Source organism: Coregonus lavaretus, assembly GCF_964263955.1.
Source record: "Coregonus lavaretus genome assembly, chromosome: 37".
Taxonomy (NCBI): Eukaryota; Metazoa; Chordata; class Actinopteri; order Salmoniformes; family Salmonidae; genus Coregonus; species Coregonus lavaretus.
The window spans coordinates 9,231,347-9,375,525 of NC_140024.1; the positions used below are offsets into that span (position 1 = coordinate 9,231,347).

At 41.7% G+C, this 144,179-nt stretch overlaps 1 protein-coding gene across 1 annotated transcript; it reads right to left on the reverse strand.

Annotated features, from left to right (window-relative positions):
• Positions 1-49,006: 49,006 nt before the first annotated feature.
• LOC311111188 (cadherin-11-like) lies at positions 49,007-118,897 on the reverse strand. Its single transcript, XM_084153884.1, has 12 exons — positions 118,646-118,897; positions 65,190-65,704; positions 64,074-64,368; positions 63,293-63,412; positions 62,305-62,472; positions 57,546-57,733; positions 54,125-54,378; positions 53,570-53,706; positions 52,854-52,975; positions 52,548-52,665; positions 50,086-50,337; positions 49,007-49,668 (listed from the first exon to the last, which is right to left on the reverse strand). Exons 2-12 carry the CDS (start codon positions 65,427-65,429, stop codon positions 49,172-49,174), a joined length of 2,391 nt encoding a protein of 796 aa, XP_084010010.1. The 5' UTR covers positions 65,430-65,704; positions 118,646-118,897; the 3' UTR covers positions 49,007-49,171.
• Between the last annotated feature and the right edge of the window lie 25,282 nt (positions 118,898-144,179).

The window sequence follows — 144,179 nt, forward strand, 5'->3', positions numbered from 1 at the left end:
TGAAAAAGTTTATTGTTCAAAGAAATTATGCAGAAGGGGTGGCAAACAAGTCAGGCTTCTCAGCTGATTCGTTGCGTACTGTAAATTGAGATATTTTATAATTCAACGGATGATTCCACACAACTCAACTAATAGCACTGTAATTGAGTCAAAACATTCTCTATGACCTAAACCTCAACTGGAGCGCATAAAGGGTGTGACCATTGAGCCAGTTGAGGAAGCTAAACTTCTAGGTATAACATTTGATGGTCAACTACCATGGCCATGTCATATTGACAAAGTTGTTGTGAAGATGGGTAGGGGTGTTATGTCTGTTATAAAAAGATGTTCTGCGTTTTTGACACAAAAATCAACTGTACTAGTTGTTCAGGCTCTGGTCTTTTCCCATCTTGATTACTGTCCAGTAATATGTTCAAGTGCAACAAAGAAAGACCTAGCAAAGCAGCAACTGGCTCAAAACAGAGCGGCATGCCTTAACTGCACATACACTACTAACGTCATCAACATGCATGCCAGTCTTTCCTGGTTGAAGGTTGACGAGAGATTAACTGCTTCTCTTCTATAGTAGTTTTTATGAGAAATATTACTGTGATACAAATTCCAGATTGTCTGCATAATCAAATAATATACAGCTCAGACACCCATACTTACCCCATAAGACATGCCACCAGGGGTCTCTTCACAGTCCCCAAGTCCAAAACCAATGCATGGCAATGCACAGTATTATACAGAGCCATGATCGCATGGAACTACCTTCCATCTCCAATTACTCAAGCAAACAGCAAAATTACCTTAAACAAATTGACAAAACAATATCTCAGGGACTGTGAAATGACACAAACACATGCACATACAGACACACTATCACACTCTAACACAATCTACACACACATTATTATTTAATTGTAGTGTTTATATATCGTTGTATTTTACATTTGTGTAACTGTTCTGGTCTATCAGTGTATCAGTGTTTTGTTACTTGTCGTGCAAGACAATAACCCCAAGGACACATACAAATCCAGAAATAAATGGTTAATTGACCACAAAATCAACATTTTGCAACGGCCATCTCAGTCTCCGGACTTGAATCCCATTGAAAACCTGTGGTTTGAATTGAAGATGGCAGTCCATAAGCGCCGATGAAGGATATCAAGAATCTAGAAAGATTCTATATGGAGGAATGGTCTCAGATCTACGAAAGCCCTGAAGCCCAAGGCAAAAACAAAGATAGACTCTTGGAATTATCTTATTTGAAGTACTTATTATCTCTTAGTATCTCGTTCAAAACAACTTAGTATCTTGTTCAAATGACTTAGTATCACGTTTGATCATTATTAAACAGCTATGAAAAATGGTCCATGTCTCAAAGTTTGACACTGACAGGACAACATGGATGATCTCTAATGAAGAGTATACTGTACAAAACAATTCCCAAGGTTTCCCAAGTTATATGCACTGTGACAACCAACCCATGTGTCAACCAGACTTAGTCTCTCCTATCATAAGGATTTTCTATATGAAGCATCCTGACCTTTTCCATTAAACTCTATAAAACGACCTAGACTCATGCACATATTATGTCTATGTGTGTATGAGATGCCATGGCATGTGTTTTCTCACAGACTTCGGTTGACAACAGGACTTTATTATTTATGAGTGAATGGAATACGCAATAACCAAGCTGATGTCTCGAGGGCTCACATAGCAACATGTCTTATAGTCCCCTAGCATGGTGAAAATATGTTCACTCACCTCCATCTGTGAACCGCATACTCCCACCTGCCAGCACTGTTTCAGGCCCACCTTGACACCCTTATCCTCAAAGGACAAAAACAGTATCTGAAAGGTTGTTAAAGAGAAGTGACAACAAATCAATATTTGAAAAAAAAAAAACTATAAAGGCTATACAAATGTTCAAAATAGGAAAAAGACTATTTTCACAGATTATTAATCCAATTCACAAGAATACATTAAATAGTCACTGTATCATACAGTGAGGGAAAAAAGTATTTGATCCCCTGCTGATTTTGTACGTTTGCTCACTGACAAAGAAATGATCAGTCTATAGTTTTAATGGTAGGTTTATTTGAACAGTGAGAGACAGAATAACAAAAAAAATAATCCAGAAAAACGCATGTCAAAAATGTTATAAATTGATTTGCATTTTAATGAGGGAAATAAGTATTTGATCCCTCTGCAAAACATGACTTAGTACTTGGTGGCAAAACCCTTGTTGGCAATCACAGAGGTCAGACGTTTCTTGTAGTTGGCCACCAGGTTTGCAAACATCTCAGGAGGGATTTTGTCCCACTCCTCTTTGCAGATCTTCTCCAAGTCATTAAGGTTTCGAGGCTGACGTTTGGCAACTTGAACCTTCAGCTCCCTCCACAGATTTTCTATGGGATTAAGGTCTGGAGACTGGCCAGGCCACTCCAGGACCTTAATGTGCTTCTTCTTGAGCCTCTCCTTTGTTGCCTTGGCCGTGTGTTTTGGGTCATTGTCATGCTGGAATACCCATCCACGACCCATTTTCAATGCCCTGGCTGAGGGAAGGAGGTTCTCACCCAAGATTTGACGGTACATGGCCCCGTCCATCGTCCCTTTGATGCGGTGAAGTTGTCCTGTCCCCTTAGCAGAAAACCACCCCCAAAGCTTAATGTTTCCACCTCCATGTTTGACGTTGGGGATGGTGTTCTTGGGGTCATAGCCGAGTTGAGTTGATGCCAAAGAGCTCGATTTTGGTCTCATCTGACCACAACACTTTCACCCAGTTCTCCTCAGAATCATTCAGATGTTCATTGGCAAACTTCAGACGGGCATGTATATGTGCTTTCTTGAGCAGGGGGACCTTGCGGGCGCTGCAAGATGTCAGTCCTTCACGGCGTAGTGTGTTACCAATTGTTTTCTTGGTAACTATGGTCCCAGCTGCCTTGAGATCATTGACAAGATCCTCCCGTGTAGTTCTGGGCTGATTCCTCACCGTTCTCATGATCATTGCAACTCCACGAGGTGAGATCTTGCATGGAGCAGCAGGCCGAGGGAGATTGACAGTTCTTTTGCGTTTCTTCCATTTGCGAATAATAGCACCAACTGTTGTCACCTTCTCACCAAGCTGCTTGGCGATGGTCTTGTAGCCCATTCCAGCCTAGTGTAGGTCTACAATCTTGTCCCTGACATCCTTGGAGAGCTCTTTGGTATTGGCCATGGTGGAGAGTTTGGAATCTGATTGATTGCTTCTGTGGACAGTTGTCTTTTATACAGGTAACAAACTGAAATTAGGAGTGTGCTCCTAATCTCAGCTCGTTACCTGTATAAAAGACACCTGGGAGCCAGAAATCTTTCTGATTGAGAGGGGGTCAAATACTTATTTCCCTCATTAAAAAGCAAATCAATTTGTAACATTTTTGACATGCGTTTTTCTGGATTTGTTTGTTGTTATTCTGTCTCTCACTGTTCAAATACACCTACCATTACAATTATAGACTGATCATTTCTTTTTCAGTGGGCAAACGTACAAAATCAGCAGGGGATCAAATACTTTATTCCCTCACTGTATATGCCTACTCCTTCTAAAACCTACTCCTGCATGTATGTCAACTTCTATTGACTGAAAAACAGCAAAACAATCAGTTAGAAGAGGAGTTACAATGCTCCAAGGCATAACCTATTTTTGTCACTCTCTCTCTCTCTCTCTCTCTCTCTCTCTCTCTCTCTCTCTCTCCTCATCTCATTTGGTTTTCCTTCTCCCACTCTGATTCACCAACTAATTAGATTAAGACATATAACACTTCTCTGACAATTCTTTAAAGAACATAAAGGGAATATGAATAATTGAGACCCTATTATTTCTGCCTATTACTCAGAGATCGCAATGGCGGGGTGGGGGGTGGTGGCGTGTCACATGCTTTCTGAGAATTTCAAAGAGACATGTTCATATTTGATTCAAACATTTCATCATTGTGTTTAGTATTAAGGTTAAACAAGGAATTTCCCACAGATTAGGATAAAATGCACCATTACATGGTATTCTGATTGCCACATGAAAATGACATACAAATACAAATTCCCAGAAAAACTCATCTCTTTCCAGCTCATGGAAGATGTTTGAATAAAGGACCCCATCCTTTTGGGTGCATTGAGTACATTCCAATCAGATTTTTTTTTGCCAGGGAAGGAGAGATATCTATAACTGTTATACGCTCTCTGGTAATAGGGACAGCAGCTGAGTTTCTCTCTGTACCATATGGCTGAACGCAGTATGAATTTAGCAGCCTCAACTAGCACTGTGCAATCTTCTGGAACTCATCTCGCCTACAAGGATTTGCCTCAGTGTACAGGGCAGCCATGTACACTGATGCAAATCGTTAAAAGTTTTAAGCCAGGGATATATGCAATTCTGATTAATCCCTTCTTGTATTCCCTCTGTTGTTTGGTTGTGGTTTTGTTTGTGGGTGCACTGTATACTGTACATTAGTCTCTGTGTAATGTCTAGAATGGCTTTTGGATCTAATAACTAATCAACATAACTCTAAATGTCTAGATCAGCCAAAATTGTGTTATGAATGTAAATGCTGAAGGCCCTACCTCAAGCATCAGTAATCTAACTATACCATGACAGGGACAGGTGGTGAAATCCTTCTCCAGACCATGCAGACTAAGGGTCATGCTCTCACTTCTCCATAATGGGGTCATAACCATATCCACAAAGGAGACTCATCACATTGCTTTAACTTAATTACACATGACAGAAGTGGCTATGGTCCAGACTGGCCAGCCTAGTGGACTGATCCCTTAGAAAGTAACCTTTGAACTCAAACAATCTTGCCAAAAGTGGTTTCTGGACACTGGTCACAGGCCCAAGTGTATGACAGCACAGGCTGTACATATCCCATTTAAAATGGAGCCCATTATGTCTATCCCCACCCCCCAGTTGACCCAATATTGTGTGACATATAATTATTTTACCCTTGACATAACCTCTGTTAGTCTCAAGTGAACTATTTATCATTCTGGGTGTTGAGGAAGAGAGGGTTCTTAATGTTTGATGGTGATTGGGGCTGACATTCTCTGGAGTGTAGCTTCACCCTGCTCGTCTGTAGCTTCATAGGATTCCTTTCATCATGCTCAAGGGAAACATACAGTCAAAATAATCTACACCTTTATGAGAGACGCTGGGTGTTAACTTAAACCATTGGTCAAACTGAACAGGACACAACTCAAGTACGCTACCTAAGGGTTGTCCTTAACCCTGCCACCCCCGTGTCATTAGATGACCTTTGAACTCAAGCAATCTTGCCAAAAGTGGTTTCTGGACACTGGTCACAGGCCCAAGTGTATGACAGCACAGGCGGCAGGTAGCTTAGTGGGTAAGAGCGTTGTGCCAGTAACCGAAAGGTTGCTGGTTCTAATCCCCGAGCCGACTACGTGAAAAATCTGTCGATGTGCCCTTGAGCAAGGCACTTAACCCTAATTGCTCCTGTAAGTTGCTCTGGATAAGAGCGTCTGCTAAATGACTAAAATGTAAATGATTGCATGCCTTACTGGAAATATCCTTAGAAAAACCTGCCAGAGGAGATGCAGTATTTGTCAGACAATGAGTTCCACGTGTTCATCAATAAATGTGGTTTATTGTTTTGTTAGAAGGGGATAAGATGCTGGTAAGGAGGATTGATGCTGTCACAATCATATTGTACTCACTATACACTTGCATCAATGGGTTGGAGGATAAAGAACTCCTGAGTGGCATTTTGTTTTTCAGTAAAATAACTACCAGCAGTAGGATTATCCTGAAATGAGCATGTGTTTTTGAAAAGCCTCTTATGGTCAGAGATTATCCGGTAATGGTAACTTCAGTTTTTGACTTCCTGCTTTATTATGATCGCTTTTTGTACACATACAGTTCTGAAACATACAGTGAGAGGATTTAGAACTTTGAGTAATAACACTAGTGCTTTTCTGGCTGGAGTGTTTCCCTGCTATTCCAGAAGGCTCAGATATTTGCTTTTTGAGGAGCTAATTGCCAGTTTGTGTTACCAAAAGGAGTCATACTTCTTGATATTGTATTTCTATAAATGTTCCTTTTAGGCTGCTCATTTTCTCATTCTCCCTTAACGACACTTTGACTTTTGATAAAGTTATTTTCTCCACTAAGTTCTTGCCAATTTAGCTGCCATTCACTTGGTACTCTAGTTCTAAATGTCACATTTTCATGTAAAAAATCCATTATAGGGTTGGGGTCCTAGTAATTACACCACAGGAATTACTGAGGTGTCCCTGACTAACCACAAGGCAGGTGACAAATGCTGTGTGGATACACTACCACAATGAATACCAATGAAAGGTGAAACTGTACCTTTGGATCTCTGTCTCCGCTTCTCTAAAATGTATCCTATACAGCCTATTACTGGGCCGTCTCAACTCCTAGTTAAACCCAATTTCACATCCACAATACACATGCGAGCGTAAAATTATGATTACCATCTTTAAAATAATCTGTTTGTTGTATTCATAGAGGGTCGAGTATAATGCTAGTGCTTTGATTTGATTTGATTCGATTCTGTTGGGAGCTAAACGAAATGGAGAGTAGAGGGGAGATCCCCTTCGGAGCTAAAGCTAATGAAGTTCAGAGTTCTCGAGGCTCTCCGGCTTTCCTGTGTAAACTTATCAATTATAGGGAGGGCTCCACTAATGAGGTCCCTGGCCAGTTTGGGGAGTAATCAGAGCCAGACAGTTCCAGAGTTTGTGCTTGTTTAAAATGCCTGTTTAATAAAGTGGGCACCCATCCCAGGGAAAGGTCCTGGAGCTGAGGAGTCATTCTTAAAGGACAATTCCACCACTTTACAACAGTTCTTATATTGTTAGTATATTTGCACTACTGGAAGATTTGATACACATTTTTATGTTTTATCTTTTTTGTTAGTCATACTGCACGATTCCTTGTTTTTGTCATTATTAAAGCTTGTCTACAGCAGGGCTCTCTCAACCCTATTCCTGGAGAGCTACCGTCTTGTAGGTTTTCACTCCAACCCTAATCAAGCGCACCTGAATCAGGTTAGTTACAACTAGGGTTGGAGTGAAAACCTACAGGAGGGTAGCTCTCCAAGAACAGGGTTGGAGAGCCCTGGTCTATAGTATACTACAATTCCCAGGCTGCATTTCATCTCTCATGATGCAATGCTCCACCTAGTTAGCCTGCAGTTAGCTTAGCTGGCTAGCAAGCAAAGACAAAGCTTATGTCATAAGTTATGAGTGCATTTCACATTACTTTAAGTTGTAAGGTCAGTCAATACGGAACATTTCAAGAACTTTGAACGTTTCTTCAAGTGCAGTCGCAAAAACCATCAAGCGCTCTCATGAGGACCGCCACAGGAATGGAAGACCCAGAGTTACCTCTGCTGCAGAGGATAAGTGCATGAGCGTTACCAGCATCGGAAATTGCTGCCCAAATAAATGCTTCACAGAGTTCAAGTAACAGACACATCTCAACATCAACTGTTCAGAGGAGACTGTGTGAATCAATCAATCAAACAATCACATTTTATTTATAAAGCCCTTTTTAGATTAGCAGATGTCACAAAGTGCTATACAGAAACCCAGCCTAAAACCCCCAAAAGCAAGCAATACAGGTGTAGAAGCATGGTGGCTAGAAAAACTCCCTAGAAAGGCAGAAATCTAGTAAGAAACCTAGAGAAGAACCAGGCTCTGAGGGGTGGCCAGTCCCCTTCTGGCTGTGCCAGGTGGAGATTATAACAGTACAAGATGTTCAGACGTTCATAGATGACCAGCAGGGTCAACTAATAATCAGAGTGGTTGTAGAGGTTGCACAGGTCAGTACATCAGGAGTAAATGTCACTTGGCTTTTCATAGCCGGGCACTTAGAGGATGAAATAGCAGGTGCGGTAGAGAGAGAGAGTTGAAAACAGCAGTTCTGGGACAAGGTAGCACGTCCGGTGAACAGGTCAGGGTTCCATAGCCGCAGGCAGAAGAGTGAAAACTGGAGCAGCAGCATGACCAGGTGGACTGCGGACAGCAAGGAGTCATCAGGCCAGGTAGTCCTGAGGCATGGTTCTAGGGCTCAGGTTCTCCAGGATGGGAGGGAGAGAGGTCGAATTTCTGCAAAGAAACCACTACTAAAGGACACCAATAAGAAGAATAGACTTGCTTGGGCCAAGGAACATGAGCAATGGACATTAGAACAGTGGAAGTGTGTACTTTAGTCTGGAATCCAAATTTGAGATTTTTGGTTCCAACCGCCGTGGCTTTGTGAAACGCGATGTGGGTGAATGGATGATCTCCGCATGTGTATTTCCCACCGTAAAGCATGGAGGAGGAGGTGTTATGGTGTAGGGGTGCTTTGCTGCTGACACTGACTGTGATTTATTTAGAATTCAAGGCACACTTAACCAGCATGGCTACCACAGCATTCTGCAGTGATACTCCATCCCATCTGGTTTGGGCTTAGTAGGACTATCATTAGTTTTCAACAGGACAATGACCCAACACACCTCCAGGCTGTGTAAGGGCTATTTTACCAAGAAGGAGAGTGATGGAGTGCTGCATCAGATGACCTGGCCTCCACAATCCCCCGACCTCAACATAATTGAGATGGTTTGGGAGGAGTAGGACCGCAGAGTGAAGGGAAATCAGCCAACAAGTGCTCAGCATATGTGGGACCTGCTTCAAGACTGTTGGAAAAGCTTTCCAGTTGAAGCTGGTTGAGAGAATGCCAAGAGTGTGCAAAGCTGTCATCAAGGCAAAGGGTGGCTTTTTGAAGAATCTCAAATATAAAATATATTTTGATTTGTTTGACACTCTTTTGGCTACTGCATGATTCAATATGTGTTATGTCATAGTTTTGATGTCTTCACGATTATTCTACAATGTAGACAATAGTAAAAATAAAGAAAAACCCTTGAATGAGTAGGTGTGTCCAAAATGTTTGACTGGTACTATATATATATATATAGTACCAGTCAAAAATGTTATATATATATATATATATATATATACAGTGGGGAGAACAAGTATTTGATACACTGCCGATTTTGCAGGTTTTCCTACTTACAAAGCATGTAGAGGTCTGTAATTGTTATCATAGGTACACTTCAACTGTGAGAAACGGAATCTAAAACAAAAATCCAGAAAATCACATTGTATGATTTTTAAGTAATAAATTTGCATTTTATTGCATGACATAAGTATTTGATACATCAGAAAAGCAGAACTTAATATTTGGTACAGAAACCTTTGTTTGCAATTACAGAGATCATATGTTTCCTGTAGGTCTTGACCAGGTTTGCACACACTGCAGCAGGGATTTTGGCACACTCCTACAGCTACAGACCTTCTCCAGATCCTTCAGGTTTCGGGGCTGTTGCTGGGCAATACAGACTTTCAGCTTCCTCCAAAGATTTTCTATTGGGTTCAGGTCTGAAGACTGGCTAGGCCACTCCAGGACCTTGAGATGCTTCTTCACGGAGCCACTCCTTAGTTGCCCTGGCTGTGTGTTTCATTCATGATCATTGATGCCCCACGAGGTGAGATCTTGCATGGAGCCCCAGACCGAGGGTGATTGACCGTCATCTTGAACTTCTTCCATTTTCTAATAATTGCACCAACAGTTGTTGCCTTCTCACCAAGCTGCTTGCCTATTGTCCTGTAGCCCATCCCAGCCTTATGCAGGTCTACAATGTTATCCCTGATGTCCTTACACAGCTCTCTGGTCTTGGCCATTGTGGAGAGGTTGGAGACTGTTTGATTGAGTGTGTGGACAGGTGTCTTTTATACAGGTAATGAGTTCAAACAGTTGCAGTTAATACAGGTAATGAGTGGAGAACAGGAGGGCTTCTTAAAAAAAAACTAACAAGTCTGTGAGAGCCGGAATTCTTACTGGTTGGTAGGTGATCAAATACTTATGTCATGCAATAAAATGCAAATTAATTACTTAAAAATCATACAATGTGATTTTCTGGATTTTTGTTTTAGATTCCGTCTCTCACAATTGAAGTGTACCTATGATAAAAATTACAGATCTCTGCATGCTTTGTAAGTAGGAAAACCTGCAAAATCGGCAGTGTATCAAATACTTGTTCTCCCCACTGTATATATATACAGAATATATGTGTGTGTGTTTGTGTGTGTGTGTGTGTGTGTTTGTGTGTGTGTGTGTGTGTGTGCGTGTGTGTGTGTGTGTGTGTGTGTGTGTGTGTGTGTGTGTGTGTGTGTGTGTGTGTGTGTGTGTTCATGTCACTGTCACCAATCAACTGCATTACACAAAAAACATTCAGTTATTTGAGAAGGAAATCATCTCCCAAATATCACTATTTCTAAAACAAGCCATAGAAAGTTGGTTGCAATTTCAATTTAATCCTCCTGAAACGACAGAACAAATAATGCAACAAATATTGTGGTTATACTAGTTGATTAAAAAAAACATTATTTTTTGAAAAAATGTTTAAAAAAGGTATAATCTTCGTAAATGATATCATAGGTAGGACTGGTGGAGTTATGTTGCACATGCAGCTAACAAAAACATATGGAAATGTCTGCTCAACCCAAAATTACAAACAAATAATTGCAGCATTACCGCAAAAATGGAAGAGGAAAGTGGGAGGGGGAAAAAGTAAGGAACTTGTCTGTCGGCCCTGCATTAAAGAACATAATTGGTTAAAGAAAATTGTGATGAATAAAAAAGTATACCAGTTTCATTTAAGGATTGACAGCTGTCCCATATAGATTGCAAAATAGTTGGGAATAAATGTTTTACGTACCGATTCCATGGCATAGTGTTTATGAACTGATACGCATACGCAAATTTAGAATTTTTCAAAATCAATTATTATAAAAAATGCTTGCTACCAATAGAATGTTATTTATATGTGTGATACAATCTTCCCAGCTCTGCAGATTTTGCTGCGAAGAGACAGAATCATTAGATCATTTGTTTTGGTCCTGTCCATTTGTAGCTTGTTTTTGGTCACAGGTCCAGGAATGGCTGAAGGACTGCAATATTTACCTGGAGCTAACCCTGCAGATAGCATTACTGAGTGATCTGAAAAGTCATAGTCAATCGATCAATAATATAATCATACTTTTAGCAAAAAAAATTATTTTCTATTTACAATCTGTAGAAACAATGAGAATAGAAGGGTTCAGAACTTTTGTGAAACATCACAGTACAGTTGAAAAATATATGGCAAATAGAAATCCAATATGGATGGTGTTAAGAGATAGATGGGAGGTGTTGAGTGGAGCTGAAGGATGGGACTAATGACAACTAACAACAACTAATAACAACAAGATAACTAATGAAAAGCATACTGTGTCCATAATAACTACAAGGGTTATAGGTTGAGAGCTTTTGTGAAAGAGCACAGTTAGAAAGATATGGCATATAGAAGCAAACCGGATGGACATTATGAAAATGATCGTAAAGGTTGAGGGTAGAGGAAGTTCAGGAGTAAAAACAAACAAAATAAATAATAATAAAATGTATATAGTATATATAAGCTGGAAGTAGAGGCCTAAGCATTGTTGTTCACTAGTTTAATCCAATTAGTGAAGGGGTGGTGGGGTTGGAAAGTAATAAAGGGAAATATATATTTTTTTAAGGATGTGTATGTATATGTATTTATATGTACGTATGTGTATATGTTGAGTTGAAGTCGGAAGTTTACATACACTTATATTGGACTCATTAAAAGTCGTTTTTCAACGACACTTTTCTTGTTAACAAACAATAGTTTTGGCAAGTCGGTTAGGACATCTACTTTGTGCATGACACAAGAAATTTCTCCAACAATTGTTTACAGACAGATTATTTCACTTATAATTCACTGTATCACAATTCCAGTGGGTCAGAAGTTTACATACACCAAGTTGACTGTGCCTTTAAACAGCTTGGAAAATTCCAGAAAATGATGTCATGGCTTTAGAAGCTTCTGATAGGCTAATTGACATCATTTGAGTCAATTGGAGGTGTACCTGTGGATGTATTTCAAGACCTACCTTCAAACTCAGTGCCTATTTGCTTGACATCATGGGAAAATCAAAAGAAATCAGCCAAGACCTCAGAAAAAAAATTGTAGACCTCCACAAGTCTGGTTCATCATTGGGAGCAATTTCCAAACGCCTGAAAGTACCACGTTCATCTGTACAAACAATAGTACGCAAGTATAAACACCATGGGACCACGCAGCCATCATAACGCTCAGGAAGGAGACACGTTCTGTCTCCTAGAGATGAATGTACTTTGGTGCGAAAAGTGCAAATCAATCCCAGAACAACAGCAAAGGACCTTGTGAAGATGCTGGAGGAAACAGGTAGAAAAGTATCTATATCCACAGTAAAACGAGTCCTATATCGACATAACCTGAAAGGCCGCTCAGCAAGGAAGAAGCCACTGCTCCAAAACCGCCATAAAAAAGCCAGACTACGGTTTGCAACTGCACATGGGCACGAAGATTGTACTTTTTGGAGAAATGTCCTCTGGTCTGATGAAACAAAAATCTAACTGTTTGGCCATAATGACCATCGTTATGTTTGGAGGAAAAAGGGGGTTGCTTGCAAGCCGAAGATAACCATCCCAACCGTGAAGCACGGGGGTGGCAGCATCATGCTGTGGGGGTGTTTTGCTTTAGGAGGGACTGTTGCACTTCACAAAATAGATGGCATCATGAGGAAGGAAAATGATGTGGATATATTGAAGCAACATCTCAAGACATCAGTCAGGAAGTTAAAGCTTGGTCGCAAATGGGTCTTCCAAATGGACAATGACCCCAAGCATACTTCCAAAGTCGTGGCAAAATGGCTTAAGGACAACAAAGTCAAGGTATTGGAGTGGCCATCACAAAGCCATGAACTCAATCCCATAGAAAATGTGTAGGCAGAACTGAAAAAGCGTGTGCGAGCAAGGAGGCCTACAAACCTGACTCAGTTACACCAGATCTGTCTGGAGGAATGTGCCAAAATTCACCCAACTAATTGTGGGAAGCTTGTGGAAGGCTACCTGAAACGTTTGACCCAAGTTAAACAATTTAAAGGCAATGCTACCAAATACTAATTGAGTTTGTGTAAACGTCTGACCCACTGGGAATGTGATGAAAGAAATACAAGCTGAAATAAATAATTCTCTCTACTATTATTCTGACATTTCACATTCTTAAAATAAAGTTTTGATCCTAACTGACCTAAGACAGGGAATTTTTACTAGGATTAAATGTCAGGAATTGTGAAAAACTGAGTTTAAATGTATTTGGCTAAGGTGTATGTAAACTTCCGACTTCAACTGCATATATATTTGCGAGAAATAAAAACAAATGGGGGATTGGAAGTGATGCAGACAATTACATTGATGGAAGTTACAATCTATCTGCAATATTAACGCTGATCTACCCCCCCCCCCCCCCCCCCAAAAAAAAAAAAAAAAACTATTAAAATTAAAAACTACAATAAACATTTTTGAAAATAGATGCTAACGAATGCTAACCATAAGTTACTGTGTCTGATGCTGGTTAGCTATCATGCTAGCTAGCCCGACTGCTACATCCGAAATAATAGTGTTTGCAACAATAACAGCTGAGTTTTATATTAGCGACTGTCTTGAACAACAGTCCAAACATCATTTAAGCCTGTTAGAACACAACATTTATAATGATATTTACAGGCAAATCACAATGGAATCCTAGTCTCTCATGATTGAAGCCTGTTGCATCTTTGGTGCTAACATTAACAATGCTAGCTAGCCAAGTAGCTAACCCTGCTGCATCTGTTTAAAAAAATACCAGCCAAATACAGCCTTAGCGACTGTCCAAACAACCATCCAACAACACTGTAGGCAAGAAATTCACTACGAAAGCCAGTTGAAGTATAATAGCTCAGCTGGTAGAGCACGGCGCTTGTAACGCCAAGGTAGTGGGTTCAATCCCCGGGACCACCCTTACACAAAAATGTATGCACGCACGACTGTAAGTCGCTTTGGATAAAGGCGTCTGCTAAATGGCTTATTATTATTTTTATTATTATTATAAAAGAACTAGAGACTCCGTCCAAGATGTCCGACCATTGTTTTCAATGTAATCTACTCACGTTGGCGTACGCCGATTCATGGACCGTCTATATCCGGGTTATATACGGTTTACTTGACCCAACTTTACATACACACTAGCACTCAGTGCGTACAAGGAGCAGCGCGAGCAGTGACGACGTCACGTCATCCAAAATCATGGCAGACAGTGGATGAATATAACATTTTTATATCTTCGGCTGTGAGTGATGGGGAAAAAAATCATCCTCAGCAACATTTATATAAATAATTTCCAAATCGGACTTCTCTATGGGGCCGTCTATGGGAGATGTCTTTCTGGGCCGGATATCAGTTAAACTGCAGTACCGAAACTAGACTGTAGTCGATAGTGTGCTTCCAGACCAGAACCATGGCCCCATGTGCCGGAGCTGCAACTTGGACAGTGATGGCGGGAGTGGTTTTCCCAAATGGAATCATGGGAGTTTGAGCCTTGAACAACAAAAACATATTGGAGTTAGCTGAATATAAATATCATTATATAGGTTTTTGAGCGTCTATTTAAATGTTTAAAGATGTTATTAGATGAAGACAACTAGAGCAACATATAGCAGGGAGTTCCAATATGATCAGAAAACGACAGAGAGGTTATATAGATAGATAAAATGTCCATAATTTATTTTATTAGTCATCTCAGGGATCCACTTGAAAACGTCACAGAGAAGCAATTTCCGGTTTTGCTCATCACTAAATAGTCAATAGACATGAAATCATAAAATTACACTAAAACTGTGTAGGACATCACTAATTTCTTCATAACAACAACCCAAATGTTAAAAGTGGTGGAGTTGCCCTTTAATATCCCTCTGTCCAGGGACTGACAGAGGAGGCCATTAAATGACTATGTAGTTTTGTGAATGGAAAACTAACATTGTGGTCCACCTTGCATAATAAATGTACAGGAACTAAAAGGACTCAGTCTGTATCATTATATGCATATAGGTTGTTTTTTCCCCACTTAAACGCAATGTCACACAAAACCTCAGTAAATTAGCCGGAAGAAGCTCTTTGACCTCATTGTGCTATCCACTGAACTGTTCATCTGACACCAAAGAGAGGACAAGAAAAACAGGTAAATCCTGGCCTTTTGATCTTATCCCTCTACAGTGCATGTGTGTTCAAAAGAGGCAGGGGTCATTAAAAATCCCCAGCATTGCTGTGAGCCTCTGTGCTGTTGAGATGAGAAACCAAGGTTACAGGAGAGAACTGGGTTGTCAGGCCCCAGCCTTTACTCAAGTGGGCTTTGAGGGCTCAGAAGATGAAGGACCACATCTACCAGGTCGTATGCCATTTTTACAGACACAAACATCCAACATGCACAAATTGTAGGAAATGTTTATAATATAATGTGGGTATAATAATATAGCAATTCATTTAATGTAGCAATTAAAGGTAAGTGGGTCATCAACATAAAGTATTTTTGCTTTGCCTTGTTATATGTTATGTGGTTAAATGTCACTAGAATGACCCGTTCACACTTCAAAAAGATTGATCGATCCCAAGATCCATTACTTTTTTTCTACCAAAATTGCATTAAAGGTGTGCAAAGGTAATGGGGTCAATGAGCAGTCTAAAAAGCCATAATCTTTCTCATGCATATTTGAATTGCGAAGATGTAATACGAGAGTGAAATTTTTCCACCTTCATTTATTTTCTGATATGAGAAAGAAAGTAATCAATGGTGTTACGTTAAGATATCTCAAAGTGCCATGTAGCCTACAGATGTAGGATCTTAATTTGAGCCAGTTTGCTACAACAGGAAAATAATTCAGCAGCAACAGGAAATGTGAATTATTATGTGGATCATTAGTAATGGACATATTTTGTAAGGGTTGATACATTTTTTGTTAGAGCAAATCAAGTCTGACATTTTAAATGGAAATTACAAACTTTAGAAGCCTTTTTAAACTTCGAATACACTACAAGTTTGCATTTTCTGCCGGGCAGGAAAATTGTCAGTAACAAAAAAGTTATCAAATTAAGATCCTATATCTATCTGTATGTTACTGGGTCAACCTTTCAGTTGCATATCAAAGTTTTTCCATATACTATGGTTGTTGTTGCTGGTATAATTAGTATTTTAACCACTAAAAGCATGCAGTTTCACTCAAAATAGGAAAGGTAGCTATAGGAAAAGTGATATGCAATATTTAAGTATGAGCCAAATCTCCTGAGCTATGAAAAGTGTTACAGGTGTGTGAGTAACAGCTAGCATTAAAGCTCTTTCCCTCCAAGCAATAACTTGGGAATTGTAGACATAGTTGGATGTTGAATGCTCTATGAATTTCAATCATTACTCCTTCTGCAAGTCCATCTCTTCTATTACCTTATACTAGTACTGTACAGTATGTCTGAAATAGAAATCTCATATGAATGGCAGGGGTCTTTTGGTGTAATACGCATGAAGAGCTGTCCGTTTTCAAAAGTTAAAGCACTTCAAACCTTCACTCTAAAAGAAAAAGACAGCTCAGTGCGAAAAAATTAAAGAGTGCAGTCCTATATTCACAATTTACAAGTCTTGAATCATCTGCTATTAGTGTTTCACTGAGGAATGAGAGGGTTGGAAATAGATGTGCAAAGTGATTTATTCATCAATGTATGCCTGTGAATGTATGTCTTCTTGTACTCACAGACTGCAACACATACTTTCTACATAGTACACCTGCAAACTTTTAGCAACCTATAGATTGTTCAGTATGACTCAAAGGATTTGAGGCCTGAGGAAACCAAAGGTTGCAACATATACTGCATAATATAGGCTACTGCAGTAGGGACAGATTTAACCAAACTCCATGGCATCTTAGTTGAGACAACTGCTGCTTGGGCACACTATCTACAGGTATCTGCCAAAATAAAGGAAACACTTGACAATTAACATCTCATTATGCTTAGGGTCATGTATGGAAATGCCCAGTTTCCCATTATTTTGGCTACCATGGCTAGAAGAAGAGATCTCAGTGACTTTGAAAGAGGGGTCTCAAAGGAGTAAGGGTATGTTACAATTCAGCAAAAAGGAACTTCACAGGCCACACATCAGGGATATGCCTTATTCAGGTGTGATCTGATCCGTGGGGACTTCACAATGTTCAGTTAGTATGTAATAACCTGGGTGTTACCATACGGATCAACCGGAATTCCTCACTACTCAGATGGGTTGGGTTAAATGTGGAAGACACATTTCAGTTGAATGCATTCAGTTGTACAACTGACTAGGTATCCCCCCTTTCTTTTCCCTTTCCCTAGACAGGAAGACATTTCCCAGTGGTCACTCTGATTGGCTACTGAGAGAGTGGGGGTTGGTATATAGATTTGTCAAACTTTTGAAGCTCAGCAGATATAGAAAGAAAGTGATTGCAGTTCAGAATGGTATGTTCCTTCATGTGTCACGGCTATGAGAATAGAACAGAACATTTATGAATCCTAAAAGCCGCTTTTTCCTCATTTGAAGATCAATAGTGTTTTTTTCTCCCTTTGCTGTCTTGGATGAAGTAATTGCTAAAATCAAAGGTGTATATTTGCAACAAACACACATAAATGTTTTATGTGGGGGCTTTGAAGTTAAATGAATCTGACTTCTCCATTATCCTCCACAGTGCTGTTTTTCAAATCAAACATGTCTCAAACAGCAACCTTACTGTATTACAGTTACGTCATTTAGCAGACGCTCTTATCCAGAGCGCCTTACATGAGCAATTTGGGTTAAGTGCCTTGCTCAAGGGCACATCGGCAGATTTTTCACCTAGTCGGCTCGGGCGCAACGCTCTTACTGGCGCAACGCTCTTAACCACTAAGCTACCTGCCGCACCTGTACGTACTTGCTGAGCAGCACACATCACATTACATTCTAGGATCTACTAAACAGTGAAAATCACCTCTTCACACTGACAATGAAGAGGAATGCAAGTTGTAATTTGAAAAGAATGAGCTATTCCATTTAAGAACACCCAAGTCATTATCCAGTCAAGAAGATTCCATAAAATGGCTTCGGTATTAGTATGAGCAGTGGTAAAACGTTGTATTTAATGCTGCCTTTTTCAAATGATCTTTCCCTCTCTTTAGAGCTTGATGTCCGAAGTACATAGCCAATAGCTTGAGCAAGTCCAATATCTCACTCTCATTAAAACATTTAAAATCATTAAATTGTATTGAAATTAGGAAGTTTCAAAGTCATATAATGTTCCATTGAATGGTTTAGGATATGTAGTTTACCCTTTTGTTGGTCCACAAGGTTGTAGTAATTATATGTTTTCACCAGGGACCGTTATTATTCAGATTTGACTGCCATGACAAATTGCTTCTAAACCACTCTTGAACTGAACGCAAAATGTAGCAGATATGAATAAGTGGTCTTTAGATCCACTATTCTCAGCTCTCCAGTGACCACCTCTCTTCCAAATCTACCAGAAGGTCAACAGCAAAATAAACATGAGCTTGTTTTGGAAAACTATTTTATAATGTTCTGTTTTTGAAGGGGTTGTTCAAATACAATATCCATCTGTATGTCCTGTGTACTTAAAGCCAAAGCTGAACAATAAAGCATGTTCTTACATTTCAGTTTTTTTGTCTTTGCTGTCTAAAGGTTCATAACTCAATAGATGAGGTCCACTTATATCATCCACTTCTACTCTTGGTGAATGTCATCCAGAAGCTTTCTTACACTTCTGTCTGGCTCTCAACACCTTTTCACTCTGATTGAGCTCCCCTTCTTCAGTCTGCAAGTGTCTGTAAATCTGACAATTTTTTCACAAAGTCATTACTCTGTCTTAATGCTACAACAGAGACTATGACTTGAGGAAGTTGTAAAGCTTTCACCATAAACATTTGTCAATTCTCCCTTTTCCCTTTAAAAACGTATATGTTTGATCCTTCATTTATCAAAATAATCCACACTATATGACCTGAAAATAAGTCAATAAAGGCTCATCGGCAAAAGGCTCAAAAAAGAAATTGACGGATGATACTGGGTGAGAGTCCTATCCTAAGGTAACTCTACGTTAAGGTAAGTCTTTATATGGTATACGTCTTAAAGGGTTTGTAAAGGGTACAAAGATTTTTCAATAGTTTATAAACTGTTTAGCCTAATCATTGGTTTATAGATGGTTTATGGATCAGTAATATGCAGGACTAAAATACCATAGTTGCACATTTGTGAGCTACATTTTGCAGAGATCTCTGCATTTAGATGAGGAAAATGGAACCATGATGCTTTACCACCAATGATAGCTCCTTAGTCTAATCAGATTGGAAACCATTTCACAGATGGACTTGGGTGTAGTTTATAATGAATGCTAGTCATTTGAAGAAACGTTTTAGGGATACAAATGGTGTTCAACAATGGCACAATGGAGTCCCCCAGCTGCCCAAGCATTTACTCCATCACAGATCTCTTCGAAACATTGCTGATTATTTGGGCGTGAAAACCATCATAAACCTGGTCTTATTCCTAAATCTCTCCTTTTTTGTCTACACTTTCTTATTATGTAGGGATTTGCCATCTGACTAGCATTTCAAAGGGATATACAAAGATCCAACTAATTAGGAATAGATGGCTGAGTTCCAATACAATGGGGGATGAAAGAACCCTGCTAGCCAATGCCTCTGTGTACAAATCATTTTAACCCTGAGAAGAAAAGGACATATAGCAGCATTAGTGAATAAATTAGGTCGCAGACCCCTGTAATGGGAAACGCTGTTCATATTCAGAAGATGGGTGGTGGTGAAAGAAGAAGGGTGTGTCACAATACTCCCCCTGTCACATCAATAAACACAGATTAGCTCAATGGGCTGGTGGGTACTTTGTTTGAACCTGGCATTGTAAAGCTAAATCTTTTCTTTTGATTCAAAAGATTTTGGATCGGTCAATGCCTATGACCCATGTCCCTTCAAAGTTCCATTGAGGTAGTTTGATCACCAGAAGCTGCTAGATTATACACCCAGATTGGAGACACTACAGCCCAGCAATAGCACGGCTGCTTTTCAATTTCAACAGAAATGTGTAGAATCTCCATTGCTGTCTCACACTGTAAGATGGCTGAACTCTGGCCCCCCCTGGAGAAAGGGATAACAGCTTTTTCTTTGACATGTCGGGGGTGAGGAAAGGCTGTCGGACAATGGAAAGTATGGAAATGCTCAGTGTTGAAAATTGCTTTTTACAAAGGAGACTAATTTCATCATGTCATACAGCAGCTTTGTTGAAGTCATTAGCACCTGGGTCAGATGAGGTAGCCTGAAATCAATCATGCTGTATTTTAATTCTGCATGCTATTTATGATGGCTGGATTTAGTTCAACTAATGGTTATAAATGCATTGCTAGCGCTAATCACCAGAAAACTCCATTGTTCCTTTGCTAGACACAAAGTCAAAGATCATCTCCATAGTTTCAATTAAATTCTGCAATGGGGAAAGAATATTAAAAGGACAGAAATAAAATGTGTGTTTTTAATACTGTAAATCAGGGATTCTTGTCCTGATTCAGCTGATTAGTACCATAAGGAGAGTTGGAGTAGGGTTGCACCAAAAGTGTGAACACACAGTAGCTCTCCAAGAGAATAGTCACCCCAGCTATGAATGTGGAATGTGACCCACACGTCACCAAATTGTGATTGAACCCAAATGCATTATTTTGTGAGAACATCGAAGCACAGAATTTTCAAATAAACGTTTATTTTTTATTTTTTTATGGCTGCCCATAGTAAATAATTTCTAATACAGTATCTCATTTTTGTTTGCAAATGTAATTCCACCTAAGCTCATTGTAGAGACACCAGCTTAATTTCAGTGCAGAATAGACAAGAATAATAATGGAAGGACTGTGGCGGAATAATCACTAGGGCTTTACATATAGTGGATTACCACGATGGCCACACTAGTACATTGGAATATTGCTAGAAAATATATCACAATTCTCCAAGGCACTGTTTTGTTGGGGCTGGTTGAGGACAAAAGGCTATTCTTGAGGTTATCATATTAGAGTTGGAAACTGTCGCGTCTTCGGAAAAGAAATCTCCAAAATGCACCAAAATCTTTAACATTTCACATTCTAATTGGAACTGTAATCAGTTAGCAAGAAAACCATAATTCATGAAGAATGCTTGTTAGAGTGACTTTGAATAGAAAAATATGAGTGAAACATCATGTTATGGACATTAATTCACAGTTCGTAAACTGTTTAATTTGTGACAAAATTGGCTCCATGCCCTGTTTTGTTGTTCAGTAAATTACCTTGAGTCAGCCGTGTAATGAATTAAACCAGAGAAGGGCAGCCTTAACCTTTAATGTATTTTTTTACTACATAGAAACTGATTAAATTTGGAAGAGATTGATTATCTACCCTGGACATTAATCATTGTTATTAAACCATGTATGAAATAGGGTGCTCAGAAATCTATTTGGGCACCGATAATTGGCAACGCACAAATATTATTGCAAAATGGGCCGAGAATAAACTATGAACAGCAAGCTAGAGGAAGTAGAAAAATATTTGTTGAGTAAGGAGAAGTCTTGTTGAATGCAAACTATGGCCCTTTTTCAATTGAAGATTAATGTGTTTAGTTGCAAATGCTTGTCGTGGGTGGATAAAAACAACAAAGTGAATTGTTCGAGCACAACCCATTCACCAAGGGAACACTGTGTCCTTGCATTCCATGGTGCAGTAAGGACTTTGTTGATGCACTCTGTCTATGAATCCTTTACTCACTGGTATTCAAAGGAAGATGTTGAAGTTTTCAACCCCTCAAGTGCTTTAATCTGACAAAGTAAAGTGAATGACCCAGCCATGTTTATGTTAGAATACCTCTGAACTCCCTTACTGTTCAATCTACAATTATACATTTTAGAGGTTCAAAACTTGATAGCAATTTGTGTTGTATATGGTCCACACAATACACAGTATTTATCATTTTGGGAGTGTAATTGAATGAAATGCAAATAGTATGGATGCTTCCATTCTGCTTTTGCCTCTCAGACTGATACCGCGTCAGTCACAGACGAGTTCATCTAAAAAAATGTTTTAATTGTTTTGAGAAGCATGCAGTTTCTTATACATCAAGATACAGTATATAACACAATCATATCCATCTTATGTATTGTTTGTTTGTAATCACAGATGTTCCAGAGAATGGCAAATGGCTACAATGTTCCACGTGAATTCACCTTGATAATTATTTTCTTCAAAGCAAGACAATAACATTACACGACTGAATATCGGCAATAATTCTGAAAAATACACAAACTTGACATTTTAAAAGGCTTTTATTCGACTGCACCAAAAACAATATTTGCTTATTATGTTTGAGTAGATGGCAGACTATCTCATTAGTTAGAATAACACATCATAATGCTATGATGAGACTGAGTTGATTGTAACTTTCTAATTAAACTTGTGGAGCATGACCATATGATAAATGACTTCAGTCCATTTGTCTGAGATATTGCATTAAGGTAGAGGGGTGGAACCTGAATGCAGATGTAACTCACCATGAGGAGAGTGAAAAACCCTGGTGATTACCACTAACTGCCTGTAGTGAAGATAGAGGTTTTTCTTTCAGTGAAAGGGAGCTTTCAGTCTCCACAATGTTCTCAGAATCACTGTTGTGTGGCCCCACTCTGAAGTCCTTCCCCATATAAGTCCCACTTCTACCTTTATCTTAAATCTTTGTTGTTATCTAAGGGTGGGCTTAGCATGATTAAATAGATGTGAACAAAATAAATGATGAAGAGGAAACATGGTATACAGGGTTACTAGATCTCCAAATCCTAGAGATAATATATATTGCCTCCTCTAGGCCTCCAGATACACAGCTGCTACAGGTTTCAAGTTGTATTACCAAGACGGCCGCTGGCAAATACCAAACTGATAAGGTTTAGTCTCTTATCTCAGCTTTAGAGAGGGAATAAATCTGATTAACCAGAAACTAAGCAAAATCCACATCTGCTAACAAGGGGCAGTTTTTACGAAGGATATACAGCTGAGGAACTGAATGGTTGAGATCACTAACACATGTCTTTTCATGCCTGTAGATTTCCTTGATCAAAATGGTCCAGCTGGCGTTGCATAGCAACATCAGTCATCAAGGAGCACACAGCACAGTTGTGAACATGACCAATCCTGATATGCAGATGTGTGTCTGGTGTTTTATCAGTATAGATAAATAAGTTATGATTTGTTACAGTACAGTATATGTTAGTGTATATCTAGTGTTGGTGAGGTGTTTAATTATATTTATAAAAGCAATGGTTGAAGTAGTTGTGGTATAGTTGTGATTAAATATAGCGTTTTGGCATTTTCCCTCCAATTTGACACAAGGGTAAGGTTTGCATGTGTTCCTTTCCATAGTCTAGAATAGTGTGTAAGGAACAAGTCAGATATGAGTCATTTATATTCAGGTCACAGTTAGTAGGATTATGTAATAATCTAGTTATTGATTGGGCCCACATCTGTAGAGGAGCCTTCATCTGTACCCAAACTGTGTGCCAGGCCTCTGATGAGTTGCACCCTAGCCAGAGCTGTGACAACCTGGTGCCAATGGGAGAGGGTTCCTTACTGCAGTTCATACAGATGGTCGCTTACTTTACCACCTTATCCCACAATGTGTATCACCTGTGGGATAGCTTTGACCAGGGCATGGGCTCCTATTCTGGATCATAATTCCCAACTGGATCGTCTGTGCTAGACGTGTTGCTCGATATCTCCATCAGGTGATACACACTAGAATTTCATAAAGCAAAGTAATTCATCTACATTATACAATACACTCTGTAAATCATTCCGTCTCATCCTGGTTACAGAAAACCTCTCACAAAAATGATTTATATTCATGAATAGCTATTGTACACTCCTACACATACCAACAATATTTACCCTCAGGAGATTAATGATATGAATTGATTTGTTTCAGAATCAAACCTTCAATTGATTTCTCATGATTTTACAAATGGAAGGGAATTTTCCAAATATGATTATTGTTCCTTATTGATAGAAAACCTACTCATGCACTGTAGTGGAATTAGAAAAAGCTATGGTTTTCTGCTCTGGGACTGAATGGTGCAGCCTGGGACCCCCAACACTGACCCTTCTCACCCATACCTCCTCTTCAACCACTTTACTGGTACTCTGTTGTCATGCCACATTCTGCAGAGTGCATAGGCTACATACAGAAAGCTAAGGGTCTGGTTAAGAAATAGAAAAGGCAACAAAGTGCCTGAAACTTACTGGAGAGAAGTATAGTTCAAGATTTTTTCATGATCTGCATTAATTTGTCTTGATCTGCATCTACCCACTCTGCTTTTGAGCACCGATTCATTACAATCCCAAGCAACCATTTGAGTTGACAATAGGCTACCTACTGGAGAGAGTCCCTTTGACAGACGTGACTACGTCTTACTTGACATGATTAGTCTTACGCTTTAACTACTATGTGATGTACCACTACTTCTTTAATGGATTAGGAGAGGATTTCAGACCATTTTGATTGGATGACAGTGAGCGATCAGATCCTGTCTACTGAGCCGAGAGCACTGCTCCAGCTGCCTGTACTCTCTGTGCAACCCCACCACCACTGCCTCAGGGTGTGATTAGATGTCATTGTGGATAAAAGTACTTGCTGACGGCATCGTGTGCTTGAGCACTTGAGTAAACAATAGCGCTCTGACACTGGGGTCTGATTGCCCATCCCTCCATTGTCAACACATCCCCATGGTAACCTGAAGGCTGTAGTGGTCTCTCACAGACAGTTCTAGTCGATTGTTTTCTAGAAAAGTGTAAGAGTCAAAGATGACCACCATGATGGCTTTGTCCAAACCTTTAGTGTGTTGGCTAGCTGGATTATCATCCACCAACGATAGAGTGTGAGTATGAGTGGGGTAAGGATTTTCATATATTCGAACAAGGACTGCATTGTTCATGAAGATAAGACACTGCTGTAACAGAACAGGATAAGACACTGCTGTAACAGAACAGGATACGACGCTGATGTAACAGAACAGGATAAGACACTGCTGTAACAGGACAGGATAGAGATGCAGGCGTCAGACATCCATAGCTAAAGCTAAGGTTGGGTTATTTTAGATTCACACACATAGATAGGTACAGATAATGAATCATATTGGCTGTCCTTGAACCACAAAGGTTGTGCCTTTGATATAATTGAAAAAGGAGAATGCTGTATCTGTCTTAAAGTTGAAGGACATAATATAGCTCTTGTTTTAATTAACCTAATTATGAGTGGTACTTTTTAAACGGCCATATAGAAATTAGGTTACAATTGGGACTATTGGCCTCCACTTTAGAGACATAAGTTCACAGCAGTAGTATGCAAATGAGGATATCTAGTGGTTTAAAATAAGATATCATACCTTTAGGTTAAATACATGTACATTACATAGGTTAATGAATACTATTCCAAGATAATCCTGCACATTTTCAATCAAGAAATACAGGTAGCCTGAGACATTTAAAAATGTTCAGATAAATATGCAATTGTATTTTACATGAGTCTTTAATCAATATATGAATTAATGGCCTTATTCCACAGACTACCATTATTTGATAAATGTTGTGCAATGCACCATAACTACAGTAAATGCTCTTTAGCGTACTGGTTAGTCAAGATTATCATACATTCAGCCTTATGATATTAAGGGATAATCAATGAGGGGCTATGCGTTCTATGGAAAAAAATGAACCACGTGGAAGGTGTGCTTTATTTTCCAGAGAACGCATATAGCCCCGAGTTGAAGCCAGGTAGAGTCTACTGTAAGGCACTGTTAAGCAAAAAGGTACAGTATATAGGGTCTACTGTGAGGAATTACATAATGACAAAGTTATCATTCATTTTTTTTTAAATGAATAACAGTATCTAATGAAACTCTAGAGTTAATGCTAAAACATCTTATTGTGTATACCTGTATCATAAACTTACAACAGTACCTTATTAACTAATACAGCCACATCTAGTGAAATATATGGAACAAGTTCCACCACATCAGCATGCACAGTGAACCTACTTATTAAGAGTTGAAAAGATATATGTTTTAATTAGCTATACCTCTAGTGAGTTAAGCCTGAGAGACAAAAAAAAATAAGTAAAATGTTAATCAAAGCGACAAAAGAATCCTAATTGTTTTCCTACAGGCTCTCCTGTGTAGGTACTAAAATAATTCTCTGAAGCTTTTTTTATTTTTTTTACTAATCTTACATACTAGGTATTATATTGGCCTACTTACATGCTCCCTTGTCACTTGCTGCCACATATAGTAGCTTTACCTGCTAGTTCCGAATGTGCATGCTTACATGGAACTTAGCAGAAAGTACTTCAGATGTATGTCGGACACAAACTCTCCAACACAGTGCAAGACAAACTTGACAAAATAACAATATCAATAGCTACTTTTCCAACTTTCTGATGCCAACTCAAGTGTTATTTTTTAGTAATACCAATATTGCTGTATTCTAAAGGCCCACAGGACAGTAATCAATAACTGTGACCGAAACAAGTGGAGATAATCATTAACCACATGCAGTGCATAGTTTGATCCCATTTTTACCTTAAAAGCTAAGTTAGGCAGGTAACTTCAATAGCACAACAGTTAACACACATTATTTATTCTGAATTATTCTGAATATTCTGAGTTTATTCTGAATACTTAATTAAATTGGGGAGGCAGGTAGCCTAGTGGTTAAGAGCATTGGGCGAGGAACCGAAAGGTTGCTGGTTCAAATCACTGAGCTGACTAGGTGAAAATGTATCGATGTGCCCTTGAGCAAGACATTTAACCCTAATTGGTCCTGTAAGTCACTCTGGATAAGAGTGTCTTCTAAATGACTGAAATGTAATTAGAATAGTTTGTGTTTTATAAAAAGTCTGTAGGATTATGGCATGAACACTACCTGCTCTTTCAAGAGTCCCAGGTGTTTGGTATGAAACCAGAAAAGGAGACTAACTGTTGAAGCAAAATATGGATTTATTCCCATTTCCTATTTGGGTGAGGGACATGGACCAGAAAAGCAATACGGCCCTGAAGCTTTGTTAGGATCCTGGTGTGAAGTATGGAAGCTAAGCTATTGCTAGTTTCCTCTGATGTGCCATAAATCACCAGGCATGTCCAGCTTATATTTATTTATTTTTCCTCCCACATTTTCCTGCAGTAACTTTTACAGTACGCAACAAAGTTCTACATTTTGAGGTGAAGACTGACACCTGCACGTCAACTGTTGTAGACCAGAAAAGTGTTGGCCGCGAATATACTTTAAAGTCAATATGCATGCTTAGAAGCTTAATTTGTGGTAATTAGATAATTATTTGCAAAAAGGTATTAATTGAGTTCATTGACGTATCAAGACATGACAATTGTTTAACAAGTGGCATAAGAAGTGACATTACTTAACAATTTTTGTTGGAGGATGCAATTACTGGATTTTCTTTTCTAGAAAAATTAGCAATTAACCTTCCTGTGGCCGGTGTGGTGATACGGAACATTTTAGCTAAGCCTATCCCAGCTACGGACAGAAGTGACTTTATGTAGCAGATTGGGAGAACGAACGCCGCAGGTTAGGAGAATTAACGCAGCAGATTAGGATAATTAAAGTAGCAGGTAAGGAGGATGAGGTTAAAGGTTAAGAAAAGGGTTAGGGTTAGGCTTAGCTAAATGCTACAGTTGTCAACAGCTGTTATCCCCGACACGACAACGGCATGCATATGACATGTCACATGCAAAAGAGGGCTAGCATAGCTGGAAGCTAACAATAGCACAGTAGGCCTTAGTCCCGCTGTGGCAATACTTTCCATTGACTGTAAACGATAGCAACACACCTTAACCTAAACGTCCCTTGTCTGAAACGAATGTTGAATACAATTATATTTGAACTTACTTTGCCGATTGTCCATGGGGTTGGTCTGTCAGTGGGTCTAAATTATTATTATTAAACTGACTTCAAAACGCAGGTCTCTCTGTGTGGCAATCAAGATTTGTTTGCTCATGACCTAAGGCACGTGCACAAGATGGAAGTACATGCACACGATGCATGCATACTAACCAAAGTATTGCAGGTGTTTACATGGTTTTGCACATGTGCCAGGTGATACATTTACATTTACATTTCAGTCATTTAGCAGACGCTCTTATCCAGAGCGACTTACAGGAGCAATTAGGGTTAAGTGCCTTGCTCAAGGGCACATCGACAGACACCTAGTCGGCTTGGGGATTAGAACCAGCGACCTTTCGGTTACTGGCACAACGCTCTTAACCACTAAGCTACCTGTCGCCCCATGTAATTAGAATAGATAGAAATGATCAACGGCAGTACCGGCGCTCTAAAAAGTCCGGTAAATAATACTTTCCTGAAGATATTTTGTCACAAATTTCGAGCCACTGAAGGACCAACCGCACAGACAACCGGTAGAGTAAGTTCAAATGTAATTTTATTAAACAGAGGGGGTTGAGAGGGCAGGCCTTTTTAAAGGGTCAGTGCAGTCAAAAAAACGTGATTTTCCTGATTTATGATATTTCCACACTTTGAGGTCAAAATAACACTCTTACATTGTGAAAATTATGATAATGCCCTTTTAGTGTAAGAGCTTTTTGTTAGAAAAAAAGAAAACGCCTGGAATTTCTGCCTTTTCAAATGGGATGGAATTTTTGGCCCACAGCATGATATCACAATCTAATCTGAGTGTTCTGACCAATGACCAGTCATATTTGTTTTTGCATATGTATCCTCCTACTTTGAAAGGGTAAGCCAATCAGGGCTGCGCATGTAAATATATTAACATGTGTATCAACACGCCCACACCATCAGCCTGAGCATTTCAATGGCAAAAGGAGGCTGGGGGAAATAAATGGTTAAAAATATATTTAGTTATTTTCATGATTTATTAGACATACATTGATGATTAAAAAAATACTATTAAAAAGACTGCATTGGGGCTTTAACAGATTCTCAATTGGGCAAAAGTCTGTCCTCTCCGGTTTTGGCTAGATGGAGTACAGCTACAGGTAGAAGTGGCATTACGTAGCATGTTAGGAGAACTAAACCAGAAGGTTAGGATAATTAACGTATCAGGTTATGATAATTAACGTATCAGGTTAGTAGAATTAGGAAAAAGGTTAGGGCTAGCTAAAATGCTACAGTTGTCCCCGACCCAACTTATATAATGGCGCCGGAGAAGATGGCTGCCGTTTTACAGCACTCTAACCAATTGTACTATTATGTGTGTTTTTCCGCGTTATTTGTAATTTATTTTGTACATAATGTTTCTGCCATCATCTCTTATAACCAAAAAGATATTCTGGATATCAGGACAGCGATTACTCACCTCGTATTGGACAAAGATTTTTTCTTCAACGAGGCGGCCGCAAAGGATATCCTACAGACACCCGACAAGGCCCAAATCCCCGTCATTCGCATGAGGAAGAGACGGAGATATTGTGGACGTAGGTCGGGGTGCCTTGTAAGGATCCGACGGCGAGCGAGTAAACTGCCTCTCCCATCAATCCTATTAGCCAATCTTCAATCATTTGAGAATAAATGGGATGACCTAAGATTACGGTTATCCTACCAACGGGACATTAAAAACTGTAATATCTAAAGTTTCACCGAGTCGTGGCTGAACGACGACATGGACAACATACAGCTAGCGGGCTATACGCTACATCGGCAGGATAGAACGGCTGACTCCGATAAGACAAGGGGTGGCGGTCTGTGTATATTTGTAAACAACAGCTGGTGCACAAAATCAAATACTAAGGAAGTCTCGAGGTTTTGCTCGCCTGAGGTAGAGTATCTTATGATAAGCTGTAGACCACACTATTTACCAAGAGAGTTTTCATCTATATTTTTCATAGCTGTCTATTTACCACCACAAACCAATGCTGGCATTAAGATTGCACTGAATGAGCTGTATAAGGCCATAAGTCAACAAGAAAACGCTCATCCAGAGGCAGCGCTCCTAGTGGCCGGGGACTTTAATGCAGGGAAACTTAAATCCATTTTACCTAATTTCTACCAGCATGTTAAATGTGCAACCAGAGGAAAAAAAAACTCTAGGCCACCTTTACTCCACACACAGAGACGCAAACTAAGCTCTCCCTCGCCCTCCATTTGGCAAATCTGACCATAGCTCTATCCTCCTGATTCCTGCTTATAAGCAAAAACTAAAGCAGGAAGCACCAGTGACTCGATTAATAAAAAAGTGGTCAGATGACGCAGATGCTAAGCTACAGGACTGTTTTGCTAGCACAGACTGGAACATGTTACGGGATTCTTCAGATAGCATTGAGGAGTACACCACATCAGTCACTGGCTTCATCAATAAGTGCATCGATGATGTCGTCCCCACAGTGACTATACGTACATACCCCAACCAAAAGCCATGGATTACAGGAAACATCCCCACTGAGCTAAAGGGTAGAGCTGCCGCTTTCAAGGAGCGGGAGCAGTAACTTTTACAGTACGCAACAAAGTTCTACATTTTGAGGTGAAGACTGACACCTGCACGTCAACTGTTGTAGACCAGAAAAGTGTTGGCCGCGAATATACTTTAAAGTCAATATGCATGCTTAGAAGCTTAATTTGTGGTAATTAGATAATTATTTGCAAAAAGGTATTAATTGAGTTCATTGACGTATCAAGAATTGACAATTGTTTAACAAGTGGCATAAGAAGTGACATTACTTAACAATTTTTGTTGGAGGATGCAATTACTGGATTTTCTTTTCTAGAAAAATTAGCAATTAACCTTCCTGTGGCCGGTGTGGTGATACGGAACATTTTAGCTAAGCCTATCCCAGCTACGGACAGAAGTGACTTTATGTAGCAGATTGGGAGAACTAACGCCGCAGGTTAGGAGAATTAATGCAGCAGATTAGGATAATTAAAGTAGCAGGTAAGGAGGATGAGGTTAAAGGTTAAGAAAATGGTTAGGGTTAGGCTTAGCTAAATGCTACAGTTGTCAACAGCTGTTATCCCCGACACGACAACGGCATGCATATGACATGTCACATGCAAAAGAGGGCTAGCATAGCTGGAAGCTAACAATAGCACAGTAGGCCTTAGTCCCGCTGTGGCAATGCTTTCCATTGACTGTAAAGGATAGCAACACACCTTAACCTAAACGTCCCTTGTCTGAAACGAATGTTGAATACAATTATATTTGAACTTACTTTGCCGAATGTCCATGGGGTTGGTCTGTCAGTGGGTCTAAATTATTATTATTAAACTGACTTCAAAACGCAGGTCTCTCTGTGTGGCAATCAAGATTTGTTTGCTCATGACCTAAGGCACGTGCACAAGACGGAAGTACATGCACACGATGCATGCATACTAACCAAAGTATTGCAGGTGTTTACATGGTTTTGCACATGTGCCAGGTGATAGAAATGTCAACGGCAGTACCGGCGCTCTAAAAAGTCAGGTAAATAATACTTTCCTGAAGATATTTTGTCACAAATTTCGAGCCACTGAAGGACCAACCGCACAGACAACCGGTAGAGTAAGTTCAAATGTAATTTTATTAAACAGAGGGGGTTGAGAGGGCAGGCCTTTTTAAAGGGTCAGTGCAGTAAAAAAAAAACGTAATTTTCCTGATTTATGATATTTCCACACTTTGAGGTCAAAATAACACTCTTACATTGTGAAAATTATGATAATTCCCTTTTAGTGTAAAAGCTTTTTGTTCGAAAAAAAGAAAACGCCTGGAATTTCTGCCTTTTCAAATGGGATGGAATTTCTGGCCCACAGCATGATATCACAATCTAATCTGAGTGTTCTGACCAATGACCAGTCATATTTGTTTTTGCATATGTATCCTCCTACTTTGAAAGGGTAAGCCAATCAGGGCTGCGCATGTAAATATATTAACATTTGTATCAACACGCCCACACCATCAGCCTGAGCATTTCAATGGCAAAAGGAGGCTGCGGGAAATAAATGGTTAAAAATATATTTAGTTATTTTCATGATTTATTAGACATACATTGATGATTAAAAAAATACTATTAAAAAGACTGCATTGGGGCTTTAACAGATTCTCAATTGGGCAAAACTCCATCCTCTCCGGTTTTGGCTAGATGGAGTACAGCTACAGGTAGAAGTGGCATTACGTAGAATGCAGTGGCGGCTCCTGAAAAAATTCTCAGGGGGGGCAATTTTTCTGATGATTTAGGTGACCTACACACATTTAAAAAAGATATGTCCAGCAACAACATGAAGACAGGGTTAGCATATAAGTCAATACCAGAAGCATTTATTGACTGATCTCAAAAGTGTTGGCTTACAAAACCAAAATAAGTTATCACAGTAAAAATAATCAAGGGTGTTCTTTCACATTCCTCAACACTGCATAAACAATATGCATTTCCATAAAACACCTCATCTAATTGTGCCACAAAGTTGACAAGTCCAAGAAAAATACCAGGGTTGGTGGAGCCCTCAGTTTCATCTTTGCTTCGCAAAGCTAACTCAAACACTCCGCAAAACTTCACACACTGGATTAGCCGGCTGAGGATGTGGCGGTTCTTGCTAACCTCATCGTTGTGGCGGCGGACAGCTAGCCTGTATCCCTCATCCAGTTGAGTGGCAATGTTCACTCTCCCCAAAGCAGACAATCTCAAACAGCTATCCATGTGGGTCTTTGACAGCTCATGTTTCTTAATCTTTTCTGAAAGATGGTGCATGTCCGTTACACCAGTCGCTGTCCAAGCGGTGCTGTCTGCCGTTCCGCCTTCAGGGTGAAAGAGTAAGCAGGGGTAGCAGAAGACTGCATTAGCTACATCGCAGCCTGCTAGCCAGGTTTTTCGTTCGTACCAATTTTTGGAAAATCCTCGGGTGTAGGACTTTCCCCCTTTAGTAGAAACCTGTTGAATTATTACATTTGGTCTGGGAGGTCCTAATTGTTTCGTTGCCAATTTATCTTGATTTGTTCGCCGACAAAAATGAACTTCTTTCAAAGAGACAATCGAGTTGCGCTCAACGCTAGCCATCTTGACAGTAGTACGTGAATTGATTGACGCTGCTACCCGCTCTTTTCTTAGTTACGTTCATGGTTATGTTACGTATGACGAAAGCACGTAAGTGCAAGCCCTCCCGGAACCCATAGAGATTGTATTGAAAGCTCTGATATTTGAAAAAAAAAGATTTTACATGAGAGTCTATGAGAGACTTCTGGGGCGATTTTCAACCTGACTGAAATCGCCCCAAAAGGGGCGGGGCCATTTGAAGCACGACTTTAGCCTGATTGGACATTTAGTGGCAGATCAGACGTCTAGATTAGAACACTGATAACTACTGTTGCCGTGATATAATTGATTAGAAAAAAAATCCCTTCCTTTTCCCGTTTGGCAGTGCGTCGCCCATATCGCCCTAATGAACACACCGCCCCTGGTAGAATGTTAGGAGAACTAAACCAGAAGGTTAGGATAATTAACTTATCAGGTTAGGATAATTAACGTATCAGGTTAGGAGAATTAGGAAAAGGGTTAGGGCTAGCTAAAATGCTACAGTTGTCCCCGACCCAACTTATATAATGGCGCCGGAGAAGATGGCTGCCGTTTTACAGCACTCTAACCAATTGTACTATTATGTGTGTTTTTCCGCGTTATTTGTAATTTATTTTGTACATAATGTTTCTGCCATCATCTCTTATAACCAAAAAGATATTCTGGATATCAGGACAGCGATTACTCACCTCGTATTGGACAAAGATTTTTTCTTCAACGAGGCGGCCGCAAAGGATATCCTACAGACACCCGACAAGGCCCAAATCCCCGTCATTCGCATGAGGAAGAGACGGAGATATTGTGGACGTAGGTCGGGGTGCCTTGTAAGGATCCGACGGCGAGCGAGTAAACTGCCTCTCCCATCAATCCTATTAGCCAATCTTCAATCATTTGAGAATAAATGGGATGACCTAAGATTACGGTTATCCTACCAACGGGACATTAAAAACTGTAATATCTAAAGTTTCACCGAGTCGTGGCTGAACGACGACATGGACAACATACAGCTAGCGGGCTATACGCTACATCGGCAGGATAGAACGGCTGACTCCGGTAAGACAAGGGGTGGCGGTCTGTGTATATTTGTAAACAACAGCTGGTGCACAAAATCAAATACTAAGGAAGTCTCGAGGTTTTGCTCGCCTGAGGTAGAGTATCTTATGATAAGCTGTAGACCACACTATTTACCAAGAGAGTTTTCATCTATATTTTTCATAGCTGTCTATTTACCACCACAAACCAATGCTGGCATTAAGATTGCCCTGAATGAGCTGTATAAGGCCATAAGTCAACAGGAAAACGCTCATCCAGAGGCAGCGCTCCTAGTGGCCGGGGACTTTAATGCAGGGAAACTTAAATCTATTTTACCTCATTTCTACCAGCATGTTAAATGTGCAACCAGAGGAAAAAAAACTCTAGACCACCTTTACTCCACACACAGAGACGCAAACTAAGCTCTCCCTCGCCCTCCATTTGGCAAATCTGACCATAACTCTATCCTCCTGATTCCTGCTTATAAGCAAAAACTAAAGCAGGAAGCACCAGTGACTCGGTTAATAAAAAAGTGGTCAGATGACGCAGATGCTAAGCTACAGGACTGTTTTGCTAGCTCAGACTGGAACATGTTTCGGGATTCTTCAGATAGCATTGAGGAGTACACCACATCAGTCACTGGCTTCATCAATAAGTGCATCGATGATGTCGTCCCCACAGTGACTGTACGTACATACCCCGACCAGAAGCCATGGATTACAGGAAACATCCCCACTGAGCTAAAGGGTAGAGCTGCCGCTTTCAAGGAGCGGGACTCTAACCCGGACGCTTATAAGAAATCCCTCTATGCCTCAGACGAACCATCAAACAGGCAAAGAGTCAATACAGGACTAAGATTGAATCGTACTACACCGGCTCTGATGCTTGTCGGATGTGGCAGGGCTTGAAAACTATTACAGACTACAAAGGGGAGCACAGCCGCGAGCTGCCCAGTGACACAAGACTTCCAGACGAGCTAAAACACTTCTATGCTCGCTTCGAGGCAAGCAACACTGAAGCATGCATGAGAGCACCAGCTGTTCCGGATGACTATGTGATCACGCTCTCCGTAGCCGATGTGAGTAAGACTTTTAAGCAGGTCAACATTCACAAGGCCGCAGGGCCAGACGGATTACCAGGACGTGTACTCCGAGCATGTGCTGATCAACTGGCAAGTGTCTTCACTGACATTTTCAACATGTCCCTGACTGAGTCTGTAATACCAACATGTTTCAAGCAGACCACCATAGTCCCCGTGCCCAAGGACACTAAGATAACCTGCCTAAATGACTACTGACCCGTAGCACTGACGTCTGTAGCCATGAAGTGCTTTGAAAGGCTGGTCATGGCTCACATCAACACCATTATTCCAGAAACCCTAGATCCACTCCAATTTGCATACCGCCCCAACAGATCCACAGATGATGCAATCTCTGTTGTACTCCACACTACCCTTTCTCACTTGGACAAGAGGAACACCTACGTGAGAATGCTATTCATTGATTACAGCTCAGCATTCAACACCATAGTGCCCTCAAAGCTCATCACTAAGCTAAGGATCCTGGGACTAAACAATCCCCCTCTGCAACTGGATCCTGGACTTCCTGACGGGCCGCCCCCAGGTGGTAAGGGTAGGTAACAACACATCTGCCACACTGATCCTCAACACAGGGGCCCCTCAGGGGTGCGTGCTCAGTCCCCTCCTGTACTCTCTGTTCACCCATGACTGCATGGCCAGGCACGACTCCAACACCATTATTAAGTTTGCCGACGACACAACAGTGGTAGGCCTGATCACCGACAATGATGAGACAGCCTATAGGGAGGAGGTCAGACACCTGGCCGTGTGGTGCCAGGATAACAACCGCTCCCTCAACGTGACGAAGACAAAGGAGATGATTGTGGAATACAGGAAAAAAAAGAGGACTGAGCACGCCCCCATTCTCATCGATGGGGCTGTAGTGGAACAGGTTGAGAGCTTCAAGTTCCTTGGTATCCACATCACCAACGAACTATCATGGTCCAAACACACCAAGACAGTCGTGAAGAGGGCACGACAAAGCCTATTTCCCCTGAGGAGACTGAAAAGATTTGGCATGGGTCCTCAGATCCTCAAAATATTCTACAGCTGCACCAAAAAAATAAAATGCACTGTTGGTTAAGGGCTGTAAGTAAGCATTTCACTGTAATGTCTGCACCTGTTGTATTCGGCGCATGTGGCCAATAAAATTTGATTTGATTTGAATTGATTTGAACTATCCACAACCTTCCTCTCCTCGACTCCTCCATCGTGGTCTCCTACATGACCCAGAAACCGATAAATGGTTGGCATATGTAGGAGAGAGAGAAAACCATGCACGCTTTTAAAAACTGTACTCTATTTACGTTTTATCTATAAAATCTCTGGCACAACCAGCTACATTTCTTTTAACCACTTCACAGATATATTTTGTAAATGTGCCTGATGTGGAGAAGGAGAGACTCAGTTCATACAAGAGCATTGGTTTCCACATTTCCTCTCCTTCGCCTCCTCTCCTCGATTACCTTTGACCTTTTTCAAAAGGAGGAGAGGATGCGAGGAGTCGAGCAAAACCAATTGAGAATCTCCATATGTCATGGCCTATGTCATCCAGAAAATGTAGTTTTAACCATAATATCTGCCCCAGCAAATTGTATTTATCCAACAGACCTTAATAGATATGTACATGCAAATGTACTTAGTTTGTCCATTTGCAACGTTGGCAGCTACATAGCCTAGCTAACAAGCGAGCTGGCTAGCAATGGGTGGGGTGACGGTATAGCTAACATGAAATGTCATATTTATACACTTTTATCAAATATTTGCAAGCTTCCATTCTCTAGTCTGTTGTGGTTGCTTAAAGTCATTTGCTGCACTAGTCAGTGGCCATGTCCCCCCCTCCCCTCTAATTGCAAGGTATTATGTTGAAAACAATTAAGCTGAATGTACATAGGGATTTACTCAAGCACTCCTGTTTCACACAAAAAACACATGACCATGGCACCATGTAATGGCATGGAACACCAAATCAACACAGAGAATAAATTAATAAAGAGAGATGAAAAAAAACTATCAGCTGACAGTCAATGTTATGTTCCAAGTCTGAGGTTACTCAGCTACGGTACAATGCATAATTATCTGTGAGCAATTACACACAGACTGAGTCATTTGCCTTGGTCAGATTTCATGTTGCTGTCATGTTGGTTGTGCATAATTTATTAGTCTGATCTGCAGCCAGGGACAAATGTAAAGATGATACAAACAGGTTGTATTTGTAGTCTGTAATGATAAAACAAGGAGTCCCTCGCCCTCTTGTATACAATCTCCCACATATGAATGGATATAGAAGGTAAATGATGGGACTGCCCAGAGGGCTGTCCCCTGACCCCTGCAGTACAGAGTTAGAAGTTGTCTCTATTTCCCCAAACTCAGTGGTTCTTCACACACATTTGGATGATCAAAACATACACTGACCTACTGTACTTGACAAAGAGGGGTGTTTCACATTCACCTCCACTGCTTTCAATTGAGAATATACACACACAGAGGCATGCATGCACACCCCACAAAACTAGTGTAGCCAGAAAACAAGATAATTTAATGTGTCAGAGATGGCTACTTTCCAAACTCCCTTTTTCTCCCATTCCTCCGGCCTCAGGTGGTGTTTGGGACCAACACTTCATGTCTGCAGCACCAGTGTCAGAAAGAAACTATTGATTAATGGTTCCCGAGGAAGAATCAGACACTTTTTTATGGATCCCAGAGATAAGAGAAAACCCTGCAGCCTGCTGGAGTGCATCATCTCCTCCCTCTCTGGCACGTGGAGGAGAAAGGGAGGTCAAAGCAGCCGCCCTAGAGAGGAATTATAGAGGCCCTCCAGGGGCTTGGGGGTGCAGGATAATCACCTCAGTGGCTTGGCTGATGGAAAGAGAGTTCAGCTAGGGTCTCTCCTCAGCCTAGAGAGATGGGAGAGGGGGCAGACTGTTGGCAGGGCCACCCACAGACCTGTGACCAGCTGCCTACTCTGCCCTGCTCACATCCGTACAGTCTGACACCTGATCCATACACCTCTCTCTCATACATCACATGAAGCTTGGTGATACAGTGGGGAAAAAAAGTATTTAGTCAGCCACCAATTGTGCAAGTTCTCCCACTTAAAAAGATGAGAGAGGCCTGTAATTGTCATCATAGGTACACGTCAACTATGACAAAAATCCAGAAAATCACATTGTAGGATTTTTAATGAATTTATTTGCAAATTATGGTGGAAAATAAGTATTTGGTCAATAACAAAAGTTTCTCAATACTTTGTTATATACCCTTTGTTGGCAATGACACAGGTCAAATGTTTTCTGTAAGTCTTCACAAGGTTTTCACACACTGTTGCTGGTATTTTGGCACATTCCTCCATGCAGATCTCCTCTAGAGCAGTGATGTTTTGGGGCTATCGCTGGGCAACACGGACTTTCAACTCCCTCCAAAGATTTTCTATGGGGTTGAGATCTGGAGACTGGCTAGGCCACTCCAGGACCTTGAAATGCTTCTTACGAAGCCACTCCTTCGTTGCCCGGGCGGTGTGTTTGGGATCATTGTCATGCTGAAAGACCCAGCCACGTTTCATCTTCAATGCCCTTGCTGATGGAAGGAGGTTTTCACTCAAAATCTCACAATACATGGCCCCATTCATTCTTTCCTTTACACGGATCAGTCATCCTGGTCCCTTTGCAGAAAAACAGCCCCAAAGCATGATGTTTCCACCCCCATGCTTCACAGTAGGTATGGTGTTCTTTGGATGCAACTCAGCATTCTTTGTCCTCCAAACACGACGAGTTTAGTTTTTACCAAAAAGTTATATTTTGGTTTCATCTGACCATATGACATTCTCCCAATCCTCTTCTGGATCATCCAAATGCAAGGGGAGGGAGATTATCAGTGGTCTTGTATGTCTTCCATTTCCTAATAATTGCTCCCACAGTTGATTTCTTCAAACCAAGCTGCTTACCTTTTGCAGATTCAGTCTTCCCAGCCTGGTGCAGGTCTACAATTTTGTTTCTGGTGTCCTTTGACAGCTCTTTGGTCTTGGCCATAGTGGAGTTTGGAGTGTGACTGTTTGAGGTTGTGGACAGGTGTCTTTTATACTGATAACATGTTCAAACAGGTGCCATTAATACAGGTAACGAGTGGAGGACAGAGGAGCCTCTGAAAGAAGAAGTTACAGGTCTGTGAGAGCCAGAAATCTTGCTTGTTTGTAGGTGACCGAATACTTATTTTCCACCATAATATGCAAATAAATTCATTAAAAATCCTACAATGTGATTTTCTGGAGAATTTTTTTTCTCAATTTGTCTGTCATAGTTGACGTGTACCTATGATGAAAATTACAGGCCTCTCTCATCGTTTTAAGTGGGAGAACTTGCACAATTGGTGGCTGACTAAATACTTTTTTCCCCACTGTATATTGTACAATCCAGGTGTTCAAAGCTCTTAGAGACTTTCCCAGAAAGACTCACAGCTGTAATCGCTGCCAAAGGTGTTTCTAACATGTATTGACTCATGGGGTTGAATACTTATCAAATCAAAATATTTTAGTGTTTTATATTTCATGATTGTTTTACAAATGTTATTTAAAATAATGTGTAGATTGTTGACAAAATATGACAAATACATTTTTATTCCACTTTGTAACTCAACAAAATGTGGAAAAAGTCAAGGGGTGGGAATACTTTCTGGAAGCACTGTATGCTTTCGGAAAATTTAATTATTTGGTTGTGTTTATGAAGGTCTTGGGTAACATTAGAATACACTTTTTTTTAGCATTTTCATTAGTTCATGTTACCGTAAGCTATCTGCTGCTCTGTGCTCACGTGTGGTGTGCATTGAACAGCAGTTATTCTTGGAAATTATATTTTGAAATAGAGCTAGTGGTGAGCGATTAGTGCTTTTTGAGGTCGGTTCGGTTTCGGTTCAATTATATAAAAAATATCCTGGTTTGCGATTTTGGTTCCTATAATTTTTTTAAACATTAAATGCATTATGAAATAATGACATTAAAATGATTTTAGAGTTTTTTTGGAAATTCCAAAGCAAAAAAAAGTGAACATTCAACAGGTCCACATTAGGTGGACATCAATAGAAAAATTGTAAATTACTTTAAAATAATAAACATTTTCAGTTGTGTATGTTATTATAATTTTGTATGACTTATTATTTTGCATTCCTTAAAGTCATCATCTCATCTCTGCTCAGGCAGTAGCAACCAGCCAGCCAGACCATCTAACATTATCTCTGTGCTCCCCATACTGTACTGTCTTTAGTCATCCTATTTAGCTAGGCTAACCCGCTTAAGCATGGTGCAGAGTTATCTGACGAAATCATTTTTACTAGTTCTTCAAAGTAGAGAAGGCATACTTTCACAAACCTTCTCTATCCCTCTCGTAGTTGTGTTGTGTACATTCCTCTCTCATGTGGTCTATGCGGTCTGTGTGTATCTAACCTAACGTAGCAGGCATATAGTGTATCCGTCTCTGTCCGAGATGGAAAGAACAGGCGTAATAGATTATGGCCATGTAGTTAATTACCACGTTTCTGCGCTGAACTAGGTTGAATATTTGCTTAGTTAAAACTACAACTCCCTTCAGCCTTGTGTCCCACATATTGTTGTTCTTGTCTTGATTTCTCTTGTGAATGATTTGATTTCTCTCTAGAGAAAAGGTGCGTTGGGCTCACAAAAAACCCAGAACTAAATGGAATTCAAGTAATTGAACCGACGTCGGTCAATTAGTTGTTTAATAACAAAAAATAACACAAAATGTTGGTTAATCGCTCAGCACTAAATAGAGCTAATTGAGAGTAATTTTGAGAGTTATTTGGCACAGGTAAGTGTTTTATCCAAATTTGAAAAAGTTTCCCTGCCTCTGTGTCAATTCCAAGCTGTGCTGGCCCATCTCTTCATATACAGTTTCACAATTAATAATATTGTCACCCATCAGACTATTGGCAATTTAATATTGTCTTTAGGCTAGCTCTACTATTATATGCGTGAAATTAGTTTCAATATAGTTTAGGTGTAGTTCCATTGGCTATCATCAGCTGTGCAGGCTGACTGATGGTGAATGACTGGCGGTGAATGAGGGGCAGGAGGAAGAAAATGACATAAATGACATGTTGTCTTAAAACTGCTTATAACACAAATGATGTTCGTGATATCGACATTCTAACAACATATGTGTGTTAAATAGACTTATTTAGATAAGGTCAAGAATGGAAGGGGGCATGACTTTAAAAATGGCAGAAATATTTCCATTTTAAATTCATATGCAGTCAAAATGACTGCCTCTGCATCTAGTGTTAAAAAACAACGGCAAAGAGAGAGGGAATCAAATGTAACTTCCCTCCACCTGAATGAGGCTTATGACCAATTTCCCCTGGGAGGTAACTGGAGGTAAACAGAAGAACACTCAACCTCTAAAACCCCCAACCTCTCCCCTGCCTGAGTCTCAAACTTCTACCCCTCCCCTACCTGAGTCTGGTGGGAGCCTGGGAATCAGCCTCTGATGGAGGGGCAACACACTGAGGGGCAACACACTGAGGGGCAACACACTGAGGGGCAACAGACTGAGGGGCAACACACTGAGGGGCAACACACTGAGGGGCAACACACTGAGGGGCAACACACTGAGGGGCAACACACTGAGGGGCAACACACTGAGGGGCAACACACTGAGAAACACTCAGTTACTCTCACAGGGATCTTGCTAGAGTGAGCGAGAAAAGCACTGTGTGAGCCTTTTGGCCCTGGAATTACTGTAGTTGTACCTCTAAGGTGAGTACTTCAATATCATGGTTGTTTGGGATAAATATATATATTTCCCCAGTGTTATCATTGCCATTGTGATATGCATTATAATTTTAAAGCTACAATATGTAACCATATTCACATAGAAATGTGAATATATAGATCTGTCATTCTCTTTGACGGCAAGTCTAAGAAGCGGTAGATATGTTCTATATGAGATATTTATATTCTTCCCGTTCTTAAGGTTCGTTTTTATGTTTAACTTTCGGTTTTGTACACCACCTTCAAACAGCTGATAATACAATATTTTTGGTTATGGAAAATATATTTCACAGTGGTTTAGATGGTACAATGATTCTCTACACAATGACTGCTTGTTTTGTCACATAAACTGAAATTAGGCTAACTATTGGCAGAGCGGTTTCTGCATATTGCACCTTTAAGTGTGCAAGATTACCTTTGACCCATTTTATTTTTAGAGCAAAAACAAGGCCAGCATATCAAGCTGTATCCAGAATGAAGACAGCAGCAGAGTAAATTTAATCACGGTGATATTGCTTTAGTCATGTTTGCTTTAAGCCTTAAAGCACAGTCATCTTGTCAGAGTGGATGATAACATGAGAGAAATCTGAAATGTACAAGCGCCATGAGGCAGCATCCCTGGTTAACTGATCAGCAATATCTTCAATGAAATTACAATTTGTGTACTTCTGGCCCTCGGATGAATGTCAATCATTTTCTTGTGTTTATTATCCTTATGATGTGTTAGCCTTCCACGAAAGAGACTGATTAACCTTTGTTTTTTTAATGCAGATGACAGTGTGTCCTCAGTGTTTCAGAACGTCAACCCTGTTTAAATCTGAAGAGTAATGTGCCATATCTGTACAGGCTGCAATGCTGTTGGACCTGAGAAATAACACGTTTAGAAGAAAGGGTACAGGTCAGCATGCTGTACCAAGATTATCTGACATTACAGGTAGATACAGCTACTGTTAAGCATAATATGTACTGTATACAGTATACACATTATTATTTTGAAAATTCTTCAAGCTCTGTCAAGTTGTTGATCATTGCTAGACAGCCATTTTCAGGTATTGCCATAGATTTTCAAGCCAATTTTCAGTCAAAACTGTCACTAGGCCACAAAGGTGAATTTGTCTCCCAGTGTCTGCATGAAAGCAGACTGAACCAGGTTTTCCTCTAGAATTTGGCATGTGCTTAGCTCTATTCTATTTCTTTTTATCATAAAAAACTCCCTAGTCCTTGCCGTTGACAAGCATACCCATAACATGATAAAGCCACCACCATGCTTGAAAATATGAAGAGTGGTACTCAGTGATGTGTTGTGTTAGATTTGCCCCAAACATAACACTTTCTATGCAAGATATAAAGTTAATTTCTTATCCAAATCTTTTACAGTTTTACTTTAGTGCCTTACTACAAACATGATGAGTGTTTTGGAATATTTGTATTATGTACAGGCTTCCTTCTTTTCACTCTGTCAATTAGATTAGTATTGTGGAGTAACTACAATGTTGTTGATCCATCCTTAGTTTTGACCTATCACTGCCATTAAACTTTGTAGTGACTGGGTGTATTGACACACCATCCAAAGTGTAATCAATAACTTCACCATGCTCAAAGGGATATTCAATGTCTGCTTTTTTCTACCGATAGATGCCCTTCTTTGCGAGGCATTGGAAAACCTCCCTGGTCTTTGTGGTTGAATCTGTGTTTGAAATTCACTGCTCGACTGATGGACCTTACATACAGTGTGGGAAAAAAGTATTTGATCCCCTGCTGATTTTGTACGTTTGCCCACTGACAAAGAAATGATCAGTCTATAATTTTAATGGTATGTTTATTTGAACAGTGAGAGACAGAATAACAACAATAAAATCCAGAAAAAAACGCATGTCAAAAATGTAATAAATTGATTTGCATTTTAATGAGGGAAATAAGTATTTGACCCCCTCTCAATCAGAAAGATTTCTGGCTCCCAGGTGTCTTTTATACAGGTAACGAGCTGAGATTAGGAGCACACTCTTAAAGGGAGTGCTCCTAATCTCAATTTGTTAACTGTATAAAAGACACCTGTCCACAGAAGCAATCAATCAATCAGATTCCAAACTCTCTACCATGGCCAAGACCAAAGAGCTCTCCAAGGATGTCAGGGACAAAATGTAGACCTACACAAGGCTGGAATGGGTTACAAGACCATCGCCAAGCAGCTTGGTGAGAAGGTGACAACAGTTGGTGCGATTATTCGCAAATGGAAGAAACACAAAATAACTGTCAATCTCCCTCGACCTGGGGCTCCATGCAAGATCTCACCTCGTGGAGTTGCAATGATCATGAGAACGGTGAGGAATCAGCCCAGAACTACACGGGAGGTTCTTGTCAATGATCTCAAGGCAGCTGCGACCATAGTCACCAAGAAAACAATTGGTAACACACTACGCCGTGAAGGACTGAAATCCTGCAGCGCCCGCAAGGTCCCCCTGCTCAAGAAAGCACATATACAGGCCCATCTGAAGTTTGCCAATGAACATCTGAATGATTCAGAGGAGAACTGGGTGAAAGTGTTGTGGTCAGATGAGACCAAAATGGAGCTCTTTGGCATCAACTCAACTCGCCGTGTTTGGAGGAGGAGGAATGCTGCCTATGACCCCAAGAACACCATCCCCACCGCCAAACATGGAGGTGGAAACATTATGCTTTGGGGGTGTTTATCTGCTAAGGGGACAGGACAACTTCACCGCATCAAAGGGACGATGGACGGGGCGATGTACCGTCAAATCTTGGGTGAGAACCTCCTTCCCTCAGCCAGGGCATTGAAAATGGGTCGTGGGTGGGTATTCCAGCATGACAATGACCCAAAACACACGGCCAAGGCAACAAAGGAGTGGCTCAAGAAGAAGCACATTAAGGTCCTGGAGTGGCCTAGCCAGTCTCCAGACCTTAATCCCATAGAAAATCTGTGGAGGGAGCTGAAGGTTCGAGTTGCCAAACGTCAGCCTCGAAACCTTAATGACTTGGAAAATATCTGCAAAGAGGAGTGGGACAGAATCCCTCCTGAGATGTGTGCAAACCTGGTGGCCAACTACAAGAAACGTCTGACCTCTGTGATTCCCAACAAGGGTTTTGCCACCAAGTAGTAAGTCATGTTTTGCAGAGGGGTCAAATACTTATTTCCCTCATTAAAATGCAAATCAATTTATAACATTTTTGACATGCGTTTTTCTGGATTTTGTTGTTGTTATTCTGTCTCTCACTGTTCAAATAAACCGACCATAAAAATGATAGACTGATCATTTCTATGTCAGTGGTTAAACGTACAAAATCAGCAGGGGATCAAATACTTTCTACCCTCACTGTATAATTGTATGTGTGGGGTACAGAGATGAGGTAGTCATTCAAAAATCATGTTAAACACTATTATTGCACACAGAGTGAGTCCATGCAACTTATTATGTGATTATTATGTGATTTGTTACTCCTGAATTTATTTAGGCTTGCCATAACAAAGGTGTTGAATACTTACTGACTCAATACATTTCAGCTACTCATTTTTTATTAATTTGTAAACATCTAAAAAAAATAACATAATTCCACTTTGACATTATGGGGTATTGTGTCTAAGCCAGTGACAAATAATCACAATTTAATCAATTTTAAATGCAGGTAAAATTTGGAAAAAGTCAAAGGGTATGAATACTTTCTGAAGGCACTGTATATGAAATGTACTTATTAGACTGTTAGAATGTTGCTGTCAAAATGGCTCAAAGTGTGTGGCGCAGTGGTCTAAGGCACTGCATCGCAGTGCTAACTGTGCCACTAGAGATCCTGGTTCGAATCCAGGCTCTGTCGCAGCCGGCCGCGACCGGGAGACTCATGGGCGGCGCACAATTGGCCCAGCGTCGTCCAGGGTAGGGGAGGGAATGGCCGGCAGGGATGTAGCTCAGTTGATAGAGCATGGTGTTTGCAACGCCAGGGTTGTGGGTTTGATTCCCACGGGGGGCCAGTATAAAAACAATAAAAATATGTATTCACTAACTGTAAGTCGCTCTGGATAAGAGCGTCTGCTAAATGACTAAAATGTAATGTAATGTGTGGTCCATCCAGGCCTGGCTTTTCTAGTGTTAAAGTGCACATTGACCTGTAGCTAGGAAGCATCCCTTGGAGAGGTTGAATACATTTGCTGTGGAGCATCCCTGGGAGAGATACGTTCATCTCAGGAAATGGTCAATGGGAACACTGACTGCTGGGTCCATACCAGTGAAAAGCTCTGTACATTAATGTGAAGTGTATGTGTGTGTGTGTGCATATTCATGGTGTCACTGGTTGTTCTGTGTCACAGTTTGCTACTGTATTGACCCTCTTTATTACTCCAAGTCCTCCCAGCATCATCCAGTAGACGCCGTTCAATATCATAACATAGATCACCTCTAGGGAAAGAACAGATTGCTATTTTGCTCTTACAGATTTATTAATACCATCAATCATTTTATAAAAAGCATTTATTTCAAAGTTTTTCGCTTCTTAGATAGAAGCACATAATAAAGCAACAGTACAATGTTCATAAAATATAAGTGTGATGCTGTAACATTTTCTTACATGTTGAAATACTGATATCTGCATGTGTACTAAAATAAGAACCTTTAAAATTGTACAAATAGGTACCATAAATTCAACATAGAAATTAGGCATCATTCACTACGACAGGACAGATTGCTATTTTCTCAACAAGGGAGAAAAACATACGCCAAACAAAGAAAATAAAAAATGTAGAGAACAAATAAAATCATAATAATCATAATAACATTATAATTAAAAAAATGAGATTTACAAGAACCAATAGGCGCAAGTTTGATCCTCAAGAGACATATTTGCACATTGTACTGTACATACGTTATATGGACTTTAGCTTGCTTTAGGATATATTTTTCAAGTTGCAAAAAATGCACTGTGATGCAAGATAGTCCATTACTTAAGGCGATTTTTGAGCTCACAGGTCTTTCCTTGTGATTGATCATTGGTGAAATTGGGCTCAAAGGGGGGATTTTTCTCTGGATTTGTGAAAAAACACTGTCTCTGTTTTTTGTTGAATCCATCTTCCTCAGGAAGATGGAGGTGCTACAGGAGCGACCAGTTTGCTGTTGTTGTTGTTTTCTCATAGTTTCTTCATTGATATAAGGCAACAATATTTTCTTCTCCTTTGTGAGCTCATTCACAGTATCAACAATTACATGTCTCTCTGTGACCCACATTCCAACCCCAAACCGTAGTAACCTACAAAATGACTAAAAAAGTGAAATACCGAGTGATATTTGATCTCTCACCACAAACATTAAGCAAGTCTTAATTTTCCATACACACCAGTACATCCCACAGAGGTGTTTTTTTTTTACGTTTTTTTGTCTTTCTCTCTCCCTCCTCAACACCCTCTGTCCTTCCTTACCAAACATCCCCAACAGGTACAGTGAGGGAAAAAAGTATTTGATCCCCTGCTGATTTTGTACGTTTGCCCACTGACAAAGAAATTATCAGTCTATAATTTTAATGGTAGGTTCATTTGAACAGTGAGAGACAGAATAACAAAAAAAAAATCCAGAAAAACACATGTCAAAAATGTTATAAATTGATTTGCATTTTAATGAGGGAAATAAGTATTTGACCCCCTCTCAATCAGAAAGGTTTCTGGCTCCCATGTGTCTTTTATACAGGTAACGAGCTGAGATTAGGAGCACACTCTTAAAGGGAGTGCTCCTAATCTCAGCTTGTTACCTGTATAAAAGACACCTGTCCACAGAAATAATCAATCAATCAGATTCCAAACTCTCCACCATGGCCAAGACCAAAGAGCTCTCCAAGGATGTCAGGGACAAGATTGTAGACCTACACAAGGCTGGAATGGGCTACAAGACCATCGCCAAGCAGCTTGGTGAGAAGGTGACAACAGTTGGTGTGATTATTCGCAAATGGAAGAAACACAAAATAATTGTCAATCTCCCTCGGCCTGGGGCTCCATGCAAGATCTCACCTCGTGGAGTTGCAATGATCATGAGAACAGTGAGGAATCAGCCCTGAACTACACGGGAGGATCTTGTCAATGTCCTCAAGGCAGCTGGGACCATAGTCACCAAGAAAACAATTGGTAACACACTACGCCGTGAAGGACTGAAATCCTGCAGCGCCCGCAAGGTCCCCCTGCTCAAGAAAGCACATATACATGCCCATCTGAAGTTTGCCAATGAACATCTGAATGATTCAGAGGAGAACTGGGTGAAAGTGTTGTGGTCAGATGAGATCAAAATGGAGCTCTTTGGCATCAACTCAACTTGCCGTGTTTGGAGGAGGAGGAATGCTGGTTATGACCCCAAGAACACCATCCCCACCATGAAACATGGAGGTGGAAACATTATGCTTTGGGGGTGTTTTTCTGCTAAGGGGACAGGACAACTTCACTGCATCAAAGGGACGATGGACGGGGCGCTGTACTGTCAAATCTTGGGTGAGAACCTCCTTCCCTCAGCCAGGGCATTGAAAATGGGTCGTGGATGGGTATTCCAGCATGACAATGACCCAAAACACATGGCCAAGGTAACAAAGGAGTGGCTCAAGAAGAAGCACATTAAGGTCCTGGAGTGGCCTAGCCAGTCTCCAGACCTTAATCCCATAGGAAATCTGTGGAGGGAGCTGAAGGTTCGAGTTGCCAAACGTCAGCCTCGAAACCTTAATGACTTGGTGAAGATCTGCAAAGAGGAGTGGGACAAAATCACAAAATCCCTCCTGAGATGTGTGCAAACCTGGTGGCCAACTACAGGAAACGTCTGACCTCTGTGATTGCCAACAAGGGTTTTGCCACCAAGAACTAAGTCATGTTTTGCAGAGGGGTCAAATACTTATTTCCCTCATTAAAATGCAAATCAATTGATAACATTTTTGACATGCGTTTTTCTGGATTTATTTGTTGTTATTCAGTCTCTCCCTGTTCAAATAAACCTACCATTAAAATTATAGACTGATAATTTCTTTGACAGTGGGCAAACGTACAAAATCAGCAGGGGATCAAATAATTTTTTCCCTCACTGTATCTAGTATACGGCAAGTATACTTTACACATACAAATAACAAAGTTTACTATAAATAAAAATGCTTGTGGTATACTTACAGTAAACTTCAAGCACCACACAATGTCAGTGGAGGGTTGGAGAAAGGGCGCAAGGAGGTGGTCGGTGAAATGGGTGAACGTTAAGAGTTGTCATCGGCAGAGTCTTTGGTGCCATAAAGGTCGGCCAGCTTCTTGAAGCGCGGGCCCCAGCTTTGGAGGTAGTCGTAGTCTAGGTCTGAATCTGTGGTCACCGACTCCAGGGAGCTGAGGGATCCAGCGATGGAGCCCCGGCCCTCGTAGCCATAGATCTGGATGGAGTCATAGGGAGGGGCCGTGGGGTCGTTGTCCGCGTCGGTAATGCGGGTTTTGATGAAATCATCCACGTCCACACTGTTGGCCACGGGCCGCCCGCCAGGCCTCATTGGGTACTGGAGCTCAGGCTTGATGTCCTTACGGGGTAGGAAGCCGTTGGCACCGTCAGGGTTCTGTAGCGTAGCAATGTCGAAGGCCTCTGTGTCCTCCTCTCCACCGCCTTCATCGTCATAGGTGATGATGTTCTCACGGATGTCTTCCTCCTCGAAGACGATGAGCGGCTCTTTCTTCTGACGACGCAGGGCCACAAACAGCACCACGATCGCTGCCATGAGGAACATATCAGTCAGCCAATCATACAGAACCTCTAGCTCTTACAGCTCTTAAAATACCTTTAGCATTTCAAATTCCCTAATTAGCCACGCAAATAAATCACAGCTGCACATCATTTGGATTAGAAGTGCAAAAATATACAGTATGTTGAATTACAGGTGGTATGAATCTGTCTGACATTTTAAACAATGTCAATTGCAAGTTAAATAATCAATTGAGCCTGTGTAAATAATAAGAATGCACACTATTAATATTATGTCAAGCATCTGTTCCATAAATACTTACAACTATTCTGAAAACATTAAGGATAAGCACCACTCAGGATGGAAAAAAATATCAAACATGAGTAAATATTAGATCAACAACAGATTGAATGCAAGTTGATGTTTTCTTTAGTGATGATGCTCACCCAGGAGAATGACGATACAGGCTAGTATGGCGATGAGAGCTCCGGTGCTGAGGCCTGCAGGCAGGATGTAAGGCTCCACGTTGCAGGACAGGATGGTGTCCTTACTGTCACAGCTGCACACTCGGATGGTCAGCGTGTTGGTGCTGCTCATGGGAGGGATGCCGTTGTCGTTGATCTCAATGGGAAGGAAGTAGACATCCTGGGTCATCCGGCTGAAGCCCCTACGGGTTACATATATGCTGGCTGTGCTGTCTGTGGGGAACAAGAGGGGAGCCGAAGTAGAATAAGTACAGAGAAAAAGAGGGTCCTTTAAATGTCTCCGCTGGGGGGGAAATATTTCAGGTAGTGTACAGACTGCTTAACGCAATCATAGTTATAACCGAAGAGTTTTACTTATCCAACGTGTTCAGAAGGCAGAAGGCAGACGTATAGCCGCGGAGGAAAAGCAATGAGCTGTGAATTTCCAGATATTAAATTATTGTAATATTGTGAACATTTATTCGCTTTTGGAAGTGTAATCAAAGCTCTAGTGGAGGTAGCTGTATTGGTTATATGTGGGGCTGGGTGAGGGTGGAAGGATGCCAAGTGCACTCTTCTGACTCAGTGCAAGGTCGCACTCAGAACAAAGATGGAGTGAGTTCATTTAGGTGCTTATGGCTTAGTCATTTTCCATATTAGTCACTTTAACTCTACCCACATGTACATATGACCTCAATGACCTCAACCTATTTTATTTTACTGCTGCTCTTTAGTTATTTGCTTTTATTTTACATGTTTTATTTTAAAAACTGCATTGTTGGTTAAGGGCTTGTAAGTAAGCATTTCACTGTAATGTCTACACCTGTTTGATTTGATTTGATTTGATACTAAGAAAGGTTATCATTGCCTTGGTAGGGTATCTTTTAAGGGTTGAAGTAGAACAGTCTAAAGCAATGAGAACTTAAATATCCTATATGAACAAGGTAGTATAGCTGAAAGAACCAAGTAAGACTTCATAAGAAGCCACTTTCAAGGAACATTTTCTTCATAAAATTATACTTAGTAAGTGTTCTTACATCTGCATTTATTAGAGTGCAAGAAAAAACTAAATAGCCCCTGCTGTCTCAGACAGACACCCGCAAACTCTGAAAATCACGAGAAAATACATTGATAAATGGAGATTGGAAAACTGTTCATTTGAAAGGATGCATTGGCTCCAGATCAACCCAACATATCGGAGGGGCTGTAATCTATTCTGCTCGTATTGTGGGCTTTTTGAAAACACTGTTGAAAAGCACTCATTTTGACTCTCATTAAAGCAGATCAAACGGGTAGAGAGCCATCCCTCGCCATGCTGGCTGCTGTATAGTCACTGCAGCACTGCTTGGAACAGTCTGATATGACTTTATCTGGGGATTAAAAAAAAATATCCCATTAAACTGCAATTAACACATTCATTCCCTCTCATTCATTCTCCTCCATCACAGAAGGAGATATGCTTGGAAGTGGCTTGTGATTACGGCGCGGTCGGGACGAGTATTAAAGCAATGGCAGAGGATGAAACAAGAGCTTAAGTTGGCTTGAGTTTATAGAAGAGAATATTGATGGATGCATGTCATTAAGAGAAGTGTCATGTAATTGCTTGTTCAAAGATGGCAATGCTGACTGAACTACTCGCAGCAGCTGTTGAATGTCTACATCATAGTCATTACAATAGCTTTGTCCTAAGCAATCTCTATGGATATAAGCAAGTCTAATCAAGTATGTTTATGGAGTCGAAACTCTGTGATTAACTTTTGCTTCTCATTATCTTTAATCCAGGAGTTTATAAACAAGGTTGATGAAGGTAATAATAATACTCCTCTGATGAGAGATGGTTAAATACTACTGTGCCTCATCTGTTGAAATGGAATGTAACAGGTACTTGCTCTGACCAGCTTTTCTAACCAGCCACTTCATCACTGTGACTGGCAGACTGGAAGGGGCTTTGAGCTTAAGGACAGCTGGGATGAGTCACCAGCCAGCCAGGCCCCCAAACACAGCAGGCAGAAGGAGAGGTGCTCTCACTCTCTCACTCTCTCGCTCACCTCTCCACTCCCCTGGCTGATCAGACAGAGTGTGATGTAGGGATAACTAATGCAATCACAAGCTCTGCAAACTGATCCAACAGGCTCAGTCTCCTACATGCAGCAATTCACCGATGTAGAGGCTAGGACGCCAGAGAGACACCGGTGGTAATTAATAAGGAGGAGCTCTATGGGATCTAGCTTCAAATCAAACTTCAGTCTACAAAGATCTGCTGAATCACTTTCGATGCATACACAGTGCAAAGCCCATCTGGATGTAGAGAAACCTGAATTGATGTAAAGAAGAAAAAAGACTGGAATACTGGAGTGCCCACTAGCCCCTATAAACACAGTAAAAGTGTCCAAACAGAAGTCGCTCTTCTCATTGATGGAAATAGAATGTTTGAGCCCACCCACCTCTATTGTCTTTCAGGGAGAAGTTCTGGTTGTTGACAACCTCTGGAGCGATGCTGAAGTGGAAGTACTGTCGGTGGGCCATCTCATCCTTGTCCACCGCACTGACTGTCTCTATGAGCTGAGTTGAACAACACACACAGGAGTTAGTACAGACCGAGTCCACCAAAACACTGAACATTTTCAATATATTCAATATAACATAAATTTATTTTTGCACATGGTGGTTACTACTATGCATAAAGATCTGTCTTTTCTAAATGTGACTTTGGAAAAAGTACTATATACATTGTGTGGGATTAGACTTACTTTGCCAGGGGAGACATTTTCACACACAAGGATTTCGTTCTGGGTGGCAAACTCAGGGGCGTTGTCATTCACATCTTTGACTTTGATGTTGACACGTACTTTCGTATCTTGGTGATGTCCCCCTGTGCAGAATGACAAAAATGAATAACAAACAAGTTAGTGAATCAGTGCGCGTACATGGGATTTGGCTTGCTAGAAAACAAAACCAACTCCCTCTGAAAGCCACTGCAAACACAATGAGAAGACAGCACAGTATGAACCTATTTATTGTATAAGAAATTATGTAGGTTGTTGAATGCTCGGAAATGATGCTGTCAGACAAGGGTCATGCATAATACAACAGAACTGATTGATCTCTAAAGTTCCAGACATTCATTTTTGATGCATCAAATTATCCCTGAAATATTTGAGACAGATATACTTCAGAACTAGACATATTCATGTGGAGTAGAATCACACAGACAGAGAACAGCAACTTAAATATGTTTGTTTCTGATTTGGGGGATGTGGATGTTTTGCAGTAGTCTCTAGCTACTCATTTGACTTTTAGAAAGGCACTTTGTGGTAATCTTCTCTAAAAACATATTGAGGGGTGGCGACTCTAGGACCACATAAGAGCCGGGTGTGAACACAACAGTTCCTGGATTGGGAGGCATGACGTCTCTGGTATTCACAGCTACTCTCTAATTTGAAACCCGAGGTGGATGGTGGCGTACCAATCTCAGTGGCGCTGACAGAGATGTTGTGCCAGGGTAGCGTCTCCCGGTCCAGTGGTCTGGTGGTCTTGATGATGCCATCCTCTGGGCCGACACTGAAGAACTGTTCCACGTCCGTGTAGCGGGGAATCATATACCTGCAGTGAACAGTGGTGAAAAGTAAACACGTATTCAATTAGTGCCTGGTTCCTTAGATAAAACAAAAGCCTAATTATTCTTGTGCTGTAGGAATGCATGTTTGCATTGTTTGGATTAATGTATTTGATGGAGCAATGTTTATAGTTTGAACAGCATATTAATTTAAATATTTGCTCCCGCAGAGCAGGAAATAATATAGACTATTTATTTTGTTTACTGATTGAGTAGGGCCCTGCAGTATTTTATGTTGACGAGATGAGGCCTTTGAAACTGAAATCATCTACACATCAATTCGAAACAGAAAGGTTGTATTATAACACTATGGGACTGGGTGGGGTTGATAATCAGACAGCGGTTTTAAAAACAAACAAAAATGAGTAACAGAAAGAGTGAACGAGAGCGTTCCAAGTAGCCTACCTGACAGGGTTGTTGGCCACGTCTGTGTCTTTAGCGTGTACACGGCCCACCACGGTCCCATCAGGGGCATTCTCCTCCACCTCGAAGCCGTAGCTAGTTGCCATGAAAGCAGGCGGCTCGTCTGCGTCCTCCACCATAACCTTAACCGTGGCTGTGTCTTTGTAGGGGCCCCAGGCGATGAAGCGGGGGTCCACGTGTGTGTTGGTTGCCTCCACTCTCAGGGTGTATGCCCTCTTAGTCTCAAAGTCCACAGGCTGGAAAGAGGGAGCAGTGTGGGTTTAGTAATAATACATTCAAAGTATATCATCATTAAAATAATGGGACAAAATTTAGAAGGTAGTCTCAACGTAATTATTTCTATAATACAATTACTGCATCATAACAATTATTTACTGTAGCTATACACTGCTATCTAGAACCTTAAAGGGTTCTTCGGTTGTCCACATAGGATAACCCTTCGAAGAACCCTTTTTGGTTGCAGGTAGAACCATTTTGGTTCCAGATAGAACCCTTTTGGGTTCCATGTAGAACCCTTTCTACTGCAAAAAGGGTTCTACCTGGAACCAAAAAGGGTTATCCTATGGGGACAGCCAAAGAACCCTTTTGGATGCCTTTTTTCTAAGAGTGTCAAATCAAATGTTAGTATGGAGTTGAGACGCTAGCTAGAGGGTGCTGTTGCAAAAGAAGACAGTGGTTGTGGTCAACGTCAGCATGAGACAACACCAAGACATTCTTTGCTCAGTCCTTATACGTAAGATGGCCCTTGTTTCAGTTTAATCCCTTATCTAAGTCATAGCCTCAATCACCACCAGTTCATTTAATTGCAAGAAATTGGAATTATGCTCAAGTATAGTTAATGCCCATTTAGTGTGAACAACCCTCATCCCTCTACACCCGGCCTCCTACTGCTTTCACACATCCGCCTGTTTTCTTATTACCCTGTCTCACCCGGCAGCCATCACTCCCACAAATTACCAAGTGATACTTTGAGGTACCGACCGGAGTTGAGGGGGCGGCATTCCAGGATGTACACACACGCACACACACACACACACACAAACACACCATTTATCTCTCTCTCTGCCTGTGTGGTGATTGATTTGAAGTTGTTTTCCTATCTCATCCTTCAGTCTTTTTTGCGTGTCTTTAATGAAGCTGCCAACGGTGGGAACAGCCATGACCCAGTTCTTTCCTTTAACAGGTCGATGAATGTACCTCACTGACGTTGTCTCCTGAAGCTGTGGTCCCCTTGCTCTCTGTCTCACTCTTTTCCTCCCCCCTCTATCTCTCTCTGTCTCCCTCTCTCTCTTTCTCACCCTCTCTCTCCTTTTCTTTCTGTCTCCCTTCCTCCCTCCTCTCGATATCTCCCCCCCCTCTCTCTCTGTCACGATCGTTTAAGGATTGGTTGAACCAAGGCGCAGCGTGATAAGCGTACATTTTTATTCAAGTACTGAACACGACAAAACAACAAACAAACGATACGTGAAGTCTAAAGGTTACACAAAACAAACCTATACAGAACAAGATCCCACACAGACTGGTGCCAAACGGCTGCCTAAGTATGGTTCCCAATCAGAGACAACGAGCTACAGCTGCCTCTGATTGGGAACCACCCTGGCCAACATAGATCTAAACGATCTAGAACTAAACATAGAAAACAACACAACACGGAATATCCACACCCTGACTCAACAATTAAACGTCCCCTGAGTCAGGGCGTGACACTCTCTTTCTCTCTCTCTCGGTTCTTTTATTTTGGCACTTAATAATTTGCTGGCTGAAACTAATCAGCGGTAGATAATATTCACAATAATGTCTGACTTCCTCTTAGCATTCAGCCTGCGCCTGGTAGCCCGTGTTCAAACAGAATACTTGATTAAAACTCTGTCAATTCCATCAGTAATGCTGACTTTAATTTTCAACATGCTTTGAAGACCAAAAGGTGATGATTTCCCGAGAGGTGTATTGTGGAGGCATTATGTTATTGAGAAGAGCAGGGCTGCATCAAACTGATTGTTGTCGGCACACCACACCCAGCCTAATCAGCAGGCAGAATGGTCTCTTTTGGGGACCTGGGTCCTGGTATTTGAGATAGCCAAACACTGTTAAGAATTACAACCCCCCTACCACCATCCTCTCTACTCAGCGTCAAACCATTATTTCCCCTGATTCAATTCTTCAACTTTCCCCAGCTACAATTTCTATTATCCAGCACTTAACACTTATTATGATTGTTGCACCTCTCTGTTATGAATATGAGGGGGATATGCACTGAGCAACGATGTCTGATCCCACTTGGGTTCATGAGACCATAGAGGAAGTTGTTTACATGGCCGTTTTCCGCATTTCAATGGCCGCTGTCGTGGCTTACCTGGTATAATCCTCAGGCATTTTTCAGCACATAGACTACACACTGGTACTCACAGTCCATTGAACTGCCAAAATTACCCAGCTTGCGTAAACCCTTGAGAAAATATGATTACTTGTCAGACACGCATGCAAAGGCCTCCCTCTCTCAGAGTTGTGTTATTTTTGGAGAGGAGTAGAGAGGAGAGTGAGTGAGATTGCTGCTGATCTCTGAGTGTAGAGCCTGTGCTGTGAAAGACAGTTGAGGGATTTTAAAAAATTAAGCACCACCAGGTGGCAATGCTCTGTCTAGGCTGCTGCTGCGTAGGGACTATGGAGGGAAGCAGCGCCTCTCTCTCTCTCCTCTGGAGGCCCGGCTAAGCCTAACCATGGCAGGCAGGCAGCTCCAGGCACAATGGCGCCAGTGAGCACCCAGAGGCAGCCCAGGCACGGTGCAGTGCAAGGCTGACCTCTCCAGGTCGGTAAATGTCGGCATAATCCCAGCCCTGGAGCACAGCAGAGCTGCAGCGCCATGCTAGCAGCCGACCCACAGTCAGACTGCATAGATGAGATTCCTCGCCCAGAGAACCAGCCATGAAAGTCAATGCTCGTAATAAGAAATTGAGGTGGTGTCATTGCAATCACAGAGTGGAACGGTGATAAATCACTCCTCTCTCTCTCTCTCTCTCTCTCTCTCTCTCTCTCTCTCTCTCTCTCTCTCTCTCTCTCTCTCTCTCTCTCTCTCTCTCTCTCTCTCTCTCTCCACTGCTCAGTGTGTGCTTCAGTCTCACACACAGGCACACACTCTCTCTTTCACTTTTTCCCTGTCTTTCTCTCTCTACCACACAGAAATTGCATACAGCCACCTTTACATATTCAAACACGCACAGACACACACAGGTGTGTCAAGTAATGTCAATTATTGAGTCTACCATTTTGGTCCTCAGAATGTAAGTGAAAGGGCTGTAACAAAAAAGTTGATTCAATGCAGATGACCCTATACACTGTCTCACACATTACTTTCATTCCTCCACAATTTGTATGTAATAGTAAATCACCTTCACTCCCTTCTCACCTTTCTCAGTTTGATAACACCCTCACGGGTGTCAGTGTCGGTGGTGATCTCAAACACAGTCATCCCATCGCCCTCGATGAAACGATACGACACAAGTCCATTCTCCCCCAGATCTGGATCTTTAGCCTTCAGACGGCCCACCTCCTCACCCGAAACCTTGTCCTCTGAAACTGACATGGCGTATACACCTGTGTGGAGAAACAATAGAAACTGTTACAACTAAGAAAATGTAATTCACACTTGTAGTCGATGCCTGATGCCTGGTTTGACTTACTCCGAGGTACAGAATAGCATTCACCCAACTTTCCACTACATTCATACTAATATGCCATTTAGCAGACGCTTTTATCCAAAGCGACTTACAGTCATGCGTGCATAAATTTTTTGTGTATGGGTGGTCCCGGGGATCGAACCCACTACCTTGGCGTTACAAGCGCCGTGCTCTACCAGCTGAGCTACAGAGGACCACACTGTTGTTTTATAGGCAGACTCATTAAAAAAAAAGATGACATGAATGTAGTGGAAAGTTAGGTTTGATTGAGACAGTGTATTCCCCTAACCTTATTCTTTCAATAAAGTATTTTAGTTTTTTTTATTAATATTATATTACTTGTGTATGTCTTTCTTTATCAAATGTAAGATTAAATGCCATTTGTAATATGTTTTGGTGCATATACAATGAGCTCCAAAAGTATTGGGACAGGATTTTTTGTTGTTGTTCATAACGCTTCTTACGATTGACATTTTTGGGTTAAAACCAGTAGGATAAATACACATGTAGGTAGAGTCCATTCTCATTATCTTTTCTCCTTTTCTTTTAAGAGCTTTGTCACAACGGACAAGTCAAAATACAAAGTGCTAGAATACAGAGCCAAAACAACAAAAACATGTTCACTGTCCTAATACTTTTGGAGCTCACTGTATGTGTTTAAAATACTATCCAGATAAGAACGTGTCTGGTCATAGAACATTCCATAGAATTCTAGAAAAATACCACCGGTCACGAAAACGGCTGTAACTCATTCACAGTAAAAGGTATTACTATTCTGATTTCTGATGATCAATCCTTACAAAATAAGGAAGACTAAATATGCTCTACATATTTCCATATCTTCAATGTCAGTTTTTGTTGTTGAAAAAAGCATATAAGATACACATTTTCACTTGGTGCTTTTTGTCACGATCGTCGTAGGAAGTAGTAGACCAAAGCGCAGCGCGTTGAGCGAACATGACTTTATTAAATTAACGTACTCACTACAAAAACAACAAACAATGACGAATCGTGAAGTCCTCAGTTACAATGACTGATACGGAACAAAAACCCACAACACTAAGGTGAACACTGACAGTTAAATATGGCTCCCAATCAGAGATAACGAGCCGACAGCTGACACTCGTTACCACTGATTGGGAGTCACACGACCAAACAAGGAAACAACCAAATACAACACAACCAATACCAAACACAACCAAATGAACACACCCTGGCTCAAAATACACAGTCCCGGAGCCAGAGCGTGACAGTACCCCCCCCTAAAGGCGCGGACTCCGACCGCGCCTACACCCCAAATAGGGAAGGGCTGGGTGGGTATTGCTCCTCGGAGGCGGCTCCGGCTCCGGGCTTGACCACCACCCTACTACAATCCCCCCGTAGTGCCCCCAGTCCGATCTGACCCAGTTAGCTGGATCAGGACTGCCGACGCGCACCCCTGGCTTGGCGCGTGAGGCAGGAATGGACCGGACCTGGCAGACGATACGCACCCTTTGCATGGTGCGTGGAGCCGGAACAGGCCTCACCAGGCTGAAGACTCGCATCCCTGGCTTGGTGCGAGTAGCAGGAATGGGCTGAATCCGGCTGACGACTCGCACCCTTGGCTTGGTGCGAGTAGCAGGAATGGGCTGAATCCGGCTGACGACTCGCACCCTTGGCTTGGTGCGAGTAGCAGGAATGGGCTGAATCCGGCTGACGACTCGCACCCTTGACTTGGTGCGAGTGGCAGGAATGGGCCGGACTGGGCTGGCGACGCGCACCACAGACCTGGTGCGGAGAGCAGGAACGGGCAGAGCCGGGCTGACGAGACGCACCACAGGCTTGATGCGGGGAGCAGGAATGGGCCAAACTGGGCTGGCGACGCGCACCACAGACCTGGTGCGGGGAGCAGGAACGGGCCGTGCCGGACTGACGAAACGCACCATAGACTTGGTGCGGAAAGCAGGCACGGGCCGTGCCGGACTGACGACGCACACCACTGGCTTGGTGCGGGAAGCTTGGATGGGCCGGACTGTACTGGGGACACACACCACTGGCCCTACACCGGGATCTGGAACGGGCCGGACCGGACTGGCAACACACGCCAGTACCTCTCGCCGTGCCTCTACTTCCTCCATCCCCTCTTCGACCAGTGGCCCCCGTAACCCGGCGGCCTTCTCCGGCAACCCACTGGGCCGCTCTATCGCGGCCTCCTGCTGGTCCGACGTCGTGAGCCCCCCCCTAAAAATTTTCGGGGCGTCTCTCCTACCCGTGGACCAGGTCTCCATGTCCCTCGCCAGCCTCTCGCCCTTCTGCCATAATGTCAAGCCCTTCTCTTCCTCACTCGGCTTGACCCAGTCCAGGAGGCGAAGGAGATCTGTGAGGGATCTCCCTGGCGATGGCTCCTGGACACGCTGCTTGGTCATATCTTGGTGGGTTTTTCTGTCACGATCGTCGTAGGAAGTAGTAGACCAAAGCGCAGCGCGTTGAGCGAACATGACTTTATTAAATTAACGTACTCACTACAAAAACAACAAACAATGACGAATCGTGAAGTCCTCAGTTACAATGACTGATACGGAACAAAAACCCACAACACTAAGGTGAACACTGACAGTTTAAATATGGCTCCCAATCAGAGATAACGAGCCGACAGCTGACACTCGTTACCACTGATTGGGAGTCACACGACCAAACAAGGAAACAACCAAATACAACACAACCAATACCAAACACAACCAAATGAACACACCCTGGCTCAAAATACACAGTCCCGGAGCCAGAGCGTGACACTTTTTCTTGACTGATTACCATTTGATTGATGTGGTGATTTCACAAATGTCATATAATTTGAAAGAGCTGTTTCTCAGCTTTCAAAATATGTAGCATGTTTTCATATATGGTTTGACACCAGCAAAGTATGCTCATTAATGTACGCAGAGGTCATGGTCTCAGTAAATTCAGCAATTCCCAAACTCTCCAACCGATTATGCAACAATACCAATACGGCGATTTACAGTTTCAGTTAGTGTTTCCATTCGCTTTTAATGCTGTAAAACACATTTACGGTATTTTACTGTTGAAATTAAAGAAAAGGCTTACAGTGTAAGTACATGGTGTGGTCCATCTTTGAAAGACAGTGTGTCTTCACCTGTTCTGCATTTACACTTAACTAACATGAGAGAGAGAGAGAGAGAGAGAGAGAGAGAGAGAGAGAGAGAGAGAGAGAGAGAGAGAGACTGAAAGAGAGAGAGAGAGAGAGAGAGAGAGAGAGAGAGAGAGAGAGCTATAAATGGAACACAAGAGATACCTGTGGAGATTCAGCTAGCCAGCACCTGAGGGCCACAGCCAATGAGCAGACAGTGTTTTGTGTTTGTATTTGCATGTGTGTGAGTGTGTGTGTGTCTACAGGGGTGCATACACATGTCTGTGGCCGAGGCAGAGCAGTAGGACCGTATGTCTTTCCGCCCTGTCTGCTCCTCCTATTGAAGTGTTCAGAGCCAAACGCTTCAGCTGCATTTAAAAATAACTCTGACATGGGAAGGAGCCTTTTTAAAAAGGCCTAATGATATAAAGGGCTACTACTTCAATCAGACTACATAAAAAAATGGGATATTTTCATAAGAACGTTACTGAATACTCCCAGTCTACACTGGCTCTGACCATGAGAGCTGAAAATAAAAATGAACATAATATCAGAGGCTGAACAATGTGACAATACTGATGTGTATGTCATCTATCTCAAAAAGTCTGTCATTACTTATTGAACAAAATTCCAGTTTTCATCATCTGGAAAATAGTTGACATTATTACACGTGGTTGAGTCATTGGGATGTCAACTATTTAGAAGTTTCTTACCCCACCCAGGACTAGTTTAACCCAAATATGTAGCTAATTTTCCATCCAAGAGCCACTGTTAGCAGGGCTACATCCGGGCCTTAGTGCTGATAGTAGGGAAAAGAGTGGGGGCTCTCTGGGACAAATCTTCAGGCTCTGCTCTCAAGAAGTAGGGGGAAATTGATGTGGGTCATTTCTACTAAAAGAGCTGGAAATCTGTGTTTAGCTCGTGGTTTAGAGCCACAAGAATTCCCCTCCATTCCCCCTCTCTGTCAAACAGAAATACTGACAATAACACGTTAATATTTCACAACTCTTTATCGTGCTTAAGATATTTGCTGTCATCACATCTCCTATGAGCGCAATGAAACCGTTTAATATTTCCCCTTTAACATATACCCTGTATAAACTGCGTGTTGCATGGCCTCTGGGGCCAGCAGCCATCCATATTTTGAAGTGTCAATGCTATTTTGAAGTGTCAGTTGATGCTTGAGGAGCTGGGAGAGCGCTAGACTGGCTAAAAGCAGACCTATCCCCCATGGATGATGATGCTCATACCTCAGCAGAGAGGGACAGTGACGACGGGAAGAGAGACCATCTAGCTTTAGAAAACAGAAAATAAAGAGAAACACAGAAAAAGTGAAAGAAAGAGAGACAGGACTCTTCACTTACTCTGAGGGAACTTCGGTGGGTTGTCGTTGACATCCGTCAGGGTGATTTTCACTTCTGTTGTCCCTGACAGTCCCCCCATGTGTCCCCCCATGTCCTTGGCTTGGATGACGACGTCATATTCCTGCCGCGCTTCCCTGTCCATGTTGGGCAGAGCAGTCCGGATTATCCCTGGGGACAGGAGAGGAGGGAAATGGCTTTAATTCAAGAGGAACCTGCCTGTGACCTTTCAGCAGCCTACTACTATGCAAGGCCTACTGGGAGGAGCAGGGCATGATGGGTCATCACTGACACGTGAGATCACATTGTGACAAATGCCATCGCCATCTCATTCATCAGGCTCCTTTTCTAATATTAGTGTGAAATGTAAAAGGGAAAAATAAGTGACTTGTTTCAAATGAAACTGCAGAACACTGCTCAGAACAGCAGTGATGAACTGTTTTTTAAGCAAGTTATTTATTAATTTTTCTGTGAGGAAACTGGTGCTCCTCACATCACAGGAGAATATGATGGGGATGGTTGCTCTCCGATGATATTTAGATGAACCTGTGCATGAAACGCAGATAAGCCAAAAACAAATTAGAAATGTGAGCATTGGACAGGAGCCAGTGAAATATCCAGCTTTGGTTTATTAGGAGGATTTTCTCTCTTCGATCACTCGCTCGTTCTGAGATCTCCCTGTTTGGCTGGGGGTACTTTGGCTCCCAGGATGCTTAGAGTTCAACCAGGATATTGCTTGCCTAATCTGGCAGTGAGTTAATTCTGTTTGGTAAAGGACAGGTACACTCAGACTTTGCCTTGGAGAAATCCAAAAGCGCGACAGGGCTAATCCTCAATGTCCTTACTTGGCACAGTTACAAAATGTGAGAATTTACAGATTATCATCAGATACATTGAAATACATTACAGCTTTGATATAAGGCATACGGTATATATAATGTTATGCTATCTGGATGAATATGAAACAAGGTGGGACAGAGAGGTTGGGTACCTGTTTGTGGTTCCACTGAGAAGTAGGGCTGGCCCTGGAGAATGCTGTATACCAGTCTGGCACTATTCCCGTAGGTGGGATCATCAGCATCTGTGGCTGTTACCTGCATCACTGAGGTACCTGGACAACACAAGAACAGCATGTGTTATTATTTTCAACACCATTTACCCAACATAATAGTAGACCTGCAACAAGCAAATCATTATGGCATTTAGCTTGAGCCAATCCTATGGTTCTAAAATGAAATTCCTGCTATATAACTCCTGATGCTGGAAGTGTTTACCATTCTAGAAATCACTTATTCTTAATCGAAAAGGTGGTGCAGTCAGCATCCCTCCCATGGTTATAATGTCCTTAAGTGCTCATGGTTTTGGGATTCACACAAAGCCTAGCTGTTTCACCAGTACAATGAGGGAAAAAAGTATCTGATCCCCTACTGATTTTGTACGTTTGCCCACTGACAAAGAAATGATCGGTCTATAATTTTAATGGTAGGTTTATTTGAACAGTGAGAGACAGAATAATAACAAAAAAATCCAGAAAAACGCATGTCAAAAATGTTGTACACACACACACACACAAACAACACTCACAAGGAAGAGGGAAATCGCAAAGCCACAACAACAACAGCAACACTTCCAACTTTGCCTACCCCGGTCAGATTTCAGTAATTTTGAATAATGCATGGGAAACAAGCTGTTCACTGGCAAACAGTCTGAGGAAGGGTGAATTAGACAGAGGGTAGGGAATCCTTCACGGTCCATTCCCCAGCCAGACTCACCGACATTGGACATTTCAGGCACCCTGGCGTAGTATGGTCCATGTAGGAACTCAGGTGGGTTGTCATTGATGTCCTGGACCTTGACTATGAACTCAGACGGAGGCTCCAGAGGCTTGTTGGTGTCCCTGTCCACAGCCTGGGCTGTGAGGGTGTATTGGGCCTGCTCTTCCCTGTCCAGGGTCTTGGTGGCATGGATGTTGCCTGTCTTGTCATCAATGACGAAAATGGTGCCTGCACCCTCCCCTGAGAGAATGTACTTGCAATTGCCATCTCCAGCGTCAACGTCTGAGTGGAGCTGGAAACAAATGGACAGGAGAAAATGTCAGCAAAATTACTTTGGAAAAATATGTTAAAAACCATTTAAAAAATACTACGTTCCAACATGTAGTGTGATCACTAGGAGGAACATGGATAATGAGAAGCACTTTCAGCCCAACCAATCATGTACATGTGATTACATTTAAATGCATAGCTTACAGAAAACTGCCTTGAAACCAATATGTTTCAACACAGAGAATCAATCTATATTTACTCTGATGATCAACATTAGGTGCAACACTGCAACAATACAATTAGTGGTCTGTCACATTATCAGGTAGTTAGTCATTTAGTTGATTGGTTCATTTCTGCAATTCAAAAAACGCAGAACTATATTCCCACAAACTAATATATGAATGGTATTTTAATTTTGCAATATCTACCAACTTTTCATTATATTCTATGAAATATTGTTCGTAGAAGCCTGTCCTGCATGCCTGTTGTTTTTGTTGTTGATTGATGTCATGATTGATATTCCAATCCAATAATAACAAGGTACCATCTCTGTCAATGCCGGAATTAGAGGCAAATGTATGTCCCCATTTGTAATCATCATTTCTGTGGAGCCATAAATCGCCTGTTTCCCAGATGTCAGTGTCTTTGGGGGATGCTTTGATATTAAAAAGGAAATCCAATTTATAACCTTTAATCAAGTGGGCCACTGAGGTCTCCGCTGGTAATGAAAACCCCTTGTGACATTAATTCAGCGGTCAACAGATAGAGAGGGGGAAAGAATGGGAGAGAAAAGAGAAGAAAGGTAGGAAGGTGATGATGAAGAATTTCAAACCGTGACCTTACCCTGCCCACTAACACTGGGTCTGGCCCTGTGTACTCCTCAATGACAAAGAACTGGTTCCAGACCCAGCCTCTTTTGGAGCGGTGTAGGACCTGTCCCTCCTTGCCTGTCCTCTCCCGGTGCCTGTGTAGGGAGAGGCGGCGGTGGTGGCTGTGCTCCAGGGGTGCCGAGGCAGCCACAGCGCTGCACAGCACGGTGCCCAGGCACATCAGGAACACCTGCAGTCCCAGTCCCTCCCACATCCTGCTGCCTGCTGCCTGCCGACCAACGCTATTCCGCCTTCCTCTGGGTCTTCCTGCACGTGTGCCTGTGTCCTCTGAGTGGCACAATCCAGAGATAATCCTGGGAAAACCTTCCTCTGAGGTCCTTCCTGGACGGTGGCTTCACTTCACACTCACTAGCCTGGGGACTTGGACCCTAAACCTCACCGGATCCTTTGGTTTTGCTTTATGCAGTTACTCATCACAACCACTTCTTCTTCTCTCTCTTCCTCCTTCTTCTCCTCCCAATGTAGGCCCTGAAATGAAATGAAAATACACTGAGTAAGTCACAGGGGACAGAACAGTTCTGTACAAGAGTAGTTATCGTCGGCCCACACTCCAACCAAAGTTTTAATTGACTCCTCTCTAAATCTCGACATATTAATTCATTTTGTGCCATCTTGCTCTAATTAAGTGACAGAGGTTGTAAACTCATTTGCTCTTATTTAATTAGACATCAAGCCACTGGTGTTCTCAAATTGAAATGTTGCCTATGTTTTCTCCCTTGTTGTTGTAGGTGAGTAGAGCAAAAGTAAAATTGTTTCCTTCAAAATTCAAAATTGGTATGAAATACATCACTTCATTTTCATTCACTGACCATGCACTGATGGTCAACAAGGCGCCAATGGAGCTAAAAAGAGAATAGTCTAATAGTCGATTTCCTCAGTCATAACTGCAAACAAAGCATGCTTTATCACATGCCAATAGGTTATGTTACACATCCGACAATTAACCAGATGCGGTGTTCGTGTCAGTCCCATGATTGGCTTTCATCATTTCCTACTTGGCTGCTCATGGATGGACAGAGGACCAAATGGACCTGCGGGGGATTTTCCCATCCAGTGAGTCGCTAAGAACCTTCAGCCTCAGCACTTCAGCAACGATGCTAGCTGGGAACCCAACCACAACAATAATGCTTTAACACACTGCTTAAAGCTGCCTCTCACTGGAACCGGTTAAACACACGGCCCAGCAGGGAAGAGAGGGAGGGAGAGAAGAGAAAAAATTGAACAAATCTCCAGCTTGTGTGGCAGAGCACATAAATAAAGTCAAAATAAAGCGCATCCACCAGTGAAGTAGGGAAATGGGCACCTTAACTCAGTTGGACCTCTCCACTGTCAGCCCCCATAATGAATGCCTGATAACGCTTCATGCTTTCCAGTGTCTCGGCTGTAAATTGGCAGCTACTCTGGAAAAAGAAGACATTTTATGTTTTCTTTCGTTATTGACTGGCCACCAAAATGTCAGCCAACTGTGTGTGTAGGAGTGGTTTTATTGCCTCCGAAGCCCCATCATCTCAAGGGGAGTGTTTCCCATTTAAATGCCTCGGGAATCACAGGCATTCATTCCTTTCCAGTAAATCCAGATCCTATAGGCCTACTCTGCAGAGGTATATTTAAAAAAGGACAGCTAATGCTGCTCTATGCGATCATGTCAGAAATTCCGATGCAGAAGCAGTTATTTTCAATCTGTGTCAAATCAAAGGAAATTAGTTGAGATTCAAACAGCAGATTCAGAAGTCTGAGGCACAAGTCTCCTACTTGTTTGATGGTGAAATGTGACTAGCATGTACTCAATGCTGGTTCTTCCATTTCATTCCAAAGGATTTAAGCTTGACTCACACACCTTTCGTAGGTCTACCTTGGGTGAAATGAAACTCACTCCATGTTTTTAATGTATTTTTGAAGTATTTATCTTGGTATGTCCTTTAAAAAGGTACTTGAAACAGTGAGCTTCCACCCACAACATGTTGCAACAATATCGATGTGGTACATGGGGGCGGCAGGTAGCCTAGCATTGGGCCGGTGACCGAAAGGCTGCTGGTTCGAATCCCCGAGCCGACTAAGTAAAGAATCTGCTGATGTGCATTTGAACAAGGCACTTAACCATAATTGCTCCTGTAAGTTGCTCTGGACAAGAGCGTCTGCTAAATGACTGAAATGTAAAAAATTGCAGTCCTATAACTTTGCATACCTTTTATTTAAAATGGCTCCCCAGTCCAAGACAAATCAAGAGGGTTCTAATACATGATTCACCTCAAGATCAATCTCTATTTGCTTCCGTCTTGGCTAAAACGGATTTGCTGAATAAGTAGTCTGGTCCAAAGTCACTCATGGATTGTAAGTGATTCACCAGTAATGCAAAATGTCTCATCTGTTACAGTAATACAGTGATTGTGAGTCATGTTTTAAGTATTCCACTGGATGGCTAGACAGCTAAATGTTTCCATGCAGCACCACTGTAGAATGGTGAGAGAGACATCGGAGCATTTGTGAATATGGAAAAATACACTGAATATACCAAACATCAGGAACACCTTCCTAATATTGAGTTGCCACCCCACCCCCTTTTGCCCTCAGAACAGCTTTAATTCTACAAGGTGTCGAAAGCGTTCCACAGGCATGTTGACTTCAATGCTTCTCACAGCTGTGTCAAGTTGGCTGGATGTCCTTTGGGTGGTGGACCATTCTTGATACAAACGGGAAACTGTTGAGCGTGAAAAACCCAGCAGCGTTCCAGTTTTTGACACAAACCGGTGCGCCTGGCACCTACATTTTGTCTTGCCTATTCACCCTCTGAATGGTACACATACACAATCCATGTCTCTATTGTCTCAAGGCTTATAAATCCTTCTTTAACCTGTCTCCTCCCCTTCATCTACAATTATGGTGGAAAATAAGTATTTGGTCAATAACAAAAGTTTCTCAATACTTTGTTATATACCCTTTGTTGGCAATGACACAGGTCAAACGTTTTCTGTAAGTCTTCACAAGGTTTTCACACACTGTTGCTGGTATTTTGGCCCATTCCTCCATGCAGATCTCCTCTAGAGCAGTGATGTTTTGGGGCTGTCGCTGGGCAACACGGACTTTCAACTCCCTCCAAAGATATTCTATGGGGTTGAGATCTGGAGACTGGCTAGGCCACTCCAGGACCGTGAAATGCTTCTTACGAAGCCACTCCTTCGTTGCCCGGGCGGTGTGTTTGGGATCATTGTCATGCTGAAAGACCCAGCCACGTTTCATCTTCAATGCCCTTGCTGATGGAAGGAGGTTTTCACTCAAAATCTCACGATACATGGCCCCATTCATTCTTTCCTTAACACGGATCAGTCGTCCTGGTCCCTTTGCAGAAAAACAGCCCCAAAGCATGATGTTTCCACCCCCATGCTTCACAGTAGGTATGGTGTTCTTTGGATGCAACTCAGCATTCTTTGTCCTCCAAACACGACGAGTTGAGTTTTTACCAAAAAGTTATATTTTGCTTTCATCTGACCATATGACATTCTCCCAATCCTCTTCTGGATCATCCAAATGCACTCTAGCAAACTTCAGACGGGCCTGGACATGTACTGGCTTAAGCAGGGGGACACGTCTGGCACTGCAGGATTTGAGTCCCTGGCGGCGTAGTGTGTTACTGATGGTAGGCTTTGTTACTTTGGTCCCAGCTCTCTGCAGGTCATTCACTAGGTCCCCCCGTGTGGTTCTGGGATTTTTGCTCACCGTTCTTGTGATCATTTTGACCCCACGGGGTGAGATCTTGCGTGGAGCCCCAGATCGAGGGAGATTATCAGTGGTCTTGTATGTCTTCCATTTCCTAATAATTGCTCCCACAGTTGATTTCTTCAAACCAAGCTGCTTACCTATTGCAGATTCAGTCTTCCCAGCCTGGTGCAGGTCTACAATTTTGTTTCTGGTGTCCTTTGACAGCTCTTTGGTCTTGGCCATAGTGGAGTTTGGAGTGTGACTGTTTGAGGTTGTGGACAGGTGTCTTTTATACTGATAACAAGTTCAAACAGGTGCCATTAATGCAGGTAACGAGTGGAGGACAGAGGAGCCTCTTAAAGAAGAAGTTACAGGTCTGTGAGAGCCAGAAATCATGCTTGTTTGTAGGTGACCAAATACTTATTTTCCACCATAATTTGCAAATAAATTCATAAAAAATCCTACAATGTGATTTTCTGGAAAAAAAATTCTCAATTTGTCTGTCATAGTTGACTTGTACCTATGATGAAAATTACAGGCCTCTCTCATCTTTTTAAGTGGGAGAACTTGCACAATTGGTGGCTGACTAAATACTTTTTTTCCCCACTATATTTTAAATTGAACACAGGGGAAAGTGGAATAAGTGAGTTAGTTCCATGCTGATGTTTAATATTGAGTACCAACACATCAATAGACTCTAAAAGGCATAAGATCCCACACCATTTGATTGAGGGGAACCCCAAAAATCAGTTCAGTGGGACTCTTACTTCATTGAACTCTAACCAGTAATCATAGTCCTCAAAGGAAATATCATTAAGCAGTGCATACAAGTTCTTTCAATGCAGGGTCTTATTAGGATTATGATAAGAATCTCATTTTTAATGATTTTCACAAAGTAGAAAGGGATAGGATTGGGATCCTGTCAAATGATGTCCTAAATAAGTAAAGCATTTCTTCAGCCTCTGAAGGTGCATGTGGGGGTTGGGTTTTGTTTTTTATAGCTGGGAGATGTGTTCTTTCTTGTGAATTTTTTTTAAAAGTAGGAAGCGCAATCGCTCCCCAATGGTTATCGTAGATATAATTTCTGAATCGGAAGCAAAAATATGAATTTTAACAGCAGACGGAGCAGACAGAGTATGGAACTGTGCTCAAACCTGAACCTCACTGTGCAGATGGGTTCAGCTTACCTACCATTAAAAATGTACAAGAAAAGCAAAGAGAAGCTTTTAGGAATTGAGCAAGGGGCCTCTCTCTTTCCTGTACCACAGAAATATATTGTTCTCTCTCTCTCTCTCTCTCTCTCTCTCTCTCTCTCTCTCTCTCTCTCTCTCTCTCTCTCTCTCTCTCTCTCTCTCTCTCTCTCTCTCTCTCTCTCTCTCTCTCTCTCTCTCTCTCTCTCTCTCTCTCTCTCTCTCTCTTTCTCTCTTATTCTCTAGTGCCAGTTTAATTCTGTAAGTCCAGTCACACATAGGTCTAGATGGAATTGGTCTAAAGCAATAAAGGTGATTCATGTCTGAGTAGATGTGATATATACCCCTGTCTTCCAGAACCCTGGAGGCTCCACCGCCTGTTTTCACAAGTGTTTATGACAGTATGGTGTGTGTGTGCACATGTACTGATTGTGTGAATAGTGCGTGCAAACAGTTTATTTATTGGGTGTTGTCGTTATACAATGCTGTGTGGGCATGGGAAATAGAGAGAGAGAGAGAGAGAGAGAGAGAGAGAGAGAGAGAGAGGGAGGAGAGAAAGAAGAGAGAGCGAGGGAGAGAAAGAGAGAGAGAGGTAGAGACTACAGTCTAGCGTTACAAATGGGGTTGCTGAGAGGGATGCAGCAGCTTTGGAATTAATTCTCCATGTGCTGCCTGCATCCTGGCCTTCCCATTTTGTGACCAGCTTTGAAGCACTTACTGGAGCAGTGGATGAGGGTTTAGTGCTTGGTTTACAGTGCAGCTTGAGGGGAGGTAAAAGAGTGGAAGGTATTTCTACTCTAAGACTGGCATGTGTGACATACCTTTGCACTGCTTGAATGCGATATTGAATGATTTCTCAGTATAATTACCTAATCTACCTGGAATAAAATCATTAAATTACAACAATAACAAAGATCATTAAATATATAGCTAAATGTATTATCATTCAAGTTCCAAGAAATCTTAAGATACCGTGAATAAGATTGTACCTCTAAACAGTAGGCTACGCCTCCTTTACAGATACAAGCATGGTACTATACAGGTTATACGGATAAGATCATGTTTGCACTCAACACAAAGTGGCCATATTATCACAGCAGATTGCTAGACAGACCATATCATAATGAAAATAAACCACCCCTCTAAGCCCTCCACATGCTCTGTAATACGCCACTTTCATGGAAAAACCAGGTGCACTGCAGTCTGTATATTACACCATAGGCACCGAGTGTTTCCCTTTAACAATGCTGTATTTTGGAGCATGACCCCTGTCTCCACCTGAGGGGTGGTTCTATTCTTAGGAAACAGGCTTTTACACAATCCTACCTCTTGCACACATATAAATCTTTGTTTGGATAATAATAGAGGAATAACACCACCGTCACCACCTCATTCTTACAGTAATGAAAGAAGCAGATCAGGGCCAAGTGATCAGGACTGTAGTCTTGTGTAGTCCTCAGAGCTCCACCATGCTGCTTCTCACTCTGACAGGTAATTGTTCCCACACTACTACCATAGAGGACTCTGAGATCAGGAGGTTCTCTGCTATTCTCTCATTCTCTCTTCCCCCCCACCTCGCGGGTAAAACATTTTAGAGAGAGACATCTTTTGAGTTTTAAAGTTAATTTCCTGGAATTCTACACATTTTACTTTGGGGAGTAGAGAAAATGTTGCTGTTTTAAAGCAAGCTTTCTGCAATTCTACACATTTTGCCACGGGGAGTGGAGAAATCTTTTGACAAAACTTATGCCATGTGAATGATATCTGAGTGAGAGTGACTAACAAAGTCAATCGGGGTCCCTTGGTGGTCAGGGCCCCTGGGCACCTGCCCTGCGTGCCCGGTCGCTATTCGGACATGATAACTACAAGTTTAGTTAGCTGGCTAGACTAATTTACCAAGCTAAAAATTGTTAACTGACATGCTAAATGAGTGACTGTCAGTGACTGACATAACAAGAGAAAAACTGCTGAACCACAACCAAATTTTGAAATTGCACCTTTTGTATTCTACTATTCTAACTCTCAACAGTGAGTTGAGAACCCGACTGAGTCCCTGGCGGCCGGGGGCCCTGAGCGACCACAAGGTTATCAACATTGTTCAGAGATATGGCTTCTGTAAATCAATGCCTCACAACAAAGACTTGCTAGTATATCTACAACGATATCATAGCATGCATTGCCTTGACAGACTTGACTCTTTAAAAGAAGAAATAAGAGAGGATAATCAACTGAAAAAAAAACGATTTTCTACTCAATACAAAGAGGCTTTGAAGCCACACTGCAAGGAGGAAAAGTGGTCTTTGGTTTCTGGTTACTGTGGGCTGCTTCCTGTGGCTTTTAAAAGCGACAAAATATAGAAAAGAAACCAACGATTGTGCTCCCAGGACGTAACCTGACTCTTAATTGCCATTCAATTACAGAGACTAATCGGTGTAGGTGTATCACAAACAAAATAACCCCGTCTGGCTTTCTGCACTTCAGAGCCAAAGAGGTCATTAGTATTCTAACAGGTGAGTGATGCACATGCTTTTTTTATCCTCTGAGCTGCCAGATTCATGAATAATATGCTAATGCCATCATCAACAAGGTGGAGTCACGGCTACAGCTAAAGGAATGGTGCATGTTCAGAAGTTACTATTACTGCTGCTACAGCCTTTGCATGCTGTTGTTCATGTTGCTGCCGATGCCGTTGCTCAGAGGGATGTCAAGAGCCATGGAAAACGACTGTTTCTATGGATAGCAGCCAGTAATTTGCACTATGAGAGTAAGGGAAAGCAACCGAAAAAAGAGCGAGGGAGAGGATGGAGAGGATGCAGCTGAGCTTGAAGAGATGGTAGGAGTCTCGTTACCGAGACGGCTGGCTGTGGGATGGAGATGGAAATGGTGGAGGAGGTATGTATCACAGAGGAGCTGCACTCAAAGTGATGATATTTCAGATCAGCCCTAGGCTTATTTTCTCTCTGGTGTGCTCAGGAAGGCAGTGCATGCCCTTGGAGTTGAAAGGTTTATGACTGAGTATCATTTTACTGTGGCAAACAAGGCTCAGCACTCAGGTTAAGTTACCTTGAAATATCTGAAGGTTACAAGCCCTGCACAAGTCAACCACAGTGCTTCTTCTGCATACCTGGCTACAGGAGTGTGGGTGGGAAGGGGTTTGACAGGGCAGTGTGAAGGTAGGATGCACCTGTCACTCATGAGGACAACAAACTGGAAGGAAAACAAGAGGGAGAGAAAGAGAAGGACAACAAGCTACAGCTGAAACAGTACAGTGCATACACAGCCTAAACAGCTGAAACAGTACAGCGCATACACAGCCTGAACAGCTGAAACAGTACAGTGCATACACAGCCTGAACAGCTGAAACAGTACAGTGCATACACAGCCTGAACAGCTGAAACAGTACAGTGCATACACAGCCTGAACAGCTGAAACAGTACACTGCATACACAGCCTGAACAGCTGAAACAGTACACTGCATACACAGCCTGAACTGCTGAAACAGTACACTGCATACACAGCCTGAACAGCTGAAACAGTACAGTGCACACACAGCCTGAACAGCTGAAACAGTACACTATATACACAGCCTGAACAGCTGAAACAGTACAGTGCATACACAGCCTGAACAGCTGAAACAGTACAGCGTATACACAGCCTGAACAGCTGAAACAGTACAGTGCATACACAGCCTGAACAGCTGAAACAGTACAGTGCATACACAGCCTGAACAGCTGAAACAGTACAGTGCATACACAGCCTGAACAGCTGAAACAGTACACTGCATACACAGCCTGAACAGCTGAAACAGTACACTGCATACACAGCCTGAACTGCTGAAACAGTACACTGCATACACAGCCTGAACAGCTGAAACAGTACAGTGCACACACAGCCTGAACAGCTGAAACAGTACACTGCATACACAGCCTGAACAGCTGAAACAGTACAGTGCATACACAGCCTGAACAGCTGAAACATTACAGTGTATACACAGCCTGAACAGCTGAAACAGTACAGTGCATACACAGCCTGAACAGCTGAAACAGTACAGTGCATACACAGCCTGAACAGCTGAAACAGTACAGTGCATACACAGCCTGAACAGCTGAAACAGTACACTGCATACACAGCCTGAACAGCTGAAACAGTACAGTGCATACACAGCCTGAACAGCTGAAACAGTACAGTGCATACACAGCCTGAACAGCTGAAACAGTACAGCGTATACACAGCCTGAACAGCTGAAACAGTACAGTGCATACACAGCCTGAACAGCTGAAACAGTACAGTGCATACACAGCCTGAACAGCTGAAACAGTACACTGCATACACAGCCTGAACAGCTGAAACAGTACACTGCATACACAGCCTGAACTGCTGAAACAGTACACTGCATACACAGCCTGAACAGCTGAAACAGTACAGTGCACACACAGCCTGAACAGCTGAAACAGTACACTGCATACACAGCCTGAACAGCTGAAACAGTACAGTGCATACACAGCCTGAACAGCTGAAACAGTACAGCGTATACACAGCCTGAACAGCTGAAACAGTACAGTGCATACACAGCCTGAACAGCTGAAACAGTACAGTGCATACACAGCCTGAACAGCTGAAACAGTACAGTGCATACACAGCCTGAACAGCTGAAACAGTACACTGCATACACAGCCTGAACAGCTGAAACAGTACAGTGCATACACAGCCTGAACAGCTGAAACAGTACAGTGCATACACAGCCTGAACAGCTGAAACAGTACAGCGTATACACAGCCTGAATAGCTGAAACAGTACAGTGCATACACAGCCTGAACAGCTGAAACAGTACAGTGCATACACAGCCTGAACAGCTGAAACAGTACAGTGCATACACAGCCTGAACAGCTGAAACAGTACAGTGCATACACAGCCTGAACAAAGGGCAGTCAAACCACGAAGGGAAGGATAAGGTTCAGCGAGACAAACATAATTGTTCCACTTCACGTCAGCTTCTAACTATGTGTGTTCATGCGTGTGTGCGTGTATCTGGTGGAGTAGGGGGTATCGGATCTGTCTTAAGCCACTACAAAAAGTTAAGCAGTAATTATGAACTACAAGTACCCACATCAGCTTGTTTATAGACTAGTAATCCTTATCATTATGCATCCTCACACAGAGGACATGAGTGCACGTGTAGATCAGTTGGTAGAGCATGGCGTTTGCAACGCCAGGGTTGTGAGTTTGTTTCCCACAGGGGGCCAGTATGAAAAATGTATGCACTCACTAACTGTAAGTTGCTCTGGATAAGAGCGTCTGCTAAATGACTAAAATGTAAACACATACAGCATTAATAATAGGCCTATTTTGGAATTCCTAAAGGCAACTTAGTCATGCCAGTATCCCCAACCTCTGTAATTTATTAAATGTATTTTCAAGTTAACATGAATAAAGCAGAGGAAATACTATCTTTGTAAATTACTAAAATTGTAAGATGCAAACAGAAGTTATGCATCTTGATAATGAACACTTACTTCAGTCAGTAAAACGGAATTGATATTGCAATTGCACAACAATACCATTAACCAAAGAGTTTGTATCATTAAGAAAATGCTGAAGAACTATTCAGCTCAAACATATAATTTCATAAACAGCTAAGAATACAATTAAAGAAACAAAAAAGAAAAGAAGCAAGTAATTTTAATCGGAAATAGCAAAACAGACTGTAATTGCAAGCACCAATCTGAAATCTTTCCACTGAATGTGAAACCAAATGGCATGTACTCAAAACCTTTACAAAGGGTCTCCACTACTAACAACCAGCAGACGTCAGGAGGCAATGCATGCTATGGTGGTGCCTCCAATTAGTAAGAACCAGGGTTTCTCTTTTTGTGTCACATCCATAACATAATAATTATGTCTTCGGTTATTATGCAAGTCTAATTGCAATGCCACATTGCTGTGTATCCAAGAATGTTAATGACTGGATATATAGAATAAATTATTTGTTTTGAAGACATCTGCATCTCTTCAGCTATTCAATCACCCACAAGACACTTTGACCATAATTAAAATGTGTGAGGGTCATAAAAATCCAGTCTCTTCCCTTTCGTCTAGCAACGAGATGCTAGTATTTTAGTCACAAAAAGAGGAATTGCCAGCATACTGTCTTTTTACAGCTACACTCAAATTGTGGAACAGTTGGTTTCCAAAGCCCCAAACTCCCCAGCCTTCTCCTATTCCTGGAAATGAAGGAGTAGCTGGAGTTTCAGACGGCCCAGTCCATCCAGCCAGCCTGATCTAGGGACCAGGAAACTGCGATGTCTGGAATTGATTTGAGGCAAAGGGAAAATAAAATACTTCAGATTCTTAAGGATAGGGGACAGGAGACAAACAGCCCCAGATCCCAACCATTATGGGTGTGGGATGACACACGAGAAGGAACGAGCAAAGTTTGACACTGCAATAGAGTGTCTGGGGTTTTTGTTAGTTAATGCTGTGTTGAAATGTCCAGAAGGAAAATGGAGACCAAAAATGTTTGGAGAAAAGCTTCATACACAGAGTGTATGCACAGAAGGGAAAAAAAAATACCTAAATACCTAATAATTTTTTTGGGGAGAGCAACTTTTCACCAGACAGGCTGTATGAACAGACTTTAATTTTAATAATTGTCATACTTGAACTTCAGTAATCTGAATTTTAAATAAAATATTACCTTCTGTGCAATGTATTCCCTTGCTGAACAAATTGATTGACAGCTTTCCTATTTGGATTTTCTATAATGACAGAAAAGCTAATCTCGCATTAAAGAGGTAATCCACATTTGAAACAATAACAAAGCACCTCCCCACCACTTTTTTTTGGGAAAGAACTGAGGGATTGGGCTTGAAAAATGTAACCACTCAAATTCATTGACAGAGCTATGGATGCAAGGACTGACCATCCACGATATCAAAAGTATAGTTTTTATGTCATAGCCGGCATAATAAGTCATTTTAGCCATTGCTAAAAGTAAGTAATTCGTCAGTGGTAATGAATCTGCCAGGTTGAATAATTATATAGAAGACAGTCTACACTGTGGGTTATGTGTCAGTATATTGTATTAGTAAAATCCATAGATAATCTCACAAACCATCTAGCTACCACTGGCTGGTAATCTGCCTTTGCAGCAGTGGAAAAAAACAAACATTACTAAACTCACAATTTCATAGCCACTGAACTGATTTCTTTCATGGGCAAGTGCAGCAGACCTGAAACAGTCTCCATGGTTGTTAAACAAACACAGAAGATGTCGATGTGATGAGTGAGAGACAGAAAGGAAAAGAGAGAGAGAGAGAGAGCAAAGTGAACAAGATGAGCAAAGAGAAATCAAAGGGAAAGCACACAGAATGTCAGGGACCACTTCAGTGCCTCACAGTTCGCCTTATCAATGATGAAGACAACATTGTCAATTCACAGAAAGAGATTTAAAATTGAATGCATACCACTAGTTTCCGGATCAGAGTTCAGTTGACCCATAAAATACACTGACCTTGTTGGCTTTTTACATCAGCAGTTGGACACAAACTTGTTGAATCAACATTGTTTCCATGTCATGTCAACCAAAACAAATATATGTGATGATGTTGAATCAATGTGGAAAACTGATTGGATTTGAAAGAAGTCATCAACTTTTTACCTAAATCCAATGACATGGTGATTTCACATTGAATTCACGTCAGTTGACAACTCAACCAAATGTAAATCAAAACTAGAAGCTGAACTGACGTCTGTGCCCAGTGGGAAAGTGCTTTACAGAACCCCAAAGAGCAACCAATGCAGATGATGAAGCAAAGTGTCTAGGAAAAACTCCCTAGAAGGCAAGAACCTAGGAAGAAACCTAGAGAGGAGCCAGGCTCCGAGAGGTGGCCAGTCCTCTTCTGGCTGTACTGGGTGGATATCTAAGAGTACATGTGGCCATTACGTGAATGGGATTCTTCATGTCATCATTCTGAAGAAAACTTTACTCTTGACGGGTGAAACAAAACATTCCCAAATGACATTAATAATTTGGTGTGAAATGTGTAGGCTATTTACCGGATGTTATATCATAAAAAAAACATACAAATTAGGGCTGGGAATTGCCAGGGACCTCATGATATGATATTATCAGGTGCCGATATGATATGTATTGCGATTCTCACTATTCTCACAATTCTATATGTTTTGCGATTCGATAGTGCGATTTTATTGCGTTTTAATGTTCCAAACATATTGCTCACTATATGTCTGCTGCAGAGAGACAAGAGAGAGCATGAGAACAAAGTACAGAAGATAGCCCTATTTGGTAAAAGACCAAGTACATATTATGGTAAGAACAGCTCAAATAAGCAAAGTCCATCATTACTTTAAGACATGAAGGTCAGTCAATACGGAAAATGTCAAGAACTTTGAAAGTTTCTTCAAGTGCAGTCGCAAAAAACAACAAGCGCTAATATGAAACTGGCTCTCATGAGGACCGCCACAGGAATGGAAGACCCAGAGTTACCTCTGCTGCAGAGGATAAGTTCATTAGAGTTACCAGCCTCAGAAATTGCAGCCCAAATAAATGCTTCACAGAGTTCAAGTAACAGACACATCTCAACATCAACTGTTCAGAGGAGACTGTGTGAATCAGGCCTTCATGGTTGAATTGCTGCAAAGAAACCACTACTAAAGGACACCAATAAGATGAAGAGACTTGCTTGGGCTAAGAAACACGAACATTGGACATTAGACTGGTGGAAAGTTGTCCTTTGGTCTGGAGTCCAAACAGGAGATTTCTGGTTCCAACCGCTATGTCTTTGTGAGACGCGGTTTGGGTGAATGGATGATCACCGCATGTTTATTTCCCACCATAAAGCATAAAGGAGGAGGTGTTATGGTGTAGGGGTGCTTTGCTGGTGACACTGTCTGTGATTTATTTAGAATTCAAGGCACACTTAACCAGCATGGCTAACACAGCATTCTGCAGCGATACGCCGTCCCATCTGGTTTGGGCTTGGTGAGACTATAATTTGTTTTTCAACAGGAAAATGACCCAACACACCTCCAGGAGGTGTAAGGGCTATTTTACCAAGAAGGAGAGTGATGGAGTGCTGCATCAGATGACCTGGCCTCCACAATCCCCCGACCTCAACCAAATTGAGATGGTTTGGGATGAGTTGGACCGCAGAGTGAAGTAAAAGCAGCCAACAACTGCTCAGCATATGTGGGAACTCCTTCAAGACTATTGGAAAAGCATTCCAGGTGAAGCTGGTTGAGAGAATGCCAAGAGTGTGCAAAGCTGTCATCAAGGCATAGGGTGGCTATTTGAAGAATTTCAAATATAAAATATATTTGGATTTTTTTAACACTTCTTTGGTTACTACATGATTCCATATATGTTATTTCATAGTTTTGATGTCTTCACTATTATTCTACAATGTAGAAAATAGTAAAAATAAAGAAAAACCTTGAATGAGTAGGTGTTCTAAAACGTTTGACCGGTAGTGTATACAGATCGATACACAACCACACCAACTATCAGTCCAAACACAGATGGTACCATTCCAGTCCTACTACAACCGTACACTGCTGACTAAACTGACCATATCCGCCTTAAGAAACTTTAGTATGGCAACAACAGTTGACAGGCTTTATCCCTTCTTCTGATTCAGTGAAAGTGATTAAAAATGAGCAAAGCAAGAGGATAATAACTCTCAGACACAACAGAGTGGCCAACAGGGGAAATAAACAAGGGAAGGAAGATAGAAGACAGGAAATGTGATCCCACTTGTTATCAATCTTACCGGGTCTTGGCGGTTCAGCCCAGCCACCATTAATTAGCAATATCCTTTACGTCTGGGACTGATATGTCTATTTGTGAATAAAAATCCCATATATCATCTATTCCACAGACGCAGGTTAATGAGTCACATTCCAAAGTCAATTATATCCAACTCAAGCCTGTGGGAGTCACCATTGAGGAAATTACCCATCACCCTCTCCTCTCATAGCACATGATTGTGGGGACTAATTGGAGAGAAAATGAACGATGGTGTGTTGTGACCTGTCTCTAAAGATCCTGTGAAGATTGAGCACCGGCAGGAAATCTGCTCATTTAAAATGAGATATTGACAGAGATGTTCAACTCCATCAAGGTCCTCAAAAGATAATTGTGTCAATTCAGAGCAGAGGTATGAAAAGGGGGTATTTAAACTATAACATATAGACCAATAGTGGATGAGGGCCTCTCATCATCTCAGGATCAGCACAATGTGCTGGGCCTAAATCAACACGCATGCTCTGCTTTTGAATACGACACAGGGAGGAAAAGTGTTACACAGTATATATTACTATATTACACAGTACAACGTGCTACAAAAACCAAAGCATGAATGGACACATTGATAACACAACAATGACGATGATCTGTATACACCCTTAACCCCGTCTCTAAAGGAGTCGGCCATGGTTATTACTGACATATAAAAAAAATCCCAGTTCTATGCAGCCTGTGACAGCAGTGACCTTTGGCAATGTTGTGAGGAGGAAGGTGATATAGCATTATCATCAGGTCTGTCTCCTGGAGCCCCAGGGCCTTAGGCTAGGTATTCTCTGGGTTTAATCCGACATTTAATGCAGTATTACTGTATCTGAATCTTGGCCATGGCTTTATCCCTTTCCCTTTATATAAAGTGATATTTTTTTCTGCAGGGAAAGGAAGGAGGGGGAAAACATGGCTGACAGGGCGTTCACCCTCTACACACAATCCGCCATTTCAGGTACCGCACAAAGGAGACAAAAGAAATGTAGCCCTGGCTCGCTTTGACTGGAGCTGTCTAGGCTCTGATACACAGGGCTATGCTTTTCCCATAAATTGCAGAAATTAATAAATTATTAATATGACAGATATCAAAGGCAGAAGGGAAATCCTCTTTTTTATTCTTGCAAGCAGAGAAATTAGATTGTTAATCCTCCAGGGTTTACATTTGTTTTCTGTATCTCTGATTCCTTTGGGATTTATGAACCATGGTAATCCCACAGGAAGTGAGTTCAGCTTCTTTTTTCCCTTTGCACTGGGACAGCATCAACATTGCTTTGAGCTGTGTCACTGGAGCCTGGCAAACATTTGTGGGACATTTGGGTTTGATTTGGGCACCCAGACAGAATTCCAATTTTTCCAGGTGGCCTTGATGCACAGTCGATCAGAGTATCGAGGCATAATTTCACTGTTTGACCTTGCTGTCAGGTTTGGATTTAGATGATGGATTGTTGCAAGTATTGCAATGCCCTAAGTCCTAAGAAATACAGAAACTCGTAATGAATTGTAGCACTTCAAGAAAAAAGAAATAAGGAAGAGTGTTACATCATGCCACTCACTGTTTAGCTAATTCTATTAATTTGCACAGTGAAATAAATATCTGTCTGCTACTTTAAACTGTACCATTTGTATTGATTTGTCACTTTTCTACCCTACATTTCTTCAAACCTCCTGGTAACAATAAATACTGTTAGTGGATATAAAACACAGCAGTGGCACAGGAAAGATCCCAGCAAATCCTCCCCAACAAGGAGATGGATTTAGCAATGCCAGTCAGAACCAGGTCTTCAGACAGAGGGAGGCTGTTTATCTATTTATAGTGACAAACTAAAAACTAAAAGAAAATCAGTCTTCTACCATGGCAACAAGACAATACATCTAGTCATTGTGTAGCGTGGCTATGAGTGAACCAGTAATCTGCAGCTGAAAATCCTGACGCTAAGCGCTTTTGTCCCTGTCCGGGATGTGCACAGAGCTGATGCTCCACCCTTCAGTTAAATGTGTCTGTGAAGAATAGATGTAATCTGCATATTTGAAGGAGTTAAGGCTGTAATAAAAGTCCACATAACTCTGATGGATCTGGCTTTAGGACCAGGGGTCAGGGGGTAGAGCTAAGAGGGGAGGACTTCTGCTGGAGATGTTGACATTAGCATCCTCCTGCCTTGCCTTGTAGTTAAAACAGCCGCCATGCTGTCTTTCTTTTTCTCAAACTTTTCTAGGATTAGAGACTCTGGTACTCTCTGACATTAGGTCACCCTGGGACACAATGATAATAACCACATCTCATTTAGATAAATATTTCTAAATCATACATTTTTAGAAATAAATATAGAAAACATATATAATATATGTGTTTTTCAAGTTAGTGTTGTTCACAGAGGGGGTGGGAGGCAACTCAGTGCACAACATGTCTCCTCCGATTCTATTCAGTGTGGAAAAAGTGACTTTGAATAATTCTATATAGCTATCTGAGTAGTGGGAGTCACAGACAATTTACACACTTTTTGATTTCAAAACACCAAGGGATGTTATAAAGCACAGTTTCCACATAATTCCACATAATACAAGTCAGTTATAATCAAACAATGTTTATTCTGTGGCTGCCATGCTTTCTATTAATCGATGTAGTATGAATTCCATATGACAGAGAAAATCACATAGCATCAGTCAACCAACCCCATGAAATGGCCATGATGTCCATATAAAATCTGGAAAATTAATAAATGTACCCTCAAACATGGTACAGTACCGCAGAGAATCCACAAAGCTGTATATATTAATTTGGTCAAATCACTTGCCTTTTTGTACAACTGAACACACTCTCATTTAGACATGGGCATTTCCATGTTAAAAGCCCAATGAGCACTAACATGTGAAGTTCATAGGAGCACATACAATTTGGTGCCAAATGAAAGCTAAGAGTCTATATATATTTTTTTATTAAGGCATATGTACAGTGGCTTGCGAAAGTATTCACCCACCTTGGCATTTTTCCTATCTTGTTGCCTTACAACCTGGAATTAAAATAGATTTTTGGGGGGTTTGTATCATTTGATTTACACAACATGCCTACCACTTTGAAGATGCACAATTTTTTTTTTGTGAAACAAACAAGAAATAAGACAAAAGAACAGAAAACTTGAGCGTGCATAACTATTCAACCCCCAAAGTCAATACTTTGTAGAGCCACCTTTTGCAGCAATTACAGCTGCAAGTCTCTTGGGGTATGTCTCTATAAGCTTGGCACATCTAGCCACTGGGAGATTTGCTGGAAGGTGAACCTCCGTCCCAGTCTCAAATCTCTGGAAGACTGAAACAGGTTTCCCTCAAGAATTTTGTGTATGTCCATTTCATGAAATCCAAATAAAAATCCATTTAAATTCCAGGTTGTAATGCAACAAAATAGGAAAAACGCCAAGGGGGATGAATACTTTTGCAAGGCACTGCACTGAACAAAAATATAAATGCGACAAGTGGTCCCATGTTTCATGAGCTGAAATAAAATATCCCAGAAATGTTCCATATGCACAAAAACCTTATTTCTTTCAAATGTTCTGTACACATTTGTTTACATCCCTGTTAGTGAGCATTTCTCCTTTGCCAAGATAATCTATCCACCTGACAAGTGTGGCATATCAAGAACCTTGTGCTGGGGACAATAAAAGGCCACTCTAAAATGTGCTGTTTTGTCACACAACACAATGCCACAGATGACTCAAGTTTTGAGGACGCGTGCAATTGGCATACTGACAGCAGGGATGTCCACCAGAGCTGTTGCCAGAGAATTTAATGTTAATTTCTCTACCATAAGCCGCCTCCAACGTCGTTTTAGAGAATTTGGCAGTACGTCCAACCTGCCTCACAACTGCAGACCACGTGTATGGCGTTGTGTGGGCGAGCAGTTAGCTGATGTCAATGTTGTGAACAGAGTGCCCCATGGTGGCGGTGGGGTTATGGTATGGGTAGGCATAAGCTACGGACAAGTAACACAAATGCATTTTATCGATGGCAATTTGAATGCACAGAGATACCGTGAGGCCCATTGTCATGCCATTAATCTGCCGCCATCACCTCACGTTTCAGCATGATAATGCACGGCCCCATGTCGCAAGGATTTGTACACAATTTCTGGAAGCTGAAAATGTCCCAGTCTATGATTTATTAAGTGATTAAAGCACGTCATTACCAAATCTGTAAGAGAATGACCAAAAAACCTGTAAAATCAAATCAAATCAAAAAAAATTTGTCACATGCGCCGAATACAACAGGTGTAGACCTTACCGTGAAATGCTTACTTACAAGGCCTTAACCAACAATGCAGTTTTAAGAAAATGGAGTTAAGAAAATATTAACTAATTAAAATAGTGAAAAAAGTAAGTTAGTCAAGGTAATTTGTAAATGCTGGTAGGGGTAAAGTGACTATGCATAGATAATAAACAGCGAGAAGCAGCAGTGTAAAAACAAGGGGGGGGGGGGGGGGGGGGGGGGGGTCAATGTAAATAATACAAGTATTCCTGTGATTGTAACTGCATGCTCTAACAGTCTACATTACATTATATCAGGTTGAACACCAGAAAGTCTTGTTTATACATTCTTACACTTCATTTTACTAGCCACATAAAACCTATTTCACTCACATACTTGACTTATTTCACTGTCGTTTTGTAAAACTGGCTTATTCTATTTACGTAAGAGACAGCAGTGAGGGAGGAATCCTTGTTGTGCATACTGTACAAATGAAATACATTTCATCAAGCTGCTAGGCCATTTGGAAGGGATTTGAGTATATCTCAATTTCTCATCCCAAGGAACTGCTACACAACACTGACTTCACCCTACAGCAATCATCATTTCTTGTTCTGTCTTTTAAATGCTGCAAAGTCAGACTATTTCCTCACAAGGACACACACAACTATCAAATCCATAAAGGGTTTTATTTCCCCCTTGATGACAACATCATCAGCCTTACAGACAATATCAATCAGACACTGTAAAATCTCTAAGGTGGACTGTAGTATGTCCATAGACATTCACTCTCATCTAAGATACCACAAAAGAGCTTCCACATTGAAATGCAGTACAATTCTATCAGCTAAGTACCTACATCTGAGAAACTTTTATAAAAATGGAAAAGTTACCTTTCACATCTCAGTCATTCTTTGAGACCATGCGATGACAATGGTCTGCCTTCAAGCACTGGTACCATTTCCATAATGTGGTTTTCACTCTTGATTAAGATACAGTATATTGGACCACATTTGAGTCCTGTTTTTTCTCCATATTAAATTATATACAGTGCCTTCAGAAAGTATTCATACCCCTTGACTTATTCCACATTTTGTTGTGTTACAGCCTGAATTCAAAATTGATGAAATATATATTTTTTTTATCACCCATCTACACACAATACCCCATAATGACAAAGTGAAAACAGGTTTTAATTTTTTGGGGCAAATGTATTGAAAATTAAATGATTATTTACATAAGTATTCACACCCCAGTCAATCACCTTTGGTAGCGATTACAGCTGTGAGTCTTTCTGAGTAAGTCTCTAAGAGCTTTGCACACCTGGATCGTACAATATTTGCACATTATTATTTTTGTAATTCTTCAAGCTCTGTCAAGTTGGTTTTTGATCATTGCTAGACAGCCATTTTCAAATCTTGCCATATATTTTCAAGCTGATTCAGGCCACTCAGGAACATTCATTGTCATCTTGGTAAGCAACTCCAGTGTATATTTGGCCTTGTATTTTAGGTTATTGTCCTGCTGAAAGGTGAATTTGTCTCCAAGTGTCTGTTGAAAAGCAGACTGAACCAGGTTTTCCTCTAGGATTTTGCATGTTCTTCGCTCTATTCCGTTTCTATTTATCCTAAAAAAAATCCCTTGTTCTTGCCTATGACAAGCATACCCATAACATGATGCAGCCACCACCATGCTTGAAAATATGAAGAGTGGTACTCAGTGATGTGTTGTGTTGGATTTGCCCCAAACATAACGATTCGTATTCAGGACATAAAGTTAATTTCTTTGCCACATTCTTTGCAGTTTTACTTTGGTGCCTTATAGCACAAACAGGATACATGTTTTGGAATATTTTTATTCTGTACAGACTTCTTTCTTTTCACTGTCAATTAGGTTAGTATTGTGGAGTAACTACAATGTTGTTGATCCATCCTCAGTTTTCTCCTATCACAGCCGTTAAACTCTGTAATTGTTTTAAAGTCACCATTGGCCTCATGGTGAAATCCGTGAGCGGTTTCCTTCTTCTCCAGCAACAAAGTGTAATTAATAAATTAATCATGCTCAAAGGGATATTCAGTGGCTGCTTTTTTTATTTATTTCACATCTACCAATAGGTGCCCTTCTTTGCGAGGCATTGGAAAACCTTCCTTTTTTATTTTTGTGGTTGAATCTGTTTGAAATTCACTGCTCGACTTGTGTGTGGTGTACAGAGATGAAGTAGTCATAAAAAAATCATGTTAACCACTATTATTGCACACAGAGTGAGTCCATGAAACATACTGTGACTTCTTAAGCAAATGTTTACTCCTGAACTTATTTAGACTTAGCATTAGAAAGGGGTTGAATACTTATTGACTAGCTTTTCCTTTTTAATTAATTTGTAAACATTTTGAAAAACATAATTCCACTTTGACATTATGGGGTATTATGTGTACACCAGTGACACAAAATCTCAATTTAATCCATTTTAAATTCAGGCTGTAACACAACAAAATGTGGAAAATGTCAAGGGGTGTGAATACTTTCTGAAGGCAATGTATCTGTATACAGCACATCATTGTGCTGATCATCTTCAACATAAGAATACTATTGCTAGTGGATCTATGGTATCTGATTCACTCTGACAACACAAAGCCACAACAGATGGTCACGCATGGTGCAGTATAGGCTCCTTTAGGAAAACATTCACACAATACAATGAGAGTAGGTGTATGTCTCTATATGTTTTTGCCATTGAGTCCTCCTGAGGTCAAATACCTTGGTCTGTGATTCTGCAAGATAGGGATTACCAGCAAACAGCATTCTATAAGGCTGACAGAGCAACTATTATAAGAAGGAACAAGATATTGTTGTTTTTGGTCAGATCTGTTATGGGTGACTGTTAGAACATAGGAGAGGGCACACAAATGAAATTGAGATGTTGGGTTTGCGCCAGACATAGCGTTTTCCTTGATGGCCAAAAAGCTCAATTTTAGTCTCATCTGACCAGAATACCTTCTTCCATATGTTTGGGGAGTCTCCCACATGCCTTTTGGCGAACACCAAATGTGTTTGCTTATTTTTTTCTTTAAGCAATGGCTTTTTTCTGGCCACTCTTCCATAAGCCCAGCTCTGTGGAGTGTCCTATGGACAGATACTCCAATCTCCGCTGTGGAGTTTTGCAGCTCCTTCAGGGTTATCTTTGGTCTCTTTGTTGCCTCTCTGATTAATGCCCTCCTTGCCTGGTCCGTGAGTTTTGGTGAGCGGCCCTCTCTTGGCAGGTTTGTTGTGGTGCCATATTCTTTCAATTTTTTTATAATGTATTTAATGGTGCTCCGTGGGATGTTCAAAGTTTCTGATCTTTTTTTATAACCCAACCCTGATCTGTACTTCTACACAACTTTGTCCCTGACCTGTTTTGAGAGCTCCTTGGTCTTCATGGTGCCGCTTGCTTGGTGGTGCCCCTTAGTGGTGTTGCAGATTCTGGGGCCTTTCAGAACAGATGTACATATACTGAGATCATGTGACAGATCATGTGACACTTAGATTGCACACAGGTGTATTTATTTAACTAATTATGTGACTTATGAAGGTAATTGGTTGCACCAGATCTTATTAGGGGCTTCATAGAAAAAGGGGTTGAATACATATGCACACACCACTTTTCCATTATTTATTTTTTAGCATTTTTTGAAACAAGTTATTCTTTTCATTTCACTTCACCAATTTGGACTATTTTGTGTATGTCCATTACATGAAATCCAAATAAAAATCCATTGAAATTACAGGTTGTAATGCAACAAAATATGAAAAACGCCAAGGGGGATGAATACTTTTGCAAGGCACTGTATGTGTTGTAACAGCAGCATCCTTTCAGGCCTTGGTATTCAACCTCAACAGAACCTCGACAGAGGACTGTGATACTGTGAGAGCAGGAGCAGTGCTATTGGACCCAACCTATACTTTACTCTGCTCTGCTCTTACCTGTGATGCATGGCTGCAGGCGCAGAATCAATGAGAGGGCGTTCAGGCAGAAACAGAGCAGAAGCGGCTAGAATTATACCAGCTTTCGGGAGGATTTTGCAGGCCACAGCTGTGTGGAATTGACAGGTGGCAACGATGCCAATGTTTCGAAGTCAATTACACACACATGACCAACATAGCTGAACAGGGCTAAAATGACGCCAAAAAATGTCAGTGCATCAAGACTGAGTTCATCTATTCTGCAAGTCTGATTAAGATGACAGTCAAACAATGCCAGGCAGAGCTGCACGAAGGACACAACTTCCTTCGTATTTACCCCAGATAAACGTTTCCCACTTCCTCTACATTTGATGTTAGTCATTCTAGTCACACACACACACACACACACACACACACACATCACCACTGAGCATCTCTGGACACATTCCTGGATTACTCACATATAAATCATAGGCTATTCTGACAAGTTCTTCAAGTTCTCATATTTTCCACAATATCATATTCAAACCAGTTCCTTTGGTAAAACCATTGTAAGAGAAGCTCATGGAAAAGCCTAATGATGGCTTGTTGAACATAAGCAGATATTTTGCAGCTTATTGCTTTACAACAGGGATGTCAAACTCATTCCATGGAGGGCCTAGTGTCTGCTGGTTTTTGGTTTTTCTCTTCAATTAAGACCTAGAGTTCCTTACTAATTAGTGACCTTAATACATCAAGTACAAGGGAGAAGCGAAAACCTGCAGACACTCAGCCTTATGTGGAATGAGTTTGACATGTGCTTTACAAGAATACCTGCCCACATGACATGTTCTGCAAGCAAAATGTAAATGTAAACATAAAATATATAGAGAAAAATAACAGATTGCCAAAGTCAATATAAATTCAAAGTAACACAACAATAACCACCTTAAAGAAACCCAGCACTGCAAACCTGCTGCAATTCCCTGGAGATGTATGCATGGTGCCGTCACTGACAGCTCCATATGGGCTTGATTTCCCCCCCTTCAAATGAAACGTGGGAGAACAAACTGAATGAATAAGTAACCACAAACAACATGTGCCACCATACATAGCAAGTGCAAAAGGTAATTGAACGGAATCAGAGTAAATCTCCTCAGAAGAAACTAGCATTATCCATGACACATTGATTTAGTGAACCAAGAACAACAACCCAAATTCTTCTAACTAGCCATCTGACAGGACTATCGAGTAGAGGAGGGCCAGAGGGTTTGTCCAATACAGAATCAAAATAAACAACAGTTTACATTTTCTATTACGCATTGCTGGACAAAGAATATGGTGGCTCAAAACAGCTTGGATGAAATCCAGTATTCAGAGTGGATCGGCTTAATATCAGTCCCCAACAGAAAACATCAATGCCATCCTAGCGAGGGAACAAAAATAAGGTCATTGGAGAGAAAAGCCTATCAGAACGTCAGCTTTGACAAGCATCATTCACCCACTCTTCCTTTCAGAGCCACTAGGCTTTGATAACAGACTACCCTTTGTGTGGCCTCTATTTGACACACCCATTGAGCTGTTGATAACGACAAATTAGAGTATTCAAGTCAACTCTCCTGTCACTCTTTTCAGCAGCTATATTTTCTTTCCTGTCCTTTAAAAACATTAAATATGTGAGATGGAGGGAAAGGGAGATGAATCACCTAGCCTTTAACAACACCCCGGCAGCTTTTCTTTTTGCATTTTGTATGAATTATACAATAGAAGCACACCCTCGTAATGAGTTTCAGTGAAATGTATTCGACCTTCCCCCTTCTTTATCAATGATACTCAGCATTTTTCCATGGTTGGAGAGAAAATTACCTAGCCAAGGTGAGTGAGTCTGTCTGTGTAATGACAGCAGGAGAGCCAGAGTGGAATTGCACAGGTAATACATTTGGAGTCGAGAGAGGTGGGAGTGGGAGTAAGGAGGAGGAGACATAAAGTAGGCCTGGACAGTTCCCAGAGCCTGAATCTTTTCCCCTGTATGTTGATATTCAGAACAGTGCTCACCTCTTGTGGATGATGTTTATGGATAAGCTGTTGAATATGTATTTGCCAGATTATGAGCTTTTGCCACCAAACGACCGTCCTTTATTTATCCAGATAGAGGTCGCTGACCTCCTCTGCTGACGCTCACCCTACTTGTGCCCAAATTAAATCACTCGACTTTGCCTCCTTGACTGGTGATTCATTCTGAAGGAGATGCTGCCACTGCATCGTACTACCTGTGTAGAAAATCTGCAATTGAGGGAAATTCAATATGCTTTTAACATACATTTAGCCTCAGCAGCATGGGTGTCCGATTCAAAATCTATGTTTCACCCAGGAGGAAAAAATAAACATCAAATAATTTAAGTTCGTCTTTCAAACCATACAATTTTATTTCACAACTCAAAGCAAATGATTTTGGCTCTCACCAGTGCTGACTAATAGGATTTGTAATGCCAGATATTAGATTGCATCAATCTATCTCCATATATCTTCAAACTGCATAGGAGTAGAGTACATGCTGTGAAAATGATAAAATGCTATTTAAACATTGGTATTTGTTCGTTTATAATATTGCAGCTCTCTCAGTGGAGGAGATTCATTATGATAAAAAATAGCATAGAATTGAATAGCCATGCAATACATAATAGATAATTAGTGTAGTGGAGGACGTTTGAAGAACTCGCCCTATTTAAGATAAAGCAACTGCATTTAATGAGATAAGCCCTTGGGTAATCTGCCATACTCTAAATTCCTGAACTTTGCCTTACACCATTTCAATAGTCAATATAAATGTTGAGCATGCATGATTTGCATTAATATTACCACCATTCTCTCCACTTGTAAGGTGCCTGTATGTAATGCCAGGCTGGAACCATCAGTCCTAAAGGATAAGACAATAATCTTCCTCTTCTAACGATAAGGAAGTGCAATTTCTCTTCTTTGCTTTTTTGTTGTCATTGGTAAGTAACCTATAGTATCTATTTTTTATTTCTTGGAGTAGTCAAAAGAGTTGGGCCGCTGAATGGTTATCTTGATAAGAGTAAGCCCTGAGCTAGCTGCGCTGAGACAGCCTCCAATGAATATCAAGTGACATGAGTCAGAGTGGGAGCAGCTCCGAAAAAGAAATGCTCTTCCATTAGAGTCGCCTTCTCCATTTAAACAGCCATTACTTCACAGCACACTGGCCAGAGGTGAGGCGGGGGGCGCTGACATACACCCGCTGTCGCTTGCCAAATTAAAAGAGGCTCCGGCCTACTTTGGTGAATACTAAACATAGCTTGGCTCGCTCTCTATGCCACTGATTCATTCCCTCCGATTGGACTTTCACAATTTGCCCGCACACTGCAAACTCCTCGCAAACCCTGTTACATGGGTGGGAGAAATCGATAACCTTGAATCATTTGATAAATAAGGCTTTGGCAGGGGCTTATTTACAGGTGTTAAGAGTCATTGGTGCGGACGAACTTGGCTGCAGCAGTGGCAAGGAGGCTAAGGGACTCTCTCCTCCAACCACCCCTCCCTCCCCCCACCTCCCCATCTCCCTCTCTCTCCCTCTGTGCCAGCCTCTACGCTGTATAATCGGACCCAGTTGGGGCCCATTCATCAATGCTGGCTGCTCTCCTCCCCCACACACGCCCACTCACTGAGGGGACCAGGAGATGTAGGTTTCTCACTGTATGCTCCGCTCTGCCACTAATGACTAAATCTGTCATTTTCAACGTTATGAGGATTTCTGTGCGTTCTGCCTACAACTCCATCATGGCTGATTAGTTCCGGTGAGCTAGATCCAGTGTGAAATAAGCTCCTCGCTTTCAGACTCGACCTCCCTCACTCTCTGTCCCCTCTCTCTGCCTTTTCAGTCTCAATAACTCGCTCGCATACATTCTCACTCTCTATCTCTCAGTCTTTCACCATGGCCCTTGATTATTGCACAGACTACAATGTGAAATAATTCATAACATAATGAAAATGGTTTGAGCCAGCCAGCTCGACTCCTCACTATTTAAATAATGCATCATTCAATCATTTCCATTCAACGTGCCCTGCTCTCCAGCTTCTGATGGTTAATGGTTGCATATTAACTTTTTCTTGCAACAAAATAGGATAAGTTAAATTGGATAACTTCTGAAGTAAACACAATTCATTATCTGTCTGAAAAAAGTAATAATTGCTTTACTAAGGGGACAAGTTTATGTTATTACTAGTACAAAATATGTAATAATAATAATAATATATAATATATAATAATATATGCCAACTGTGTATCCCCTCATTAACACTTGAACTTAATTTGTTTTGCATTAAAACCTACAAGTAAATAATGGAAACACTTGAGCAAATGAGGGATACAAATTATATCCACACAGGTGTGGTTCCTGAGTTAATTAAGCAATTAACATTCCCTCATGATCAGGGTCATGTATGAAAATGCTGGGCAGGGCATTATTTTGCCTACCATGGCTATGTCCCCTTAGGATGATAATGCCTCCATCCACAGGGCACGAGTGGTCATTGAATCGTTTGATGAGTATGAAAATTATGTAAACCACATGCCATAGCCGTCTCAGTCACCAGATCTAAACCCAATTGAACACTTATGGGAGATTCTGGAGCGGCGCCTGAGACAGCGTTTTCCACCACCAGTATCAACAAAACATCAAATAATGGAATTTCTTGTGGAAGAATGGTGTCACATTAAGACACTTTATGTTGGTGTTTCCTTTATTTTGGTAGTTACCTGTAAATGATGGGCCCGATTCCGACCCGAGTTAAGAGGGAGTAAATGGAACGTAATTCCCTTTTTATGCACTTTTGTCTCGAATTCTGACCATGAACTTAATAATAATAATATGCCATTTAGCAGACGCTTTTATCCAAAGCGACTTACAGTCATGTGTGCATACATTTTTACGTATGGGTGGTCCCGAACCCACTACCCTGGTGTTTCAAGCGCCATGCTCTACCAATTGAGCTACAGAGGACCACAAACTTAAGCATGAGAATAGAGTGGTATTCACCTGCTATTCGTTTTGATCGAGTGGAGATCTAATAAATTAAGGTGCGGCAGAGGTATGTTTACAGATACGCTGTATTCTGACCTTGACTTAATTTACTTATAATTCCACCACCTTTATGCGCGAGGAAACCATGAATAATGTCTAGCAAACCACCCGGTTCCAAGTGGAAAAAGCATCTACTTTATTTTTCCCAACAGAAATAACGCTATACTCCATGCACTGTAATTTACAACTTGTTAAGAGCTATTGATAAGAGCTAGGTAAACATCTGTTTGGATAAGGATTTGTAAATATTAATTGTTTTAGATATATTTTATCTTATAATTGTTGCAGACAAATGTGAAACCAGTCATATAGCCGTAAACTGAAGCATTTCAACATATCAACTTCACACAGTAAAGTTTATGAAATGCCATTATGCAGAATTTAAATTGTACAGCCTTTTAACTAGAATGGGCACTCTCGAATGTCTTAATTATAGGCTACCCCGACTTTCCTATTTCTATCATGTAAAATATTAGCCACTATCAGTATCGACCGTCAGTAGGCCTAATAACAACACATATTCAACTGCCAATTGATTGTTAGTTCCCTTCAGTTGGTATAGCCTACATTATCATTCCATTTCATTACATTGTTTTGTTTAGCTTCATTGGCTTCCTCTGTAAACGCCTTCAAGGCCATGTGGTTGTTGCTGAGGATCATTAGTAACAGTTGATAATATAAAAAAAAGATATGGAGGCTAATTAAGACCAAGCCGTAACAGTTTGAACCCGATGCATGGTGCAATACTTGGCTGTGTCATCACACAGTTCCATGGTTAGTGCAGGCAATTGAGGAGGGTATAGCCTACTTTTGTACACTATTCTCACTATTATAATTCTATGTACACTAATCTTCCAACATGACAATGGGTTAAATAACTAAATGTGGCAATTTTCAGAATTAATCAAGCCACCGTTTTCTTTCTTTCATGCGTAAAGGCACTCCAAACCTGCTTTTTATGATTCATAAATACTTTCCTAACCCTAAATAATCTACAAGATCAGAGTATTTTCAAATCTACCAATAGGTGCTGAAACGGAGACGAATAGGCATATATTTAGATGGCTTTCTTTCATTGATCCCTAATATTCTGAACCCGTTCTCTCTATATATTCTATTGAGTCTGTCGACAAAATTCAAACTAAAAGGTACACCATTTTTAAAGGGATGGCTTAAGAGAAATGAATGCCCTATATGCTTAGGCATGAGTGAACAAAAATCTGAAAGGAATTATAGGATCTCTATGGGCACAGACACAGATTCTAAATGTTTGTAAGAGATAATCCAGAGAGCTAATCTAACAATAACGAATTAAAGAAAAAAACACTCAATTTGTTTCAATGCAATTCCACTTGGTAACCACTTGGAATCAATGAAAAGTCTGACCTTAAAATATATGGAGGACTAAAAGTGCCACAATTAAATAAATAAATACACCATTAAATAATTACTTAAATGTGTCATTAATTAATTCAAATTAGAATTAAATACATAAATGTGTAATTAAATGTGTCATTAATTAATTCAAATACCGATTCATTTTATGTAAAATACATATATAATAATTTCACTATTTACATTTACATTTCATGATCCTGCATTGCAGTGATTCATGAATTACTTAAAACTGTCAAACTGACCCATCAAAGTCAGTGGGCGGGGCTAACGCGAATCTAGTCTGATCCATTGCTTTGGTCTGAAGTAGAGTAGGCCAACCTGGATAGAGACAATGGAGGATCTCCGTGAACTTTCCAGGGAGTTGGTTAGAGACATTTTAAACTTAGCAGAGGATGTAGAAGCAGGACCTGCTGACATTATCCGGAATTGATTTGTCTTGGCTTGATGCAGAGGGTAACCAATCAGGCGTTAGGTTCCGCCTACCAACTTTTGATGGGTCAGTTTGACAGTTTTAAGTAATTCAGGAAGCACTCCAACGCAGGACCATGAAATGTAAATGTAAATAGTGAAATTATTATATATGTATTTTACATAAAATGAATCGGTATTTGAATTAATTAATGACACATTTAATAACACATTTATGTATTTAATTCTAATTTGAATTAATTAATGACACATTTAAGTAATTATTTAATGGTGTATTTATTTATTTAATTGTGGCACTTTTAGTCCTCCATAAAAATAAGGGCAAGAAAATCAATTATGCAGTTATCTTAGACCTAAGATACACACAGTCTCTGACTCTCTCTCTCTCGCTCTCTCTCTCACTCTCTCTCTCTCTCTCTCTCTCGCTCTCGCTCTCGCTCTCTCTCTCTCTCTCGCTCTCTCTCTCTCTCTCTCTCTCTCTCTCTCTCTCTCTCTCTCTCTCTCTCTCTCTCTCTCTCTCTCTCTGTCTCTCTCTCTCTTGTTCTCTCTCACACACAATTCAGTCCCATTTAAAATCCTATTTTCCCTAACCCCTAACCCTAAACCTAACACTAACCCTAACCTGTACTCTTACCCTAACCCTAACCTTAACCTTAACCCTAACCCTAACCTTAACCCAAAAACCTAACCTTAACCCTAACTCTAAACCTAACCCTAGCTTCTAACCCTAACCCTAAATCTAACCCTAGCTCCTAACCCTAAACCTAATTCTAACCCTAACACTAAATCTAACCTTAACCCTAAACCCCCTAGAAATAGCATTTGACCTCGTGGGGGACCAAAAAAATGTCCCCAGTTGGTCAGATTTGTGTTAGTTTACTATTCTTGTGGGGACTTCTGGTCCCCACAAGAATAGTTAATCACGTCCACAAACACACACACACACACAATGTGGTGCCCTGTCTGCATTGCAATACTGGAAAGTCCCAGTCTCAACCATACTCCCACAGTGACTAAACTTTCCATAATGTTTCTCTTCTCAATCCCTAGACTTCGAGAACTGCCACTGGCCAGTCATAATCTGTTATTGTTTCCCTGAAATAATGTGCGATTATTAATGTAAAAACGTATTCTAAATTAACTATCCAGGCTGATTTGACATTGGGAGCTATGATGGAGCTGCATTATAAATGGTTTATGTCATAGGTTTTGTCAAGTTCCTTTCCCTTGCAGCTCCACTATGTAATTGAAAAGTCACTTCAGAATAAGGTGGGTTAGGGGGGCTGACCAGCAATGTTTGCTGCATTCTGAACACTGACGCTTGGGGAAAATGGGCCTTGAGCGGCACTGGTCAACTTTATTTATTACATTATCAAAGCAGGGGCTTGCAAAACCCAGATACCAACTGAACCCAGCAAGTCTCACTGGATGAATGTGTGCTTGTGTATCAGCTAAATTAGAATAAGATGAAGTAGCATTTTTACATGGGCTCTTTTGAAAAATGCCTGTTCATAGCCTGTACACAGAATTGAAAGGTGCAGGAGAAAAAAATGAGGTCAGTTTAGTATCAATGTCTTATCTGAGGAAATCCATTCAGAAATCTCAGTCGAGGCTGAGCAGTTTCACTTTCTAATGGCTTCGGCAGACATCCACATTCCTGTCTGACCCTCGCTCTCTCTGTCTCTCCCTCTTCCTCCATCTCTCTTTCTTTCTTTACCTCAGTCTTTCTCCCTCCTGCAGAGGCCCCCAGGTGCTGCTTTGCTTGCAGAGCGAAGGCTGGTGATAAATGGCCACATCTGCCTGTTTTTACTGCCAAGTGCAGCTCCAGCTTCAGTCCCTAATGTAGCCAGACACAGGACCACAGGGCCACTTATCAACCCATACAAACACCCAGGAGACTCAACTAAATCCCCAAAACTAAGATCTCACATTCTAGTCAGGCATGTAATTGCTCATATTAAGTGCCAGTGGTAGTCCAAGTGCTGTATTGTTTAGTGGCTTGTGAATGGGAAAAGGAAGTCAATCTGTATGCCCACCTCAGCTTAACCCCTGATCATTTACACCCACATTTTTATGGATTGAAAAATATACAGCCATCAGTATGAGCTACTATACACCTGGCATATTTATGGCCCTAACATGTGAGCCTTTACATTTTTCATCGAGTAGTGTCTGACTCTGCCCTTTAGCTATTTCTATGGCAACCTGCCGAGCCCTGAGCAGGAGATGGGAGCAGATAAAGGCACTAAGGACGAGGGTGCAAGAAACTTCAGTGTTTACACCAAACACAAATCTAACTGTGAGGCATGCAAGCGCCCCCTCCTTCAAAGTCGGGTTGGCAAATTGTTTTTGAAACGCTTTATTCAGGTGGATGTGCTGAGACCAAGGCTGCTGCACCTCTCTCTAAACAACAGAAGACACTGGCTGTGTCCGAATATCCATACTAGCGTACTACATACTTAAACTGCATACTATGTACTCATTGTCGCATACTTTTTAGCACGTACTGTTTTAGTAAAAAGTATGCAGTATGCCACAGCCGCAACGCAGTAGCGGATCCTGACTGGCTGAGTAGGTGGAGCGGGGCCATGTCCGGGTGGACTTTTCCAAATTCAACAGACATGCATCGCATTAACCAGCCTGATAATAGCTAATTTCCAATTTGATTAATTTCTCTAAACTCTGAATAGAATAGGAATGGAGTTATAGGCCTACTCAGGCTGGTTAAAGGCAGACTATCACCTTCGACCTATACCGTAGCCCATATAGCCAATCTATCCTATTTAAAAAGGACTGAAGACAGAAACAGATCATTTAGTTCCATTTCATCATACAGTATTCCTCCGTGAAACCAAAGTGCTGTAACATATATAAATTAAATCAAACAGCCTAGTATGCACACCAAAACTTTTCAAAGGTTATTGCACAGAAAAACATTGACAGTCGGGTGCATCGCAATTTCAGAACTGCTGGACAGCAACATAATAAACTAAAGCACTGATCTGGTATGGCAACTGCTCGGCATCCGACCGTAAGGTGCTACAGAGGGTAGTGCGTACGGCCCAATACATCACTGGGGCCAAGCTTCCTGCCATCCAGGACCTATATACTAGGCGGTGTCAGAGGAAGGCCCAAAAAATTGTCAAAGACTCCAGTCACCCACGTCATAGAGTGTTCTCTCTGCTACCGCACGGCAAGCGGTACCAGAGCGCCAAGTCTAGGTCCAAAAGGCTCCTTAACAGCTTCTACCCCCAAGCCATAAGACTGCTGAACAATTAATCAAATGGCCACCCGGGCTATTTGCATTGACACCCCGCCCCATTTGTTTTTACACTGCTGCTACTCGCTGTTTATTATCTATGCATAGTCACTTTACCCCTACCTACATGTACAAATGACCTTGACTAACCTGTACCCCCGCACATTGACTCGGTGCTGGCAGCCTCAATATTGCTATTTTATTGTGTAACTTTTTTTTTTACTTAGTGTATTTAGTAAATATTTTCTTAACTCTATTTTCTTAAAACTGCATTGTTGGTTAAGGGCTTGTAAGTAAGTATTTCATTGTAATGTCTACACCTGTTGTATTCGGTACATGTAAATTTTATTAAATTTTATTTTATTTGAACTAGATCCAAATGACTGCTAAGGATTGATCCATAAATTAAATAATTAAATAGGTAGTCTAGCGTACAAAACTAAAACAATCCATATGTTCAAAAGAGCTGATTATCATGACATTAATAACGCAGCCACATCCCGAGTCCCCGGTGCTGACACATTCAGAAATCAAAAGATGGTTTAGTATTTCGTTGACGAAGGCCAAGAGAGCAAGAAAAGCTTTTCAATGAGAAAACAGAAATCCGACTTCTGTGTTCAAAGATGTAGCCTATGATGCAATATTCGTGCTCATTTTAAGGAGAACAAAAAATTACTTAACCTACATTTGAACACCGCCGCAGAAGCTTCGCTATTCGGCATCTTCCCAATTAAGTAGCCTAGTTTTGTTGTTTGGCTACTTTAAGAAAACTAGGGCGTATCACTCACAGCCCCCTTCTTCCAATGCATTGTGGAAAAGTTTGCATTGAATTCTACTAGATGAAGAGCCGAAATGAGTACAACATCCAGGCATTTAAACCATACTCGATTAACGAAAATTCACATACTATAAAACATTATTTTTTTGCATGCCCTATTTAGGACGTTCGGACACGGCTACTGTCTCTGCCGTACTGTGCACAGAATTGAGGCACAAGACCACAAAACAGGCATAAACTAAACCAAGCACATGAGAATAGGACCAGGTTTAAAGGTCTTTCAAAGATGGTGTAGGGGGACACAATATCGATGGAGTTTAATGCCAAAACGGGTATGATGAAATCCATTTGTAACATCTTAGGAAGCCATAGAATAAACCAAAGCACTGCTGTAACTAAGGAGAGTAGTTGGGGTGGCAGGTAGCTTAGTGGTTAAGTTGTGCCAGTAACCGAAAGGTCGCTGGTTCTAATCCCCAAGCCGACTAGGTGAAAAACCTGTGGGTGTGCCCTTGAGCAAGGCACTTAACCCTAATTGCTCTGAATAAGAGCGTCTGCTAAATGATTAAAATGTAAAGGTAGTTCAAATGGAAGCAGCTGTCAGGCCTGCAATAATGCATCTGGCCTTCAAAAGCAAAGTAGGTTTCCTCCCAGTGTAAAATAAATAAAAGGTGAATGGTTTGATTGTCGGGAAAGGAGGGCTAAGTACTAACGGGAACAAGCCTTTTTGGCAGCACATTAAAAGACTACCGTTTTACATGACAGAAAATAGAAGCTGGGGCTTGTTTGCTCTCTTGTTTGAATTGGTGGGAGTGTCGGGGGTGACAGGGTTATGGTATGGTAAGGGTCCTGGTGTTCCGGTGGAAGGCACAGCAGGAGACATGCCTTCCCATCTCCCACTCCTGCCCTCCATTACGATCAGGCCCTTGTTTACTACACCCTCCCTCCTGGAGATTACAGCCCCGATGTCCTTGCGGGAGTGACAGGCATCTTTCAGCCCACAGTCGTTTCCATTGAGCAGGCCATGACATTCCTGGTCCTTCACTGGTTGTGCTGCTCATGCTCAACTGCCTCAATTATAAAGGGAAAAAACTGATTTCCTTAAAGGGATACTTCAGGATTTTGGCAATGAAGCCCTTTATCTACTTCCCTAGAGTAAGATGAGCTCGTGGATACCATTTTTATGTTTCTGCGTGCAGTTTGAAGGAAGTTGCTAACTAGTGTTAGCGCAATTGCTAGCTAGCATTAGCACAATGACTGGAAGTCTATGGTAACTTGCTAGTAGATACCATAGACTTCCAGTCATTGTGCTAAAACTACCTCTTACTTCCTTCATACTGGATGCAGAGTCATAAAAATCCAGGAGTTCATCTGACTCTGGGGAAGTAGAGGGCCAAAATCCCCAAAATCCCCAAATCCCAAAAAATCCCTGGGCCACGCACAGTCAGCCACTTAACCCATGTAGTAATAATTTCTGCCCTGCCGTAAAACTCATCCCAAGAAACAAAGGCCATGGAAAGATTGCCAAACTGCTTTCAATTACAATATAATCTCAAGACTTTAAATTATTCTCAGAAGAAAAGTTTTAAAGTGACAGAAATCCCTAGATATGAGGGAGTTAACAGAGGTAGGAAATTAGCTGAAACTTGGCCTCATACCAATCAGTGGCGCCTAAAATACTTTAATGCACTTTCCAAACACACAGAATGAGAAATGACCCAGAGGGGCCTCCAGTCACAGAAAAGCCATCTCAATGGAGGCTGACAAACAGCTCTGGGACAGAAATCAAAATGGCTTCCCTGCAGACACAGTGGAGGAGAGCTGGTGGGGTCTAATAGGTGCCAATTCCAGAGTGGTGAATGGGTTCACTGATGCAAAGCTACCCTGACAGTTTGAAACAACCCAAGCGAACAATACATAATAGATGCAAGAGGAAAACTTTTTTATTTCTTTCCTTTTCTCTCTTTTTTCCCTCCTTCGGTTTTAGCATTGTCTGCCATATTACCCATGGAGTCAAATGGAAAGTGACAACATACTTCAAACTCTTTCAGACAGTGCTGAGTGTGCTGCTGTCCAGGGGAAGAGTGTGGTCAGTATTGACTATTCCCCTTTCCAGTGTCCTGAATCAAGGGGTCTGGCTCAGGAGAAGAGAAAGGGGGGGGGGGGGGGGGGGGGGGGGCTCAATCCTTCATTGTTGAGAGCTGATAAAGAGATTAGGGCACTGTGAAAAGAGGCAGGACTGAATCTCCCAGCATCTGAGATGCCTGTATGAAAGGGCCATTGTGGCCCTGGTACACATCCTGCCTTCCCTGAACACTTGACAACCAAAACAGTGGACAAGAGAATTCCTGTGTCAGACAAAACACTCCTTTTCTGCACCAAAGGTTTATCAGCCTCATTTACAAATGTATGCCTTTGTGACCAAATAATTCCCCATTAGCAAAGCTACTAGAAGCAGAACTAAATAAATTATTCACAAATTCACTGGTCTTAATGGTTATAAAATAAATAAAACCGTCTTCATGACCACATGACTGAGTGCAGAAAAATAAGTTGATCAAAAAGTGCCACGGCATCAGTATGAGAACATGTGGTGGCAAGGTTTTTTTCTCTAGCCTTCGTGTGTCACTGTGTTTGACTGGTTTGTGTGGTTGGAATCTGCACGTCAAAAGCAGAAAAAACATTTGAGTGGGCCACCAGATGTTCCATCGCAATAGGGTTCACATGCATACATCCTCTTCCCCCTTCCCTTTTTATGACTCACTGCTATTGATTCCCATACAATTTCCCCTAGAGGAAATGAGAACTTTAGATGTACAAAATTAAATAAAGAAATGTAATCAATGACACTCCATTTCCTATTATAATGACAAAAAAAATCTAAAATGAGAAACGAGAGAAATTATTTGCATACCTATACAATTTTAATGCATCCAGGATGGAAGCGAATACCACATTATACCACAGTACATAGCCTGCATCCCTCTTCCACAAAAAGTAAACAAACTACTGAAGATCATCCGCGGGGGGTATTTTTGTTTCATAATTCATATGAGACAGATTTCCTTCCATGGGTAATTCTGAAGCTCGGAAGATCACTGTAACAAAGCTGTGAATGCCAAAGACCATATAAAGTCAACAGACTATGAGTGCATCTGGTCTCCTTGTTTCACCCCAGTATGTTAAGGCGTATGATGCCCTAACAGCTGCTACAGTATGTGCTGACTGCACTTACACTTACATGTGTGGTAACTTGAATTCGATGAATTCAAAAACCTTTGTCTCACTAACTCCCTCTCCTCTGAAATACATGCTCACTCTTAGAAATCGAAGATCATATGCAGCCAGTCCAAGGTTTACTTCATCGTTTTTTTATATCAATAAAACTATATTACATTCTCCAGACAATTCCTAATTGGCCTCTGGTTAGAGCCTTTTATTTCAACTTGTAGAGCAGATCCCTTTGTGTAACCTTCTGCTGACATTGTGACCCTTTCTGAGGCAGAGGGTGACCAAAGGACTGAGACAACTGGGAGCAGACCCTGATTATTCACGCTCCACTGAATTGTCTAAAGGCAGGATTGAAAGTATTAGTATACATTACCAAAGCTTTTAAGACCACATATATCTCAATTACAGCATGGAGGCCTTAGGGCTCTGTTTTGTCTTACTCTCCTCCAGCTGTGACTGACAAGATGGCCCCTGGACTGGTGTAGCTTGTGTTTGGCCTATCTCAAAGTAATCTTGGATTCCCCAAGGAAGACAGGCCTACATCACACAGACACATTCAATCCATTTTTTTTAAGGGTGCTGAGAGGAGAGCCTGGGTGACTGGCAGGGTGCTAACAGACTGATGAGGGATAATATCAAGTGAAGGAGCCTCAGCTCAGATAGAACAGTCTGATAGGGCTGCTGCTGAGCTCAGAGAGGAGGGGGATGAATTCTGACTGAAGTTTGCAGAGAGGTGGAGGTAGTGAGGTAGCAGGTGGACAACACTAAGGATGGTCAGGCAGCCTGAGATAGATAGGGAGAAGTTTCACAATCCTTTATTACAGACAGTGTGACAATTACAGTCCTACTCTGAGGTGGGAAGAAGCTGGACAGAGCTCTTGGCCTTCACTTTATTACAAGCAGCACCTCCACAATATACACTCACCGGAGAATTTATTAGGTACACCACCCCGTTAACGAAAATGGATCACTCCTACAAACAGTGAGTCACGTGGCCGTGGCTTGCTATATTAAGCAGGCAGACAGGCATCGAGGCATTCAGTTCCTGTTCGATTGAACATTAGAATGGGAAAACAAGTGACCTAAGTGACTTTGAGCGTGGTATGATCGTCAGTGCCAGGCGCACAAGGATCCAGTATCTCAGAAACAACCACCCTCCTGGGCTTTTCACGCAAGGTTTACCGAGAATGCGACAAACGAAAAACATCCAGTCAGCGGCAGTCCTGTGGGAGAAAACAGCTCATTGATGAGAGAGGTCGAAGAAGAATCGTGCAAGCGGGCTACAAACAGACAAATAACAGCGCAGTACAACAGTGGTGTGCAGAACGGCATCTCGGAACGCACAACTCATCGATCCTTGTCACGGATGGTCTACTGCAGCAGACAACCACACCGGGTTCCACTCCTATCAGCTTTAAAACAAGAAGAAGCGGCTCCAGTGGGCACGCAATCACCAACACTGGACAATTGAGGAGAGGAAAAACATCGGCTGGAACATGACAGTGAGTTCAGGTTACTTAAGTGGCCAGCCCAAGACCCATACCTCAACCCAATAGAGCATATTTGGGATGAGATGTAACGGGCTGTTCGCAGCATGCCTGTTCTGGAGGAAAAAGAGGGGTCCGACCCGGTACGATGGGTGTACCTAATAAACGGACACAATGAAGAAAATAAGGACAGTGGAAATGAAAAGGCCTATTGAAATCTGTGTTGCCTCTTACAGTCTCGATCTATCAAGCTTCCAATCCAATTTCATATGTTGTATTATGTTTCCAATGTTACTATCAAAACCCTGCTTTCCCTAGAAAAACACACTATCAATCCTAGCTACCTCCCATGGAGTAGCCCAAAAGGTGGGTGAAAATAAATCCCTTTTCAAAGTGTCTTCAGACAGTATGGGAGGACTCTTCCAAATATATGCCAGCAAGTAGTTAGCTCTTTCCATCTCATTCAAAATTACATACAAACAAATGCAAAAGAACCAGACACTGTGAAACACTGTTATTTCCACCTGCCATTCTCAGTTACTTAGCCAAATTCAGCTAATTTCACAGGCTGCTGAATCAACTGATACACATTCAAAGATGGAATATGCATCCGCAATTAACATGGGCTCTTTTCATATCTACAGACACAACTTTCAAATAGCTGCACATCAACAAAAATTTGAACAACAAGCAGGTTGTGATTCTCAGTTTGGGTTTCATTCTTTCTTTCATAATCCTCCAAGACTTATAATTACACTATATAACGATGAGTGCACATCTCTGAAGAGTTGAATTGCCCTGAATCTCATACTGCCAATAGGCACAGCAAAGGATAAAAGGAAGAGCATTAGAGTAAGCATTAGCTGATTATGCAAATGTATCACCATATGCCAGCAAATAATGAATGAACCTGGTGCACTTAGCACTCTGATTGCAGACTACGGGTGATTTATAAATCAAAAAGATGTTATCTTAGCATTAAAGCACGGGGAGGATGGGCTGCACAGTTAGTGACTGTGTTCCATCTTAGCGGTTCCTTTAAACAGAAACACTTACCCCTTGTGCTCTTTTTCTTTAGGTGCTTTCTGTTGTTGACTGGGCTGGTGTGGGGGTAACCAACAATTAGGGTTATTGCAGATGTAGAGTGGGTGTAATGGAGCCTGTCATTGCTAATCAATTCCTCCTCCACCCCTTAAAAGGCTAAAAAGGAAAGTAAGTGTTGAGGTTGATTACAAGGCGCACCTCCGAGATGCTTAAGATTATTGTTTTCAACCAGGGGTCTGCATTTGTACTTCGGTCTTAGGTCAACGCAACAGTGTTTTCTGTGTATTTTTAGCAGTCAGCATTTCCACAGTAAACCAACACCATAATGACATACTGTATGGCTGTGCAGCATGAATGGAATCCTCTGTGTAATATTATCTTATTAAAAAAGCTCAAAAGCGGCATTGTTCAGCTAGCTCATTTATTTGCCCCTTCCCTAGCGCCCCTCAGTGCCCTTGCTTTTTTAACCTACAGTACAATGGCATTAGATGTCAAGTGCAAAGTCTTATCAGAAATATGCATGACACGTCTGCTAATGCCTTGGAACAACAGTGCAGAAAAGCACCATGCAATGACTGTCAGTTGTCAGTAAAAAAACAAACAAAGACTATACCAAACAAACAGCATATACACTATTTTCTTCTTCGAAATGGAAAAGCAATGCTAGTCACCTCTGCTCTCAGGAAAGTAGGGCTAAGAAGGTCTCCTAAGACCTGGGAGAGAACTCTGCCATATTACCATACATACAGTATATTTAAGCCAAATACCTTACGGACTGTGTTTTATTTTTAAAGGTCAGCTTGGCCATAGCTCTTATCAAAGCAGTTACTTTCGATATTACCATGAGAAAATGGCACTATCGCAATGACTGCATCTGGAGCGGAATTCATTTAGGAATCAAGTTTGCAAAGAAAATCCAGGACTTATTGCATACATTCATACATTATATTTTTTATTCAAGGACTAGTAGTGGTACGCAAGCATATCTTAGAGAAAATTGTCAGTGTCTATTGTCTGTTTCTTGGAAGACAAAAAAATAGAGGTAGTGGCTTCAGCTGTAGTACAGATATGTACATATATCCCATTACAGTGAAAATCCTTGCCTCCATGAGCAGGCTATTTCTTATGCAACGAAGAGCATGCCCTGAATTCACATTAATTGTGTCCTTACATGAAAGAGGGAAGATAGATGAAGCTTCAAAGAATGTTGAAAGAGTTGCAGATATGTTGTGCAGCAAAAGCTGATTGCAATGGAGTTATACTGTACGTCAGTAGCCTTAGCCTACCAACTCACTGCCAACAGATAGGATGTTATAGATAGATTCTGTCTCCACTATGTCTTTATCTATCCTATCCTATGTTACAGATAGGATGTGGTTGTCTCACCTAGCTATCTTAAGATGAATGCACTAACTGTAAGTCGCTCCGGATAAAAGAGTCTGCTAAATGACTAGAATGTAAATGTAATAGGAACGTCTGATTTTCGTTTTTTTTTAAGTCAGGGTGAAATTCAGCCAAACCCTCTCATGACACAAAGCTTTCCAGGACACAAAAGATACTCAGAGCAAACATACAGCACAAAACTTGCCATTATCAACAATTATGGAATTGTATAACTTTGTGTGACTTCTACCCCCTTTTCCCAAGTTCATGTGAGGCAAAAATGTATATATACACAACAGTTATGAGGGGAAATGTGTTAGAACATCATGACAAGCATCAAGATTAAAGAAAAGCAATATGATAATGCGCCATTTGATCAAAGTGTGGATTTGACATGAGAGAATGACTATGCATGCTGCTGCCAGACATCGAATCCAGTTCAGCCAACATGTCCCCTCCAGGAAACAGAGGAAGGAAGGTTAATAAAGGCATTAGAATGTTCCTGAGAGGCCTGTTTTAATGAGTGGATAATTTAGACTGCAACTCTGGTAGTGTAAATGAGGCCCTACCTAAATTAACCCCATAATCAGTTAAGCTTCATGCAGCATTTGGCATGTTGGCCTTCAGTATGTTAAGCTTGTGCTTTTGACACGCATATGGACACAGTTTGAGCATGTGTCCACATATCCACACTCACATAAATGCTGATGCTCACATCACACACACAGCTTGTGCACAGCTTCAGAGTTGATCACCAGCAATAAAGTATGACATATTCCCATGCACTTTCAAAGCTCCCCTTCTATACACAAGCTCTAGAGAGTATTAGAACTCCTCCAGTATGTTAATCAGAAGTGTTACATTAAAATACCATGTTAGAAAGCAAAACATATTTCTACATAAGTTACTGTCATGAAAAGGTACCCCAAGGAGGAGGTGACTATATGGCCTCCATGTTGGCTCCCTTAAAATAGACATTGACACACACACAGCTTTGCACTTACGAGGTAAGAGAGAAAAAAAATACTTTATATGGTCTTACGAAGAGCCCTTTCAGATCACAATGTTATACACTAAAGGTGGCATGGAAGAAACATGGTGTTCTGGTCTTGTAGTATCTTTACACACTCAGGGCTACGTCTACCAGCCCAACTGCTCCTGTTTCTCTTATATAAAGGTGTCGTTTTCAGACTGAAGAATAATCATGTAATTTACTTGGACTTTTTTACATGTGTTATGATTGTCTTATTCAGCACCATAACAAGTACAGTGAGGAAAAAAAAGTATTTGATCCACTGCTGATTTTGTACGTTTGCCCACTGACAAAGACATGATCAGTCTATAATTTTAATGGTAGGTTTATTTGAACAGTGAGAGACAGAATAACAACAAAAAAATCCAGAAAAACGCATGTCAAAAATGTTATAAATTGATTTGCATTTTAATGAGGAAAATAAGTATTTGACCCCCTCTCAATCAGAAAGATTTCTGGCTCCCAGGTGTCTTTTATACAGGTAACGAGCTGAGATTAGGAGCACACTCTTAAAGGGAGTGCTCCTAATCTCAGCTTGTTACCTGTATAAAAGACACCTGTCCACAGAAGCAATCAATCAATCAGATTCCAAACTCTCCACCATGGCCAAGACCAAAGTGCTCTCCAAGGATGTCAGGGACAAGATTGTAGATCTACACAAGGCTGGAATGGGCTACAAGACCATCGCCAAGCAGCTTGGTGACAAGGTGACAACAGTTGGTGCGATTATTCGCAAATGGAAGAAACACAAAAGAACTGTCAATCTCCCTCGGCCTGGGGCTCCATGCAAGATATCACCTCGTGGAGTTGCAATGATCATGAGAACGGTGAGGAATCAGCCCAGAACTACACGGGAGGATCTTGTCAATGATCTCAAGGCAGCTGGGACCATAGTCACCAAGAAAACAATTGGTAACACACTACGCCGTGAAGGACTGAAATCTTGCAGCGCCCGCAAGGTCCCCCTGCTCAAGAAAGCACATATACAGGGCCGTCTGAAGTTTGCCAATGAACATCTGAATGATTCAGAGGAGAACTGGGTGAAAGTGTTGTGGTCAGATGAGACCAAAATCGAGCTCTTTGGCATCAACTCAACTCGCCTTGTTTGGAGGAGGAGGAGGAGGAGGAATGCTGCCTATGACCCCAAGAACACCATCCCCACCGTCAAACATGGAGGTGGAAACATTATGCTTTGGGGGTGTTTTTCTGCTAAGGGGACAGGACAACTTCACCGCATCAAAGGGACGATGGACGGCGCCATGTACCGTCAAATCTTGGGTGAGAACCTCCTTCCCTCAGCCAGGGCATTGAAAATGGATCGTGGATGGGTATTCCAGCATGACAATGACCCAAAACACACGGCCAAGGCAACAAAGGAGTGGCTCAAGAAGAAGCACATTAAGGTCCTGGAGTGGCCTAGCCAGTCTCCAGACCTTAATCCCATAGAAAATCTGTGGAGGGAGCTGAAGGTTCGAGTTGCCAAACGTCAGGCTCGAAACCTTAATGACTTGGAGAATATCTGCAAAGAGGAGTGGGACAAAATCCCTCCTGAGATGTGTGCAAACCTGGTGGCCAACTACAAGAAATGTCTGACCTCTGTGATTGCCAACAAGGGTTTTGCCACCAAGGAGTAAGTCATGATTTGCAGAGGGGTCAAATGCTTATGTCCCTCATTAAAATGCAAATCAAGTTATAACATTTTTTACATGCGTTTTTCTGGATTTTTTTGTTGTTATTCTGTCTCTCACTGTTCAAATAAACCTACCATTAAAATTATAGACTGATCATGTCTTTGTCAGTGGGCAAACGTACAAAATCAGCAGGGGATCAAATACTTTTTTCCCTCACTGTATGTATATGAGTAGAAATAACTCATGTTTATATTGCTTGAACATGAAATTATTATCAATGATGCTCTTGAGGGTAAGTGACAGTGTTCTGTGCACACACATAGTGACTTACCCAGCAATATGCGGAGTGCAACAATAATGACAGCTTTGAATAAACTGAGCCATGGTCCTACTTTCATCAGTGTCAAGCAATATTAGTACTGCATAATTCTGTAACTATTAATTAAATATCTAATTTGTCCACCCACTATCAATGCTGTAATTAGGGAATGAAAATAGATATTAACACCACTATTCAATATTATTTTTGTCCAGAATGCTTCATTAAATGAGACTGGGTGGTTATTCTATTACTTGACTATTACTACAGTGGCTTGCAAAAGTATTCACCCCCCTTGGCATTTTTCCTATTTTGTTGCTGTCACAACTTCCGCCGAGGCTGCCTCCCCTCCATGTTCGGGCAGGTTTCGGCGTTCGTCGTCACCGGCTTACTAGCTGCTGCCGATCCATTTATCATCACTCCACTTGTCTTGTCTAATTTATCACACACACCTGGTTCTTATCCCCAATTAGTCATTGTATAAGTGTTCCCTCTGCTTCCTTGTCTGTGTGGGTGATTGTTTGTAGTGAGCTGTGTGTAGCTCGGTTGAGCTACCCTTACCTTGTTGTTGCCAGGGTAGATATTTCCCCTGTGCCTGAGTTTTGTTGTCACATGCTTGCACAACTGTTTATCGGTGGAATAAACTATTTGGATGCGTATTACTCTCCTACGCCTGACTCCTTCTATCACGCGCATCACATAATCACCCACCCGCTATGGAGTCAGTGGGAGAAGAGCGCATGCCTGGAGTCGTGGCACGGGTCCAGGAGCACTCCACGATGCTGGCCAGCTTGGGGGAAGCGATGGATTGGGTTCTTCAGGTAGTCCAATGACTGGAGAGGAGCAGACCCGATCTGTCGAGACCAGCTGGCCAACCGGATCCAGCCACCTACACCCCAGCACCAGGAGGGCTCCAGATATCCCGACCACGGGCGTTTGAGGGGACAGCGGTGCTGTGCCAGGGATTCCTCCTCCAATTGGAGCTTTACTTCACCAGCATCAGGCCGGCACCATCGGAGCGGGAGAAGGTGTCCGTCCTCGTTTCCTGCATCTGTGGGAAAGCCCTGGAGTGGGCCAACGCAGTGTGGAACGAAGGAGGAGCCGCATTGGAGGACTACAGGGAGTTCGCTCGCCTCTTTCGGGCGGTATTCGACCACCCGCCCGAGGGTCGAGAGAGCGGAGGAGGACAGCGACAGTGCCACTCTGGTGGCATGAAGGGACAATCCACCACACGTCGTAGTCAACGTTCTTTTGGGCCTGGAGGCGGCAGGCAGGGCACTCACGCATCACCCCAGGTATCGAACACCCATACTTGTTCAGAGCCCTCTGTTGCGCACTGTACCCTACCTATCCACATTCCCGATCACATGGTAGTTCCCCAGTGTAAGGCGCTAGTTGATTCAGGTGCAGCTGGGAAATTTATGGATAGGGCATTCGCACGCCGTCAAGGCATTTCATTGTTTCCCCTCTCCATTCCACGTCCCCTCAGAGCACTCAACAGTCGACCATTAGGGTCCGGATTTGTTACGGAAGTCACTATACCAGTCAACATGATCTCTCAGGAGAATCATTTTGAGCAGGTGATTTTTTCAATTATTGAATCTCCTGCTTTCCCTGTGGTATTAGGTATCCTTTGGTTAGCACTCCACAACCCCACCTTCTCATGGCCGCAGAGGGCTCTCACGGGGTGGTCGCGTGAGTGTCAGGGTAGGTGTCTAGATGTTTCTGTTGGTGCAACCACGGTGGAAAATCCAGATAGTACCTCCACCATGCGCATTCCCCCCGAATACCGTGATCTGGCGCAAGCGTTCTCTAAAATGCAGGCGACTAAGTTACCACCTCACCAGGTGGGGGATTGCGCGATAAACCTCAGGGTAGACGCTGTACCTCCCAGGAATCATATATACCCCCTGTCACAGGCGGAAATGGTGGCTATGGAGACATATGTCTCTGAGTCCCTGTGTCAGGGGTATATACGTCCCTCCACTTCACCCGCCTCCACGAGTTTCTTCTTTGTGAAGAAGAAGGACGGAGGTCTGCGCCCGTGCATTGATTATCGACCACTGAACAGGGAGACAATCAGATTTAGTTATCCTCTCCCCCTCATTCCTTCAGTGGTTGAATCGATGCATGGGGCGCACTTCTTCACCAAATTGGATCTCAGGAGTGCGTACAACCTGGTGCGTATCCGAGAGGGAGATGAGTGGAAGACAGCATTCAGCACAACCATGGGGCATTATGAATACCTGGTGATGCCCTAAGGTTTGATGAATGCTCCCTCAGTTTTCCAGTCCTTTGTGAACGAGGTGTTTCGGGACATGCTTGGTCGCGGTGTAGTTGTCTACATCGATGACATCCTGGTGTATTCCGCTACTCGCACTGTGCATGTGTCCCTGGTTCGCAAGGTGCTGTCCCGACTGTTGGAGAATGACCTTTATGCTAAGACAGAGAAGTGTATGTTTTTCCAGCAGTCCATCTCCTTCCTTGGATACCGCATTTCCACCTCAGGGGTGGAGATGGAGGGAGATCGCATTTCAGCTGTGAGTAATTGGCCGACTCCAACCACGGTTAAGGAGGTGCAGCGATTCCTTGGCTTTGCCAACTACTATCGAAGGTTTATCCGGGGCTTTGGCAAGGTCGCAGCTCCCATCACATCCCTGTGGAAGGGTGGGCCGTCCCGGCTCCGCTAGTCTGCTGAGGCGGTTCTGGCCTTGAGGAGACTGCGGGGTCTGTTCACCTCAGCTCCGGTACTAGCCCACCCCGATCCATCACTATCGTTTGTAGTGGAGGTGGATGTGTCCGAGGTAGGGATGGGCGCTGTCCTATCCCATTGCTCGGGCACGCCACCCAAGCTCTGCCTCTGTGCCTTCTTCTCGAAGAAGCTCAGCCCGGCGGAGCAGAACTACGACGTTGGTGATCGGGAGCTGTAGGCTGTTGTCCGAGCTTTGACCGTGTGGAGGCATTGGTTCGAAGGGGCGAATCACCCTTTCGTCGTCTGGACGGACCACTGTAACCTGGAGTACATCCGGCAGGGAGGGGACTGAATCCTCTTCTTCACCCGGTTTGATTTTACATTGTCATACATTCCGGGTGGGAAGAATGTGAAGGCAGACGCACTGTCCCGGCTGTATGACATAGAGGAGAGGCCCAGAGACAACACCCCCATACTCCTGGCCTCCCGCATTGTGGCGCCGGTAGTATGGGCGATGGACGCGGATATAGAGCAGGCATTACGCACAGATCCATCTCCACCACAGTGTCCAGCTGGGCTGCAGTACGTGCCTGCTCTTATTCGTGATCGTCTGATCTTCTGGGCACACACGTCACCCTCCTCTGGTCACCCAGGTATCGGTCATACAGTGCGCTGCCTGAGCGGAAAGTACTGGTGGCCTATTGGCTAAGGACGTGAGGGTGTACGTCTCCTCCTGCTCGGTGTGCGCCCAGAGTAAGGCACCTAGGCACCTCCCAGCGGGTAAGCTACAACCATTACTAGTTCCACAACGACCATGGTCTCACCTTAGCATTGATTTTCTGACTGATCTTCCCCTCTCCCAAGGTAACACCACCATCCTGGTCGTTGTGGACCGCTTCTTAAAGTCCTGCCGCCTCCTTCCTCTGCCCGGTCTCCCCACGGCCCTGCAGACTGCGGAGGCCCTGTTTACTCACGTCTTCTGGCAATACGGGGTACCAGAGGATATAGTGTCTGACCGAGGTCCACAGTTCACGTCCAAGGTCTGGAAGGCGTTCATGGAACGTCTGGGGGTCTCGGTCAGCCTGACCTCTGGGTTCCACCCCGAGAGTAATGGCCAGGTGGAACGGGTAAATCAGGATGTGGGTAGGTTCCTGCGGTCCTACTGCCAGCACCGGCCGGGGGAGTGGTCGGTGTTCTTGCCATGAGCAGAATATGCCCAGAACTCTCTCTGCCACTCCTCCACTAACCTAACGCCTTTCCAGTGTGTTCTAGGTTACCAACCGGTTCTGGCACCGTGGCTCCAGAGCCAGACCGAGGCTCCTGCGTTGGATGACTGGTTTCAGCGCACGGAGGAGACATGGGATGCTACCCACGTTCACCTCCAACGCGCCGTGCGTCGTCAGAAGGCCAATGCTGATCGCCACCGCAGTGAGGCCCCCGTCTTTGTACCGGGGGATCGGGTCTGGCTCTCGACCCGGAATCTGCCCCTCCGCCTGCCCTGCCGGAAGCTGAGCCCGCGGTTTGTGGGGCCGTTCAAAGTCCTGAGGAGAGTCAACAAGGTCACATATAGGTTATTACTTCCCCCTGATTACTGTATTAACCCCTCGTTTCATGTGTCTCTCCTCAGGCCGGTGGTAGCTGGTCCGCTCCAGGAGTCTGAGGTGCGAGAGGTCCCTCCAACTCCTCTGGACATCAAGGGGGCCCCAGTGTACTCGGTCCGTTCCATCCTGGGTGGGGGGGCCTTCAGTACCTCGTGGAGTGGGAGGGGTACGGTCCGGAGGAACGGTGCTGGGTCCCGGTGAGGGATATCCTCGATCCCTCCATGTTACGGGATTTCCACCGTCGCCATCCGGCTCGCCCTGCTCCGTGTCCTCCTGGCCGTCCTCGAGGCCGGGGTTGGCGCGCTGCTGGAGCCGCGTGTCAAGGGGTGGGGGTACTGTCACGACTTCCGCCGAGGCTGCCTCCCCTCCATGTTCGGGCAGGTTTCGGCGTTCGTCGTCACCGGCTTACCAACTGCTGCCGATCCATTTATCATCACTCCGCTTGTCTTGCCTAATTTATCACACACACCTGGTTCTTATCCCCAATTAGTCATTGTATAAGTGTTCCCTCTGATTCCTTGTCTGTGTGGGTTATTGTTTGTAGTGAGCTGTGTGTAGCTCGGTTGAGCTACCCTTACCTTGTTGTTGCCAGGGTAGATATTTCCCCTGTGCCTGAGTTTTGTTGTCACATGCTTGCGCAACTGTTTATCGACGGAATAAACTCTTTGGATGCGTATTACTCTCCTGCGCCTGACTCCTTCTATCACACCCATCACAGTTGCCTTACAACCTGGAATTAAAATTGATTTTTTGGGGGTTTGAATCAATTAATTTACACAACATGCCTACCACTTTGAAGATGCAAAATATTTTTTATTGTGAAACAAACAAGAAATAAGACAAAAAAACAGAGAACTTAAGCGTACATAACTATTCACCCCCACAAAGTCAATACTTTGTAGAGCCACCTTTTGCAGCAATTACAGCTGCAGGTCTCTTGGGGTATGTCTCTATAAGCTTGGCACATCTAGCCACTGGGATTTTTGCCCATTCTTCAAGGCAAAACTGCTCCAGCTCCTTCAAGTTGGATGGGTTCCGCTTGTGTACAGCAATCTTTAAGTCATACCACAGATTCTCAATTGGATTGAGGTCTGGGCTTTGACTAGGCCATTCCAAGACATTTAAATGTTTCCCCTTAAACCACTCAAGTGTTGCTTTAGCAGTATGCTTAGGGTCATTGTCCTGCTGGAAGGTGAACCTCCATCCCAGTCTCAAATCTCTGGAAGACTGAAACAGGTTTCCCTCAAGAATTTCCCTGTATTTAGCGCCATCCATCATTCCTTCAATTCTGACCAGTTTCCCAGTCCCTGCCGATGAAAAACATCCCCACAGCATGATGCTGTGGGGATGGTGTTCTCGGGGTGATGAGAGGTGTTGGGTTTGCGCCAGACATAGCGTTTTCCTTGATGGCCAAAAAGCTCAATTTTATTCTCATCTGACTAGAGTACCTTCTTCCATATATTTGGGGAGTCTCCCACATGCCTTTTGGCGAACACCAAATGTGTTTGCTTATTTTTTTCTGTAATCAATGGCTTTTTTTCTGGCTACTCTTCCGTAAAGCCCAGCTCTGTGGAGTGTACAGCTTAAAGTGGTCCTATGGACAGATACTCCAATCTCCGCTGTGGAGCTTTGCAGCTCCTTCAGGGTTATCTTTGGTCTCTTTTTTGCCTCTCTGATTAATGCCCTCCTTGCCTGGTCCCTGAGTTTTGGTGGGTGGCCCTCTCTTGGCAGGTTTGTTGTGGTGCCATTTTCTTTCACTTTCTTAATAATGGATTTAATGGTGCTCCGTGGGATGTTCAAAGTTTCTGATATTTCTTTAGAACCCAACCCTGATCTGTACTTCTACAGAACTTTGTCCCTGACCTGTTTGGAGAGCTCCTTGGTCTTCATGGTGCCGCTTGCTTGGTGGTGCCCCTTGCTTAGCGGTGTTGCAGACTCTGGGGCCTTTCAGAACAGGTGTATATATATTGAGATCATGTGACACTTAGATTGCACACAGGTGGACTTTATTTAACTAATTATGTGACTTCTGAAGGTAATTGGTTGCACCAGCTCTTATTTAGGGGCTTCATAGCAAAGGGGGTAAATACATATGCACGCACCACTTTTCCGTTATTTATTTTTTCAAATTTTTTGAAACAAGTTATTTTTTTCATTTCACTTCACCAATTTGGACTATTTTGTGTATGTCCATTACATGAAATCCAAATAAAAAAGTCTAAGGCTAATGTTCAACCAGCAACGCTGTAATACCTTCCTTTCACGTCCCATTGCTTGTGAGATAGATGGCGTGGGCATATCATGGGACTGCCTAAAAGCCACCTAGCCTAACCTTAATGTCTGTCACATGACCTGAATGACATGTAAACAACTGAAACGCACAGGGAATGAAAATAAGCCTAGTAGTAGCCATGCAGTAGACACTGAGTATATACTGTCTTGGATTGTGAAATGGTGGGGTACCCTAATCTAGGACCCACGACATGAGGATAATGATTAAATCCAATCTGTCACCCTACTAGCTGCTGATGGAGGGACACAGACGTCCCATATTAGCATACTATTGAACAGTAACAGGGAAGCACGGTTATGAAGAAGTGTCACATATTCAGATAACTTGATATCTTAATTAGGCTGCCATGCACCCCCAGGAGGACCAAGGTCTAGGTCACATCCACTAATAATTGTCCAGGTACTGTGTGTTTAAAAGCTGCCATATTGTTATGTCAAGTCATTTGTAGACTACCTTATGATTAGAATCCATACTAAAGGAAACATGGCCAAACAAGAACTTCTTGCTTTACTGCCAAAATCTTGCAATATTCAGATATTTTTTCAGCTCAAGGTCAGCAAACTGAGATATGTTTATTTCTATTTGGCTGATGGCTGTGCATGGATTCTACATTTTAAAAAGGGCACACTTTTGTGTCTTTCCTTTTTTTCCCAAAGTAGAAAAATAACTCCTTGAAAAGCTCTAGCTGGCAGTCAAAATAACAAATGCATTTATTTGTTGAAAATGATGGAGTCTCTTCCGTTATCGACCCACAGTAATGTGGAATTGGAATAGCACAGCGTGGAGCAGAGCAGGAAACCGGTGCCTCATTTTTCTCCCCTCCCCAGAACTCCAAGGTGGTAATGTGACACTGAAGGTAACAGAAGCCACTGACTAGAAAGATGTTAATCCTGACAAAGTGCCACAGCATTAGCCAGAGCCTCTGTTAGATTGAATTCTCCGTCCCCTGGGACCATGGGCAACACCGGCGGTGGCGCTCCATCTTTCTGAGTGCCCCTCAGAGACTAGTGCCGAGGTAAGCAAACTGGGCCAGATGTCCACAGAACAACAGCACCCTCTATTGATTCCTTGAATACATGTATTTTCTTCCTCTGGGGGGTTTCAAGACTGTTGCCTGTAACTGTAGTTTTAGAGGTCTATTCAGTTTGGTCAGTCAGACACTAAACTGATCTTTCAGAGAATTGTTCAGTTAACAGGTAGGCTAACTATGATTCTGAAATGTTTTTTGTTGTTGTTGTTTTTGTTCAAAACTGATTTTAAGACGTTTGAGTGAAATTGAAATATGCTATGGAATAAGGGATGAAACAATCTATGTGATTCGTTGATATATGTATATTTCAACTATTTTCAGCAGTCATGTCACACACCAATGCCTTTGTGATTGGAGCTAAGCCTTCTCTGATGTGAGTCATTCACTTCTGGTTATGCTGCTCAAAAGATTTCACCATCAAGCATTATTACACTTTCATTTTTAATTATTGGCAGTTAACAAATTAAGAATTGGAAATTACTTTGTGGGGTAAAATCACCATTTAATACAATTTGTTAAATTATAAACCCTATGATGTGCACTCTTTCTTTTCAATGCCTTATTAGGGCGTAACACAGATCAATAATATCAGTAAAAGCATGTTCAATAAGGAGAACATTAAATTATTATATGAATGGTTCCCATAAGAGCACATGAAGGGAAGCAGAGCAGACATTTCGCTGAGCAACAGTGCGGTGGGGGTATAGAGTAGTAGCGGGTGGAAGGGGAGATTATTTTAATCTTGAAAGCAGCAATCTTGAGCTGTGGACATGAATACTGAGGGTTCTGTGAATACATACAGTCGACGCAATGGACCATCTACGCATGCTGTTTTCTTTAGGCTACCTTCTCCCTATGAATATAACCTATTGATTTTTTTTTTTTAATGCGTGTGAATTCACATTTCCAATATGAATTGCTGAGTAATTTAGCCTAATAAAATGTGGATGATCAATGCAACAAAAATGTACACTAGGCATATATAGCCTTGGTTAGAGACGCAATAACGGAGAAATATTTTTAGCCCAATTCGGTTTGTATTCAGTTGTAAATGATACACCAACCTGTTATCACTATAAAACTGTGACTCAGGAGTAGGCTAAACTAAATATTCAAACGACTGCTATCAAATGGCAATACATACAAAAAAATACACAATTGAATAAATTAAACTGACTTTAAAATATGATATAATAAATTATGAAAAACAAAAACCGTATTATGAATGCAGGCAGGAGAGAAAGTGGAATATCGTCCCGCATTACAATAAATATAATATACATAGTTTATGGCTATCCATCCCATTCAGTTCAATTAGCTATTTAACTACAAACTATTGCAAAGAAATGTATCCCAGTATACGCTAAACTTGCAGCGAAAGTTATCCCGTAGGCTATTCGTCACTAAAACATGAAAATGGATTGATGGGCGCAAATATGTAGTATAGCCTACCAGTGTGTCAAACTAGCAGTGAATAGTCAATGTGTAATTGGACCCACAAGCTTCCGATTAGAAACGGAGGATATATGAGAAAGTGAACAACATGAGATAATTTGATATAGGCTATGTTTACGGTCCTGATGAGAATCAAAATACCCCCCCAAATAAGTCACCTATACCCCTAATTAACTGCATTTAAAGTGTTGGACATACAATGGACACAGTCCACTCAGATTGCATATTGAAGTTATGAATGTCGCTTCTGAGGGGTAGGTGTTATCATTCGGAAAAGCAATTTAGGTCCAATCCCAGGACTATCACATTTTCCAGTTCAAATGACTCCAGAAATGGCACAACACAACTGTACTAAAATAAATGGATAGGACAATAACTATGGGCTAAATTCCTTACCTTGCTTGGAGTAAAACCAGACTCACTGTTGTCAGTCCACTGCTTGTCCCATTAGCAGCACCAGACTATGACCCCTTCTTTATGGCTATGAACATCCAACACGACCCGTCCTTGCGTTATCACTCCTGGTCCAAGCGCCTCTCCTCCTGTGCGTTCCGCTGGATAAGAGGAATACCGTGGACCGGTTGAGAAGACAGTGGAACTAGGCGCCTAGGGCGAGTATGATATCAAGAGAAAAGGAGAATTAGTGAAGGAATAAAACCGTAGCATCCCCAACGATCAATCCGGTGCAGCCGTTTAGGAGCGTACGTCCTCTCCAGCTTTCTAGAGAAACGAAATGAAGCTCGAAGATCTTAGTAGCAATGCAAGCAGGATGTCTTGCCAAGGGCGCCTAAGTAGAATCACCCCCCTTTTCCCTTTCCCTGCGATACCAGATGGAAGCAGTTTCTCATCTGTCGCATGTTCACAGACTCAGACAGCACAAGAGAACGGCGCGAATAGTTACACTAGGTTTAGAAATCTTCGTCCAATCAAAACAGGCGGATGGAAGTAAAGCCCTCCCTGGGAACCGAGAGCAGTCAAGGGAGATGGAGACAAAACTCATCTTCAAAATAAATGTACACCCAATGAAAATAAAAACTTTTCAGATGAGTAAAGTGAAATAGTTGCAATGTATTCCATTTCATGACAAAACTGTTTTGCTTCCAATTACAGGTTAGCTTTTTTTTCTAAATAAAACAATTCCCTTCATTATTACCTTTACTGACCTTAACAGCATACTGTTGATCCATTGTTTAATTAGGCTGTAGGCAAATACAATGTTTTAATTGAAAAACATAAACACTCACTACTGAGTTCCAAACTGCCTCTGGAAGCAATGTCAACACAAGAACTGTTCGTCGGGAGCTTCATGAAATGGGTTTCCATGGCCGAGCAGCCGCACACAAGCTTAAGATCAACATGCGCAATGCCAAGCGTCGGCTGGAACGGTGTAAAGCTCGCCGCCATTGGACTCTGGAGCAGTGGAAACGTGTTCTCTGGAGTGATGACTCATGCTTCACCATCTGGCAGTTCGACAGAGGAATCTGAGTTTGGCGGATGCCAGGAGAACGCTACATGCCCGAATGCATAGTGCCAACTGTACATTTTGGTAGAGGATGAATAATGGTCTGGGGCTGTTTTTCATGATTCGGGCTAGGCCCCTTAGTTCCAATGAAGGGACATCTTAATGCTACAGCATACAATTACATTTCTAGATGATTCTGTTGTTCCACCTTTGTGGCAACAGTTTGGGGAAGGCTCTTTTCTGTTTCAGCGTGACAATGCCCCCGTGCACAAAGCGAGGTCCATACAGAAATGGTTTGTCGAGATCGGTGTGAAAGAACTTGACTGGCCTGCACAGAGCCCTGACCTCAACCCCATCAAACACCTTTGGTATGAATTGGAGTGCCGACTGCGAACCAGGCCTACTCGCCCAACATCAGTGCCCAACCTCACTAATGCTCGTGACTGAATGGAAGCAAGTCCCCGCAGCAATGTTCCAACATCTAGTGGAAAGCCTTCCCAGAAGAGTGGAGGCTGTTATAACAGCAAAGGGGGGACCAACTCCATATTAATGGCCATGATTTTGGAATGAGGTGTTCGACGAGCAGGTGTCCACATACTTTTATATACAAAACAATCTTAGAAAAGTAGTCCTGTATTAGTGGACCGATATAGACATCTGTTCTTTTTTGCACCCCCCTAATCGCAGAGGGAGAACATATGGAAGCTCATTCCTGCCACCAAAAAATCTAATATCGATACTATCTAAAAGTTTAGAGATAATATTTAAAAATGTCAAGATATGTTTAGAAAGTAGAACATACTGTACATATAAGATATGTTTTCTCTTTTGTAGCATTATGTGGTGATTTCCATCTATCCACGTTGAGATTAGCACAGCAGGGCCGCCGGCAAATGTGTGGGGAGCATGCATTTGTCTCAACACTTTTGATTCGGTTTAATAAAAAATATTGACACAAAAGTGTTGAAAAGAGGGACAAAGTACTGTTGTTTAGACTGACTTTCCTCATGAATCAACTTGTGTTGATAACAACAACAGCGGCAGGTAGCCTAAAGAAGCCAATGCGCTCTGATCCCCTCTGGTCAGGGGAAACGAAGCGGCAACGTCATGTATTTATAGCTTAAACTATGTATTCGTAGCCTAAAATAGGCCTATTTATTTAAGCGAAAATGTGAACGTGATCAAATTTGGTACATATTCAGACTTCGGGTGGCTAGGCTACTGAGACCTTATCAATCCAAAATTATTGACTGGAACTAATCAATCAACACAATAGTGATGACATAATGTGTGAGTAACTTTTTAATTACAGATGCAAAGGCCACTATGCAACCCTGCATAAAGCAAGCTCAGCCCTGTTAGTTCTATTGTCCAACTACAGTTGTTGTCTAGTTTATTAAAAGGCCTTGGCTGCGAATACAGAGTTTTCACCCCCTCCCCGCCCCTCTGGAAACCTATGGATGCAGATCACGTTCTGCGCATGTGTTATTTTACGCACACATTTCATCTACTTAGCTGCTGTCCACACTCCCCCTCCCTTTACTTTTCCCTCTTTACTCACCCTCTTCTGAACCATGATGATGTAGCCTATGTCGCTACCTCATATTTCCATATATCTGCTAGCCAGAGTTGCTGAAAAAGAACACTACTACTTTGACTGCCTGTCTACCTCCTGCTTAGCCGATGTTTGCAATGATGATGAAAAAATAACATTAAATCACTAATTAGACTGTGTGTCTGTGTCTTGCTTGTGTTTGATATGCTGCCTATATAGCTGCATGTATACTGAGTGTACAAAACATTAGGAACACCGTTATAATATTGAGTTACACACCCTTTTGCCCTCAGAACAGCCTCAATTGGTTGGGGCATGGACTCGACAATGTGTCGAAAGCATTCCACAGGGATGCTGGCCCATGTTGACTCCAATGCTTCCCACAGTTGTGTGAAGTTGGCTGGATGTCCTTTGGGTGGTGAAACATTCTTGATACACACGGGAAACTGTTGAGCATGAAAAACCCAGCAGCGTTGCAGTTCTTGACAAACTCAAACCGGTGCGCCTGGCAGCTACTACCATACCCCATTCAAAGGCACTTAAATATATCTTGTCTTGCCCATTCACCACTGAAAGACACACATACACAATCCATGTCTCAGTTGTCTAAAGGCTTAAAAATTATTCTTTACCCTGTCTCCTCCCCATCAACACTGATTGAAGTGGATTTTGAATGTGACATCAATAAGGGATCATACATTTCACCTGGATTCACCTGGTCAGTCTATATCATGGAAAGAGCAGGTGTTCCAAATGTTTTGTACACTTTTGCATTGGGACAAAACACTACAGTATCTGCGAGTTTGTACGAACATGTTGATCATGTCTTTTGTGTACAACATGTAAAAAGATGCATGTAGCCTAACTCCCCTCCTGAAAAAATAACATGAAATCAAGCTTATGCTTAATGACCTACTGAAGCTTGGAACGCAGTAGTTGGAACATGTCGATCATGTCCGTTGTGTACAACATGAAGATTGTAGGCTACAGCAGACAAAGGCGTTTATCGCTGATCAAGAAATCTCAGTATTTTTTGCCACGGCAAATCAGGTTTCCAGAAAATTCGGAACCGGAGCCACTCCGTTTTTAAAAACCATATGACCTGATTAGAAAAAATCTGGTCCCATCGTAGCCCACATAAAACCGTTTTACAGCTGATTTATTACTATGTCATACCCTACAACTAGGATCCGGAGTTTTACCTGGTTAGGTTAACCTACCATATCAGGAAAAACTCTGGGCCCCCATTGGTGGCAGGAATGGGCTTCCATAGAAACAAATATATTTTCTGCATGCATATATTTACCTAGCATATGAAGCAAAGACTCAGATGATTCTTTTTTTTTACATTGGACATACAATGCAATAAACATAGCCTAATCAAACAATGTGTTTAAACATCAGTCTTCCATTTTCTCTGATTACAAGTAGAACAGTGGCCCCTCCACTCTGGGCGGTGAAAGCTCATTTTCAGCCACAGAGTCCTATTCCTGTCCTACAGCAGGGAATATCAAACATGATCCTTCCTGCATTGGCCATTTGGCTGGGAATATAGTGAACAATCAATTCCGTCAGATTATTAGCCTGTCTAATAATTTAGTTTGGCTGTCGCTGGGGTAATGGATTCACTGTTCACACAGCCGCATTTAGCAGACTAAAGCAGGGGGAGGGAAGGAAAAACAGATATCATGTCTGAGGTGACACTGGTGGATGGCATAGCAATCAGCAAGTGTGCCAGGTTTTAATCAGTTCTCTAAAAGCACAAATTAGTCATTGGGTGAGAACAACACCTTCCTTCTCTCCTTTTATTGGCTGTGATGTGAACCACTATTTTGTTTCTCTTTTGAGTCTGGTGGGAACTGGGCCAGTGATCTAAGTAAAATAATGCACAGCAGACATTGCACTATATATAGAACCAATTATAGTTTCAACAAATAAGGTATGGGGAACTTTTTTGGGGGACTAACATGTATGCTGTATGACAAAAAAAAATGTGCCTTTATTTTCAGGTATGCATTGATACATTAGTATGATTACTTGAAGAATAGTGAATGGCTTATGTAGGCTAACCATCTTTGTGACTCCCAAAGATCAGGAATCAAATGTAGAACCAAATCGGCCTACAATTAAAATCCTGAGGAATACAGCTATCCACACCATGTTTCCTATTATTTCTTATGTAAATATGGTGTTTAGTTCTGTCTGGTCCTATTTAAAAGTCTCCAGCCAAAAATATTGATGTCTGCTGCAAGATCTGAGGCATCAGCAGGCATCCCACAGAGCATGTTAAAGAGGATGATTCAAATGTTTTGATGCTGTAGGAGTTCAGATTAAACAAAAACAGAGCAGCTCCCATCATATGGAGAGAGCAAGATATCTGACACCTTATCAGTCGGTGGGCATTGGAGCACGGACTGTTTTTCCTCGCAGAAAGAGAGAGAGTGAGAGAGAGAGAGTGGTGATGGACAAGTCAGGGTACCCCACTGTGCTTAGAGACAGTAAAAACGCAAACTGTACTGCATCATTGACCTAATCACACCAGGACGTAATTGCTAAAGAAAACAGAGGGATTTCACATGCAGAGTAGGCAAAGAAGATGAGCAGAATGTGGTTTATTAAAAAAACCAAACAATATGACTTTCTTCTCACATTATTTTGTAACTAAGGCCATTTGAGTTTTTCCTGGTCAGATCACATGGCCAGAAATAAAAACTGTTATTCTTGGTTATAACCGCTTTGTTCATTTTGAAGTTATTGCACAATTATTCACAGAGCAATGCCTCTCCACAAGTACACCAATACATGTTAGACTCTGAAACAATGTCTTTGTGAAGGAGTTTACAAAATACAGGGTATATGAATAATTAAATGCAAACATTATTAGCAGGGCTTATCATGTTGGTGTCTATGATGTTCTTTTTCTGATGATGTCAGCCTTTTTTGATCCAACTTAAGCTAATTAGTGTCTGAGTGGTTAAATAGATGCAGTGTTTGACAGATGTATCAGGACAGACTCTTCTTAGATATTGTCAGTGGAAGAAAGATATTGCATTTCTAAATATAATAATGTCTGCCAAGGAATACTTTAGTTAAAGTTAATGCAACTGGCATCCTTACAATAAAGTAGACTCATTTCGTATTCAAAGAAGTCCACATACACAAAAAAAAAGGTTTGATTTAATCTGATGTTTAATTTGGTATAACTATTGACACTCCTTGAAAGAAGAATCCTGTTTGATCATAATGACTAGGGCAGCATCAATGTTAAACTTGAATAAAAAGAAGGTACTGGTTGTAATAGTGCCGTTGTCTCTTGTTCTCTCTTCTCTTTATTCTTATAGGTGACAGATCCTACATTTGAATGGGGATACTAAGAGATGCCATGGACAATTGGCTTGATACTGTAGCGGCCATGGATGGTCTGGCTGGGGAGCAAGGGAGCCATTGGCAGGTACAGCGGATGTAATTGAATGAACGTGGGCCTGTGCCGTGCCAGCTAATGGAAAGGAAACAAGCTGCTGGGCAGAAATGAGAATCTCACAGACCAAACAGTGGGTGTGGGCCAGGCGGGCAGCGGGGGCTGCTGCGTTAGTGATATCCAGTAAATAGGATAGAGCCTTGCAGGAATCTGCCTGCTGGATCCATCCCAGTCCATCTACCATATATCTACTATCTCCTCCTCCTTTTGACATGTGTGGCCTGCTAATCTGATCTCCTGTGGTGTGATAGCCCAAACATAACCTCCATCTATTGACAGAGATGGAAGGTCACTAAAATACATTCAGTACTGTATTTCATATAATTAATTATTTTGACTTGGCTCATATGATATGCATACTGTAAAAAAGTTGGATATGTCAGTAAGCTGTCTGTCTATACTACACTCTTGTGTATTTAACACATGCAGAATATTATAAATCCAGAATCATTTGCATTCTCACCTCTCTCTGAACCCCATGATAAGAGACAAACATTCCACACGTCAGTAAACAAAGTTTTGAAGCATCTCCACACAAGGGACAAACAAAGCTACACACGTTATTTGTTTTAGTCAGTGACAAATCTTATTTAGGTTGATGAAATCCAGACCATAGGCCTAGAGGTACATCTTAAATACAACAAAGCCATGTGGAAAGCTGTTCTGCCCTCTTACACCAAGAGTTTTACAACTGGGCACATTAGTTAATTCATTAATTCATTCCCATATTTATTCATATCTCAACAGATGCCTGATATATGGTGGTGGGCTTCCTGCCACAAAATGGACACAGTCGCAGTGGCATCACCCAGGAGTCTGCTACATTATATAGTGGATGAGGTCAGTTCCCCCTTGGCAAAGTGCAATATAAATCCTGTCTGTTTAAAATATGGTACTGTAGCAGTTATGTAAGAAGTGACTAAAGCAGCTTTCAGTCATTGATATGCTAAGTAAAACAAAAAACCATCATTCCATGGGTTTTCAATGTATTACAACCTTGGAAAATAATGTTCTCGCTCTGCTGGAAGCTTTCTCAATCAGCCCAAACATCACCTGAACCATATCTGTCAATTACTAGCCCTGTGTTTAGACAGAGGCAGAGGCGTTATCCTGCCCAGTTGGGGACCCTGAGCTGGACCTCATTAGGCCCTGCCATCGCCCTTCACCCTACCCCATCCATCACACTCACAATAATGTGCCACACATATTGTAACATGATACATCCTCCACATTGTTTCAAGAACAAATCCTTCTCCAGGCTGACAACAAACAGCCTTTTTCTTTCTCATTCATATCCAAGCTGGCCAAGTAATCTGACACATCCATCATGACCTCTGCAGCTTTGTTTAATATAAACCTCACTGGAGACAGTGTCCAAGCCCCATGCATCATTAAGGTCTCTAAATATTTACACTGCAATCTCTCAATACTTTTCACAATGGATTCTCTACAGTGTTGAAATGGGCTCTTGTTTAAGGGGATGATGGGGTATGACCATAGTTCCCTTGTTCTTTCTTTTACTGCCTTTAGTTATTCTTAGTTAACCATAACAGTTCCTTGTCTGTTAGTTGAGCACACTGAAATCCCAACCTAGTGGACTGTCTCCTGACAGCTGGCTTACTCTGAAGCTTGTCTTTGCTGCCAACAAGGGGCCAGAGCATCTCACCAGCAACAATATAGGGCCTCCATGGCAAAGCATTGTGCCCCATGGATTAATACTAGCTAAAGAGTCAATCATTAGACAGTTTTTTTTTTTTTTTACCCAGAACATGCTTATCAGACAGCTGTGCTCCAGGTCCCCTGGAATTAATTTACACTCATTTTATGACTCAGAATTCCATATCAGTTTTGCAGAATAATCTGAACTCTCTTAATATCAAATTAAGCAAGGCTATTCAGAGAATTTCTCCTCTTTACCTCTATACTGGGTTTTTTTTGCATAAGGAATTTATAAGAGCTGTTTGTGCTGTAATGTGAAATGACATTAACATTAGACAAAGGTTTAGGGTGATTTCTTACAATTGAGACATGAGCTTATGCAACAACAATGCTGGATTTGCACATATCACTTCTCTTTGGTGTGATAGGGACGAGGTGGGGATGGAAGCTTTCAAATGTCAAGCCCAAAGAGATTAAATAGCTCATGAACAGGGACCACACTCCACTAATGTAGATGTAGTAGGATTTCGTGGAACAGCAATAAAAAAAAGGAATAATTTACATTAAAAATGTGCTTGGAAATAAATATGGTATTTATTGTTATGCATGAAATATTTCCCTCACTTATCATGAATGCTGGAATGAATAAAAAATACATACACAGACTGTTTAACCCTTCATATTAGCTACAAGGGAATAATACCACAAAATAATACATAAAAATTGCAACAGATTACAAAATGTGGACAATTGCCAAACACACTGTATTTCAGTGCACATAATCAGGTCAATCATTTAATAATTAATAGATGAATATCATTGCCTGGGAGCTATGAGCCAGATACAGGACGTTTATTTCACTGGGTTTGACAAAAATATTTTGAGAAACACTATTTGGTGGATTATAAACTTTATTTTGCTTTTGTAACCACATTTTGAGGGATAGCCATTTTATGGATTAGACTTGAGAAACAGTCTCCAAGACGTGTTAGTCATATCCCTCTGTCTCCCCAACTAATCCCTTTAGTCACTGACTAAGTTTGAATGGACGGATGTTCTATATTTACGGTTTGTGTGCATAATGATTTTTTTTATGTGCATCATTCAAACAGTGAATGAAATCTCATATATTTTATCCCATTGCTCCTTCTCTGTTCTCCTTTGTGATATTTGTAACACCTGCATCATGCTCTTAACTTCCACTGCTGGAGGCATCAGTGGAAAAAGCATGCTACTGAGCTATGCTTTTATTGGTGGCAGTTTAAGACATATGGTAGAAATGAAAGCCACGCACCAGCAAAATGGCATGGGTGTAACTAAGCATATGTGGAGTGAAACAGACTGGAAATTCTAACAGTGAATCAAAGTTTCAACTGTGTAATTGTTCACTGGTGTGTGTGACTGTTCATGTGTCGTGAGAATATTTGTTTAATCTGTACTCAAGTTGGTTGTGTTTATGTTGCTGCCAAGTTTGTTGTTTGATCGTTGTGCATTTTTTGAAAGAGCATCTTGATCTCTTCTGGTCACCTGCTTCCCTAATCTCTCAATCACCATAATTAGGGGTCAAAGACTCAGAAGTCGATTTTTGATTGCTCACAGGCAATTATTGCTACAACAGATGTGTGTAAGTGGGGCTTTGAAGTGTGCATGGCTTTCCATTATAAAATGTGCATTAAGATTCTAAACCAGGGATGGGCAACTTTGATGGGGGTGGGAGCCACCAAAATCATGGGGGGGCCGCAGCATCTCGCGGGGCTGCGTATCCACATCCATACCCACACATGCAGTCAGAGTCGGCCCTAGCCTAAGATACATTTTGTTGCCATAGGGTGGGGAGAAATTTTTGCCATTTTTAATATGATATCTCAGGGACTAACAAAATCAATGCCAGTCGGTAATTCAACCATGACTACAAGTTTAGATAGCTGGCCGCTAGACTAATTTACCAATCTAAAAAAATTGCTGACATTGGCTAATTGAGTGACTGTCAGTGACTGGCATAACAAGAGGAAAACTGCTGATGCAAAAACAAATTTCGAAATTGCACCTTGTGTATTCTACGATTACATTTACATTACATTTTAGTCATTTAGCAGACGCTCTTATCCAGAGCGACTTACAGTTAGTGAGTGCATACATTTTTATTTTTTATACTGGAATCGAACCCACAACCCTGGCGTTGCAAATGCCATGCTCTACCAACTGAGCTACATCCCTGCCGGCTACGGGTCTCCCGGTCGCGGCCGGCTACGACAGAGCCTGGATTCGAACCAGGATCTCTAGTGGCACAGCTAGCACTGCGTTCCAAACTGCGTTCCAAACTTGGAAATTGAGCCGCAGGCCTAAAAATGGTTGTAATGCGGCCCGCGGGCCGTCAGTTGCCCATCCCTTTTCTAAACAAACCCAAATAATGTCAATGTTGCCAAGGATTACAAATTATAAGTCTGAATTGCCGAATATGCTATATGGCAACTTAAATCTTGAAAGCTCTAGCAGGTAGGTTGATATACTGTAGGTTCTACAGTATATCACATCTTGCAGCAGTGAGTGAGACAGCCACTGTCGTCCTTCGGCTTGTAGCTACAGCACATAAAGGAAGTCTGACGAGCCCTTTCAAAAATAAATAAATTCAACCCCTTTCAATACTTCCATTGCCAGGTACAGAGATGCACAGTGCCCCAGGCACTGTGGTCATCTGAGTGGAGAGATGACACTAATATCACAGTTGTCTGCCTGTTTGTTTGAGAGGCAAGTTGAGTCTAATGGCATTGCAGAGAGAAAGGGCTCCATCTCCACTGTGCTCTCTGAAGGGCTTCTATCAGCCTTCACCGCTGGGGAAGGGTCAAGTAGATGATTTCTTCACACAGAAGATCATACCAGAGACAGAGAGGAAGCGCTCAGAGATTTTCTTGTAGTAGATTGTGTGTCACATTTGAGAACTTTCTGCATTTGACTCCAAGGGGGTTTGGGTTTATGTTCTGACATTTATTTATATTGATTAACCACATACCGTTGAAGTCGGAAGTTTACATACACGTTAGCCAAATACATTTCAACTCAGTCTTTCACAATTCCTGACATTTAATCCTAGTAAAAATTCCCTGTCTTAGGTCAGTTAGGATCACCACTTTATTTTAAGAATGTGAAATGTCAGAATAATAGTAGAGAGAATGATTTATTTCAGCTTTCATTTCTGTCATCACATTCCCAGTGGGTCAGAAGTTTACATACACTCAATTACTATTTGGTAGCATTGCCTTTAAATTGTTTAACTCGGGTCAAACGTTTCAGGTAGCCTTCCACAAGCTTCCCACAATAAGTTGGGTGAATTTTGGCCCATTCCTCCTGACAGAGCTGGTTTAACTGAGACAGGTTTGTAGGCCTCCTTGCTCGCACACGCTCTTTCAGTTCTGCCCACACATTTTCTATAGGATTGAGGTCAGGGCTTTGTGATGGCCACTCCAATACCTTGACTTTGTTGTCCTTAAGCCATTTTGGCACAACTTTGGAAGTATGCTTGGGGTCGTTGTCCATTTGGAAGACCCATTTGTGACCAAGCTTTAACTTCCTGACTGATGTCTTGAGATGTTGCTTCAATATATCCACATAATTTTCCTTCCTCATGATGCCATCTATTTTGTGAAGTGCACCAGTCCCTCCTGCAGCAAAGCACCCCCACAGCATGATGCTGCCACCCCCGTGCTTCACGGTTGGGATGGTGTTCTTCGGCTTGCAAGCAACCCCCTATTTCCTCCAAACATAACGATGGTCATTATGGCCAAACAATTCTATTTTTGTTTCATCAGACCAGAGGACATTTCTACAAAAAGTATGATCTTTGTCCCCATGTGCAGTTGCAAACCGTAGTCTGGCTTTTTTATGGCGGTTTTGGAGCAGTGGCTTCTTCCTTGCTGAGCGGCCTTTCAGGTTATGTCGATATAGGACTCGTTTTACTGTGGATATAGATACTTTTGTACCTGTTTCCTCCAGCATCTTCACAAGGTCCTTTGCTGTTGTTCTGGGATAGATTTGCACTTTTCGCACCAAAGTACGTTCATCTCTAGGACAGAACGCGTCTCCTTCCTGAGCGGTATGACGGCTGCATGGTCCCATGGTGTTTATACTAGCGTACTATTGTTTGTACAGATGAACGTGGTACCTTCAGGCATTTGGAAATTGCTCCCAAGGATGAACCAGACTTGTGGAGGTCTACAATTGTTTTTCTGAGGTCTTGGCTGATTTATTTTGATTTTCCTATGATGTCAAGCAAAGAGGCACTGAGTTTGAAGGTAGACCTTGAAATACATCCACAGGTACACCTCCAATTGACTAAAATGATGTCAATTAGCCTATCAGAAGCTTCTAAAGCCATGACATCTGTTTAAAGGCACAGTCAACTTAGTGTATGTAAACTTCTGATCCACTGGAATTGTGATACAGTGAATTATGAGTGAAATAATCTGTCTGTAAACAATTGTTGGAAAAATTACTTGTGTCATGCACAAAGTAGATGTCCTAACTGACTTGCCAAAACTATAGATTGTTAACAAGAAATTTGTGGAGTGGTTGAAAAACAAGTTTTAATGACTCCAACCTAAGTGTATGTAAACTTCCAACTTCAACTGTATATGCCACAAATGTTTTGGTACATTGAGGCTGCATTTTGGTTTTCCTTTAAACAGGCTCCAAAACAAAAGAACTGGATAATTGAATTACTTTCAGGGACACTCAAATGAGTCCAATCTATCAATGTCTCAGGACCTTGTTTACTGGCCTGTGTGTTTAATTCTGTCTTACTGGAGTGCCAGGTGACGTGAGATGCACATGGCTAAGTGACACAACTATTTCAGTCTCCTGCAGTGAATGCATGCATCAAGTTCAGGTTATTCAGAAAAATATCCTTGTAACAAAGGTATACAAATTATTTTAAGTAAGTAGATGTAGAAAAAAAATGGCTATTTCTTTATGAGAGCTTTTAAGAATTATTGTGCAACTCTTGATGATAGACAGGAAGTCCAATGAAGGGAGACAGAAATGTGGTCCTCTGTAGCTCAGCTGGTAGAGCACGGCGCTTGTAACGCCAAGGTAGTGGGTTCGATCCCCGGGACCACCCATACACAAACATGTATGCACACATGACTGTAAGTCGCTTTGGATAAAAGCGTCTGCTAAATGGCATATTATTATTAGAAATGGGCTATACCAGCGGAGAGGGAGGAGTTCTGATCCTGAAATCTGCTGACTATGGCTGATAACTTAGCACTTTTCAATCCCCCAAACTGTCATAACTATATAGCAGCAAACCTTAAATTCAGAGCCGTTTACAATATACACTGACTTATTCTGCCCACTGTCTGCACACACTGGCGTGAATAACATTCTCACTGTTTCAAAAGGCTGAAGACAGCATCAGTATACATAACAATTCTGATCATTCCTACCATCTGGGTTCAGGCGAAGAAGCAGATTCTCAATCAGAGTTGCTGTCTGGTCCAAATGTTAAAACCTGGTTTGCCTGGGGCCCTATCCTGTAGGAACATATCTGATCATAGGGTCTATCTTCTGGAAGATACCTCAGTTACAAACATGAAGCTCTGAAGTCCCATTCACTTATCCATGGCTCTCTGGTCTTAATCAAAGTCAAATGATCCTTTTCCATTTGCCCCCGTCTTCTGCTATGCTTTGGTAAATGGAAGTCTCTGTAATAATTCTGAGTGTCTACTCACCAGTGTGCTATCTACCCTGAATGTAGACATAGGGATCTTATTAGTGGGGCAGGAACTGAGGGCTGCTTGCTATTATAAGGACATGGTATTTAGGGGATGGGTCACTATAGACAGAAGAGAGAAATGGATAGCAGTAAACTACTATTGCAACCTGATGCTCTACTACAGTATGGCTACCATCATGTTGTGGCTACCATTACATTGACTTTTACTACAACTACCGCCATAAGTGCTCCTGCTACAACCACTAGTCTAACCACCATCTTTGAGATTGATGTAACACAGAGACCTTCTTTATAATTACATTTTTAAATCAATTCGAAATCTAAACGGACGCTACTCTGGCAGGTGATGATGTCATCCAATCCCAACGCATGAGAAGGTTAGAGCGTGAGTCATCATACCTCATATTGGCTCTGCCTGAGAGACAATACAAATCGGTCTCAGACAGCAGGACACCAGTCTTGCAGATTGGTATCAGACGGGGAGGTTGACATGTTACATTTCCAGTGGACATTTACAAGACAGACAAAATAAATTGTGCATAAGGTTGGCCTTCTACTTCATGTTAGAGACAAGGCCATTGACGGGAGTATTTTTCTATCCTCCATCCCCCTAACTAACCCTCCCTCATTTATATTCATTTAAGAGGAAAAGGCAAAACACTGCTTGTGGCCCACAGCACTTTGAAGCAAATGGATGGCTCATAACAAATGAGAGAATGTCAGTGTGTGAAATAGGCTGAGATGATTAGTGTTCTACTACAGTCTGGTAAGGTTTGACCTTTCAGGGCTGCCATAATAAATTCCTGCCCAAGTCATAGTGAGTGAAGATACCTAGTTGAGAACGAAACAATACAATATACAATACATACTAATCAAATTAGATAAAACACAATCATGTTGTTTGGGTAGTTTAGGTAGGGAAATATTCCCATTCAAGGACATCAGAATACACTGTATGTAATATCACACATACGGTACACCAGTATAAATCATGTTTGTTTCACAGTGTCCACATTATGAATAAGGATAACCCATGTGATAATTAGATAATTAATTCATTAGAGATTCTGATTGTACTTAGGTTAGGCCTATTTGTCAAATCCACAACCAAGGTAAACAATTGTATGGTAACATGGTTAGAGAGGTGGTTTTAGGCCAGGGATCATCAACTAGATTCAGTCGCTGGCCAATTTTTTCTTGAGCGGCTGGTCGGGGGGTCAGAACATAATTACAAATAATTAGCAGACTGCAAATTCACTTAAACATCATTTAATTTGTATACGATCACGTGTCTCTCTATTATGCGTGGGAATACTTGGGAACAGATTTACAAAATGTAAAACACTTGGAGTCGATTTCCTCGTGTTGTTACAGTCTTTAATGTCCAACAATAAAAATGCTAAAAGATATATATAAAAATAAATAAACAATTTGCTCAGAAAAAAACGGGACCGACAGTTGGGGAACCCTGTTTTAGGACATGCAAAAATAACAGTTCTATTCATGCAAACATGTGTCAATTGAGCAAAAATGAATGCCATCTAGTATGCTAAAACAATCAGAAACATGTGAGGCATGTCTGTTATCATGGTGGCTCTGATAAACACAAGCCCCTTAACAGCATCCATTTACTGAGCCTGGTAAAGTGGACTCTGATATTACTCATTCGTCGCCTCACGGCCAGCTGCGAGCGTTGGGGAAACAGAGATTCTTCTGTGACACAAACAGCAGCACACTCAGTGGAAGATGGAAGCTGCAGGCCTCGGCCTTTGCCAGCGTTAATTGCTTTAAATTATTCAATTGCATCCGATGCTGATGAGGGCACAGAGCACTTCTCTAGTGTGCGCTTGCTGGGAACACAGCTGCTAAGGAGATGTCACATGCATGTGTGGCCCCCATTCACATTCAAAGACCGACCTCACTCTTCATTACAATAGGAAGTGGCTTAATGTGAGTGGGCTGCATGGCTGATCTGGTTCAATCCCACAGTAAGAACAAGCATCACTCAAACAGGTGAAGGTCTGTCAAAATACATTCAAGCCATTTTAGGTCTTAGGTTATTGATTTGCTTGGCTCATGTGTTTGTCCTTGATGCTCTCATAGCTTACATTTCACATATCTCAAACCCATTTGTGTGAAGGAACATCTTTAGATACCACATACTACTAGGGATGTCTAGGGATAAAAGGATGCAAGATGCAGCATCTCTCAACACCTTTTGCAATGTTTCCACCCTGTAACCTAGAGGCACAATAATGTCTTATGAGGATGTCATATTACATAAACAGTCTGTTCTTTCAGGGCAGACACACACACAGTCACACACATACACACACACACACACACACACACACACACACACACACACACACACAAAAAAAAACACACACACACACACACAAACACACACACACACACACACACACACACACACACACACACACACACACACACACACAAAGAGCACTTAAGAAACTCTTCAAATGTAATATCTGGATCTAAAGCCCTCTTTCACTCTCAAATACAGAGGAATTGTGTAGGACAAAGGCACAGGCACTTTATAATAAGACTGTATATGTATTATGAGCGCATTTTAAATGTATGTGTGATCTTTTTTCCAGCAGTATAAATATGGTAAGCGAAAAAGGGAAATGTTTTATCACTTGTCCCATTATGTGAGCATGCTAGGAGATACAAACCGAGTCATACATGATTAATTGGATAGGTTTGGGACTGAGTGTTGGGATTGTGTTGGCCCATTGTGTACGATGACTTCCTCTGTTCTCAGAACATCAGACGGCCTCCTTTGATGCTTTAATGCCATGGAAGCTGGAGTCTTCCCCCTGACAGGCTTTCAGGACACATTGTAAACAGCTCCAGATAGGCAGCATCTCCAAACCAGCATGGAAACTGGAGGGAAGAAAAAAAGAGGGGAAGAGAGTAATGGTAGGCTGGGTTGGAGTGGTGAGCTGAGGTGATCCAGATGGTAGCTATGACCAGTGGTGATATGACTGCTGATTACCATAGTAAAACCTTTATCAGAAGTTTAAAGAAATACTTGGCCTCCTTGCACAGATTTCACATTCTGTTGCCTTAGAGCCTGTTATTTTGATGCATTGGAGTAGAATTTACTTTCACAGCTTGTGGCAATTACATATTTGGCAGCTGAATCAGAGGTAGTGTAGAGTACAGCTAGCCTTTCAGGCTGCCCATTTCAGTGCTGCTCCCTTGCTTTTAAGAGCCTGTTATGCAGCAGTTCACCAAGGCCTTACTTTCAGGAATGCAATGCTTGTTGGATGTCACATCTCTCCTCTCCTCCTCATCTGTTTTTTTTTTCCTTTTCTTTTTGCAAGGCAGCTGAGTGGAAGGGGGAGGTGGAGTGCCAGAGGGAGGTGGGGTGTCCTCCGGTGAGACTTTCAGACACCCCGTGTCCAGTGTAAAGTCCCCACCTCTTCACCAGGAAAAAGCTTTTTGCGACCTGTCACCAGAGATGTCACAGCTTTCCTGTTCCACAGTTTTTATTTGTTGTTAAAATAAACAACTCTCCCACCATCGAGCATCAACATGTCATGGCTGTTGGGAGTTCCCCCCCACTCACTCAATAATATCATTGAATGTATATTTACTCAAGGGACATGATGGATGTAAAATATACATACTGTGTTGTATTTTGTGCATGTGTAGCTGAGGTAGGCCTACTATTTTCTAGGTCTTACTACTTATATATGTCATTGGTATACCAATCCATAAAGAGCCTATGACTAACTCAACTAGCATGAGACTGAATGATAACTGTCAGCTTGAGTTGAGTTTTTTGGGTTGATATGGCTTTCCTGGCATCTTGTATAGGGACTGCACTGTCTGCCAGCTTGATGAAACGGGTTACAGACAGGAAACAGGAAGCCAAAGATATATCAGACAGAAGCCTGGCAATCCTACAACAAGGTATTTGTCACTCACCAGGGACTATTTGTCATGTGTCTAAAGCGAGAGGATACCACTGCATAAGCTACGGTGGCACATCATCAATTTGAGTAAAATAAATAGTGACAGTCAGGTATATCCAGAAAGTCACTTGAAAAAGTCAGATCTGATTCTGTCAAACTGAAGCACTTACCCTCAGAGTGGGGTTAGCACCAGATGATAGTCCCCTGTAGCTCAGTTGGTAGTGCATGGCGCTTGCAACGCCAGGGTTGTGGGTTCGTTTCCAACGGGGGGCCAGTATGAAAAAAATTTATGCACTCACTAACTGTAAGTCGCTCTGGATAAGAGTGTCTGCTAAATGACTAAAATGTAAATGTAATGATATCCTTCCTAGTTGCAGAAGACAATGATGAATTTCTCACTCCTCTAAAGACTGTAGGGTGTAATAGACAAACAACAAAAACTCATTTTTGGGCGGATAGGTTTGATTTGATTAATGTTCAAAGAAGTGGATTGATACTCAATATTTTACAATTACAAGCTAGTTGGATAATGATCCCCCTCCCCCCAAGCACACAAGCAAACTTGCACACACACACACACACACACACACACAGAGAGAGAGAGAGAGAGACACACAAACACATAGCATATCATGTTCTCTAAACATCTCTCTCTCCTGATTTTTTCGCCTTTATCGCCATCTGTGTCAGACAGATTTGAGGCAACACTGTGGGGCCATTCGCTTCCACACAACCTGTTAATTAGAAACAATCCTGTTTAGTTGCTTTATCCCAGATGCATTACTCAAGCTATCAGAAATCAAATTTTAAGTCAAAGGTGCATAGTATTATGAATATAATGGTTGATAACAATGTGTTCTCCGCTGAAATCTCCAACAGACCCGCATCAGATTAATTTTGATCATAATAGCTTAATCAAGAATGTATTGGTCTAGTCGATATACACTATATATATATATATCCAAAAGTATGTGGACACTCCTTCAAATGATTGGATTCGGCTATTTCAGCCACACCCGTTGCAGAAAGGTTAATAAAATCGAGCATACAGCCATGCAATCTCCATTGAAAAACATTTGCGGTAGAATGGCCTTCCTGAAGAGCTCAGTGACTTTCAACATGGCACCGTCACAGGATGCCACCATTCCAACAAGTCAGTTCATAATATTTCTGCCATGCTAGAGCTGCCCTGGTCAAGTGTAAGTGCTATTATTGTGAAGTGGCAACGTCTAGGAGCAACAATGGCTCAGCCCCGAAGTGGTAGGCCGCACAAGCTCACAGAACGAGACCGCCAAGTGCTGAAATCATCTGTCCTCGGTTGCAACACTCACTACAGAGTTCCAAACTGCCTCTGGAAGCAATGTCAGCACAAGAACTGTCCGTTGGGAGTTTCAAGAAATGGGTTTCCATGGCCGAGCAGCCGCACACAAGCCTAAGATCACCATGCGAAATGCCAAGCGTTGGCTGGAGTGGTGTAAAGCTCGCCGCCATTGGACTCTGGAACAGCGGAGATGCGTTCTCTGGAGTGATGAATAACACTTCACCATCTGGCAGTCCGACTGACAAATATGGGTTTGGTGGATGCCAGGAGAACGCTACCTGCCTGAATGCATAGTGCCAACTGTAAAGTTTGGTGGAGGAGGAATAATGGTCTACTGCAGTTTTTCATGATTCGGGCTAGACCCCTTAGTTCCAGTGAAGGGAAATCTTAACGCTACAGCATACAATGACATTCTTGACAATTCTGTGCTTCCAACTTTGCGGCAACAGTTTGGTGAAGGCCCTTTACTGTTTCAGCATGGCAATGCCCCTGTGCACAAAGTGAGGTCCATACAGAAATGGTTTGTCGAGATCGGTGTGGAAGAACTTGACTGGCCTGCCCATAGCGCTGACCTCAACATCATCGAACATCTTTTGGATGAATTGGAATGCCGACTGCGAGCCAGGCCCAATCGCCCAACATCAGTGCCCGACCTCACTAATGATCTTGTGGCTGAATGGAAGCAAATCCCTGCAGCAATGTTCCAACAGTTGAAAGCCTTCCCAGAAGAGTGGAGGCAGTTATAGCAGCAAAGGGGGGACCAACTCCATATTAATGCCCATGATTTTGGAATGAGATGTTCGACAAGCAGTTGTCCACATACTTTTGGTCATGTAGTGTATCTTGTGATTACTGTAGTCTTTAAAAAGCCATTCCACCATTCTCCCAATACCACAATCCATCAGTGATCAGAAGCCCCAATTCTCCTTTTTAATGTACATGTCCTCTTCCCACCGGTCACCCTACCAATGGGGCCCAGGTGGCTGTGTAATCTTGGGCTCATCTATCGATTTCAGTTCTCCAATGTAAAGTAAACCAGTTGGTTGACCATGGGGCACAGTTTCATTCACTATGTCTGGTCTTGAACCTAGGCGCTGGTGTCCTATATGAATTAGATCTATAGGGGACCATCAACCATGTGTGAAGCCTTTTCTGCTGAGGCTAAGAAAACACTCTGTAATCTCATCCCCCATTGTCTACCTTTGCGATGGTCTCAGGCTTTGCATTTGAAACCTGTGCATAAGGATATTTAATTATTTATAGACTGGACACTGTTACTGCCCTATGTAACACATTACACTTACTTGTGCATTCAAGTAATCTCTTTGAAAAGAAGATCAGGGTGCTAACACCACTAGCCGTCACGCCCACTCTGCCTATCGTGGTGGGTGCATGACCATGGGTGAGGGGTGTAAGGGTAAGTGATGAGAGGCAGACAGAGATGTCATGATGCACAGCAGCAGGCCAGCAGGCCAGGGGGAGCCAGGGGTAGAGCGGAGCAGAGCAGCAGATCCCTCCTGGGCTCAGGGGATCAGCAGCAGGGGACAGGAGACAAATGGAGGAGCGCCCAGGTGGAACTACCGCAAGTTGATCAATGGCCATGCTCGAAAGATTCAGCCGTGATGCCAAGGCAATCATGACGTGAATACTAAGTGCCTGAGACAAAGACGACATTTAGAAGCTAAACATATTTACCTACTGTGATTTGTCGCGTACTGTGCCACGTGTTCATGTCTCACCGTCATGTTAGAAAACAGCAAAATGTGTGATCATTTAATGAGCTTTAGGTAATTGCATAGGGAAAAACTGTATTGAAATGACATGATGGTAGCATAAGTAAAGTTTATGACCCATAAGAAGTGATATAATAGTTATTAGTTATGTAATAGGTAGGTGATATGTTATACATGTCCATCTTACATGTCCTTAATCAGAAGAACAGTATTTAGCTGACTTTGTTGTTGCAGTAAGTTATTGTCCAGTGTCAGTTTTTTCTCTCCACTTGAGGTTGAGTGTAAAGATAGGAACACATTTATATATATTTATATGTATAGGAAACCTAACACCCTAAAGTACCATGGGCTCTATTGCCATTTCCCTTTAATCTTAACTGAAATAACATATAAATAATATATAGCCCCAGAGCAAGAAGAGACAAGACAGAAAAAGAGGGATGAAGCTATACACTGGGGAACTTAAGCAGTTTTGAAACACAATGATGTAGAGCCATTTGGTTTTACCTGCAGGGGCTGGCTGGCTATCGTCGATGGTATCTACTGTAGGAAGTCCAGATATCTTTTTGTAAGACAGAAGAATCCAAGGCAAGATACTAGTTTAGAAATGTGTTATTGTCAAGAGTGAAATTGGGATTTTGTAGGCGGTGTAAATGTCTCCAAATCAGATTGTTTTGCCATGGTCATTTAACAGCAATCTGTTTAATTCCCTCTGTAACGTATGCTGTCTAACAACATCTTCATCATTTAAAATGGGATCCTTTTTATGAGGCTGTCAAGCTTCTGAGGGAGGACCTTACCACACAATTTTAACAATTAGTGTGCCATGATTGAAATATGTTTCATCATGTAGCCAGGCCTTTGGCAAAGAGAGAGAGAGGAACCAGATCTAGGGGCATAAAATCAAAACAAGCATATAATCGGAAGATTTCTACCAAGGGAAGGCTTCCTTTCAACTGCCCCATGCTGCTCCTTCTGCAGCCTTGTCCATGAATGGCTGTGCACACTTGGAAAAATAAACAGAGATGGAAGGAGATGGACTTATACAGCACTCATCCTCTCTTGTTGGCTTTCCACTTTGAAAGCAAATATCACTTTTAAAGGATCAGATTTAATGGACCACAGGCTCCCTCGTGTCCAGATAGGAAGAATAATCATCCTGCCATTTTGTTCTGGCATATAAAAAATGCATGGTGAAATCTGATACAAAGCATATGTCATATATACAGCGTTGAATTAATAATTTGTTTTTAGACCACTCACAAAAGTCAATGGCGTTCTAAATAAACTCAGCAAAAAAAGAAACGTCCCTTTTTCAGGACCCTGTCTTTCAAAGATAATTCGTAAAAATCCAAATAACTTCACAGATCTTCATTGTAAAGGGTTTAAACACTGTTTCCCATGCTTGTTCAATGAACCATAAACAATTAATGAACATGCACCTGTGGAACGGTCATTAAGACACTAACAGCTTACAGACGGTAGGCAATTAAGGTCACAGTTATGAAAACTTAGGACACTAAAGAGGCCTTTCTACTGACTCAAAAAGAAAGATGCCCAGGGTCCCTGCTCATCTGCGTGTATGTGCCTTAGGCATGCTGCAAGGAGGCATGAGGACTGCAGATGTGGCCAAGGCAATAAATCATACAAATATTTACACATGTTAAGTTTGCTGAAAATTAACGAAGTTGACAGTGAGAGGACGTTTCTTTTTTTGCTGAGTTTAGTAGCCATTTTGGGTATGCGAAAAAATTACTTTTATAGTATTTGACATTTTGAAAATGTAGTATGCTATAAATGCCAAGATGTCATACTAATTTCAGCTTTTCATCTAGTAGAATTCGTTGTATACTTTTGAGGAAGAGAATCATCTTTCGAGAACCTTGTGTGTTTGGACCCGCTGTACCAACATGAATGAATGGAGGGAATCAACGTAATTGTGCATTAGATTACGCATTCTCAGTGTGATGGGCCTAGTATGCTTATATTTGTTGCTTACTGCATTCGTTTTTACTAAACAGTACTTTCTAAATAGTATGTAGTACGATTAGTACACAGTGTGCAGTTTAATAAGTAGGCAAGCCAGATTTCGGACACGGTCAATAATATAACATACATCATTCATCACTGACTATTGTTCAACACAGTAGTCATTGTATTCTGCGTAGATTCGCTGCTTTTCAATAGGATATTAATTGCTTCCTTTTTTATTCAGTTGTATTCAACGTCATGCTGTACAATAACTCAACAATAACCTGCAAGAGATATCATTTCGATGTATGGTATAATCTTGATATATTTTATTTCGTAGTTGTTTGTTGAAAATACAATCTACACAGGACCTTCTAATCAGCAGATTTTGCATGGGTGGAGTTTTGGCTTGCCTGGTGACATCACCAGGCTGTATAAGTTAATAGACCAATAACAAAGAGAGTTCCAAACCTCACTGCCAATAAACAGCTAGTTTTCAGGTTACATATCCCTCCCATTGGGCCCCTTCACTCTGGTGATTAACTATGGTTAATGCACTGCTTTGATTCTTTTTGACCATTTTAATGGAAAAATATTACAGTAAGTTACTTAATTGTTACCCACAAAATTATTTGATATTGAGATAAAAACAACTGCACTAGGCCTTTAAGACATACCACAGAAAATAAGCTAAAAATATAGTTCATATTTCATAATAAATCAATGGGAAAAGTGTTTTCTACCTGACCAACTTATATTCATTTATATACCTGTGAGGTGAAATAATAGTAAGTTCTTCCACGCACTCTCACAGACCCAATTGAGGGAAATATATTTGTTGTTGTTTAGAAGTCCCATAAATCCACCGTCTTGAATAATTCACCATAATGGAGCAGTGATTTAATACCCCCTTTCTAGCTTTAAGTGTTATCTCTGTGACCAACTGAGTTTGAAAGCTTAGAATATCAAATGAGGATATAACTTAGGGGATCACAACGAACAGTGACCTTTTAAATTGAATATAAGCTGCAAACTTTGACGTGACATAATTAAGTTTAGGTCTGGATGTTCCCTTGCCTGGCATGACCTATTTATCAATGTAGAGATTTCATAATCAAGTCACTATTTAACTCAGTGTTGCCACATGCCAGTGTTGAACAACTTGCCCCATAATAGTGGGTCACTCAGTGAAGGAAGAAAAACTCATGATAAATAATAAAGGCAATTCCTGGGAGGTGTTATCTTGCGCACTTTCATTATTTACATACAACAATTTGCTAAAAAAGAGGCACAATGTGTGAACAACCAAAGTGGACAAAAGTGTTTGCTAGGGATGGACAATTTGCTCGACATTGAAGGGCCTAACCCAGCCTCAAAGGTGAGCTGGAGCGCTTGCCGTCATACCGCTCTACAGTACTTTCTCATTGTAGCAACTTCTATCTTTGTTTAAAAAAAGTGTTTTGTTTATTTATCAGTGACCTTTCTGCCTATTAATCACTGATTCCTGCTTGCATTGTGGTAATCGCCTGTACTTTCAATATAAAACATCTCCTGGTCTAGTTTTCAAAGAACATGTTGGATAAACTGTATGACAGTTTGAAGATTGACCTTTGAGATGTGATTGATGATGTATAAATGCAACATGGACAGACACGAGTCAAAGATGGTGAAAGTGATTGTATGCTAATATAATCTAGTTGGGTCTGCCTTGAATACTGCCTGCAGCATCTAAAAATTGGAGATTGGCACAGAACAGTGAATCATCATCCACTGTGTGTAATTGAATCAAGTGGCCCGCTTCATGAGTTCTATTTAGGGCAGCCAGTTGGAGACACAGGCCATGTTATCCAATCAGAACACTTGAAAGGCTCGTTTTTTCACACTTGACTGCGTGAAGTTGTCTCACAGAACCCAAACCCTACTCATGTTTTTCCTCTAGATCCTGTATCTTGCCATGTTGCAGTAACCCCAGCAACTGATGTATTCTCTGAGTCCAGTGGTGGAAAAAGTACTCAATTGTCATATTTGAGTAAAAGTAAAGATGCCTTAATAGAAAATGAAGTAAAAGTGAAAGTCACCCAGCAAAATACTACTTCATTAAAAGTCTAAAAGTATCAGGTTTTAAATGTACTTTAGTATAGTGGTGGAAAAAGTATTACATTGTCATACTTGAGTAAAAGTAAATCCTACACATCAAATTCCTTATATTAAGCAAACCAGACGGCACTTTTTTTTTTTTCACAAAATGTATGGAGTAAAAAGTACATATTTTCTTTTGGAATGTAGTGGAGTAAAAGTAAAAGTAGTCAAAAATATCAATAGTAAAGTACAGATACCCAAAAAAGTACTTTAAAGTATTTTTACTAAGGTACTTTACACCACTGTCTGAGTCTAACATTGAAAGTCCTAGATTATATAGGCCTAGACATCTAAAATCAAGATTCATAGGCTACAAAAATATTGATAACCTATATGTTAGACACATAAAAGGGAAATGCATTTACGCTGAAACATCAGGTCAGTGATACTGATAAACCTGATAGAAACAGATAGTGCAGTCTCCTTTGATCCATTCCTCACATTCTATCTTATCTCTGTAATCTGTGGCTGTGACATGTACAGATAGTTCCTGGTCTCATGACAAAGTTATATGTTACTAAACATGGTCCATGGATGAAATCCTTACAAACCTGTGAATTCCTGAGAAATGTAGAACCATTTCCAGCCCATCCATATAATATGATATATGTTGTATACACCTTTTTTTGGGGGGGGGCGGTTTCTGAGAAATTACCCCTCTACCATGTCATCCTTTGGAGTGGGCGGCATGGCAACATTTATCACTCAGATCATCAGTGTGACATCTGCCATGACTGATAAAGTGAGAGAGAGAGGGAGTACACTTCTCACAGAAGTCTCTTCTTGTCCATCCTTTTTGGTGAATAGTGTCAGTAAAAAAATTAATTAATACCTAAGGTTGAAGTCAGAGATAAAGTCCTACCATCCCTTCTTATAAGTTTGACTCCTATTGGTGTACCACAAGGTCACATCACTATATCTGAGTTGTAATTGA

Excerpts from the sequence above, each read along its gene's own strand:
- LOC311111188 (XM_084153884.1), bottom strand. The coding sequence starts at position 65,429 with ATGTGGGAGGGACTGGGACTGCAGGTGTTCCTGATGTGCCTGGGCACC. Across the intron at positions 54,379-57,545 it reads GTGTTATCAAACTGAGAAAG|CCTGTGGACTTTGAGACTAA; the intron begins GTGAGAAGGGAG and ends CCCTCTTTCCAG. Across the intron at positions 49,669-50,085 it reads CTGTATCGTCATTCTCCTGG|CGATCGTGGTGCTGTTTGTG; the intron begins GTGAGCATCATC and ends TCCTCATGGCAG.